We start from the raw sequence: 144,179 nt of genomic DNA, 5'->3' as shown, positions 1-144,179 counted from the left end.
CACTGCAGTTAGAGAAATGTTTCCTGATTTCAAAACTTTGGTTGAAGTGGTGCTTGTAATTCCAGTCCCAAGTGTGGCAGCAGAGCGCAAGTTCATCCACTAGAACAACATAAAAAACCTCGAGAAATTTCATTATGCGCTAGTTCATGTAAGCCCATGCAGACCAGGAAGAAGTTGTGAAACTGCGTTTAAGCCACAGCAGGCAAATTATTTATAATAGTTTCATTTAATTATTTATTGTATTTATTAGAGCCACAGTCTGTGGTTTTGATCACTGCAGACAGGCCTAAAGAAGAACAATCTACAGTCACACATAGTTTCAGTTATTATAAATAGAAACTGTTGATCATTCCTGATATTTGAGTGGAGTGATGAACTCTGAATCTTCAGCGTCACAAAAAGACAGTTACAAAGTCAGACTACAATCACCTGAAGAACATTTCTATAGGATTCGAGGACTAATGTCCCAGCAAAGTGCAGAAAAAGTCATCTTTAGTCGTATCGATTACGGCAACAGCGTCTTCACAGGTCTGCCTGAAATATTAATCCTCCAGCTGCAGCTGATCCAGAACGCTGCTGCTCACGTTCTGACTAAAACCAGGAAGACTAAACTTTAAATCACTGAACGGCTTAGCACCACAATACATTAAAGATCTGATGTTGTTGTCTCAACCTTCCAGACCTCTCAGGTCTTCTGGCTCTGGTGATGCAGAACAGAACCAGAACCAAACATGGATGAGCAGCATTCAGCTTCTATGCACCACAAATCTGGAACAAACTTCCAGAAAACTGCAAAACAGCTGAAACACTGAGTTTCTTTAAATCAGCGCTAAATACCCACCGGTTTAGTTCTGCTTTTGATCAGAACTAAGGGGAACATTGATCAGAATATATTTGATGTGTATTTGTTGGAGGATTCTGTTGGTGGCATTTGACAAACACAATGTTTATCGCTTGTTTCATAATTGGTCGCTGTGTTACATTTTTATGATGTAAAGCACTTTGAACTGCCTTGTTGCAGAAATGTGCCATACAAATAAATGTGACTGGACTGTGGAGACAAAGTTACACATATTCAACTGCTTGATGGCACGATGTGGATTCAGCTTGCTGAATATTAACTAAACAAAATGAATTTGAAATTCAACTCAATGTCATCGTTATCATTCTATAAATGGACGGGTAAAAAAAGTTTGACGGTATTTTTTTTTGGACCGTGCCAGTCAAAATGACAGACAACGAAAACTGTTGCCTTCCCACAGCTTCATCTTGATGAGAAACGTGTTTTATTAACACAGTATCTATAAATTTACTCATAAAGATGCTGTTTTCTTTCATAAATTTAAAGCAAACCAAAGATTTCTGGATTTCATGTTTTCACAGTTGTAATTGTTGCTTGGATGCTGTGAGGTTAGACCAAGATTCAACCCCAAAAATCAAACTGCATCCAGTCAACTTAAAGGTTTCACATTGTAAAAACGTTGTTGGACTGGCAGCACACATGAAGGGTTTCTTCATTTACCTGGGCTTCTCTGGCTCTGGAAAAAAAACACACATTTCTTTCCTTCTGTTTTATGATGAAATTACAAAAACAAGTAGAAAACATCAATGGAGAGAAATTGAATGATTCAAGGTTAATCATAATTTTACTTGTTTCTTCCCTCCTACTGCGCACTGAGAGCTTTCAAACCACGTATGTTTTAAAGTGGACCACTGCAACATCAAAGACCACAATTTGGCTGCAAAACATCAAATGGACAGTTACGGGCAACGGCTTCACTTGACGCCGTGGCAACATTTTCCCCGTTTTGAGCCCTACAGGTCCATCACGGCGAATTACAGAATACCACTGAAAATTTCAATTATAATCGAGAAACTGAGACTTGCAGATGATATAGTTTCATTACACACACAGTGAAGTGTTTCTTGTCTTTTTCTGCTGATTTTGACGATTATGAAAACCCAAAATTCTACATTTTAATGTTATGTTGCTCAGAAAATTTATATATGGCATAAGACTCATAAAAATAAGACTTGTTTTTAGCAGATGTCCAGCAGTCACTGAAATGCAGAAGGGACATGTTTTCCAGCCACATAGAATCATTTTATAGCATAATCTAGTAACTATGTTACCTTTAGTTGTTATAAAAGTGCTATATATATATCAAACATGACAAAGAAATTTCACTTCATAATTTAGTGCCCTGAAATTGGGCTTCTGTCTCTTTAAGAAGCTCCTACTCTTTCTGACACGCCCCCTTCAGCACGCCATCACAACATTATCTCTCCATGATGCCGTTTACATCCGTTCTTTTAGCGTTGGACTAAGAAGTGGTTTCTCTGATGAGCTTAGCAGAACTCCAGTTCCGGCTAATTCCTGCTGCCACTAGTCTGAAGGAGCTGAGTGGGGAAGTGGTGAGAGAGGGGCGTTGTGTAGGAGACAGCAGCTCCAAGGCAGCGCTTTTAGCTTTTAGGCTGGTTGCCATGGGAGATCCTTGGACTCCTCAAACATGTATGAAAGAATCAAAACAACACTACAGGTATGTTTTTGATGAGGGAGCAAATGGTGTAAGGTTAAAAAAAAGTCAATTTTGCATCAAAGCCCCAATTTAATACCTCTGCAAGGCACTGCACATGATGCATCACATTCCTGTTCTGATTTTCTAAACTATTAAACCTCATTTTGCATTTTTTCTTACGTTGCATTTTGATCACAATTTTCAATCATTTCCGACTGAACCGTTCGCTTCCTCCTGTTGAACGGCCCAGCGCTCTCCGTTGTTTGGCAGAGCAGGGCGACGGTCGCTTGGAGGGATATAAGACGCATTGTGGCATGTGATTGCTTCTTTTAGCAGGCAATCAAACTCTGACAGCATCTGTGTTGCATTTGGCAGTCCGACTATAACATCTGTGTTCAATTTGGAGTTGCAAGTCCCAGAAAGGAAGCTTGGTCACGACATTTGTGTCAGTTACACAAGCCGAGGAGAGACAGATGTGAATTGTAAATTGGCATTTTATACAGACTGCCCAGGGAGGTGAACGTTCTGGTCCCGCCGGGAACGTATGTTTGACGTAAAGAGGGCCGTAAAACTCTCGGAGAGCGCGGTGAACGCAGAGCATGTAATGAGCACCAAGCCATGAGACTTGTAAACAGTGGCAAACCTGTAAAAGGAGTTTGGTGGAACAAATAGCGGCAGGAAAAATACAGGCAGGAAGCTGAAAATGTCATTTTCAAGAATACTTGTGGTGATGCATTAATCACTACTTAAAACAAAAAAAAAAAAATCAGAAACTTCCCACTGTGGTGTGACTTAAAAAGTATAGGTTTTTACAAACATCATTCATTTGTTTTGTAGTTTCAGTCCCAACAGTGTCAGCATCGTTTTTCAGAGCACTAGAGAACAACTTTAAGAATGTCACCTTTAATAGAAGTGTCGATTTTAAGGTTTTGATAAAAGCTTTCCTTGTTCACTGTCTTCAATAGATTTTGCTCATATGTGGGGAGGGACCTCAGCTTTGTATGACTAAGCGTTTTGGGGTCAGGAGATTCAAGAATTTCTCAAACATGCATGAATTCATCAAGGCAACACTCCAGGTGTGTTCAAAAAAGTCGATTCTGCCCTCTCCCATTGTGACACTGGGTGGGATCTTCCAAAGGACAACTGTTTGTGATTTGCAGCTAGATTGTATTTGTTTGTTTTTTTAGTATAATTCTTGGAAATAAATGAGGAAGCATACATCTTCCAGGCACTATTGTGTGTGATTTCTCCCTCTGCAGAGATTTTATAAAACAGTCTGGGAGTTTAGCAGCTAATCTGGGATTAGCATTCCAGTTTCAGGACCAGAGTGTACTGGCTTGGGGTCAAAGTTACAAACTTATTTTTAATATAAGTTAAAATATAACTTATAGTATAAATATAACTTGGAGGAGGAATTATTTTCCAACCCATCTTTGAGACTTGGGGGTTTGTTATGTAACTAAAACGGTCCTTTTAGCCAAAACAGAAACCCAACTCCCTGTTGTCTGCGCATTAATTAATTGTAGTAAATGTCAGTAGCTGCTGGCAAGGGAGCGGGCGATTAAAGGCAGTCATCATTTAGCAGATCGTGCTTTTGATAAGGGCAATTAGACCACAAGCTGTTGGAGAAAATCGATGAGCAAAAGGAGGAGGCGACCTCTCAGGAATCGCACAGTCCACCGGTGTCTGTAGAGCAGGAGGCAGAGTCGCGCGGAGCATCGCAACTCTGAACAATTAGAAGATAAATGAAATGGACACCAGTAACAGTGGATGTGTCCATTTTTCCCAGCAAAACCGAAGATAAACATTCCTGCAAAATGGAGAAAATGAAACTGTTAATCAATTGATTAGAGAATGTGAGGACAAAAGTGTCAAATACAATAAATTCACCGGACATCATTCCTTTCAGACGTCTGCAGAAAACGGTTGATGTGCCAATAAAGGACTTTCCTGCTCGGGCTCTCGGCGCATCCGTCTACATTTCTCTCATTAGTGTCGGCTGGCAGGTTTGGGTCGCATGCGTATGAGTTATGCCAACAGCAGACAAGTGTCCAGTGGTAATGAAATACTCCGCAGTTGACAAATGGCAGTTCTCACAGCTCTGCTGTTATTAGGTTAGCCATCTTTGAATGTCTCTTCAGTGACTTCAGAGAAACTTGACTCCCAGCTGTGAGGGAAAAGCGCGGAGCAGCAGGAATGTTCCTGCTCACTTCGCCGCTCTCATTCCCCAGCTCTGATGTACGAGTGGTGAAAAAGCCTCTCATCAAAACAGAATAAATTCGGTCTGAGGGATAACATTAGTCTGAAAATGAAGGCACGAGTTCATGATGCATTCCCAATTAGGTGCCCAGGAATGACATAAAAGAGGGAGTTTAAGCATTTTTGATAAACATATTTTATTTCTCTTTTCAGTATAACTTTCCTTCTCTTTTTTTTGCTGGAAAGCGTGGGGGAAATCACGTCGGCACTGAGAGGATATAGAGTTAATTATGTCGACAAGGTGAGCAGTAGAGTGAGGCTTCCTCTGAAGAGGATCAATCACAACCTGCTGATTTGTTAATGCTTCAGACCGCAGTGAGCGTTTCTGCAGCTGATATTCTGGATCTGAAATCCAGTCGTCGTTCTTTGTACGTAAGTGGAGGGACGGTCCATTGAAACAAGACATTTTTGTCTTTTTACTTATTCTTACGCCTTGTTGGCTGCTGAATGCTTTATTCTGTTTTTAAACCTCCTTGTTTCTGAATACGTGTGCAATTTTTGGGAATATGGACAGAAATGTCTAAAGCCGTCATTCCTACAAATATAAGTATTTACAGCTCTTAACAGATTTGTTTATGTATCTTCTAAAAGTAACTTGACGAGTCTCTTGTGAAGATTGTGGAAAAACCTATACAAAATAATCCATGAAGACAAAGTAAAAACACGTTTTGAGACATTTTTGTAAATTTATAAAAACAAAAAATCTAAACATTAGAAAAGATTAACTAAGCCAGGATAATTTGGCTCAGTTACATTGTGACGATCAAAAAAATGTGCTAACATGGATCAGAGTGTCATCCTGCAAGGAGAACTGTTTACTACTTTAATTTTTAATCACCTAGTGATCAACGATTTTTTTTCCCAGTCATACAGATATATAAAATAAATGTTTTAAAACACTCTATGTAGAAGTTTTAGAAGTCAGTAAAGGTTTGCTTTTTTCTGTACTTCCCTCGCAGTCCCCTTTCCTTATTTACCGACCTGCACCCGAGGGCTAGCTCTGCTAGATAAGACGCCTCTGACCAAAGTCTAATGGATGTACACTGAAAACCGAGCCATAAAATCAAATCTGGAGCATCTAAACTAAACTATGCCACAACCATCAGCAAACAGTAAAACTGTTCTCAGGTCATTTCCACCGATGCCCAGTGTTCAAAGCAGCTGACACAGAAAACGAGTCATAACAATGACAGAGAAAGTTATTTTTAGCCTCATTATTACTGTTATGACAGGTTGGCAAAGTTTGCTGTCAGATTGATGAAGTTTGTTTTTATCCCCCCCCCCCCCCCCACCCCCTCTCAAAGTAATTGCATCTTGTGACCTCAGGGGAAAAAACGATTATTCTGTTATTTGAAAGTGAACATTGAGTTCTCGATCAAGGTCACAGATGCCAAAGACTGACTCGTGTCGATGCAGAGTAAAGACCGTGAGAGGCTACTTCAGCAGAAACATCTGGAAACCTTGGGAGCTGACTCACAGAGCGGTGTGGGTCCCAAGTCAGTCATAACCCCAATATAATAAGTGATAAAGTAGATTATCATCTCCTTGGTTACTAAGAATCTACAGGTTGTGCACACGTCGCTCAACACAATGCCAGGGTTTCTCTTCGAAGATATGACAAAACATTTTGCGAATGATACAAAAGGTGAAAACAAGCAACATTGTTTCATCGACTAACCTATGTACAATTTGGAGGTGTGTGTTCCTCTCCAAAACTGGGAGCCAGTCTCCTCCACACAGCACTAGGCCTGTCACGATAACACATTTTGCTGGATGATAAATTGCCCCACAACTTATTGTGATAAACGATAACATTGTTTTTTTGAGACCATTTTCAGGTAATATGTTAGTAGTAATGGGATAATAATTGTTGTAGATTTTTTTTTAATTAAGGAATGAGAATCTGTTTCAATAAGTAGAGAAAGATTAATCTTTGTCTTTAAGGTTCTTTATTGGAAGGCAAAAGCGTTCGAAGGCCCATCTCACTGAGACGAGCCCTGGACGACACACATCACATCAATATAGTCACAGCAAGGCAAAGACCCACCCAAAGTCACAGAGACAATCCTGACCCCCACCTCATGAACTATCCCTCACCTCTTGGAGGGGATGATTTATGGCAGGAAAGAGAGCAGGAGAAACTTCTAATTCTTCTTGGTCAGTTAGTCATGGGTGCAGGGTCAATCAAGGTTACTACATACTACAAAACTACATTTCACACGTCAGTCCTTTAAGACAATTTCCAGATCAAGAATTTTACTCAAGATGTCTTCAGGTCTCTTCTGCTATCACAGCTGTGGAAACATCTAAACGTTATCTGGAAAGTTCTTTGATGGATGAAACACATCTTGCAGAAATGACAAAACACAGCAGATATAATCAGTAAATAAATGGTAAAAAGTATCATCAGTTCCATCAAAACTGAGATAAGGCTAAACACAACATATTCTCAAAGATCAATAAACATTAACTGCTAATGAACATTTAAACACTGGAACTGGAAGACATTTTAAATATCCAAAGTAAATAAAGGAAACAACAGAAAACAAATAAAATAAATTATGAAGTCATTGTAAACAAAATTATCTTTCAAAAAAGGGATAGTTGAAACTAAAACACCAGACTGAAGATTTTTATCATTCAGTTTTTGGTAAAAGAGGAAAACGATAAATCAGGCAAATGAAAATTATTGAGCTTGTTTTAATTTACCATGCGATCAGTTGATTTATTGTTTATTGTGACAGGCCTGTGCAGCACCCAGATATGTCGCCACCATGATGATGACCCTCCACCACACGTTTTGTGCCCATTCAAAACAGTCGGGGAACTCGCCATCATTTGTAATATGGCGTGCAAAACTGTCTGACTCACAGTTTATTTAGGTCTTTTCCATGTAAAGTCCTTTTTTGTTGTTTTTTTTTAAGCATACTGTATATGTAAAACACTAATGAGGCCCTGCAGGAAAATTCTCCACCCCTTGAATGTGTTGTTTAAAGGTTGAAAGCATTTTCCTTTTAACTAAGTGATGCATAATAAATGAGTGGTGATGCCAACCTCTGCAGCTGGCCAGTTAAAGCTCTACCAGCTCTCTGGCATAAATGTGGCATCCACTGGGAAGCTGCTTTACATAACCAGGCGTCCTCCGCCAACACGACTGTTTAAACAAAGGCTGAAAAATGGCGTGGTGAAACCAGCACATTAAAACAGCACTGAAAAAACATCGACAACAAATACTGAAGAGCAAGAGACATGGCCGGCTGTCTGTTGTTGGATTGTTCAATACCAGAGCAGAGCTGCAACTATCGATTATTTCAGTTATCGATTAATCAGTTGTTTATTCTGACAATCGATTAATCGGATAAAAGAAATTTGTACAGTCTCCAGATTTGTCGTTTAAGAGTTTTTTTTAATGCAATTTTAGAAATACATTTGAAGATGCTAAGAAACAAAAAATTCACTCCTTTTCTTACCCCTCCAGGGGGTCTTTTGTGGGCTCTACTGTCCCTTATGTGACAGTAGGCTGACAGGAAACAGGGAAGGAGAGGGGGGAAGACATGCGGCAAATGTCGTCGGGTCCGGGAGTCGAACCCGCGACGGCCGTGTCGAGGACTCAAGGCCTCCAAATGTGGGTCGCGCTAACCCCTACGCCACCACGGCACGCCCTCACTCCTTTTCTTGAATAATTTGAAATGAGTGAAGCTAAACTACGCTACTTGAAGAGTTTCTGGTTTAACATGTTTACAGACGAAGGCAACTTTTTAAAACCCTGAATGCAAAATGTACATATTCTTGTACAATTTGAGCTTAATTACTGCTCTGAATATGTTGTTCTTTCAGCAGTTTACCTTTTTTGAGTATTCATACTCCAGTTAATGATTAATCGATTACTAAATTAGTCAAGGATTATTTCAATAGTTGATTCATCACAAGTAATCCGATTAATTGTTTCAGCCTTACACCAGAGCCCTTGTTTGTTTGTTTTCTGCTCTCAGTTTAATTTTCTTTGTGAAAATTATAATAAAAATAAAAATGCCTTAAAAGTGATAAAACAAAAAGCCATTTACATAAAGCTGTGGAGAAAACGTTCTCCTTCACTCCTTTGAGTGATTCATACGGTGTGTTTCTTTTATTATTTTCTTTTTTTAATTTTACATAAGTTGTTTTTATTAATATCACCTTCGTACACGTTGAGAGGTTGAGCTCGGATGAAGGGAGCAGCAAGCAAAAACTCTAACAATGAAAAATCTCTCATTCGGCAGGATGAAGAACAATGCATCATGCAGCAAACGGTTATTGCGGAAGTCAAAGTATTGCGTGGCAAAAACATTTGTGCAAATTAGATATTTACTCATCTTTGGAAAAAAAAATAAAAAAAGCAACCAAACAAGAGAGCAGAGCGGCAGTGGCTGATGCGATGATGATTCGCAGCACAGAGCACACGGTGTTCGGTAATAACGTCTAAATGCGGCGCTGAACCCGGGTTGTGGGTCGTATTAAGAGGCTGCGCGCTCGTAGCCTGAAACACTGTAACCATGACCAGCAAATTACTGCCATTAATAAAATAAACACTTCCAATAAACTGCATCACACTGGCAAAACATGTTTTTCTGCAGAACCAGCTGTAATCAAAACCCTTCCATGCCTCTCTCTCTCTTTGCTTCCCATCCTGACAGGCCACCGACACAAAATCGATTAAAAATAACAGATGAAACCAAATTACATTTGGTTTTTAAAATGTGTTCTCTTGCTGTATTGAGAAAATAACCTAAGACCTGTATGTTAAGATGCTTCCCTCCAAGGTTTGAGCTGAACGTCACCTTGAGGCGATGTGCAGCTCAAACTGTCCTTGCACGTTAAATACCCAAGCTGCCACAGTTTAAAGATTCATGAAATGTAATCTACCTGATGTGCCGGATGGTTGTTAAACAGAACCATCTGAGAAGTGATCAGAGGAAATATGTTCAGTTCTTTCCCAAAAACATAAAACAATAAAACTCTTAAGGCGACCAAGGAGCCTGAAGTTCAGCCTGCAGTTTCAGGCTTAAAGTAATGTTTTTATTGGTCAACATGTTTCTTCTGAGTAGAAGTAATAAATGAATTTGTGGAGAGACTTACAGATTAGGGTGATGGTAAGGAGACCTTCCGACCTGAAGGACTCCAGACCTGAGAGACATACTGCCAGTAAAGCGTTTTCCATTGATCATGGAGAATTATTTATTATTAAAATACAAATAAAACAAATATTTTTTGCAAACCTGACCCTCGATTGGTATTAAGCTGTGTCTCTTACCTGATATACAAAATTCAGACTGATATAATAAAAACCTTCAGTCCAATATTTTCAAAATCATGGCTAATATTTTCAGCTTATTTCAATGACAATATTTCTTTTCAGCTTCGTTTTAAGCTGTCGTTGCTTTGGTAAACATAAGAACATACATGCATATGTAAATTTTACTGGCAGATGGAGACAAAATTTTTCATCTAAACTTTAGATTCTGAAGCATCATGGAAACAGAGATGTGAAGATAAATCACCTTCTGCAAACAAACTGAAAGCTTTAAATGAATAAAAACAGTTTTATCACAGTTTTATTCTCTTTCTCTAGTGTCCGCACTTGTCAAACACCCATTTTTGACAAGAAACCTAAAACTTCCAGGAACAAAAATATCTCTACAAGATTACAGCATTGGGCTGCACAGTGGCGCAGTTGGTAGCACTGTTGCCTTGCAGCAAGAAGGTCCTGGGTTCGATTCCCGGCCGGGGGTCTTTCTGCACAGAGTTTGCATGCTCTCCCTGTGCATGCGTGGGTTCTCTCCGGGTACTCCGGCTTCCTCCCACAGTCCAAAAACATGACTGTCAGGTTAATTGGTCTCTCTAAATTCTCCCTAGGTGTGTGTGTGTGTGTGCATGGTTGTTTGTCCTGTCCAGGGTGAACCCCGCCTCTCGCCTGGAACGTAGCTGGAGATAGGCACCAGCAACCCTCCTGACCCTTTTAGGGACAAAGGGTGAACAGAAAATGGATGGATGGATTACAGCATTAAAGGCCAAATGTTTTGGCCTTTAAGTAAAGCAGTTGTCACGATTCAACAGAACATGCTTTATCTCCTTAGGTATCGTGGTTGCCAACTAAAACTCACCTGTATGGAAATCTAACGAGCTTAAAAGCACAATGTTTCAGTCTTAAACAAGCCCGTATTTAAGCTGATCTGATCAGTCTGGGTTTTTTTTACACTCCAAGTCATGCCAGATTTACTAAAATTTTAAAAAACAAAACATGACCCACAGGTCAACACTGCAAGCGCCCCGATAGAAAACACACACGTATTAATTGAGTAAAACAAGCTATTCAGCTTTCACCGTACAAATCAAAGGCTGATTGAGACGCCTTTGGTTGAGACAAGTATCCGCTTGTAAATAGACCTGTGCATATTATATTAACACTCAGTTGATTAATTTGGTGATTTTCTGAACAAGCAAACAAATTCAGAGTCATAGTAGGGTTGACGTTGTTTGTGTCGGGCAAAAAAGCAGACTGCAGGATTTAAAAGAAGGCGAGAAGTACTGGAAATGAGCCAGACATAACGACTGCAAATGTTGAGTAAATTCATACGTGTTTTGGTATTGTTGGCACTAAATTGTGTTTTTTTTAATGCCATTTTACCTGTACTGTCACACAGCAGATCTTCTAAAATATGGACCCAATAAACCCACACAACACAAAAACAATCCACATGCAGTCACTCCCGACGGGCAAAAACTGCGGGACGTCAATGCAAACATGAATGCGCACACATACACCTGCGTCAGAGTGACATTCACTCAATAAATATTGCCGATAATGATGCCGGATCTCCGTTTGTCACATACTCACCCATTGTTTCATGATGGACCGGCGTTCTTCCATGCAAACACTGTCATCTTTTTCCAATCAAACAACACCACAGGCCGTTTCCAGAGACGCCACGCTCCATAAAACTGCCTGATCCTCCGAGGTTTACTTGTTCCCCAGGTATTTCTGGTCACGGCTGCCTCTGCTAACAAGGAGGCTGCTTTTGTCCTTATTCTTTTGCTTGTTAGACTGCTGTTTGCAAGCCTTTATTCCTCTCACCGGAAACTTTGTGTGATCGGTGAGACTTATATAACGACCGCTAGCGGAGGGCAGATTGAGCCAAAGTATTGATAGTATCGAAAGTATCAGTATCGGATCAATACTGGCATAATTGAAACTGTTGTATCAGATTCCCTCTTGAAATTTAGTTTATTTTGTACTGTAATTTTTCTCAAGAAATTTTTGCACCTTATTTATCTAGGAAAAAATTTACACAAATTTGTATTTCATATTGGTTCTGTTTATTGTGTATTTTCTAGACCCCTATGAACTTTGTCCAAATTCTCTCCTTGGTTTGAATTAAAATAATTCAAAGGAAAAACCAGAAAAACACCCAATGACCAGAAGTTTGAGGATATAACAAACTTAATTAATAAAAAGCATCAGTATCGGTAGACAAAAGAGAAAACGGTAGGTAGGAAGGCGGGAACGACTTTGTGTCGGTCTACCAACATACCTACATTGAAATTTGTGGTTTAAGATGTAGACATGTGAAAAGGTTACATGTATAATGTTTCTTCCAAAGAATGTGCTTTAAAAAAGCACCTTTGGGTGATAAACAGTGAGAGCAGGAAGAAGAAATATGAGCTTTGTTGAAGCCTCCTTTTGATTGGATTTCAACATTCTTCAAATATTCAAATTTTCTCTGAATTTGACTATTTATTTTTTTATGTTCTGAGATCGACACTGTTTAATTCAGGTAACGTCAACTGGAAAATAGTTTTTGTTTTAATTCAGATATTAAAAGTCCATCAAGGTGATTGAGCAACAAGAGACAAGCTGTCGAAACATTTTTAAGCTCTGATAGTTTGGGTCTGTTTCGCTTCAACCCGATACTGTAACTAAAACCGAATAATTATTTTCACATTATTCAAGAAAACCGGCGTGATACAGCCACACTCACAGGCTTACACTCCTCTGAGTCGCACGCGCTCGTTAAAGAGCAATCACACTCTTGAGGCGTTTCGCAACATGTTGCATCAGGAGAGGCTGCACTCCGATCAACTGGCAAGGTTTTCGATTATTGTCCATTTCCAGGTATTTCTATTCTTTTCTATTCCCTCCCATGTAGCAAGAAGAAGAAAAAAAACAGCTCTCATCCCTTCCACCCTTTGCTGCCCGGGTTTCCTCCTGCAAAGCATTTAGTGGAGTGAAGATTTCTGTAATCATATATACCGCTTGTGAATGTTCCTGTTTGTATTGCATCTCCCAAGTGTCACATCACGATGATAAGTTCATCATCCCCCCTGCAAAATAACAGTGTAATGGAAGGACGCATGCAGAGCCTTAGGGAGGTCCCTGAAATTGAATCCCCCTCTGGTGTAATTCCTGTCCGCCAAAACAGAGCCGCAATTACCTGCTTGCTGCCTCACATGCATCTTACCGCGTGTGCGTGATGAGGAGCAACTCTAGCTGGTCTCTTATCTCTGGGCAGCAGTTTCATCCCCCCGCTTGTCTTGTGTCTGGCTTGTTGTTTTCATATTTCTGATACAAGTTCCCACTTAGTCAAACGGCCGCTGGGGAGTGGAGGTCACCAGATTCAAGAAGAGGGAAAGAAGGAGGAGGGCAGGAAAGGGAAGGGGGGGAAAAATCAACAAAGTAGGGATGTCCAGTTACAGCTCACTTGTTTTCAGTCCCAGCTGAAAACGGCAGTAAATTAATGAAACGTTGAAACAAAAACGGTATAAAACTGAAATCATAAGAATAATTTTTTTTCACCGACATTAAATCGGGCAAAGTTTGTCTTTTTTTGAGGTTGCACAGGATTACAAAAATGATTCTAAAGAAACACAAAAGAGATTAAAAGTATGTACATTTTTAAAACTTAAATTTGGTGTTTTATATAAACTAAGTAAGCCTGATCAATCAATCATATATAGATCATATATACAATATCAGCTATGTTTCTGTCCTGTATTTATATAACCAGAACCTGTTTTCTTCCAAACAGATTTTTATTTTCAGATTCCCTCTTGTATTGAATATTTCCAAAAATACCAATGAAATAATAAATGAGACTGAAAACTATTTGGCTATTATTTCATGATAATCAGATGGCGTCCTGACTTGGATAATTACTAACAAAATTAATATGTTAGATTGCAATTACCTTTGGCACTGATTATAATTCATAGCCGAACCAAACCAATTGTTGCACCCCACCAGATGATGATGATGATGATGATGTCATGACTGGATACTTCTTGAAAACAAATCAAAACAAAACAAAAAAAAAAGAGTTAAACAGAGGCAGTTATACTGTAAAGCAACAGCTGGTTAACGCTTACATACAGTTCCACAGTGATCACATCCAGTTGTCCCAATAGGGGGTTTGTGTCTCAGAGATTAGCATGTTTTGGTAAAAATGCGCTAACTGGCCCCCAAGACAAAAGCAAAGACCTTGTTGAGATACTGGATGAAGCTGATCAGATAGTGTTGTTATCTACAGAGAAGAAATAAAATAACCCTAAGCATACCAAAAAAACTGGTACAACGTGGTTTTAGGACAACAATGTCAATGTATTGGAGGGTCCTCCACAAAATTTTGATCTGAGTCCCATAAAAGATTCATGGAAAGACCTTAAAAGGGGCCTACAAACCCAACCAAACCAGTTCGGCCTGAAGGAATGGGCCCAACTTCCACCAAACTATTTGCTATTAGATACATGTAAAGCAGTAAGCTAAAGGCAATTCTGCCAAATACTGAGGACGTGTATTTAAACTCCTGAATTTAGGGAAAGTTTTAAAAATGACACATGAATGAAACGTAGTTTATGTTGTGACAGTGAATTTAATTCAGAATCACCCAAGAGGAAATAAACAAAGGCCTTAAAGTAGCTCTTGTTGATGCTAAAGCTGCATAGCAGAGGCTAACACTAGCATATTCACGCTCGGTTTTCCTGGTTAGCTCTACGGATGTAGCTGTCAGACCAGACGACAACAGGAATCAAGGTCAGAGTTCAGCCACAAATCATTTTAAAAAGCCTCGATCAGGACAGTATTCCATTCAAGAAAGAAAGAAAATGATGGGAGAATATGGAAAAACATAAAAACCAGTAAAGTGAAGAGGAGGAGAAAAACATTAACAGTGATAACGGGAAAAGAGGATGTTGAGCTAAGACATTTAAAAGCCAAGGGAAGTGGTCTTATGGTAATAAAGAGTGGGAAGCAGGAAGAGCAGAGGGTGAAATACGTAAGCGGAAAAATAATGACCATACATACGAGCGGAGGAGAGAGTCGAAGGGGTGCGCAGTTCCAAGATGAGTTTGACTGTTTATCGTTTAATCCCCTCAGGAAGGTTAGAAAATCTTGTGAGGACTGACTACTGTGGAACTCTGGACCCACTCCATGTTGGATGCAACAAACACAAACACACCAAAAACCCCACAAGCTGCAGCCAAACACTCAGCTGACAAAATGTTGAGCAGCAGCAGCTCGCCACCTGCTCAGACTCATTCTGACAGCAGCCGCAACGATTGAGCTGATGATGTTCGGTGACGGTTTTTATCAAGGCGCAAATTTGCAAGAAATAGATTCCCATAGCTGCCAGGATACTCATACTAAGAATGAGTAAGAATGACTGAGAGGCAGAACAGAAACATCTGATGCTGACCAGCTTCTCAAGTTTAAGTGTTTCTAAAGCACTGAAAACACAAGAGTGAGCACTGAGAATGCATTTTATGATAATTATGTTTTTTAAAAAACAAGAATTAGACTTTATTTGAGTTTTCTATATTCCGCAGAGACTTGTAAAATCATAAATCTCTTTATCAGAACCTGTTTGTTAACAGGAAGTAGGCCTAAAAGTTCTAGAAAAACGACAGCCCACATCCTGATCTGAAGAAATCCAAGAACGGTCCCTTTCATCTATCAGTTTTGTCTATCAGTCATTAATAGAATCTATAATTCTATTAATGGCTGTCCATTATATACAAATGGACATAAACAGCCTGGACCCTTCCCAGAAGTGACCAGCCTACCAAAGTGATTCCAAGATCATATTTAAAGGGGCAGTATCACATATTTTCAAGGCACTACATGGCACAATCCAGTTACTGTTACCTTCAGCTAGAAATATCAAACATAACTTAAAAGTATTTTGTCTTCACAATTTGAGATCGGCTTCTGTCTCTTTAAGAAGCTCCTGCCCTTTCCGAGCTGGTTTGCAACTTAATTGACAGAACCATAAATTCTGCTCTCCCAGAAAGGAACCCTAAAGCAGAATGTTAATAGCAAGCCCACCAGAAAAACCCATCTCTGAATCTATCTGAAATAAAAAATAAAAAAAAGAAAGTACCGAAGTGGACTCTTTAAAGTCCGGACTTCAATCCGGTTGAGATGATGCGGTGTGGCCTTAACGACGCTCAATTACTGCTTAATGTAGCTCAGCTGAATTGAAATTTGATTCTGTCAAGAACAGTATGCCAATTTTCCTCCTCTTATTAGGTTTACAAGCCCATTACGTTTCACTTTTTTTTTTCTTTACGTAAGTGCAATCATCGTTTGAAAAATACATTTTGCATTAATAGGAAAGCTCCTCGCCACTCTGCATGGATGAGCGTATTAGATAATGGATGGATTATGTATTTGTTCGGGTTATGATATGTGTGGCATTAAAACTGATTAGATGATCTGAAACAAGAGTGACAAAGAGAATCAAAAGCAGAGCAGATCTTTTTTATTATTTTTCACAGGCCTGTGTGGCCGTAGTCCAACCCATCATTTGTGGTGCTGAGAGCACCACTTTGATGTATTTCAATCCTTCCTTCATGTTATGGGAGATTGATGTCTGTATTTCCTGCGGACGACTCCCCTCTGGGCTGAGCAATTCCCCCAGAAATAAACAAGGACTAAAAAAAAAAACGTGCTGAGCAAAGAGTGCGAGATCGTGCCAGATGTCATGGTCCCCAAAGCTCGGCTCCCATCTTCTCTTCTCGTTTCTTTCCCCACTTCAGCCCAACCTGGCTGGCTTTTTCACGCACAACCGAAAGGCAAATGATCATCCCATCGGTATTCACGGCCGAGCGCGCTCCGCCGCCCATGTGTTACCGCTTTTATTTGCCTCTCGTCTCATTTTTCACACTCTGCCTGTTTTAAGCACCCTTCCAGCTCTACTCTGATAGGATCACTAAATTAGAGGAAGGGATTTACAAAACAAAACAAAATTAAAACAGAAGTCTGAAAGAGAATCTGTGCTTTTGGGAGTTTTCTCAAAACGTAGCCACATGGGACGAGAGGGGAAGAAGCAGATGGACGGGAGGTCAAAGGGGAGCATTCAGAGCAGATCCGAAAAAGACTTTCTGCTTAGGTTTAAATACTTTATAATCCAAATCCTTTTGCTACATTTAAACAATATATTAGCGGATGGACAGCAAAACACACAAAGAAAGAAAACGATTTGTAGCAGCTTTGCCATGGAGCGGCTGCGGTGTGGGTTCCAGCAGACATGCAAAAAGATCAATTTTAAGGCTGACCTTTTGGTAGGCAGGGACGCTACGAATTCATTGGGATGGTTAAAAACCTTTCAGATATACGTATATGATCTAAGACAGGATTAGGGAGCAGCGTTTACTTCCTCTGGAGACATTCACTGGGCTGCAGCTGGACCGATTTGTTACGACGATAAAGTTTTGTGTAATTATTAGTTCTCTGCTACACAGCCGTGCTTTAAGGAGTTTTTAACAGCGCTTTAAAAACCTGAAATTTATTCCGTGTGAAGCAATATAATGAGCAGATTTTCTCTTCAGTGTTGGGAACAATTGTAGTTAGGCATTAAAGTCCATTGATGTGCTTGCAAAACACCCACAGGCACTTTTATTTTTCCTGCACATAATTGTGTGTTAATCTGAGTGAAAGCATTAATAACCATCCAGAACACAAAATATATGATTTTTTTTTCTTTCTTTTAATTCAGGTGCCTCTTAACTTTAGAATATCAGCAATTAAAAGTTTTTATTTTAAAAGTCCAAGTCTTACATTATATGGACTCATTGCACAGAGACTGATAGAATTCAGTCAGGCATTTTTGTTGATTTTGTCCATGTTAAGTGATTGTCATGGACAATCTGCTGACACTCCTGCTGACAACCGCTGACCGCCCGCCACAAGGAGCCCAAGTCACAGAAGTGACTGATAAAAGGACATGAAGTTCTATATACAAATATTCCAATGGAAGAAAAATGTGTGGTAGGAAAGGGTAAGACTGTGTACTAAGAGACACAGCCTTTCGAAGCCCATTCAAGAGTTTCAGAAGACATTCACAAGTTCCAGTCTCTGGGAAAGACTCATAGATGTATCCAGAAAATATATTAAATAATAATAAATTGCATGGCTTCACTTTTAAATGTATGAAAAAGTTTTCCGTTGTCCCTTTTAGACAGAATGTGCCTAAATTTAACAAAGTGATACAGAGGGACAAAGAGGGTTTCGTTACATTTCTCTCCATTAAAGTTTATCACCAAGATAAATGACTCACAGACTAATTTGTTATTTTTAGGTGGTGATGCTTAACGACAACAACCTCTGCTTTGCTTTTATTTGAAAGCAAAAATGTGATGGGTAGCTTTGCAATGCATTGAAATGGTTTAGGAAGAGCACTGGTTTAAGCACTCCTCCCTGTGGAACTCCAACTCTAACGGTGGGATTTAAGTACTTATTTTTGGGTAAATGATTATGCAACTATTTGTCAAAAACTTTTTAAGTATTTTTGTCTCTTTCTTTGATATATCAATATGGCAAACTGGACATACAGTACATAGATTTGTAACCTTTTTTTTTTTTTTACATAAAAGTCACTTTTGGCTGTTTTTGTTTTGACTCTTTCGGTTTTGCACAGCGTCGCAGTGGGTTCCAGACCCACATTCACTCAGCTTCGCCTGTGTTTAATGTACACACTTCTTGTTCAACCGCCCTCTGATTTGCTGGGAATGTTCCAGAGACAATACCGGTGGTTTTTTTGTCTGTTTGTGTTTGGCGGCCGCATAAACCAATTCCCCCATAAATATGGTCTATCCAGTCCATTTTCCATGCCTGGACCTCAGACTAATTTACCAGTGCCATTGATATGAAAGATGTGTCTGAGTGAAATAGAATTATTCTCATTGCTGGGAAGAGACAGAATCACATCAGCTTCATAAAGAAAAAAGAGAGACTGCTTTAATTTGCACAGAGGTTGGTAATATTCAGGTATCACTAAAGCTTGTACTACCGGAGGATGTTCTTACGCAAACAGAGCAGGATTTAGCATATAGATGAAATGTATTCACTTCTCACAGCCGCTTTGCTTAGAGCATGCAACAGACATCTACTTGTGAATATTTGACTCTGATCTTAATTGGCTGTTTGTTGTCACAATAGCAGATCTTCCCAGGACTTTACTTTGTACTTTTTGCCTAACACTCCCTGTTCCAGTCTGTCTATTTCTTCTCCCTTTTCGACTCCCTCCTTATTACATTTCTTCTAGCGTTTCCTCCCATCTGTCTCCCATGGTACAAATAGGATCAATGTCTCGATAACACCCAGATATGAGATAATCTGCATCATTTGGATTCGGGCTCACTGACACACCTCTTCCAATTTTCCATGATGCAGATAATTAACTATAATGTGATCCTTTTGTCTGGCATTTGCGAGCGTCTACTTCTGCTTTTAGTTTCACATAAAAGGTTTAAACCGCACACAAAACAACGCGCTGCTGAATTATTCATGCGTCCCTGGGTCTGAAATGACAACCGTTATGTGCTTTATTTATTGTAAGTTCCAATATGGAAATAGGGGATGAACGCGGAGTTAGAGCGAGGTCCAAGTGCGTGATACTGTGTGAGTTACATTAACTTCACCTGTACATGAATGAAATGTTTGATTGTTTCCACAAATTGCTGATTTTCTGCCTTTCATTCGATGTCATGTCTTGCAGCAGAAGACTGAAAATTACAGAAAATCTACATGCACAGTTGGGGCCTAACAATAATCGAGCCATTTGCGTACTTTGCTGACGTCACATGATAACATTAATGCAGCAGCACTATTTGTTTTAGTGGAGTGTTTATTCTTTCTTGCTAGATTGAAAGTTGAATGACGAAAATTGTTTTGATCGTTTAAATTCATGAGGCGAATTTAACAAACCTAATTTTGTTTGTGAATCGGCACCACAAAGATGCGATGAATGCTGGCCAGCATGCTCTCACAATCTGGCGTCATATCTGCTCGGCAGTACAAGGCCACTCTGCCCTTAAAATGAACAACCTGAGTGAACCTGAGGATCATCGGGGCCCCCCTTCCCTCCATTCAGGACATTTCATCCCAGCGCTGCGTGTCCTGAGGCCGAAACATCATCAGTGACCCCTCACACCCCCACCATGGACTGTTCTCCCTGCTGCCCTCTGGAAAGAGGTTCCGCAGCATCCGGTGCAGGTCCACCAGGTTCCGAAACAGCTTTTTCCCACTTGCCATCAGACTGCTGAACTCTTAACTGGACTGCACTTAAAATCTGGTCTCCACTTTATACCTTGCACATGTACAGAGCTAAGTAACTTCCTTTTTTACTGTCAGTCCTGCACTTTATATTTTATATTTATATTTATATTCATATTTTATACTGTATTTTATTTTATTCTGGAGTAACCTCACAACATTGAAAGCTCAAAACACTGTCCTGAGCCGTATGCAACGAAATTTCGTTCTGTATACACCCTGTGCATGCAAAATGACAATAAAGTCAGTCTAAGTCTAAGTCTAACACTTCATAAGCGACTGGAGGCTCACAGAGATTACAAAATGCAATTGATCAAAATTTCTTGTTGCTGTGATGACTTTTTTTTTTTGTTCTCCAAAGAGTTTTTGCGGCGCTAGTGGCTCGTATTTTTTGCGACAGTAGGAGGACGAGGACATGCGGCAAAGGTCGCCGGGACCGGGAGTCGAACCCGCGACGTCCGCGTCGAGGACTAAGGCCTCCAAACATGGGGCATGCTAACCCCCTGCACCACCACAGCACGCCCCGTATCGACTTTTATTCTGCCCAAACGCTGCTTGATACTTCAGATTTAGGCTGTGTTCATTTTCAAAGTCAGTCACTTAGAAACACGTAATTCGGGATGAATAATCCTATATCCACTCACTGTTTTAGACGTAGCTCTTTATTGGATGAACCCGGACTCCGAATGGATCACCTGAATCATTAAAACGGCAAGCAATGGCAAGCAACCCCACGTCATTGTTCCGGGGTTTGTTGTTGTGTCTGTGCGGTAATTTTCTACTTGGAGTTGAAGGTGTAGCATCTCACCTTTGAAGGGCAGAGCTGAGCAGGTGGCCCTGATTTGTCTTTTATAAAAGCTTGATTAAATTTCGTGCATTCCCCAAGAACTTCGCATCGCAGAATCCTTGGAAAACATGCATTCTTACTTTTGTGTTGCTTTTCTTTTTGTGACAGGGCTCTCAACTGTGTAGACACTCTCTTTAAAACACCAGGCATTAGTGGGATACAAAAATGAAATCAAGATGAAAGGTTTAGAAAATTGTACAAACTTTACTTTATTGTGGTATGTCCTGTATAGTTTATCAGAAGAAAAGACGTTTTTAAAAGCGTGTAAAAGGACCAATAACCTAAACGCAACACTGTACACGCTCCAAAACACAAACGTTTAGGAGTTTGACCTTTAGTCAGTTCGTTCAGGTCAAACCTACCATGAATTTTAGTATGTTAGAATCAGCACAAGTTAGTTCATAAAGAAACACTTTGTCTCCACATTATGCACTGCAGGAAAACACTTTATTTACTCATATTTATCCTGCATCTTGGTGTCCATGAAAGGTGTTTCACCTACTGCCAGGCCTTTATTCTGCATTGTTTGTGAACCAAGAAACTAAACCTTGATATGATGAAAATAACTGTATTGTTTGTGATCTTGATAGTGGTGAGCCAGACAACACTGAGACTCTTGAGATTGCTCGGCCGAAGTGAACGAAGGAGTTTCGAAACAGGGAGTTGGCGCTCGATTCATACGGTTGGCCAGCAGATTAAGTATGACAGCTTCTCAGGTGTACGTCATGCCTCGGTGTCGAAACTCTTCAAAGCTTTGGGTGCAGCACTGATGAGTCCTGACTGAGTACAGATGCACCAGGTGGCACCTGCTCAGCTCTGCCCTCCAAAGGTGAGATGCTACACCTTAAACCTAAGTAGAAAATTACCACACAGACACGACGACAAACCCCAGAACAATGACGTGGGGTTGCTTGCTGTTGCCAATCGAAACTGTTACGCGTTTTAATGATTCAGGTAATCCATTTGGAGTCCGGGTTCATCCAATAAAGAGCTACGTCTAAAACAGTGAGTGGATATAGGATTATTCATCCCGAATTACGTGTTTCTAAGTGACTGACTTTGAAAATGAACATAGCCTGAATTTGAAGTATCAAGCAGCACTCTCCCTTTCAGAGGAGATTAAAAAAAATCGCATTGAAACTCACCAACACTTGGCCAAATTCATGAACCAGCTGCTTTCATTAAGTCTCAGTCCTTAAGAGCTGCAGCGATGAAGCAGCGCAGTGCTTAGGTATAATCTCCTTCAAACACCCACCGGCCCGTCCATCAGCACTCACAAGATAGTCATTACAGGCTCTGTAGCAACCCACTAACACTGTCCTTCCTGCCTCGCGCTCACTTTACTGCTCCCATGTCAGAGCGCAGACATTCTTCTCTGCTGTCACTCACTTTCAGCGAGACAGAGAGTTTTCATGACAAAGAGCTGAAATAATGGTGAGGGAGCACTCAACTGTTTGTTTCTCTAGCCTATGATAATTACAAAGTGTTCGGTGTACTGCGGGGTTAGCCGTGCCCCGGAGAGGTTTCTGTGCTCCGCCTTGCTTAAATACTCTTCCCTTAATGTTTTTTTAAATCACTCTGCCAGGTCACCAATCTGACCAATCAGCTTGTCAGTTTAAGATTGATGTGTGACAGGTGTTGTGTACGGTGTTCATCTGGAAAATTCAACGGCAAACCCTGTTTGGGCAGATGGTGTTACTGTAGAGATGGATGGATTTGACGCTCTATCAGTCATCCAATATAAATGTCTTAACTATTCTACGCGACTGTATTCAGGAATTGATTATTCATTTTATTTGTGTCTGTTGCTCCTATTTGTAAATCTAACAGTTTGTGAAGTTCATTTAAATGCAGTTGTTTTGATTTTCTTCTGTATTTTTCCATAGCTGTTTATGATATTCACTAAAAGAATGAGCTAAATTAAGTGATTCTCTAAGAAGCTATATTTTGCAGGGAAAAAATATTTTACAAATGCCCATCGGTACTGGGTTTTTGATTCCCCTTTAACTTCAAAACTACATTGATTCTTTCTGGCATAGAGTCATCAAGGTTTTGGAATTATACAGCCGATTTGTCGGCTGAACATCCACCCACCCCAAACGTGATTTACTGGATAAAGATGTAGGTGACTTATGGGTTCGACACACTGGGAACGACAAATGGCAGCAAAAGGCAAATGTTTCCACCATCGGGGGTAACCCAACACATGATAGGGACAAAAGTTTAAAGATTTTTCAACTTTCTTGTGTTACGCCCCTGTGTGCACGTCTGTGATGGATTGAAATGTGTCTGTTATATGTCAAAGGTATGTTTACTCTTTCTGGTCATATCTGCAGTGGCTCAGTTGGTAGCACTATAGCCTTGCACTGCAGCAAGAAGTCTGTCTATGGCAGTGTTGCCCTGTGTGGATGTAGTAACCAAATGTAAACACTAGGAGGAGACTGGCGCTAGTGAGCCGACGAAGGTCCGTCTTAGTGAAGGACCTCCTTCCTTCACTATGGAAGAAGGTCCCTCCATAGTGATGGAAGAAGGTACGTCATAGTGAAGGACCTTCTTGTTGAAGGAGCAACAAGCCTACTACTTGTTGCTCCTACTCTTTGTAGGAGTACAAGGAGTACTCCTTGTACTGCTCCTTGTACAAGTATTGTACTGTATTGTATTGTACTGCTCCGTACAATACAATACAGTACAATACTCCTTGTACTGCTCCTTGTCACGCTGGAGCAGTACATGTCTTTGGCTCATTTATTTTTTGCTATTCATTTATGAGTTTACACATAAACTTCTCTTTATTGTTGTAAGTTTGTTTACTAAATGTTAGAAAGCTGGCAAATACATTTTACTACTGACTATATTTACATACTTTGTTGTTAGTAGATAAAGTTTAGCCTCAGTTAGCCGTTAGCTCATAGCAGACGATGCTAACCCGTGTATAAGTGTAGCATTACACCACATATTCCAGCTGCAGACAGACTTTGCACATGAGATAAGAAATGTTGCATATCATGTTCTGAAATTAACATAATGTGGATTATTATATTGATCTAATTGAGCAAACATATTTTGGGGTTTTGGTAAATGAGTTACGTAGAAATCAGTTATTGCAGTTTGTTATGTGTACTACGATGTTCATAAGATAATAATGATTTTTAAGCTTGGGGTCAAAGACGACAAATTTTCCAAGTCTTACATCAAGTCTGTGAAATTATTTGCTGGTGAAAACAGAGAAATGAAAGTTTTAAGTGTTTTGCACCCAGAGGGTGTCAGGGTGTGTATGAATATCTGAACCGCATGCCTAAAGTTGCTGTTTTACAAAGAAACCATGCATAGAAACTATCCTCACAGTCATTTCCATGGACCCTGCATGTCCTATTTGGTAAAATGTTGCTTTTTGGCAAGTGAGACAAAAATAACTGTGGAGGTTTATGAAAAATGAAATGTTTAGCTATTTTCTTTATTATAGCAACCTCTCCTGATGTCATCTGACTTGATCTTGACACAAGCTTCTCTTGTGATTTTCCAAAGTTAATGTTGATTTTATCAAGTCATTTAACCTCCAGATATTGAATAAATCTTAATTTAATCAAAATTGACATAGGAAAATAAAATTTACATCTTGCAAGATTCTTAATTTCTTCAGACAGTCATTACTAAACTATTCCTAACATTTTGGGGGGATATTGTCACAGTTCCTCTGGAGAGTGTGCCCATGTGTTGGCAGTCATTATGAAACAGTCAGATTGACTGCTTGATGGAAGTCCCCAGTGAGTCTGCTTGAACATATCGGCCACAACAGTGGGACATGCCCAGAAGTTCAAAGATCCTTCCTGAACTGTGGACAGGAAGAAGCGACACTGCGCAGCCGACTTTCAGAACCGGTTTTTAGCATATAATTTAAATAGCATGCGCAATGTTTTCTATGAGATATGCCTAGAAAAATATTTTCTAAATGCCGTCTTGCTTATCAGAAAAATGTAATCCTTAATGTTGGAAGATTTCCTACAATAAGTGTACAGTAAGTGTTTTTATTTTTCCAAGACAGAACAGAAAAGAAGAACATGTACAATTGTGCACATTCCTTTTATTAAACAGAATGTTCCGCTGTAGGTCACATTTTTTTATTTCAAAGGAGTAATTGGTAGCATTTTTTCAGGAAGATACAGGTACTGCAGACAGACATCGACTACCTGCGCTCATTAAACTCCGGCCCAATATCGTCCCTCGCCAACAGTCCCAGCTGTGTTTGGGCAAACTGCACACGGACCACAACCTATTGGGAGTCCACAGTTATATCAGGTAGTAGGTATTCTACATCTGTTATCATGAATTTTAAACTGCTTTATTAACAACAAATGGGATAAATCCTGTAAAAAAGCAGCAGCAACACCAGATTTGATTAATCCATGGGTGCAAGTCTTCGTTCAGTTTTAGTTTCAACAATTCTAAACTTCTTGAACCTTGTTATTTCTTCCTCTATTAAAAATCCTTTATCAACCATTACACCGTCTCCATGGTTTAGCTCCTCACAGTATAATAACTTTTTGGTAGCACATCTAATAGTCCACTTTGAACAGTGATTTCCTTGTTTGAAATGGCTCCGGAGAACGATGTAGAGAAAAATATGAAAGATCCACAGGGATGTATTCCAACAAGACCTTTGAGAGTGCAGGATGTGTAACCAGAGTACGCTTGACTCAACCAGCTGGGCTTTTTGAGCTTAAGTTCAGTTCCATCTAGCATCACAATAGTGCTAGGAAAGTCCTGCTTGAATTTTTCTGGCATGTGGTCAATTATTACCACATAATTGGTAATAATTGGTAGCATGCCAGTGGTATTATAATACCACAATTCCAAATCCATATGGAAACAAATTCAAATCTGCAAAACATGAAGTTTAGCCACAGTCTAAACAATGCACCAGCATCTTGTGCTGATATTCTAAAAAGATTGCCTAAGTGTTTGAACTGGAAGTTTCAGCGTAGTTTGATTAATGTTAGACTTAAGTGATTTTCTAAGGAATGTTTTTTTATGTGTGTGATTATGTGAAGCTTCTTGAGAATTCGGATAAATTTGGCACAAGAAAATAGCAGTAAATGGCAGGTAAGTAGAACCATTTTAGTACTTAAAATTACCATTTTTCTTTACTGTTCATCAAACTTTCCACAGAGACTATGCTTTCTCTTGAATTTTGTTTCTGTCTCCCTTCAAGACGTTTTTCCTGTAGCCTGATATTTTCCTGCTGAAGATTTCTGTTTATTAGAAATCATCCTAGCATAACGTTCTGGTCTTCTTTCAATTGTTGTTTCAAAGACTCATTTCCAGCTAGCAGTGCAACGAAGCTTAGTACTACTAGTGACCTTCATGCAGACGAACATGTGGTAGTTGCCGTTGACCACAGTTTCACTTAGCTGTCATGAGGTCGGCAGCAGGCCTTGATCCAGTGCTTGCATTTCTCCAAACTGTGTTTTGAGAACACAATAAATTGTACTCTGTCCTCCAGACGGCGACATGTCAATTAAGAGTTTGAATTAGGGCTGAAATTATGGAATCCAACTCTCCTTTCACCCCTAATTACAACCCAACCTTCCAACTCTAATTCTAACCCACCATTTTAAAGTTTGAAAAGCGTTTATGGCTGGTGCCTATATAAAAAGAAAACTTTAGATTCCCGCCAGTGATAATAAATGTGCTCTAATTAATGGACTGGTTTGTCTTAATTTTTCTGATGGAGATTTTGGTACTGCTATCGCTAATACTTGCATACAAAACAGGTCAATTGCCTATTTAGCTTGCAAACATCTTCATGCGGGTCGGGTCAGTTTAAAATCGTGCATCTTCTCTTCCGTTCAACTGGAGCAAATTACCTCAAAGGTCTAATCATCACGTCTCGTAATGCTTTGTGGTCTCCGAGACAAGAGCTGATTTCTCTCAATCATAATGAGTTCCTGTAAAATAAATTTGTCCAGACAAATTATTTTCCTGGGAAATATCCACTGCCCAGAGTTGCGCCGCGAAGGCCCAGAGGGAGAACAGCTCAAAAGACTTCCATTAATTAGAGTGGCACTCGGTTCGAAGCGCCGCCGCCGAAACGCGCAAGGAGGAGCTGACAGCCAGAGTCCGACTCTGCCAAATGTTCTCGGAAGTTTCATTTCACTGACAAGAATTGCGGACCTGCTGTGAAGCAGCATAAAGCCGGTGATAAAACAAAAGTAGGAGCAAACAACTGTGACTCATCAGTGGGCATAATCATGCATATTGCTGCCACCTCCAACAGGCGGATGTCGTTCTGAAAAAATAAATAAATAAATAAAGCGTACACAAGGGAGCACTACGTGGGAGCCTCAGTGGGTGTCTTGATTGTGATCATGACCTGCTCACCTCTGCCAACCACAGCACATGTACAAAGTACAGACACGCCCACCCTCCCACAGTCACTTACAGGCACTCATCTCCAAGTCAGGACAACGTCATCCCCACATGCCTCCTCCAACTGGAAATGTTTGTTTGTCCTGCATCATTTTTTGAGCCTGCTGACATTTTGTCCTCGTCTCGCTGAGTGGTAGCTACACTTAGCCAACGTCCAAGGCATGGAGGCTTGGAGACGGATGTGCACTCTAACCTGATGATCCGTGCCCTGATTCCCAGAGGCTACATGTTTGTGTGTGTGCGTGCGTGTGTGGTTGTGTGTGTATGGGGATAGAGGGAGAAAGAAGGACGGGGGGTGGGGGGGTTCTGCAGGCTTTTAACAGCTGGCTTCTTCCAATAGGCTGTCAGCAACCACATCCGCCTAATATGATCACTGCAGGATGTTGATGTGCACGAGTCAGATGGGGGGACAAAATGGGAGCCAGAAAAGTAAATTTAAAAAACGGAATGGGTCAGGTCAAATCTGCAGTTTAAGAGACTTTATTCAGTACTTAATGTAACTGTGGCATCAAATAAAACAAACTAAGTAATGGGAAGAGCATCAGGCATAGCATTTTTGGTTTGTTTTTAATACCTCTTACTAATTATAAGCTCAAGTCCTTTTTTTTTTTTACCACAACAAACTTAGTTGAAAGTGTGCCACTGGAGGAGGAATAATAATAATTGTCTAAGAAGGAAGCTTGCGGGTTTTGTTTTGGTATTTCTTACAATATCGTTGCACATGGAGGAGATTGTTTGGCAAATTGTGATAGGACTTGTTACATAAATCATCCATCCATCATGGAAAACTGGAGACTTTCCTCACATTTAACTATAAAGGTGTAATTCACCACAATGAAAACAATATTGAGAAAACTGAGAAACAGAGTATCCATAGATTGCAGTATAAAAGGGACGGTATTTCCCAGGCACATAATGCCACTTTATAGCACCATGTCCTATAAAAGCTGTCATGAAAAGGCTGTATATATAAAAAATTACTTAAAAGGAAATTGACTTTGCACCGTAGCCATGTCTGACGCCTTGAAATTGGCCACTTGAAGAAGCTCTGACCCTTTCCAACACTTCCTCTTCAGCATGTCGTCACAACAATGCTTCTCCATAATGCTGTTTACAGCCTATCTTAAGCGTCTTGGACAAGGTCAGTTAGACTCCCAGTTCCACCAGGTGTTTGATCATCGCTGCTGCTGCTGCTAGTCTGGAGGAGAGGAGAGGGGAAGACAGGGTGAGGGTTTCTCTGTGAGGCGTGAGTTTGGCTGGAGAAGCAGAGCTTTGGGTAAATGAGCGGTGCATTGGACGATGAAAAGTTTAGGCAGCTCTGAATGGTTACCATGGACGATTTAAGGGTTTCACAAAAGAATCAAAGCAACATGCCAGGTATGTTTTTCATAAGTGATTGACATTATAACATGATTTAACGCTCAAAAAGTCAATTTTTCGAAAAATCCAGTCCTTTTCTTAGTTTCACCGGTCACGTTATCACCTCATCATCAGGACGTGGTGAAGACGACCTCCTGAGGCACAAATACAGTCTCCAGGAAGAAAAAAATGATTTACATTACTTTGAATGTTGCATGATTGTTGCTGAGAAACGGGCTGGTCAGAGTATTTAAGAAGTTGCTGATATATTTCGATTTTTACACACAACAGTCCAATGACTCAACAGACAATGGTCTATCCAGTCAGCAGAAGTTGTGAGGGTAGAAAGGTTTAGGGCTGTTGGAAACAAATATTTTAGTAATCGAGTAATCTATCGAGTATTCTTACGATTAATCGAGTAATCGGATTAAAAAAAGATAAAGTAAAACATTGGTAAATCTAACATAACAGCAGTATTACTATCGCATATCAACATCAGTCCAATTTTTCACAGTTGAGCTTCGCTAACAATAACTTTTCTGTAGTTTAGAAAATTAACTCGTTTTCATGTGGGAGCACCCACATGCTTACAATGACTGAACACACAACATTGAATCATAGATGGCTGGATTCTTGGAAATGCCTTAATATTGGCAGTGGGTATAAAGCCAGTCATTGTATTCATTTTATACTGCATATGTTACCTGTTTAAAAAAGTGCTCCATATCATTAAATCATACATAAAAAATGTTAACGTTTGTTTTGGTGAAAGTATCTGCTGTTCATTAAGTAAACCTGACAGCCTGAGTATCATGATGCATATCTTTTGTTTTGCATAATGTACTATAGTAGAATACAGTTCTTCGACTTTAAAAAGGGATGTGTTGCATTTCAAAAATTAGAATGGCAGCCCACTGAATTTACTATCTGCTGTCAAAATGTTGCTTTTTTCCGGGGTATATGCTTTGTTTGAGAGACAAGCATGAAGAATTTCTAGAAAGTCCAAAAAGGAAGCCCAGTCTCACTGCACATGAAGAATTCATAAAGGTAGAAAAGGACATTTACAGTTTAAAGACAAACTTATAAATATGCTCTTTAAAGAGGAGTCATCATCAAGAACAACTCCATAATGATGAAACAAAAAGAGATCTTTGCTCTAGCTTAGCATAGCGTTAAACTAGATTATTCATGCATTAGAGTTAAGTTGCAGAGAGCTGAAAAAGGGGGGAGTGGGCTCAGTGAGAAATCAGAATAGTCTGAACGTTTAAATGAAATATTCAAAATCTTGACATAAATCTCCTCATGCATGTGAATAACAGATTATGTATTAGCCTGGGAAGTTCTAAGAGTTTGAAGCTTTTTCAACACTGAGTAAAGTTCATCCACACAAAGGCTGCTTGCAAAACCCATTCACCACCAATCATGAATTTCTGAACGTCCAACTTTTGCCTCAAGCTATTGCACACATTTATTTCTGGTGCACACACAAATTTAAATTTATTTACAACCTGCTTCAGGTCTGTGAACTTGGCTGCATGTGTGTGTGAATTTTGAAACCACTCTGACTTAGCTTAGCCCACAAATGTCTATTTTTTTTACACAGGCTATGATCTGCATATAATCAGATGTCTTCCTTGTATTAGCCAATCATAGAAACCCTCAATCAGCCCCGGTGAGGGTATGATTTAAGCCAATCAAATTAACCCATTCATAGAGTGCTGTTGCCATATGAAGTACAAACAGTTCAGGCCTCAACATGGCTTCTCGCAGCAAGTAAAAGATCCAACTTAGCATATTTAGCTGCTTTTCCCCATGTTATGATAAGTTGTTTAATTATTAAACTATTATCACAAACTATCAAGATAAGCAGGTGAGCTAAGCTAGCTAGTGAGTGAGTGAGTGAGCTAAACTTGTGTGGTACGCTAAGGCTTCTGCATGCTAATAGCATCAGGCTGGTCACTGGTGTCTTTCTCTAGCTGAATTTCTTGTTAATAATATGTAAAGTGTTTGACAGGATTTATCCCACTCACTTAGCTCGCTAGCCTGTGTTGATAGTTGAATAATAAAACCAAATACCAAATAAATTAAACAACTTCTCATAACATGGGGAAAAGTAGCTAAATATCTTAATTGAGATATTTCTCTTTCTCCTCCGCTGTCAGTGCCAGAAGCCGTCCATCCATCCATCCATCCATCCATTTTCTAACATCCTTGTCACTAGTGGGGTCGGGAGGGCTGCTGGTGCCGATCTCCAGCTAACGTTCCTCGCGAGAGGCGGGGTCACCCAGGACAGGTCGCCAGTCTGTCACACAGAAGCCATGTTGAGGTATAAAATTGTCTGAACTCCACTGATTGATTTATACATAAATCATAAACTCACATGGGATGCCTTCTTATGATTGGCTGAAACAAGAAAGCTATCTGAATAGTTGCAGATCATTCCCTCCTTGTAAAAAAAGGACATTTGTGGGTTGAGCCAAATCAGGGAGATTCTCAAAATTCACACAGAAATACAACCAAGTTCCCAACCTGCTTGACTCACAAGCAGGTTGTAAATCAAGATAAATTTGTTTCTGCATCAGAAATACATGTGTGAATTTTGTTCTGTTCACCTGCGAATCATCCTGTGAGCTTGTGAATATTGAGACTGCTTTAGCTCCATATTAACTCCGTGTCTCTCCTAGACGAAGCTACCGGCTGAGCTTTTGTTTGTGCCTAATTGTACGAACTCTTTTTCATCCCATAGGCGTTGAAAACTGCTTCAACGCTTATCTGCGTAGCTGTGTTGGTCTCCCTCTGAACTGCACTGAAAACATAGAGCCAGAGCTAAATCCATGCAAATATAAGAAGGGCCCGGCCAAAGTACAAGCCTAAATCCAATTGAGATTTTAAGAAATGAGGGTAAGTACCGGTAAGTTTCTCCACGCAGTCTCACTAAGCTTGAGCCATTTTTCAAAGAAAAATGAGCAAAATCCTTTCTATATGTGCAAGACATGGCCTAAAAGACACGCAGCTGAATTTTCTTCACAAGTTGGTGCTACAAAGGGGCTGAATACAGAAGCACTCCTCAATTTTCAGGGATTCTTTTATATATATAACAAAAGTTGAACATCACGTATCCTTTTCCTTCACCACTATGTTCTACTTTGCACTAGGAAGCATGGGGGTTGTGATGAAACATAATGATAAAAGGTTCTAGCTGCACAAATTCTCATGCAAGCAAGACACTGTTCACCCACAAGTTAGTTAGTTGTCTTCAATCTTCTTCGGCGTCTATTCCAGAGTGGAGTATAGCAAAAATAAAATGTGCTGAAAAGCTATTGTTTCTACACAATAGATCTTAGAACCTTATTGTCACTGCACAATTAGCAACCCTTACATTAGATTTTGTCCCCTCTCGCCCCCCGGCGCGTTCATAAAAACAACATCCTAAAGTCTCCCTGCGAAATTCCCACATCCATCAAACCGACCTTTCTCCATGAGCACGACTGCAAACGTGTCCGCGCAGAGGGAGCTCAGCCCCTCTGTTTACATGTGCAGTGAGTACTCTTGCACGTTCTCACACACCAACCCTCCCACTCCACCACCCCCGCCCTGTACTTTCTCATTGCACAAACGTGCAGGGAAACACTGCCCGCGTTTCAGTTTCTGTGTGCGTCGGGTTCGTCAGGGCGAGCCGCCGGTAATCTCTCAGTGGGACCGTTTAGTTTCGTGAGGTTTTCCTCTCTCGACCTTCAAAAAGGAATCCTATGATATAAAGAAACAAGGGCGTAACACAAGAAAGTTGAAAAATCTTTTAACTTTTGTCCCTATCATGTGTTGGGTTACCCACAATGGTGGAAACATTTGCCTTTTGCTGTCATATGACTCCTCTGCAGGGGAGATGCAATATCTATTCTTTGAATTAAATAAATAGAGGATGGTTGTTGGACTTTTTGACAGAGGAAGCATAGAGGAGGAAGGTGCTGGAGACAGACCTGTTGAGCAGGTTTGCGTTTGACTGGGTCATGATGAGGAACACAAAGTGGCAAATGAACCGCAACTTCTTTGAATTGCACTATTAAACTCCTTAAGATGCCATCTGTCTAACTATGAAATAATCTTTTTAAAAGTCGTGTAGTCCTGAGAAGTCTGAGATAAGAGACCTTCATCTAGTCATAAACAGGATTAATCCAGAAAGCACAGCAACATTTGCACACGTTCTTTTAAGGCTCTTTAAGTGCCGATCGCCTTGTTCGGCAAAAGGTCAGATTAAACAGACCAGCAAGTCTGCAGTTCTCCTTTTGAACCAGCAGCTTCCTGCAGGACAGTGAAGTATACATCAGGGTTTATCAGCTTCTACCAGGAGTGTGGCAGAAAAATGCAGCTCAAGTCAGCATACACTCAAAGTCAGCATAAAAAAAAATAAATTAATAAAATAAGGGGTAAATCTGTAAACCTATTGTGTTTCCAGTGTTTACATGCACCGACCCTAAGATTTATCTAAATGGATTCTTCCAAAAGTAATTCCAGGAAACCCTTTTTTTTTTTTGCCAAAATGGAAAGGATGAATTAAGACAGCTTTGTTTTGTGCGTGATGCCTTGTTTCAGAGCACAGTCCTTAAATTTTCAGCAGGGTAGACGTCTGGGCTGCTGCAGAAACTGGATGTTGGTCTGCTTTTTACATTCCAGTAACAGTTTGGAATGTAAAAACTGTGGAAAGTGGAAAACAACAAAGTTTTCCACTTTGTTGTTGGAAAACTGTCCAGGTTTCATCCACGTAGCTGTTGATTTGAGGTCAAGTTGAAGAAAGGTATCATTTTTTGTACTCCCAAAACCTCAGCCAGTGTTACTGGCAGGGGCACAGCCCCACAGCATGATCCTTCCACCACCATGTTTGGCAGCCGGTGCAGTGTTCTATGGTTAGAAGGTCCCTGCTGAACTTTCATTGTTGCTAGTTAACGAACATAAAACTTTCCTCAAAACTGTATTTGAGGGGATAAACTCCCCATCCAATTGATATAAAGATTGCGCAGAAGCAAGAAACGCACACCGGAATGTGTTCTGGCATTGTCTGGCTCAGCATTCGATCCTCATTTTAGCTGAATTGATAGAGTTCATGTAAGCCTATGGTTGGGTTTCTGAAACTAACCCATTTTCTGAAGAACGGTCCACACATTTTCACCTGGGTTACGGTTGGGGCATTTTCAGAAACTTAATGTTAGCTTCACTGATGGATTGTTTTATATTTAGATGAGCCAAAGGCTGATATAGTTGACTTTGACAACATGAAGCATGTTTGGACCAAAGTGAGGGCTCCAGTCCTAACAACACTGCACCAAAGCACGGTGCATTAGTGGAATAAGGAACAATGAGGACCCGCTTCAAGTTTTCTAAATTGTAACTTAGGCACAGGTGCATTATCCAACAAAACATTGAGCCCAAGTTCACATCAAATCCTGTCCTAGAATGGATATGACTGGAATGTGGCTTCTGGAAATGACCCCCACCTCTTCGCTTTTAGACCATGTTTAAAAACAAGGCAGGAAACTAACCAGTTTAAATGAGCTCTAACATTTCTGTCTGAAGCGGCAGTGAGATAAGTGCTGCCAGCATCACGTCAGAAGAAACATAAGGCTGGTGAATGAGAAACAATTAATCAACCATTAATGGTGACAAAACCTAGAATACTCCATCTTGTGCACTTAGCTGAAATCGCTGCAGTTTGTTGTTGTATAATCAGTCAGATTATAGATTGTATAATCTAGGCTGGAAATAAAAATCTGTTAAAATAAGTCATTGAAGACCCAAAATAATATGAAATTCGTTCTGATAAGTGTACGTAACCCTTGTTGTTCACTTTCACAAACCAAATTCTAGCTTTTCATTTTCTGTACTCTGTCCTTTCACCCCTTCCCCATAACCTCCAGAGTTTTTTTTTTATTGTTTGAACGTGCGCTGACAAGATCCAAAATGATATGAAATCATCACTCCAATCTTTCCTCTAGGTTTGTTTTAAATCATCTCTGACAAAATGGGCTTTATTTATTCTTTAGAAGCTGCACTTTAGCACAAGTCCACCAGCATCATTTTTGTTGCAATCAATATCACCATATCATACAAAATAGTACAATACTGTTTCCATGAAAACCAATATAGACAAATACTCAGACAAATCATTTAGTTATGACATACAAATCCAACACATATCAATAACTTCACTATGTTTGCCTCTTTTTAAAAAAAAAGAAAAAAAAAAGCAGATACAATAAAAATATGATCTTACTGTGGTTTTCTCTGTGATCTCCATCGTGGTGATAAAGCTGTGACAGGTGGATGCATTCAAAGGGAAGGAAGAGTCTGCAGATAAACACCTTCCTGAGCGATCACAGATTGCAGGTTCATGCACAATGGGCATACTGTTTTACAATGGATGCACAATATATATATATATATATATATATATATATATATATATATATATATATATATATATATATATATATATATATATTCTTATATATATATATAAAATATACAAGGATGCAAAGCTGGAGTCATACGTATCTCCTGGTGTCCCTCTTGCACAGTATCTTTTTGAACGACCTCCTGAAGTCGTTGTTGAAAACAGTATATATCAAAGGGTTCAGGGCACTGTTGCAGTAGCCGAACCAGAAGAAGAACTTGAACAAGGTTGCAGGCACGTTGCAGGATATGCAAAGAGTTTTCAGCATGTAAGTAAAGAAAAAAGGAAACCAACAAATGACAAAGACACCAATGACCACTGCCAAGACGAAGGTGAAACGTTTCTCACGATTTTGACGACCTTTCCAGCGGCTGCCTTTGGTGTTCGACTCTTGCTTTTGGACGGTGGAATCCCCTGGTTTGATTTGACTCAGTCTGGGTTTCCCCTTGTTTGTTTTCTTTCTAATGGAGCATGGATTGTTCACTTTATGGTCAGAGGACGATGAGTCCTCGAGGTCCACTCCGTTGATCTCACCTTTGGCCTCCTCTGCCTTCCTGTGTCCTTCAACTCCCTGGAGCTCTATGGCCTGTTCACCGTTCAGTTTCTCGTGACAGAGGCGGTCCTTGTCGTCGCCTGCGCCATTCTCCTTCCCATTTGCAGCAGGAATATTAGATGACTTCAAAATGGCATTTGGCTTCCGGTCTCCGGGCGGCGCCCGTGTCCTTTTTTTGGCGATTTGGTAGATCCGTACATAGACCAGTACCATGATGACGCATGGTAGGAAGAAGGATCCGATGCAGGAGGAGATGACGTACCATTTTTGGTCATTGATCTTGCACTCGGGGTATGCCTCGTTGTTGTTTTTCTCCATTGTGATAAGTGGCGGGAATGAGATAACTGCAGCAATAACCCAAACTATAAAGATGATGCACTTGATGCGGCGAGGCGTCCTCTTCAGGTTGTACTCGATGGCCTGTGTGATGGACCAGTAGCGGTCTAAGCTGATCGCGCACAGATGGGTGATGGACGCGGTGCAGAAAAGAACATCGAGCGCGAGGTAAATCTCACACCATACATCGCCGAAGTACCAATATCCCATGAGTTCGTTGGCCAGGGAGAAGGGCATCACGAGGGTGGCCACCAGAATGTCCGCCGAGGCCAGGGAAACCAGGAACAGGTTCTGCGGGGCTCGCAAAGCCCGGCTTGTAAACACAGCAATGACCACCAGGACGTTACCGAACACAATGAGCAGGATCATGAAGCCCACGAGCAGTGGCAGGGCTATCCGTAGGCTGTAAGGGGCCAAGCTAGGTAAGCTCTGGTTGGTGCTATTGTTGTCCGCCATGGTGGCAGTTTGGCCCACTTCCTTTAAGAGTTCACCTGAGGTTACAAATATCATCCGCCAGGAAGGAAAGAACTAGTGGTTCCCAGGAGAGCTGAGAGGAGAAGAGACTGAATCACTCCTCTGAGACTTTCCCAGATTTTTCCTCCTCATTGTGAGGGATACTTAAAAAGACGACACTTTATCTGAAAATAAAACAAGAAGGAAAAAATGTGTATTATTTATCATATTGTTAGAATTGTGTCATCTCTTCATCAGTGCTCCTAATACAGTTAACTCCGATTTGTAGCCTGGCACCACTGTGTGGATAAACTCGAGGTAAATATAATAATAAACAGTCCTACCTAAAACAAGGAGCGATGACAGCGGCTCTCCAGTGCCAGGGCACTAAAATAGTGCGACCGGGGAACTTCTTTGGGCAAATCAAGAGGAGGCAAAGAAGATCCATGTGCCGGATGAAGCGTTTCCCCTGCGCCTCTTCTCCCTCCACTCTCTATGGTCTCTGCGCTGCATCTAGTTGCGCTCGGCAGCGGACTTAATAGAGCGCTAATCACGTTATCCCGGGCGCTGCCGTGTCGCTGTCTGCGTGTGGAGTTTCTCTCCTCACTGCTCTCCAGAGCGCCACTCCCTCTCCTTATAGCCCGCACGCTGCAAAAAGTGTCCCGCTCGCCGGGTCGCCGCGCGCGCGCGTCCGTGGGAGTGTCAATACTGGCACGCTGCCCCGCCGCGTGTGTCTGACAACAGCAGCATCAGCTGGAGAGGCGATTTAAATGACTGGAGAGCAAGGAACATATTTCTTCGAGTTAGTGTTTAAAAAAAAAAAAAAAAATTAAATACATGACATGTGGAGACTGACTGGAGACCTAAAGGCAGAAGGAAGCAAATGACCAGATTCACATGTGCGTGACGCTAATAAAAAATAATAATAAAATAGGGAAAGTGAATCTTTTGGGAAGAATATTAACTTTATTTATCAGGATTTCTTGAAATATGTTACTTGTAGTAAATGAATAAATTGAATATAAGAAGCTTTTGGTGTACTCAAGTATTAAGAACATAAAATATCTATAAGCAACTTTATGTCCTGCATCTACCAAGATGCCTCAAAAGGACACCCTACAAAAGAACTAAACCGTAAAGAAATAAATAATACAAATCAGGGACCAATTTGCAAGGATGTGGACCCCTGGCCTGGAGCCAGTTTTGGTGCCTTAGCCACAACAGAACTTTTTTTATTTTTTATTTTTTACAAATGCAACTTACAGTAGTTTAAGACATATAGACTTAAACTGTGTCTATTGATATGGGTATCAATTCATACCTGTATCAGTGGGTGTGAATTGATGTTTGGCAGATTTTAATACAACAGCTAGCCGATGGCTCCAGGTTGTTCCCAAAGAAATCTACCACACCTCCATCATTCTCAAATACTCGAATATTGTTTATTCAATATTCAATTGAATAAGCAATATTCAATTGAATATTGAATATTCAATTGGGAATATTCAAATGACCAAATATTAATACAACTCACCTGATATTGAGGTGAGTTGAATTAACTCACCTCAATACATAAGTACATTTATATGTACATAAATGGTACTTATGTAAAGTACTATTTTTTTTGCAAAACATGCACTGGTAAAAAAGTAAAAAATAAATATAAAGAAAAATCTATGGAGCCCCCAAAAACTTAGGGCTCTGGGCTACCACCCCTGTAAGAACTTTTTAAAGTCTGTGCCAGATAAAAATGTATGACAATTATCATGTCGACCTGAGTATACATGAACAATAATGATCCAGCAAGAACATAAGATTCATTGGCCAAGAAGCCCAGGAATAGTCTGCAATAGAACAATAATGGAATTAAAATGAATAAAACAAAATAAATAATCTAGACATATCAGCATAGCAAAAATCATCAGTAAGGGACTGAAACCTCTTATTTAAAGCAGGCATTTCTTGTAGCGCAGCTGCAACTACACTCTGTTACTAAGCAGCAGCCAGATTCACACCACATGAACATCGACACAAGCCTTTTATATCTTAGCCCAAAACTTCAGCCGTCAATTCTGACCTTCAACAACAACAACAACAAAAAAACTATGAAGGTCCCTGAGAGACCTCGGACTGATTTGGGGAGTCTGGAAGACATTTATTGTGTTCAAGGTCTGCTGTTGTGTTTGGAAAGTTATAAAGCAAGAATAGAAAGACTTTAATATTGTTATGCATAGCCCCTGTTAAGAAGCAGTCATCCAACACATCACAAAAAAGTACAATATAAAGTTAAGCCTGCTCTCCAGACCTGGGCTTGATGTAGTATACATACCAGCACGTGCTACAAAAAAAAAAAAAAAAAGGCCACAGGTCATGTTTCTAAAAGGACATAATATTCTCAGTGTTTGAAGTAATTAAAAACACTATGATGGAGATTCCATAAACTCTGGGAAACCCGATGTTTGAAGTCAAATATTTGTTTTATGAGACAGCTGTCTTAATTTGCTCTTTGCTGTCCAACAAGATCATATGTACCTGAAGAACAAATTTGCCAATGTTTGCTTTGTGTACAGAATGAAGACGTAACAAGTGATGGAGTCACAGCTGTCATATAATCGGAGTATAAACTTGGTCTGCGCATGACGATTACCACCCAGTGTCTCTTATAGACCAGCGTGTTTTCTAATAAATCCCCGAGGGGCAAAGACGAGCTGATCTACTGCTGCTTGCCATTTCATGTCAGGGTGTCCTCAAAACTGGAAGGCATGCTTAGCAGGAAAGTTTTACTGTGTTCCATTTCTCCTCCAGAGAAGAAATAACTCCTGATGGGAGGACATGGCAAAGAACATGTGTGAGGACAGGGTGTAAGGACTGCATGTGTCAGCCAGATGTGTTGTGTGGAAATTCTGCCAGCCGCTCAAAATGTTTGCAAATATGACAGGGGGGGCACAAAGGTCTTCACAGTGTTTTATATGTAAAAGATGTAATCAAATTTTCCCCCCCAAGAAATTATAAAAACTGTCATCAAATTAGAAACAACATGCATGTTTTTTGTTCCAGTGTGAGGTTTATTTTTGAAGGCTTTAGAGGTTTTTTTTCTGTTTGGGTTTTATCATGTGTGTGCTTTTTTGTTTTGTTTTATTTTCTTAATCAAAGCTATTAAATACAATCTATTCTAGAGTGGACTGTGGAGAGCCTCACATGAACACTTTATGCATCAGTTGTTGCACCAGATACCAACAATAAGCTCAGAATCAGCTCTATTTACTAAGTTTGTGCACATAAACAAGGACTTTTGCTTTGGCTTGCTTTGCTCTTTACGAAGACATTTAAAATATAAATACAGAAAAAAAGAAAAGGCTTTTTCTCTCTTGAAAATATATATTTTTGCCGTGGTTTTACAAAAGAGGAAGACGATGTTGAATTAATGTAAATATGAATGAATTAGCACAGGCTTAACGGGGCTGCAGCCCGGGGCCCCAGCGCTTCGGGGGCCCCGAAAGATGCTTTGTATTTTTGTGAATGAATAAAGTCAGACCGTCTTAATTTTATTTATGTAAATCTTGCATGGAGAGTGTTCATGGAGACTGTCCATCAGCCTCTCTCCTGGTGGACAGTGGCTGATTTTTGTGACCTTGTAGGTAGATAAGGTTTGTGAATAGGATCGGTTCCACAAGTAAGTTACGGCCAAGCGCTGACCACCCAAAGGCAAAGAAATCAGGGATATATATATATATATATATAACAATGATTAAGTTGGGCCCGCACCTTGGCTCAAGCCCAAGGGCCCACACCCTCCTAAGTCCAGCCCTGAATGGGAGGGTCCAGTTTATGTTGTAAGCTTGAATCTTGATTTTAAGACTTTGAGTAAATATGAAAACTTAATTGGATATTCTTCCTGTGCTCGGTCGCCAGCTAATTACTGTTGGTAAGGTGAGCCTGTGCATATTGTACACTTAGTTAGCTGGTCTAATCTAAGAGGAGAGGAGCCTGGTGTGGTCTGCCGCTGCTGATGGGTTTTTGTGGTCAAAATGTTATTCTGAATATCTTGGTTTATAAAAGTAATTATTTTGAGCTAATTTAGATTTTTATCATCTTGTCTGCTCTGACAGCAAAAAGGCATTTCATTAACAAAATGGCAAAACACCCTTTTAATAGAATGCAGTTCTTGCTATCACTTGTGTTTTTTCTACTCATCAGCAGATATAGTCAATATTACCATTTTAATTATAGTTAGAGTTAAAGAGGTTGTTTATGCTAACAACATTTTTAGCTGACTACTATCTCTGCCTGAGCATTTTCTTTGTTTACTGTATATTAACTTCTTTTTTTTTTAGGTGGAAGGTTTCCGTTGTGTAAGTTTTTATATCAGTCAGCCATTCTAAGGAAGCTGACCAAGCAACTGTTGCTGGTTTGTACTTTTACAGAAACTAAAAGAACGGCACGATATGAATCCGACAGACTCCATAAGGACAGAGAATCGGTGGAGGATTGTAAAGAGGCTTCAAAAACGTCACTTTTATGAAACGTAAAAATATCAGTGGAGACGTGCAAAAAAATCTAAACAAAAACAAACAAAAAAACCTGGTTACCAATAGAAGGCTGTAATTACTGCGATGATAATAAAGAAATTCTGTTTGAATGTAGAAGAAAGTAATATTCAACATGTCCTTTTTATTCAAATGTAAATATCTTTTTAAATTGACACTTCTTTTGTCATTGTTTTATTATAATTTGAGATATGCTGACCTCATTTCAATTTAATTCAAAAACTTTGATAAAAAAAAATGTTTATACAATTTTTCATTGAAATCTGCGGAGGGTATGAATACTTTGGAGCCTAACTCTGGGTCTCACAATTGCAGCATTGCTTACCAAAAAGTAGTAGACTATTGTAAAGTCCAGTTGCTAGGTCATCTAATATTTAATGTAATTTCTATTAATTAGTATCTAACGCATGATGTAACGCTAAATGTAGTCAACATTTATGAATTAAGACTCTCATCTTCGGTCATAACTAACTGGTGTTAAGATATCTGCTTCAAGTTTACGCTCACAGCAACTTTTTTTTTTTTTTTTGGCGCGACGTGACGTCACACACACACACACACCCCCACACACACACACACACCCCTGTTCCCACGGAAACGGAGAGGTGCTCCGCGCCGACCCCTGCTGTCCCCGCTCAGAGCAAGCAGCGATAATTGACATGAAGGCGCTCCGGCTGAAAACACAGCTTTTAATGGCTTATTAGCAATTCAACCGCCTCTCTGATGAACCGCTGCTGCCATAAACCAGAAAGTATTTCACAAATGTGATAGGGAGGCTTTTAGCTCAGGTCGCCCACAACATTAAACACGACGGGGGGGGGGGGAGAGAGAGATGAACTCAGGCTGATGAATCCCAGGATGTTTCTCAGTTCTCTGTGTTTAGAAGCCGCCGCGTGACGGGCTGTTTGTGGACAAGCACTCGCGTGTGGAGGCGCTGGTTGACGCGCGTGGAGGCGCACACTAAAGCGCAAGGATACAGTGACACCTGCCGTCTCCGACCAGAGCCGCTGAAGTGCGGCAGCACGCTACCCAGCTCAGTTCCCGGGGGAAATAAAGAAACGCTACAGGAGAAGGAAGTGAAGGTCGAACAGTTTGTTTTGGTTTTTTTTCCCCGCCCCTCTTTTTTGATAAGAACAAACGGCCCACAAATCAGAAAACATATTTAAATGATCTCTCTGTCTGGCTTTCTTTTACGAGTTTCAAAAAGGCTTCTTGGTGATTAAAATATCAAATGGAAAGGAAACGTGCTGTTATTTATGCCGGAAGAACTGCGCCGTGTCAACTTTCAGAGAAATTTCAATTGGCCAGCAGGGGGCGGTGTTCGCCTGGAAAGTTTCTGATACTCGTCACTGTCGGTAAACATGTAGGTACGCCTCAAAAAATGTTAAGATTTTTTTTGTCATTTCAGATTGAAATGACAAAGATTGACAATGTCAAAGATTGAAATATTTCCGACATTTATTTATTGTAATTTTGATCATCATTACAAATAAAGAAAAACTGAAATTTATAATCTCAGAACATGACAATATTAAATAACAGATCAATTTCACGTCTATTACTAATTTCTTGGTATGCTTCGTTGGGGCTCTTTTTTTTTTTTTGCATGAACCGCTGCATGATTACTGCCCGGCATGGCTGTGCTGAGGTGTAATGGAAACCCAGGCTGCTTTAGCCTTCAGGTCATCTGCATTGCTGGGTCCTGTTGACAACACTCCCTCCAGACTCTGGGACCTTGATTTCCAATAGAAACTCAAACTTTACTTCTACCATTTAAAAAAAAAAAGAAAACTTTGAATCATTGAGCAACAGTCCAGATCTATTTTTTCCCCTTAGCTCAATGAATTCACTTGTAGTTCATGTGTCGGATGGTCAGTGCATGGAGGTTCTTGATGCGCTGACTCCAACCTCAGTGGAATCTTTCGGGGCTTTTTGAATCGATTTTGCTTGACAGTCGTGTCAGTGCTGTGGTTCTTCCTACTGCTGGTGTCACTTTTCCCATCACGCTTTAACCTTCCACTCAACTTTCTCCAAATATGTTTGGATACAGCACTTTGAACAACCAGCTTCTTTAGCAAAGCCCTTTTGTGGACATAAGTGACTGTTGTCTGAACGTTTGTCCAATCTGCAGGGTTGTTGTTTTTTTTCACTTTCTGAAATAAGTGATAAAAATACTGGATTTTTTTTCACAACATTCCAATTTTTTGAGATGTAACTTTAATCACTGCAACTGTATTGGCTTTGAAGGTAAATTTTAGGGGGTTATTTTCTCTCTCTGGGAGTTTTAAGTTTTTTTTGTCATGCCAATAAAAAAATATATAACATTTTCAATATTGATTTGGTTCTAAAGTGGTCAGTATGGTGGCATTTTACAATTTGAGTTTGTAGTTTTGATTAAAGTTTTATAAACTCTGCTTTAAGTAGAAAACAGATTGCCATTAAATACATTAGTACTGTGTGCCTTTCACTGACATCATTATATAAATTGTTTGTGGCTGTTTTTCCTCAGTTCTGTTTCATTGTGTTTTGTTCCTCCTCTTTCCGCAGGTGTAGACAGATTCCCAAAAAGCATTTACTGTATTCTCTCTCGTTAACTTTCTATCCCCACGCCTTTCTTTTTTCACACTGAAATACACCTAAAACAAATTGTACAATGGCATGAAGCAAAGCATTATAGTGAAAATATTGTATAAATATAAATAAATATTCATTATTGTAAAAGTAAATCTGTTTTTCGTCCAAAAAGAAAAAAAAATCAACACATCAATTTGACTATTAAAAGTGCCAGCAGATGTTTTTGACATGAACGCCCCATAACAAAAACATCTGTTGACAAAAATAGCCTCTCACAAAACAACGATGCAAGTCAGTTTTGGTGGAATTCCCCTTTAATGCCACAGACGCGTGAAACATAAGCTTAATGCACATCCACCTCGGAGCATATTGGCAATATCTTCCAATGCAGTCTTTGTCTTCTTATAAAACTCTTCACATAACAGATTTCGTAATACCGAGTCTACAGATTACTGTACAGAGTAAAAGAAAAACAAAACAAAAAAAAAATAAGACAGAGGAAAACTAGAATCTAATTTACATTGTAACGACCAGTTGCTTGTCATCAAGTACAGTCAGTGGCCATAAACACGAGAATTAGCCAAACACATAAAAAAAGACCATTAAGGCTGCTCGTCAATGCAGATTAAGTAGGAAAAGCATTGGCACACAATGCTTCGAGACCCTTTGCGATATACAAAAAGGGAGCATTTGCAGGTAACACCAAATAGCCACTAAAGTTCTCTAAGCAACAAGGCCTGATTGTAACCCGGACAGACGGACGGACCATGTCAGGTGTGTTCCCACATGCTTTGTTGCCTGTACAAAGGAACCAGGCGAGGAATTGCGAAGTTGCACGGTGCAGGAACCAGAAGCAAAGCAGAATGAGCAAAATGACCGATTCTGTAGGAAAAGGAAAAACACACTCAACTCATTTTGGACAGACCGGTGAACTACGTTCTACTGTCGGACAAATGACTCGATCAATCCGACTCCTCTCCAGCCGTCCCGGGTCTTCGTACGCCGGCGTGTTGCGACATGACGCGGGAAAAAACAATAAAAGAAAGGTGAAAAGATAAAGAGAATGTAAAAACGGGTCGCAGCAGTCACGCTGCACACCTAATGCACATCTCACTGTTGAGTACTTGAAGGCATCTTCCCCTCCCCGCCCCACACACAGCGTAAAGTAAAATACACACAAAGAGAGAAGAAACTCCCAAAGCTTTTATATAAAACCCAGGAATGCAATGCCTCTGGTGTTGTTGAGCGTGAACACAGAAAGCCCTTTTTACAACGGTTCTGTCTTCCCCCCCATCCCCCGACAGTCTTGTACTAGAACTGCGTTTGAGCTCAAATATGCACCTTTTGTTGTGTTGCTTCATGTCCGAACAATTTGATCTGTTTAACCCACCGAGGCCCGACGTAAAGAAAGAAAAAAAAAAAAAAAAGAACAATTCAAAGCGGCCGGTTCCTCGGTATCGGATGTTTTGTCCCGTCTCCTCCGCCAGCCTGATCCGTGTATGTTTGAGTCAATGAAGAGCAGCAACAGGTTCTGCTGGTAAATAAGAAGCAGCGTCACATTGTTTTTCCTTTCCACAGATTTGACGCAACCAGTCGAGGAGCTCGAGGAAAGTGGACCCGAACCTCCCAACACGAAAAATCGAATTACGACTCGATGAACCGGGGAGGAAAAACGTATCCAGATAATGACCTTTTGCAGGGACTTTTTTTTTTTAATGTACAGTCACTTGAGAAAAGGAGAAAAAAAAAATTACTAACTTAATATACATTTAATCGTTTAGAAAACAAAACATTTAATCAAAATTTATTTAAAAATTAACAACGTTCCTTTTAACTTGCAAGAAGCCATTTTTCAAGCAATGAAGAAAGCAGAATATGGAAGTTTTTAAAAATATTTTTACAGTCCAAGACAAAAGAAAGCTTCTTTAATAAAATCGACAGGGTTAAATTTCACCAAAGTTACTTGTAAATTCTGAGACTGCCAAACTCAACATTTATATTCGATTGATACAAATTTACATGATTTACTGTTTAAAAAAAAAAAAGAAGAGAATGCCCCCAAGGTCAGAGAGAGGGTCTTTTTGTGTGCCCGCTTCAATACAAAGGATGCCAATATCTTAAAAAACAAACAAAAAAAAGTGCATGAAAGCAGCAGCATTGCTGGGACAGTGTGGCACAAATGATATATCTTTAAATAATCAGAAATGGATACAAGTCAAGGGAGTAGTTTCAGTTGTGTGTTTAAGATTGACACCCTGTTAAACAAAAAGAAAAAAGTTTCAGAGAGGAAAAAAAAAAAAAAAGAAGTGTCACGGAGGAATTACCTGTCAATGTTTTATTATCAAATCATTGTGAAGCTCCGACACTCGCCAAGTTGCTCCAGAGACTCAGAAAATGTTTTTTTTAATAACGCTTGATATGTTGGTTGATGATCAACTGGATGACGGCCATTAAGTTCAACACTGGAGATATCAAACAAGTAAACATGAACTAAAAATTTCACCCAAGGCAACAACCAGAAATTGTATAAATGTATAAAACATCTATTATTTATCCCCAACGCCTATTTATATTTCATGAGCCCTCAACCCCCTCCTCCCTCCCAATACCTAGCAGGAGCTGCCTCCGATGCTCCTCATTGGGGTGGGGGGCAACGAAAAGTCCCAAGATGCCCCCCATAGCCCCGCCCTCTCCGCAGACATGTAGAATTGGCATTTATCATATGTATACAAAGACTAGCTCAATGCTGAACACCTACTGCTGCTATTTGTTAAAAACGATCTTCATATTTTACAACTGATATCGCTTGCATGACAGAATGATGCAACGGGTACACTTAAAAAAAACAATAACCCATAAACAAAGAAAAAAAAAATTAATAAAAACAGTAGTAATAAAAACACTATTGAAATAATTTATGTCTTTGTATGTCATGGAGAATCGTGTTTAGAAATGAGCCACCGGATCACTCTAAACATAGGCACAGTTTTTAAAACAGAAAAAAAAAAAACATTAGACCTTTGTTCTTTTGGGTCAAGAAACAATTAACATAAGTTATGACCAGGAAAGATTACTTAAAAAAAAAAAAAAAAAAAAAAAGCAAAAGTATAAGATGACAGAGTTTAAAATTACAGCAGCAGCAGCAGCAGTAAATGAGAAGTTCCAAAGACTTGCTTTTTGTGTTTTTGCATACAATTGTAACCTTGCTCACATATTAGATGCTGTAATTACTGTAAATATATTGGCAATGGGGATTATGATTTAAAAAGCGGAAGGACTTGCCTCAGAGCTCACAGTCACTCGATATATTAAACTTTATATACCTTCAGTTTTGGCAAAACACGTCGAGGAGAGGGGGAATTTTCTCGTTTCACAATTCGGAATGAAAAGTTGAGTGGGTTTTTGGTGGCTGAGGGGAACAGAGGGCGTCATAAATGACCGGGACCGACTCCGGAGGAACACAAAAGTCTCCAAAAGTTTCGCTTCCATTTCTGCCAGAGGACTGAGAACAAAATGCGATCCTTGAGCGCCTCCCTCCCCCGACGTTAATGTGCGCCCCTCACTCCCCTCCCTCGCCCCCAACACTGATTGTAGCGAGTTTGTTTTTCTTTACAGTGTATGATGCACATAATGGGAGGGCAGGCAGGGGAAGGGGTGCGGAGTAAAGCCGAAGGGTTTTGGAGCTGCTCTTGGCTCAGACCATGGCACGGTATGGTCCCTGCATCTTTAGGAACTGGATGATGAAAGAAGGGCCTCCCGCAACGATCTGGGCCGGCAGGTGGGTGAGGGGACAGTTCTCGATGCTCATGATGGACAGCTTGCTGCAGAGAGCCAGCTCAAACGGGAGGCTGTGCAGGTGGGGGTTGTCGTTGAGGTACAGTTCCTCCAGATTCTCCAGTGTGCCTGGGAGCAAACGAAGGGCAGTGATGGTGGGATTTCTGCAAGTTTCATCAACTCAAACGTAAGACTCTAAGACCACTATGAATAAAATATAAGACCTGTGTCATGACAGAAATGTACAAAAGAAAAATCGCAAATAAGACGCATGGGTTGGCAACTGAAGCAAGCCAATGACGAAGACGAACATCGTCCAGGACAACTGGAGACAAATAGATGTAAAGAAAAAAAAACACAAAGCTAGCTAGCAAGAGCGTATTAGCAGCTAGTTAGTGGTAGCCACAATTGTCACCTTTAGTGACAGGACGCGCAGCTCATACAATATACTCATATTTCATACAAAATATCAAATAAACAGTCCTGTCACAACAAACTTTACGACTGTATTACTGTAGTCAAGGCCAACTTATTGTTTTCAATTACTTTAAGACACTTAAGGCCTTAATTTCATATAAATGAATTTAAGACTTTTTAAGGATGTGCAGTCACCCTGAATTATTTAGCAATACACAGTTTCTTCAGGTTTCACTAACTCAAATTTAAGACTTTTTAAGACCATTATGAATGATATTTAAGAGTTGTATCCCAACAGAAATGTACTAAAGAAAATCTCTGTTATGTAGTAATGCTAAGCTTGTTTTCGCACGTAACTGGTCGGCAACAGAAGTGAGTCAATGGAAAAGACGAACGTCGTCCAGCCAACCTGACATCATTTACATTTACCAATGATTGATGCAAAAAAGCTAGCTTGCTAGCAAAGTCTTATTAGCAGCTAGTTAGTGTGGTATCATCAACCGCTTCAAGTGGAATTGTAATGAAGATGTGTATGTTTGACTGAAACATTGCTTCACAGAAAACTCCCGCCAGAAAAATAAAAAACATAGAACATACGAGATAAAATGGTCCTGCCGCGACAAAATTTAAGACTTATGATTAACATATTTAAATTAAGACTTTTTAAGGATACACGGGCTTTCCTGTTTAATAACATATTGGATACTTAACTCTAAAACATTGACCCTGAAAATTCTGGATCACAGTTTGACCTGATTGACCTAATGTTTGCCGAAAATATCACAAAGCTGAACTTGTGGCATGTCTTAAGAGGTTGGCTAATTGTTTCACAATGTTTTAAGATTTATAACATGTTCGCAGTAATGTTAGACACTGACCGATTTCCTCAGGAAGGTGTTGCAGCAGGTTCTCTCCCAAACCAAGGTGAGTCAGGTTGGTGAGGTGACCGATGCCTCTTGGTAGCGTAGTCAGCTGATTATTAGTCAACACCAATTTCTGAAAGAAAAAAAAAAGGACATTTAAGCAGCGATGCAATGTCAGCACAAAAAAAACATATCAATGTGGAAAGATTTACAAATCAATTTTAACCACAGCAGTAAAGCTCGGTACTGATTGAACTATTATTAAGAAACTGTCAACCAGCTGATTTTCAGATGGACATGGTTGGTGATCAGGTGGCTGGAAGCTCAAAAATCTGTCGTCTTTCTGTTCGTAAACGCATTATATGTGAGCACTACCAGACTGTGACAACACTCTTCATTATGGAAATTGTAACAGAGTTAAAGCCATTACCATTATTCCCAGAGGGTTATGGTTTAAACGCCATACCATACCAGCCAGAACCAGTGAGTAACCAGTGTTTTCACACCTGCAGGGTTTGTGCAGGTATCACCAAATCAAATGTAAGTATTTTTAAGACTTGCAACACAACAGAAACGCTGCGTCGTACAGGTTGGCAACAGAAGTGAGCCATTGGCAAAGACAAACATCTTTCACCCATCTTGACGTAATTTACATTTACAAAGACATGCGCAAGCAAGCTAGCTAGCAAGGGTTTATTAGCAACTGGCTAGCGGTAGTCTACGCTCTTGAGTCAGAGAGCGTAATGCAGACAAACTTTTGCCTGACAGAAATGTCCCACAAGAAAATTAAACTACATTTTACTACTACACAAGAACACTCCGGCCGCAACTAAAGTTCAGACATGTTTATAATGTATTTAAGAACACATAACATATTTTCTAATGAATTTATGGCATTTTAAGGCCTTAATGTTAGATATATGAATTTCAAACTTTTTACGGATGTGGACACACGATATAAGCCATTATTTTTCTGAAATAAAACTAATTTCATCAAAGCAATCATATTTTGCAGCTTATTTAGTTGCACGTAACTGTATGAAAAGTTGCATCTCTTACAAACCTTTAATTTAGAAAACTTTCTTCATTAATTCAAATTTGTACCAAAAGGAAAGCAAAGCAGAGATACAGATGGCTTCAGCAATCTGTTCCATCCAAACTTCAAAAGCGGTTAACGGTACACAAACTCCAGAGGTTATATTTTATCATGCATCTTTGAACAGAAATGCTGCGAAACATTCTAACCATTACCTGTTTATATCCCTTAAAGTGATTTTGATTGATGTGCTTACTCAATACCTTCAGAGTCACCTACAAGCATAAGTATTTACTTGATTTGTCTCTATTGTTAGTTGACCAGATTTGAAATACTACAAAGCACATTGAGAGGCCAGTCTTTAACGTTACAGTCACAAAGAAAATTACAAACTATCTACATTAAAACGTGACTTGTGGAAGAGTTTAAACTGGAAATGACTGAAACCAGATAGAAATGCCCTTCCAATGCATCTGCCGTGCAGTGTACTGTAGTCCAAACTGCTCCACATTTATTCTGGATCATGGCAACCAGCCTACACATACAGGCAGAGTCATGCAATTCTACCTTCAGTGAGAAGCACAAGCAGTGCTACAGCAGATGGTGCGACCCCCACAGAGCTCTAACCTCAACACACCAGCGCCTTCAAAAACTGCGAGTGTTCTCAAGACACATCAGGTATTGATAGTGTGGAGAATTATTCGTTCTCCATGCTAAGTTCGTGATGTATGAGGTTGAAGAAGAGTCAGTGAGTTGAATTCATGAATTCCATTTATTAATACCAAAATACAGCTGGTCCATGATTCATGCTATCCATAAGGGCTAGCTGAAAATATGGCATCCCACAAGAAGTTTCTCATTCCCTTTGTGTCTCTGAGCTACGCCCCAAAGAGAGCGTTACCTAATGTGTCATCCCTTAACCCAGCTCTCATTTGTATTTCCTTATATGTGATTTCCTTTAAGTTTAGCTTAGCTTTAGCTTAGTAACTAGCTAAAAGAGATAGAAGGAAAACACAGAATTATTTATTCTCAACAATAGTCAACAATGTGTTGATTTTAATTGCTTTGTATCTAGTAGTGTTTACATAAATAAGCCAAAAAACTTACTGCAAAGTAAATGAAACGAGGGTGAAAAAAGGTAAATCTGGAAAAGTTACCTGTAAATCTTTAAGGTAAGCAATTTCATGTGGTAGACACTCTAGCTTGTTTTCCTCCAAGTCAAGTTCTCGTAACTTTCTCAAACTTCCAATACCGTGCGGTAGCTTCTTCAGAAGATTATTGGAAAGTATTAATACCTAGAAGACAAGGAAGGGAATTCAAATGGACAACTGACATTAGGTGACAGTCTGGAACACATTTCTATGGTTATTACAAATTAATCTTAATCAAGAACAAAGTTTTGAGGCCAACTACAAATGCACACCACACATTTTGTTTGCATTTATTCTTCTTTCACATTACTTTCCTGCACCAGTTTGTTAAATCACATAAAATCCATTGAAATCTGTCGTTGCAACATGAGAAATTAGGAAAATGTTCAAGAGGTGTGAATATCTTTGCCTGAGACTTTACATAACATTCTCTTGTTTTTTTAAATCTAAGCATACAGTTGGAACCAGATGTATATATGACCGATGCACCTGTTTTTTCTCTCAGTCTGAAGATAAATCAGACCAAACACCTCTTGTTTTAGACAAGAGTTTGACACCCCTGTTACAACTGAATCTTAATCGAGATTCATACACAGATTTATGACATTTTTTCGTCTTTTTATTCAGTGCATGCAAGCTTCTGGTTTTAACTGTATATTCAAAAATTGTTTCAAGTTTGAACAATGAAAACTTTAACTTGACGCGTGGGGGTGAAAAACTGAGGACAAATGTCACAGTTGTTGAAATACATCATTAGTAAAATACTGTAAAATTCCACTTGATTATAGGCTGCATAATTTATAGCTTACAGGACAAGTTCAAGTTTCAGACGCACCTCTAGAGACATAAGCCCACAAATGTCTTCTGGGATTTTATTTAGCTGATTAGTGGCCAGGTTAAGTTCAACCATGCTAGTCCATGTACCGAAATCCAACGGCAGCGCCGTTAGCTGGTTGTCCTGTGGGAGGAAAGGACATTTTGTTTAACACCCATACAAAATGCAAAGAACAGCAGGGAAGAAGATGTGCAGATCCAAATATTTTAGCATATATGCTACCTGAAGCTAAATGGAAATGCTGTCAAGTGAAATATTTTTTACAAAAATAAAACCATGCACAAAACATGTTAGAGTCATTTTCATACAATCTTCATCTTTAAAGGTTAAAAGAAAGTTTTTTCTTCATATAACAATCAAACAACTGTTGTGGAAGCTAAATACTGCTGCTCTGAATTGAGCAATTTAGCAATCAGTGAATTACTGTACCGCATACACTATTATTAGGGTGCACAGTGCCCCCTAGTGTTTTGGAAAATGAAAAGAGAAGCTGCAATTACTGGATAAAGATGAAATAATATTCTCTATCAAAAAACTACATCAAAGTCTACTGTTATTTATTTATTGTATTAGTTTTTAGGCAATACTGGTAAATTAAAAGACAATATAAGTAGTCCAGTTATAAAAATGTAAATTTGAAATGAACAAATTGTAAACTGCTTAATGTCAAAACAAGAAATATTGATTCAATTTCTATGAAATGCTTCAGGTTTAGTCTCCTGTTGCAGTCACTGAGTTAAAGGCTCTGAATCATGGAGACGTTTTTAATCAGATAAGAGGAAATTAACATACACATTCAATTCTACGATTTTTACAAACTTCAATGTTGAAAAGCAAGAAAATTCTCAAATAAAATCAAAGCTTAAAAAAACACAGTTAATATAATTTAGGAGAAAAATTAGCAGGCAGGTGCTGCTAACAGAATACACTAATAAATGTGATAAAGTATAAAAGCAGGAGTTTTAGAAGTCATTTTTACTAAGTTCTATTGTGTGGAACCACAGAATTGTTGTGTCTTTTTCTTCTAATGGCTATAAGTAATAATGATCATTCTCATTATCTAGTATGAAATATAAACATCAGAAAAAGTCTGTTACAAACTAACACTGCAACATCATTGACATTGTGTTTTTTCTTTAAATAAATCTCACGACTAAAGTTGTGCGGAAAGACCAAGATACCTTCATGTTGAGCTTGCTCAACACTTTGGCCCTGGAGAAGATACCGAATGGGATCTTGTTGATACGGTTGTGCTCCATGTTGAGGGTGTAAATGGTGGAGAACTGGGAGGGTCCGCCCACAGGGTACGACTGGAAGCAGTTCCTCGCCAGTGTGAGACTCGTCAAATTTAGCAAACTCGACAGCAGGCCCTGCCATACAAGAACACAGAAAAATTAGATGACGCAGCAGTAAAACGCAAAAAAACTGATGAAGACATGTAGCAGCAGAGTAGCTAAGGCTTTAATATATATCCATACGTAGGCATCATCTCAACACGGTTGGAGCAACACTTTCATATTCATTTTAGGGGTAAAAACCTCTACCTGTCTTACCTCTGGCAATACTGAAATGTTGTTGTTTTCGAGGTTAAGCTCCTCCAGCTCTCGACATTTGGCTAATGACTTGGGGATGGCTGACAATCGGTTATATCGCAGTCCTAAACGATTTATGCTTGCCAAATTGCCTGAAAAAGCCAACAAACGCTTTATTAAGACTTGTATTTGTAAAAAAAAATAAATAAATAATAATAAAAAAAACGTACACAGAATAAATTATATCTCGCATTGAATAAAAGTCTAAAATGTACCCAAGTGCCACACTTACTTACCTATAGTCTCTGGGAGGTCCAAGAGCTCGTTGTGCTGCAGGTCAAGGTTGGTTATTTGTGTGCAATTTCCAATCTCCTTTGGTAGATGTTCCAACTGATTATGGGCAACATCCAGAGTAATGAGGTTGCAGAGCTCCCCTGCAGAAAAATCCACAAGCATGGGAGGTCGAATCAGACACTGCCAACAATACAATGGCAAAAATCGCAATCACACGACAGAGTATTAGGGAAGGGCTAAGAAAAAAAAATGTTAATAACGAGAAGACATAATGTTACGATAATAAATTTGTACAACAGTAAGTCTAAATGCTATGACAATATAGTCGTAATCATACAAGAATAAGCTCATAATGACAAAAAGTCGTACGACAAAAAGTCAATGTTTTGAGAATAAAGTCGCAATAATACAAGAAGAGTCATGTGACAATAAGGTTGAAAGAGTTGTAGTATTAGTAGAAGGAAGTAGTCATTTCATAACTCCTACAGGAAAAATGATTTTTTTAAATTTAAAGAGTAATGTCACATCAGCAGCAAATGACAATCAGTAGCAGGACTTTGAAACGATTGTGCAAACTACTGTGTCTATTTGGAAGAAAGAATCATAGAATAGATGACTGTCATGTCAGATCTTGACAATTCTACTGAAGCTTTTCTCTCTTTTAAGAACCTTGTTCTTGTAATTGTATGACTTTCTTCTGGTAATATTGTGTCTACATATGTTAAAGAGTCTGAAATCCAGAGTTGTTTTTTTTCCCCCGTCCTTTCCCATCGGTCACACCTACCTATTTCTGCTGGTAGCTGTTTAATCTTGTTCTCCCGGATGCTCAGCATGGTGAGCTTGGACAGGTTGCGGATGTCCTTCTCCACCGTGGTGATGCGGTTGAAGCGCAGGTACAGCGTGGTCAAAGACGTCAGCCGGTAGACGACGGGCGGTATCTCTCGGAGCTTGTTGTGCCGGAGGTCGAGCATCCGGAGCATCTTCAGTGAGTCCAGGGAGTCGGGCAGACTGGTAAGGGAGTTCTCGCTGAGGGCTAAAGTGACCAGCTCCGACAGACAGCCCAGCTCCGCCGGTAGGCTCTGCAGCTTGTTGCTGTATAAATAGAGTTCTGTCAACTGAGTCAACTCCTTAATAGCAGTGGGCAGCATGTGAATGGACCGCTTGGACAGATCTAGTCTCGTAGAGTTCTCCTCCCGACATTTATTGAGCTCCTTGATGACCTCCGCGTTGCTGGATTTCTTGCGTGTACCTTGTGCTGGGTTTGGCCGCTTTATCGTGTTGTCAACAGAGAAGGCAACACCCGGCGTCGAGCTGCTCGTGTCCTTCTTTCCTTCTTTGGCGTCTTTCCCTTTGGTCTTTGTTTCTTTTCCACCATCTTTGACTAAGCTGGATAAAGTCTTGGCCTCTTTTTCCCTTTCTTTTCCAGCCGGACCGCCTTTGGGGTCCTTTTCTTTTGAATCTTTGTCTTTGCCTAAAGTACTACTCATGTTGACGCTATCAGCAACCCAGCAGAGATGTGCATGGGACTCTCTCTCTCGCTAGGTTACTTATTAAGAAACAAAGGGACGCACACAGTCAAGGTAGCTTTCGAAATAAACATCCCCATGTAGGCCGACACATTTACAATTACCCTCGGAATAACGGCCTCCAGACCCAAAGTTTTATTATTTTTTTCTTCTGCCTTTTAGATGCTCCTTTGCTAAAGTGGAATGGGAGAAATTAGCCTGTGAAGCAAGTGACCTGTGGCATCCACGGGACACATGCTTGAGTCTTTAAACTGCACACAATCCCAGGTTCCTTAGTTTGAAGTTGCTTCAGGTTGCAGGACGCACCGACGATTCTTTAATCCCTCCGAAAAACACTGTTGGAGAAAAACGTATACCATGTTAATGCAATGCTGTTTTATAAACATCACTAACATGAAGTCATAATGCGAGAAAAAAAACACATATTATTCTAAGGCCATAACAACATCAGAAGTTGTACATCAGAATGTCATAATATTACCAGAACAATAAAGAAATTTTATGACAACTCTTACACAAAAAAATATTTAAAACATTCAAATAACCAATACTGAGCATCTTGTGAAGTTATACTTTGGTATTGGTTTTAAATAAAGCAAACTTAATATTTGAACACATCAGTATCAAATCATTATCAGTAGCAGGACTTTGAAACAATTGTGGAAACCACTGTGTCTATTTGGAAGAAAGAATGACGAACTAGATGGCTCAGTCATTAAAAATACCTTTTTCTAGTACAACTTTCAATATTACAACTTTCTTCTGGTTATATTGAGTCTTTATTTGGTTAATATTATGACTTTCTTCTAGTAATAAATAAAAACTCTTAGTCTAGTCCAAATACTCCTAGTACCTGGCCCCTTTCAAGGCAGTGTCTTTGTGGTCTCGTTTAAACGTGGAACTTTTCTACAATCAACATCCAAAAATGACAGCAGTTTCCAGCAGTCTTGTGTAAACGTATCCTGAAACTGCCCAACACATTTGGTAAACCTTTTGAAATGTAAACGGTGACGGTTGGTCAGAGAGATTCCAGCTCCCTTAGAAAATTAGACGGGTGGAAAATGTCAGAAAATAAACTGTTGTAGTATGGGGCGCAAAATGTCGTCACAAAACGGAAAGCAACAACTCAATCAGCTAAAACGGAAGTTGATCACCAAACAGAAACAATCTCTTCAATTTTGTAGCTAGCAGGATTTTTGTCTGTTTTATCTGCTGTTAGTAGCAAGGGTTTCCATGTGAGGAAGTAATTACACTTTACTCCCTTTTAAATCCACAATACAATTAATTTTGTCATATATTCAACTAAATCCTGATAATACATCACCCACAATATAAAACTGCACTGAAAGTGAATCTCCAGATGGTTGAATACACCACTTAAGTTACGTACATTAAATAGAACAAAAATATATATATATATATTTTTGGTTTTGTTTTAAATATGCAGATAAATGACAAATTAAGACCTCTTTGGATCTGACCAAGAAAAACCAGCTTAATTCCAATCAACAAAACAATTTTAAAAGGATTCTCTCCAAAGTGAGACGGAGCACATCCTTTTGGACATCTACTTTACAAAAAAACGGTTTCTCTCTTCTGCTCTGTCTCCGTTTAGTCTCTCCTTTAGTCTGCTGCACCTTGATGGCTGAGTAAAGCTCTCCAGCACCAGAACCACCTAAACTGTTGCAACCCACCCCCCCCCCCAAAAAAACAAGAGAGAGAAACAGGTTTGGCCTGTGATCTATCTGAGCTAAGAGAAAAGGTTGAGACTGCTGAGAGTAATCTTTAGAAGAGGCCTTCAAAGCACAAAGTCCACACCACACTAGGTCATCCACACTAGGTCATATGACCTTTTGGGTGAAAGAAACGTTCAGTCGATGGATGTACCCCTTACATGGCAATACACAACACAGTGTATCCTGCAAAAACAATAATTAAAAAAACGGTCCATTGCTTTTGTTTTTTCTTGTCATAAATAAACTCGGTGAAATCGAGAGTTGGCTGTTGGAAACATACCTGCATGCGAAGTTGTCAGTAACTTTTAGTGAGAATAACCAGGCCAGACCAAACGCTGCAACCATGTAAACGTAGCTGTGCAAGCCACTTCCTTTTATGGTTGCAGACTTGGTATGTCTGTCCTTTATCTTTAGACTTGTGCACTAATGTTTTGTCCAAGTAGCTAGTAAATGCCCTAAAAAGAAGATGGTGCGTTAAAGCCAAAGGGCACTCCAGGAACGTCTCAATAATGTCTGGTACAGATATATATTCAGTGGGGTTCTGTTAAAAGGTTATAATTTTCTATTAATTTAACTTCATTTGACCTGAAACCAAATCAGAGGTCGCTCTAGACTTTTTTGTTCTCCCTCATTTAAAAAAATCGGTCATGTACTATTTTTACCCGTCAATTTTACCCGGCTATTTAGCCACATTTTTATGTGGTTCAGTTAATATTCACCTAGTTGAACCGTGAATCCAGATCCCATCACACATAAAGCAATTTTTCTAAATTTTTCTCCATGGTGACACAAACCATTGACTGTGGTGCCAGTAACTTATAATAAATTAAATGAAACGACTCCACTTAAATTACAAGCACTTCACCTGCTGCGGTCTGAACGTACAGTGCCTCACAAATTCCTCCTGGTTGCATCTATAGAGAAATCTGCGCTGGTTCATCAGTCGGTTGGATCTGTCGGATCCAAACCGATCAATTGAACTCTGCAAGCTTTTTACCCTGTGCTGTCCGGGCCTGCGCTTTTACAAGGATTTAATTTAATTTATTTTTTTTGTGTGGTTTTGTTTCCCGAAACGGACAGATGTTACGTCTGCTGCTCTCCTGCAGAGCGCTGCTCAGGAGGATCACGTCTTCCAGCTCCATTTGTTAAAACTGCAGAGTGAGTTAAGTTTAATTCTTCGCAGCGGCAGACCCGAGTCCGCATTGGTTGTGCATTTGCATCTTTTTTTTTTTTTTCTTTTTTTTTTACCCCTCCAGGGGGTCTTTTGTGGGCTCTAGTGTCCCTTATGTGATAGTAGGCTGACAGGAAACAGGGAAGGAGACGGGGGAAGACATGCGGCAAATGTCGTCGGGTCCGGGAGTCGAACCCGCGACGGCCGCGTCGAGGACTCAAGGCCTCCAAATACGGGTCGCGCTATGCCCTACGCCCCAGTGCATTTGCATCTTTAACTCTATTTCTCAATCAAAGATTGAGATTAAATGAAAAATTTGCAGAAGGTGCCAATTTTTGTATCTGATTAATCAATTAATCGTCACAGTAAAGGATAAAATATTTTTGTAAAAATAATCATTAGTTACGGCCCCAGTTTCATATAGAAAGATTACCTCCACTTCCTCTGTATATAAATAGTCTGTTTTCTGTGTTATCCAAAACAAATCACAACATTTTAAAGGTTCATTAAAAGAAGCATTTTGGAAATGTTACCATCTAAAGAACTACAAAAAATGTATAAGAAGGCTAAAGTCAATGTTGGGATGGCAACTCTCAAACTTGCCATAAGTTCCAACATCTATCATCTCACATTGGACCTTTAATAACAGATTTTGGACGTTTGAAAAGCTACCAAACCTGTTCAAGGGAGTACTTTTCCACAACAGGTCAAGAAAATCTTTTAAGTGTACTTAGGATAACCTCACATCAGCTTACTGCTGCTAAGCAAACATGGCCCAAATAGTGTTGACATTGCTTCAGCGTCACCCCCCGAGCATGAGTTTAGTGATTTAGCCATCAAATCTGAACAACAACATGATCTATGAAGAGGGCAAGGGATAGTAACAGCAGAAAAAAAATTAATCTACAACTTTGCTATGCTGAGTAGAAATAAGTTGCACAAACAACTACAGAAATGTACCGGTCAGACTTCTGCCTGGCCAATACCAATTTCTGATTTCCTTTGAGAATGTTCAGCAAATTCTTTGACAACGGTAGATTTGAATTACGTAAAAAATGAAGAAATTACAGGATTCTACCAAGATACGCTTCAAAGCAAATGTCCTTAAATATTTTTCATTAAACTTGCTGGTTGACAGGAGGATGGTGAAATCCCCTAGTTTATAACAAGTAGGATAATAGACAAAAAAATTTTGTTAGCATATGGCGCTCCGTTAACCAATCATAACTGATCTGTAGCTAATTGATTGATCAATTATGTTTCCTTTAATCACCAAAGGGCAAAAACAGTATAGTATAGGCGGATCAGTAGGTGTGTAAGGATACAATGTTTTTTGTTTTGTTTTTTGGCCAAAGATATTGAACGACGCCTTATGAACATTTAAATAATCCAGCAGTAACAAGATTTGCAGGCACTTATATCTCATAATATGTAGGAAAAGCCACTTAGTCGATGTAGATATCAGGCTTGAAGTCAAATACAGCTTTTCAAAGAAAAAAAAGCTAATGTGTGTCCATCAACACTACCGCAGAACCACCATAAAGGGCCACTTTGACTTCCCCACACACACTAATGAAGTTTCCATTAAGGATATCTTGGGCCCATCAGCTAATGTCAGTGCATTTAGAGACAATTCCAACTCTGCTGGTATCCGTTTTACTGTCTCTGTGATCAGACGAGACGCGCACCAAAACAACACAAAAATGAAACAACGTAAACCTGGATTTACATTAAACATGCCATGCAGACAATCTTGAGTGCGGCTATGTGTTACTGGATCTGGAGGTATGAAACCCCGAAACCCAACAGCACCCGCTGTCCATGAGTGTCACAATGATACCAGAAATAATCAGGCCCCGGGAGAAAAGAAGGAAAACAGAGGTGATGTGGCAGCTGTTTCTATGAGCAATTCTTGGAAAAAAGATTACCGACAAATCGGTAGCTACCAGGTCGAGAAGTCAAGTCGCCTTTAGAGATTAAATCATTTACCCAACAGGACAGCGAGGTAAAGATACTAGAGTTGGCTGTAGTCTCACGGAAACAAGAGTAATAATTCGCTAAGAGCTATAATAATGCTACACGTTACGTTGTAATTCACCACACTCATTTAGCTGTGTTGTTAAACATACCATCTCATGAGCCAGACACGGGGAATAAACCATAATGCATAGAAAACGACGAAAAAGAAAATAAATACATGAGAAAATCTGCTATTACCAAAACCACTGACAACACGGCAGGAAATAACCACAACTAAGCTAAACGTCAACAGCAAAGCAAACGTCAGTTGTGCCAGACCGCTAGCTAACCGTTAGCTGGCGTTAGCTAGCGAGCAATTTAGCCCAACCCGCCAGCTGGATTTCAACGACAACCTTCCTACACAGACGAACAGTATAATCACACTCGGTGACAATATGACCCAAAAACACACGTATATTCAAGTTACAACGAGTCTGGAACGTTAACCCTACACACTCAGTGGTTAGCCTGCTCTCGAGCTAAGTGGTTATTTAGCGTAGGCCCGAGCGGAGCGGCTGTCGGGCGCAGAGCGAGTTCGCCCGAGAGGGGAAATCTCTGCTACCGCCAGCTGTGAGCGCAGACAGCGGACACCCGAGCCGTAGAGCATCCGGTGGTGGTAGCAGAGACACCGAATCCTAGCCCTCACCTATATGGCTATATGCGAACTAGCATCAACACCGTATCCGAGCACCGATTCCTTAAAGAAAATAAGTAGGAAGAAAAGAGGGGAAAAAAGAGAAAACACTCTGAAAAAACAGCGGCCATTCCGAAGCTGAACAAAAGAGTGCGCTCGTATTCGCCACCAAAAAAAATGACACATTAGCGCTAAACAGAGGTTCGTAAAAGGAAGGCGAGATTAGCACCTAACGAGTGTGGCCAAGCTGAGCTGGAAGGATGGAAACGTTTATTGTTATTGTGGTAAAATAAGTGGTTTACCTTCAGAGGTGTGACTCCGCCATCCTAGCTGCTTCCTCCTCTTTTCCTACACTGCTGCTCAGCTCCCCTCCCTCTTCCTCCGATCACAGAACTGCGTCATCCTTACGCCGAACCAATGTTATCACGAGACCTTCAAATGCACCCAAATATTCAGCTTTTTAAAATAAGATAATAAAATTGGTATAACATTTATCAACACGGTTGCAAGAATGATGTGAATAAAAAGATTTGTGAAAAATCATATATTACTGAACACAATGTTTACTTAATGCATATTGTAACAATAAGGAAAAGTTGCATTTTCTGTTTGTAGCAACTAAAATACTTACCACGCACAGGGTTGCTAAGCCCGGTGCTCGGGGTGCTAGGACTGTCATCCAGCCGCCAGTCAAAAAATGCTTAAACTTGACAGGAAATTTTAAAATGTAGTTATGCATTATTGGAAGACTGGAAGATTAATGCCTAAACACCAACTATAAAGTGTTAAAAAAAAAAGGCAACAATTAAAAAAAAACAAACTAAGATAAATTAACAATACCAAGCCTGGTGGCCCGCCAGGCTTATAATACACTGAAGGAAACCCTGATCCAATATCTAAGAAATCCAAATCACTGTATTAAAATGAACATGTTTTCAAGATCATGAGCGAAGTTGTATTTTATAAGATTTAATTTATTATTGAAAAGCCCAGTGCTCTTGGTGAAATTAAAATATTGCTGAATATTTAAGAAACAAAAGTGAGGGGGTTTTTTTCTCCAGGAAAATATATTTATGCGCATAATTTGCAGTGAACTATGAGTGTGCGGAATTATTGCACACCTAAATTGGACCATCTCACGTGTTTGTTGTGAACTCTCAAAGTGAGAATAACAAATAAACACCATAAAATTGGTGCATAAACATTTCTGACAAAGAAAGTGACATATATACGCACCCTTTTTTTCAATAAGCACCCTTAAGCCTCCCAGACAGTGTCTAAGGAGATTTCTTTCTTAAATCTGTTTAAGAAGAAACCAAAAGTCCTTATAGGGGATAGGCCATTGTTTCATCTTTCACACCACTAATTAGCCATGCATTGTAATACTTCATATATGCAGTGGAGCGTTGCCTTGTATATTAAAAAATACAGACATCATATTTTCGTCAACAAACATGTCTGCTCCACAGGACAATTGTTTCCTGGTAGCCTAATGTTTGACTTCTCCAAGTTAATTTCCATCTCTCAACACATTTCCTGCAATTCTGTTGACTTTTTTTTTTTTATTTGCTGCAAAGCATTTGCTGCTTCTGTGACATTTGCCATCCCTCTTAAAGACTTTTTTTTTTTTTACAACTCTTCACTTTTCAGACATTCAAATGTATTTACTTTTGCTATTAAACTTCATAAGCTAACCAGTCAAAAAAAATAAATAAATAAATAAAAACAACAACAACAAAAAACAAACAATTGAGACCAAAGTCTCTTTTACAAGGATGGAAATAGAGTAGCTGCTCCTACATATTGAAAAAAAAAATTAATTGAAGTGGATCCAAGATCAAGCAAGATCCCTCCTGGATGCTTCCCTATGGTGATTTCTCTAGGCGTCTTCCACTGGGAGCAGATCCAGGAACAAACCCAAAACCCATCTGGCGGACCAAGTTACTCCTTCTGACCCTGAAACAGTTCAGAACCCCTCAAAACGAGACAGTGACCATCACAGCGGAAAGGGATGTCTGAGTTCCCTTCCCATTCCAGCTACCTGCACATTCTGACCATGCACAAACCAACAACAATGATGTACTTTTTTAAATAAATAAATTGGAAATTAATTAATTAATGAATTGAATAATTATCTATTTAATTAATTCAAGATAAGCTGAAGTGTATTTTTAATCATGTAAAGAGTGAAAGATTAACATTTGGTCAGCAGATCATCTGAAGGAGGCCAGTGTTAGAATCAACAGGTTTATTCTATGTTTGAGTGGATTTGTAACATATTACCTCAGTCTATGTTATTGGTTATTTCAATGCACATGCTAAAAGACAAAACCGACAAGATATAAAATATTGGAGATAATAGGCCAGTTGTCATTATCTAAGACTGAACAGATTATTCTGAACAGATTTCAAGAGAACTTAACAACAACAGCCTTTTAGGCTACGTTTTGAAACTAGGTGCAGGACTAATCTATAAATGTGTGCGGTTAAAGAAAATTGTTTGAATTAAAAGAAAAAACTGACCGTTGAAAATTTTATGTAGACTTCCAATACCATTTCTGCTCTTACTCATTTCTTTTTTTTTTGTTTGGTTGATCTTTCTGTGGCTTGACGCACAGTGGGTGATTGTCTTGTTAACCGCGCAAGCTGATGACGTGGCGATCCTCTCCCAATGCTAGTTAAGCTGCCCAGTACGGCATTCTGTTTAAACCTAACAACAGGGTTGTTATGATTTCTATAACTTTAGGAAGATCAAATGATAAACTTTCTTATCTCTTCACATAGCACAACAAGCGTCAGACCTTTTTAAAACAGTGAAATACATGAGCCATATCATAACAAATGATTTATCTGATAATGATGATGTTTGCAGTAGCAACAGCGTACCAAGTTGGACATTGTACATTTTTATGAATTGTACAATATTTTTGTATATTTTTAATATTTTTGTAGTATTTTAGCCCTGTTTTTGTGATTTAGATTAATGTGTCTGCAGTGAAAGTAAATGTAAATAATTTTACCAGCTGGTGGTGTCCATCTTCAAATCTACATGTTGTTTTCACACAGAACTATCACCTGAGAAAGTGAGGAAAAATCCAACTTTGATTCTTTACGCAGATGGATATTAATACATCAGGATCAGTGTCCTGAACACAACTGAAGCACTTGAAGAGGAGCCTTAGTATCACTATTAGAAGCTGCAATCATTAACCTACAGAATCTGTGTTATGGACTGACTGCTTCTTGCAGAATCTTGCTCTTACAAACAGGCAAGCAAAGCATTGAGACTTATCAGTGAAAACCAGTTTCTGAGGGATTGTTGCAACACCGGCCTCTATGCGTTAAACCGAAGATAACACGCCCTTGCTCACCCTTGGACACAAACATTGAGATTAAAAGCCTGCAGAGCAAGCAGGACAAAGGCGTGTTCTATTATTACTGGAAGCAGCAGTAGAAACACTATTAGCGTTAGTATTATTAGAGAACAAAATCTAAACAGGATTATGTTTATTTGCATCTTTTGGACCGTTTTTTCGTTAAATAATCTGTCTGACAAAGTACAACTGTTCCGTTTAAACCTTTCAGTTCAGCTTCAATTCTCCCAGCCGCCTCTAGGTGCTGCTAAAGCGCCGAGTTAACGAAGTCAACGCAGAAGAACGTCACGTGACTCTGCGGACGCGTTGGCCTGGCAACTGCAGCAAACCTTTATCCGGTGCTTAAAGGTAAGAATGAGGAAACATTACAATAACGCATTTAAACACGCGCTGATAACGTTTTTTTTAAGTCTGATTGGACAGTCAGCTAAACCTCGCCAGGAGCCTATTTAGAGGGAAATGTCCCTTAACGTATCCGGGCCCAAGTAAATGTATCGTCGCTAACATGCTACATGGGATTAGCGTTGTGCTAATTCGCAATAATTCACGTCTGTGGTTAAACGTGATAGGTTCGAGAAATGTTCGAACTGTTTGTTTTTTTTCCTCAAATGTGCCATTGAAATATTGATATGTACATAAAAATGTTTAAGGAAAGTCAACATGGAAGGGTTTATGCTCACACATGTCAGCTTCTGCAGAATTTTATCACCACAATTGTGTATAAATGGTGACGTGTACGTGAATTAGTGTTGAATTGATGATTTTATGAGTCCGCTAGATGATAACGGATATGTTTTAAAGAAAAATACATATACATATATATATATATATTTTTTTTTTACCTTTCAGCACACGCCCACAAGACACAGCGATGCCCGAGGTCAAGTCAATATTGAGAGAAGTTCTGCCTAAGCAAGGTTTGCATCTGGACAGCAGTAGTTACAAAAGCTTGTTTGTGGATGCTCAGTGTGACTTGTGGACTGTTGAGAAATCAGCAAACCCTCGCATAACTAGTCAAAGATTCCTTTGTGCTCCCTTCTTATTATCAGTATCTGCGCTCATTTAACCAGTTAAGATATTTGAACTAGGAATAGAAATTTTTGCTAAACTATTCGTACCCTCTGGACCTCCTCATAATTTGCCAATTTATGAAAAATCTCATTGGATTTTATTGGGATTTTCTGTGATCCAGCAAGACATAACTGTGTACAGCGCTGAGGTTAAAGGAAAATAATACAAGATTTTCTAAATGGTTTACAAATAAGAATCTGAAAAGGCTAATCTTTTTTTTTAACCAAAAATCATTTTTGCTATATAAAAAAAAGAAGAAGCTAAAAATGGGTTTCTGTTTCCACTGAAAGTTAAACCTCTACTGCAGTCACAAATATTTCAAGGACAAGTAAAGTCCTTGAAAGTGCTTGATATTAAAACTGTTATTAGTTTTCTAATAATGTAACATTTGATTAAAAGCCTAAAGTTAGGAAAACATTATTTACATTTGAAAGAAGTAATAGATTTTTTTTTCACTAAAGTCAAATTTTCTTGTTATAGATCAGTTAACTACCAAAATTATTTCTATTTGCTAAATGACAGAAAACTTAGCAAGAACGCCTTTTAGAGATTCTTTTTGTAACTGTGTTTGTATATTATGTTAAAGTATTTAGTTTGAACCATAAAGGTGATTTACCATGACACAATTTATTTAGACTGTTTCAATGTATTGAATATTCGTAATGGCTCTAAGATTTGATTGAAATAAAGTTTGGCTTATATTTTATACGTTAAACAACATTATTGGAATCTGGGGATTTTCTTTGTTAAATTAATGTTCTGTTCTCAGACTACTCAAGTGTATAGTGCATGTTTGAGAGACATTTCATAACATAGATTTTGTTATATTTTACTTTGTATTTTTCCTGCTGTAGAATGTTGGTACTATCATAAGTGATTATCAATAACAGTAATAAATGACAAGTAATAGTGAATTTTTAGTTCACTTGTATTGCTTTTATCTCCAAAGTGATTCTGGGAAAGTTTCAAAATGTAAATTGGAAATGTTGATTGTGGGAAAAGTGTACGAACCCTGATTTTTGTCTCATCTGATCATCTTCCACAAGTCATCAGTCTTTCCTTGGACCTCTTGGCTCCTCTGAATAATTATAGCATCCCACTTTAAGTAGAGACATCAGGACTAAGAGTATGTGAATAGATATGCATGAAACTTTTTGGAGTTTCATTTACCACCCCTCCCCACTCCAAAGTATTCTTTTGCGTTGATCGATCACATAAAAAATCCCGATAATAGCATGAAAATGTTTGCACATTCTGTGTTGTTGTGTCTATAATGAACATAATCAGGGAGGAACTTCTCTGACTTTTCAGAATAAAGTAAACATGTGAAATGGATGTTTAGCAATTAAATAATAAACCCAGGTTATTTTTCGAAAAATAACTTTCAGGGGCTTTTTTTTTTTTTTTGCTGCATCTACAGGACAGCTCTACATGGAAGACGTCCCAACCATGGTTCTGTGCAAGCCAAAGCTGCTCCCACTCAAATCAGTCACCCTGGAGAAACTGGAGAAGATGCAGATGGAGGCACAAGAGGCCGTCAAGCAGCAGGAACTGGCAATGAAGGAGCAAGGACAGCAGATGCCCAGTTGAAGACTTGAAACCACACAAAAAAATAAAATACACGACTTTTTGGTAGAGAGCACAAGTCCAATGACTCAAACATTGGCGAGAAACTATTTTTGTAATCAGTGGAACAAACTTAAGTTGTACTTTTTGCTTTTAAGTAAGCGTCTGCGTTTAAGCAAGTCAGCACCATCTTGAATGTTTTCTCGCCTCGGGACTCCAACACCATCACGACGGCCTGCCGAGAGCGCCACAGGTTTTCAGAAAACGCACCTGAAAATATGCAGCAGCTCCTGCGGTAGGGAGCCAGCAGACTCATAACAAGTTTGTTGGTAGCGGCGGCTTATCTGCGGAATTGTGCAACATGTAGAGATTATTTTAATAGTGACAATGATAGGAAAAAAAACAAGTATTTTATAATTATTTAATCAATAAACAAAGAAATTTTTGCAATAAGTTGCTGCCCAAGTACAAAAATAAACCATTATGTTACGTTTTATGATGGATGTTTCTTTGTTTCGATGTGTTCTAGCACAGCGCAGAAGTGAAGCACAGCATATAAAAACAGCAGCCAGTTTTACACCCGTTATGACATTGAATTAACACCCTCCCTTTATTTATTTATTGTTTATTTCTTCCACAGATTCATAAAGCTCTTATCACAAATTAGTTATCTTGGTACAAACACTGCTTTTGGAAAACAAAAGGAGTAGCAGTAAAACAGAAAAGGAAAAATAACTGTACAAAACAACATGGAATGACTGACACTGAGAGGTGTGGCACTTTAAGGGATAGCTTATGTAAATGTTTGTATAGAAACACTTTGAAGTAAAGTGGTCTACTTCAGTTTAAATCAAAAGTGCAGCTTTTCTTTTTACCCAGAAATAAACCGTTGGAAGGGAGAACATTTTACTTCACCATTCAAAAACAAAAAAAAGAATGCAAGTAAAAAGGTAAGTTGTTTTTTTTTTCTTCCACTTCTTTTCAGGTATTCTGGCTCATTGAAAGGCCTAATCAGTACCGTTCAAATTTCACAACTCCGCCGTCTCCCTCGCTGACGAACCTCTTTCGGTTCCTGACAAACAGATCGCAGAGAGCGTCGATGAGCGCAGCTGGAAAACACCATCGGACCTTTGCAGACATTTGTGTGAAATTAAAGAGTACTCACCGGTGGGGACACTGGTCTCTTAATTTTACACCAATGACTCCCATGTGAAAGCTCTTCTCCACAAATTGCTCCAGGATAAAATACGCAAGAGGAACGTCGATGTTTATCTCATCGATGTCCATGTAAACTCGTTCGTAGCCCTGGAAGGGGAAAGAAATAAAACATAAAACAATCATCTTCAGGATGGAATGAGTTTCACTTGCAGTGCCTGATTCAAACAGCAGGTGGCTCCCTACCCTTCGCATTTGGTCCTCAGTGATGATGGAAGACAGAGAGAGTGACTTGAGTAGCTGCAGCACCATCTTGAATGTTTTCTCCCCTCGGGACTCCAACACCATCACGATGGCCTGCCGAGAGCGCCACAGGTTTTCAGAAAACGCACCTGAAAATATGCAGCAGCTCCTAACAGTAGGGAGGCAGGTGAGAAGCTGCGCGTACCTCATAGACAAACTCGTGGTGGAAATGCGGGACCTCCAGGTCTCGTAGGCATCTCTCCGCCTCCTTGCCGTCTCCAGACAGGCTGTACTCCTTCAGCAGCAGGTTCATCTGAAAACGGAGGATCCAGAACGAAACTTGTTCAGTTTTAGCTAAATATGATTTATGTTTTGGTTGCATATTTATAATAATAATTTTTTTTAAAAGCCTGGAATTGTGATACTGTATTTCAATGAATACATTTGAATGAATGTCAAAAGTTGCCATGTTTTCAAGGGCAATCTTCACTTTACTAGAAAGCAAAGACTACACTTCTCTGTCTAGTGAAGTGCAAGCACTAGATTGTACTCTACCTCTTTGATGAGTTGTATGACGGGTCGCTGGCCTCCGCCCGTCCCCCAATGGTTGTCGATGCGAAGGCCACCCATACTCATCTTCAGCAGCACGGCTGCTCGATCTAGCGCCGCTCTGCAGATTTGATAAAGCAAGTCAATTTGTGTGGTTTACAGGAATTTCAAGTCAAGTCAATCGAGTCTCTTCAAATGTTTCTATTAATATTTAATTTTATTGAACTCAATTTGGATACTTTTGGAAGTGCCTGCGTTTGGATTCTGAACCAATGTCTCGAATCTTGGAATAGACCAATTTTACACTACCAGCGTAATGTTTTGAACTTAAAAGTGACAATCTTTGCTCGCTTTTAAAGAGGTGAAGAAAAAACTACGGGAGAAAAATATTGAATACGCCACCCGCTACCCTGCTAAACTGAGGATTCGACACGGAGGTGGATTTAAGCTTTTTTCAGCCCCATCTGAGGTGGAGACCTTCCTGTCCACTGTTCGGGATGAGGGATAGAACATTTCCTTTGCAAGATGACCATGCACCATGACTGTTAACAGTAAAATAACGTAAGATAATCCATAATTACTGGCTGTGCCTCAAATGTTAAACCATTTCGTGTATTATCGGGCGCACCTGTGCCTGCTAACACTACAGGTGTGTTAAGTATTTTTTGTTAAATATAGTTAATATAGTTCTTGAGTGGTTTCTGCTGGAGCAAACATATCCTTATTTTTTAGAAAAAATGTTCTCTGCTGAGGATACCACAAATGTTTAGAAGTGGGGTTTATCCCACAGTTTGTTTACTGGGTGTTAAAGTGTGGGTTTTCTTTATTATTTTATTTTTCTTGGGATTTGTGGGGCACTCTCTCTATGGGGTTCATTCTGTGAGTATTGAAAGCTGTAAACTTATAGCAAAGGGCCAGAGATTTCTTTATTTTGTCCAAGTTATGTGCATTTTGTGTTGTCACTTAACCAGAATATTTTTTCATATTACTTATAATGAATAAGACAGGACTATTAAACTGTATTTCATTGAATGTTAGAGGGATTAACAACCCCATTAAAAGGAAGAAAGTTCTAACATACTTTAAGAAACAAAGCACAGACATCGCCTTTATTCAAGAGACCCATCTCACAGATATAGAACATTTAAAGTTGCGCAGGGATTGGGTTGGCCATGTATTTTATTCCTCTTTTTCATCTAAAGCTAGAGGTGTAGCCTTACTTATCAATAAAAACCTCAGATTTAGGTTAAATTATATGGAGAATGATAGATTCGGCAGATTCATTCTGGTAGATTGTGTAATAAATACAAACAGGGTAATACTTGTATCCTTATATGGCCCAAATTTAGACAACCCAGAATTTTTTAATGACTTAATTCTAAAACTGGCTGCCATTGAAGCTCCATGTATATTGGGCGGTGACTATAACCTGGTTCTAAATCCATCAATGGATCGCTCCTCTCCTAAACTTGTTACACCAACCAGATCTGCGGTGGCTCTGGCTCAGGGCATGAAAGAATTAGGATTGGGGGACGTATGGCGTTTGCGTAATCCAACTTGCAAAGACTACTCATTCTATTCCAATGTCCACAACACTTATTCAAGAATAGACATGTTTTTAACCTCACACCCACTTTTGTCACAAATTAAAACCTGTTCTTATTTAGCAGCCACGATTTCAGACCATAATCCCATACAAATGAAATTAGAATTTCATCATCCTGTTTCCTCTTCTCCTAGATGGAGATTCAGAGAATATCTTCTCAGAGATCCTGAATTTGTCACTTTTATGAATGCCAAAATCGATATGTATCTAGAAGTAAATTTAAATACCTCCTCACATTCAAATATATGGGAAGCACTCAAAGCGTACATGAGGGGGCATATTATTTCATATGTTTCACATAAAAACAAACAAAAAAGGGAACAGCTTGCTCAATTAGAAAAAGATATAAGGACTTTGGAGATTGACCATTCAAAAACAAAACACCCAGAATTACTTAGTGTTTTAAAACAAAAACGGATTTCATATGACAACCTCTGTACAAGTAAAGCTGAGGCAGCAATGGCTAGAACAAAATATCATTACTACGAATACGGCAATAAAACAAGCAAGCTACTGGCGTGGCAGATAAAAAAGGAGGACAATGAAAAATTTATTCAGAGAATTAAAACGGATGATGGTAGACATTTAGAAAATACAAAGGACATAAATTTGGAATTTAAAAAATATTATCAATTATTATATAAATCTGAACGTCACAAAGACAGTGTAGATATAAAACAATTTTTGAATCAATTACATTTACCCAAGATTAATACAACTGACAAAGACATACTGGATGGTGAGGTAAGTGAGGAGGAGGTTCGCCTTGCTGTTAAATCATTACAAAATAATAAAACCCCAGGACCGGATGGCTTTCCAATTGAATACTTTAAAACCTTTTCAAACAAATTATTAACCCCACTTACAAGTATGATCAAGGAGGCATTCCAACAGACAGCACTTCCTCAAACTTTAGAACTTGCAACAATAACATTACTTCCCAAACCTGGAAAAGATGTACAAAAGTGCGGTAACTATAGACCCCTGAGCCTTCTCAACACCGACTATAAGATCTTATCTAAAATAATAGCATCTCGGCTGGAGAAAATAATCCCAAAAATTATTCATGCAGACCAGACAGGTTTTGTTAAGAACCGACAGGGAGCAGACAATATTCGGAGGTTGTTTCATGTTATTGATATTGCTAAAAGACAGAGGTACCCCCTGGTGATACTTTCTATGGATGCTGAGAAGGCGTTTGACAGAATTGAACCTGATTTTCTTTTTGAGACCCTGAGAGCTATGAATTTTGGTGAAACCTTTATTAGATATGTAAGAACACTCTTTAATAGCCCTAGATCACAGATTTTGACCAATGGGGTTCTGTCGGACGCCTTCTCGCTCTCCCGAGGCTGTAGACAGGGCTGCCCAAGTTCTCCTAGCCTATTTTCCATCGCTATAGAACCATTAGCGATTGCTATCCGTTCTGACTTATCAATTACAGGTATAAAAGTAGGTACAGAAGAACATAAACTTGCGTTGTATGCAGACGATTTGTTAGTATTTATATCTCAGCCATTTAAGTCCTTTCCATCTTTACTGGCATGCCTTGGGACATACAGTGCAGTTTCTGGCTACAAAATCAATTACTCCAAAAGTGAAGCGTTTTCACTTAATATGACAGAACAGGAGGCACAATTACTGCCTGGTTCATTTAAATGGTGCATGGATGGTTTTACATACCTTGGCATTAATATTAGTTCCTCGTATGATCAAATTTACCGAAAGAATTACACATCATTAATTAATAAAACCAAGACAGAGCTGGAACGATGGATGGATCTCCCACTATCTTTGATTGGCAGAGTTAACTCAATTAAAATGTCTATATTACCTAAATTTATTTACTTATTTCAATGTGTCCCCTTAAAAGTCCCAATGACATTTTTTTAAAGATTTAGATAAAGCAATATCTCTATTTTTATGGCGGAAGAAGGTCCCAAGAGTTAAGCTTCTTACTTTACAGGCTCCCTATGCTAAAGGTGGATTAAATCTTCCAAATTTCAGAATGTATTACCTAACCTCCCAGTTCCGTATTTTATGGATGTGGATTTATTCAAATGGCAACGATGTGAGGTGGATCTCGATAGAGCAACAAGAGTTGAAATCCATGTCATTATCAACCATTCCCTTCTTGAGTTCAAAAAAGCAACTTTCTACAATTACATCAAATTCTTTAATTCTAGCTACCTACAACGCATGGCTTCAGTTACACGCTCTCTTAAACCTAAACATAAAATTGTTGGTTAACACACCACTTAAAGATAACCCCAACATTCCTCAACCTATAACAGATGGTATACTACAAACTTGGGTTAGAAAAGGCATTAGATCAGTAGGCGACCTTTATACCAATAATGTTTTTGCCAGCTTCGATCAATTATCTGAATTTTATGACTTGCATAGGCACAGTTATTTCAAATATTTGCAGATTAGACATTGGATTAAGAGCCAAACATTAGAGATATTCCCAAGTAAACCAGAGGAAACCTTGCTTGAATCAAGTTTATTAGATCCTAAACGTACTACTACAAAAGGACTTATTTCTTGTATTTACAAAATTGTTCTTGACTATTCACCAGCTTATGACAAGTATTCGAAAAAATCGAAATGGGAGTTGGACTTAAACTGCAACTATGATGACAAAAGCTGGAGCAGATTACTAAATTCATCTCAAACAATATTAACATCAACAAAACACAGACAAATTCAATTTAATATTTTTCACCGCATATATTATACCCCATATAGGTTGAATAAGGTGAATGCCAGTATCACTGACAAATGCCAGAGATGTAAGACGTCTGTAGGGGATCTTCTTCATATGCTTTGGAATTGTGTACACTTGCAAACCTACTGGGATAATGTAATTCTGGTAACATCAGCAGTTTGTGGACTTTCTTTAGATCCTGACCCCAGGATTTGGATACTTGGAGATATTATGTCCTTGAAATTAAATTCTTGCAAGAAACACTTTGTTTTGTTAGCATCATCTGCAGCAAAAAAATGTATACTTAAAAATTGGAAATCTATGGAACCTCCAAACCAGAAACATTGGATCAACGAACTGTTGTCATACTGCACTCCTGAAAAAATTCTCCATTCAATACGTGGGACATTGGCTAAGTTTGACCGGATATGGACTCCCTTCCTGGACATTTTAACCAGAATAGACCTGAGAGACTGATCTGTATTGATCTTTGCTGCCTTGTTTCAATTCTTTTAATATTTTTGTTGTATCCTTTTCCCTTTACTCTGGCCTATCAAAAGTGTGGGTAGTGCTAAATGTAATACTACTACATGTGTTGTTACATGGAGAGAGCGGGTGGGGTGGGTGGGTTTTATTTCTGAATTTTTTTTTTTTTTTTTTTTTGGCGGGGGGGGATTTCCACAGGGAAAAAAAAAAAAAAAAAAAGAATAATATTGTACTTTGGATGTAGATTTTGTATGGACATACATTCTGAATAAATATATATATACAAAAAAAAAAGTGACAATCTTTGGAGGAGAGGGTGTATTAACTGATGCTTCAAACAAACAGGATAGAAACACTTGAAAGTTTCTGAACTAAATATTTACTCAGATCCATACTTAGGCTCATAAAGTCATATCCACCAATCCATCAAACTGTCTCCGCTGCGAAACTGTACATTTTTCCACATCTATACTGCAGTTTGCTCAGCTATTTGCTCAACAGTCATTTTTGATGCACTTAATCTTACCTAACACTTTAAATAACCCAATATGAGTGTCAATTTTTAGCTAGTACAACTGAAAATGTCATTTCAGCTCCCTCTTTGCAGTGAGAACTTTATGGTTTGACTTACCAAGGCAGTAATCTGCTAAATTGGGTCACATTTTCAGCATGGAGTAGTAAACGGACAATAGAAAACAAATAGAAGTGCTTCCATAAACATTGAGTACCTTGCATGTTCACAATCAACTTTGCCTTTGTAGCCGTCGATGTAGCTTTTGGACAATATCTGGTCGCTAACAGCCCGAGCAATGAACTGGCCGACCAACTGAAACGAGAACATAAATAAGAATGTACATTTTAAAATCGTTAATCAACACTAGATTTATGCAATAAAAATTTCAACATTTCTTTCTTAAAACCTTTTTCTCTCCAGTATATTACAGAATTTGTGCAGGTTTCACCGACTCAAATTTAAGACCTACACGTCCACAGAAATGGCAATAAATTTACGTAAATAAACGTAGAATATACGAGATTAAATAGTCCTGTCAAGACAAAAATTTAAAACCTGTGATTGAAATATTAAAGGCAAACTTAGTTTTTAAAATGAACTGAAGACATTTAGTTCATCAGTCTTGAATTTACTTTTAGCCAAAGTCAAGACTGAGGATGTACAGACACCCTGAATTACAAACCAACTGAATAAATGAGATGTTTTCATGTTTGCTGCAAAAACACAAGTACCGTGCCACAGCTGTAATGAAGTGCAAGCATCCCAAACAAACACTGACATAACAACGGTGGCCTCTGGGGGACATGCGTTTTTGTTGACAGTAGCGTGGGCCGCACGGTTTTGGGAAAGGAAAGAGCCGGCTTTGCTGTTTTGGCCTCCACAAAGCATGCGCTCATTGTTTCCCTTCCAGACCAGAGGCAGCTACATTACAACGCGGCGCGTCGCAGCGGCCAGACCGAGCGCGTGCGAAACTGAGAGAACCCCCGAGTGAAAGTGCGGCGTATACAGAGGTGTGGGGGAAGGGCAGTCATAAAGCCCCACCAAACCCACCGAGGGGCAAGAGACAGAAAAAGAGAGAGAGAGCAGACGACTGGTCAGATAAATCAGACCGTGTAAGGAGGGCAGTGGGCCATGTTTTTTGTTGTTGTTTTTTTTTTTGCTGAGTTTGCATTTTACAAGAAACGATAGACAATGCAAAGGATTTCATGTGTGCGCAGACTGAAAAGGAAAGAGCTCACAGACGCACACAGTGGCTCTTCTCTTGCAAGCCAACAGATAAAACCGCAGCGTTATTCCCCTCTGCCAAACCACCAGCAGAGGTAAAACTCCTCCTTCAGAAACGAAACTAGAAGCCTTGAAAAGAACGGATTGTGTAACGTGGGATGGACATAAAGTAGTAATAGTTACCAAACAATTATTAACATGGCTTGCTGCAAACTGTGCACTCAACTTGTATGGCTGTCTTTTGTGCACCATCATATACGAGTTGGTTGCTTCAGAGGAGTGATTAAGCCTGTCGCAATTAAATGATTAATTGTATGAACGATTAAAAACTCCTTTCTGATGAATAATATTCTTTGAAAGGCAATTTTGTCCACAGAGACATCAGAATCCATTTTATCTGTGGTTTCGATTTGTGTGTGGTGTTTATTGTTTTTAGTTGTGTTTTGTTTTGGATATTTAAAATATCTTCCAGTTGCAGTGTGAAGTGTTCTGTACATAATTAAAGGTTTATTGGAAGCAAACTTGCATTATTATGAAATTGTCAATCTAGTACTTAAAATTAGTCTTAAATACAACAACTTAATTGTTTATATTTCTGGGACAAAGTATAGTCCAGCAAAATGTGTCATCATGGCTTTGGGTGATCTCCAACACCTAAACCCTGCTTGAAACTTCACTAAAAACAGACACACACACTTTCAAAAAGCGAACAATGTCAACCCTCAGCAACACCCACTTCAGTCGGAGGTTTTGGAAACTCACTTGAGGCGCTCCAGGTGTATCCAGGACCAGATCAGGCAGATCTCTGAGCAGCTTGTCGAAAGAGGACTCCATGTCGCTGTGGGAGAGAACGCTTCCGCACAGGTCCACCAGCAGCCTGGAGGTGAGCTCCCGCTGGCTGGCCTTGGCCTCCAGGGCCAGAGACACGGCGAGCGACGGGACCTCGCTCCGCATGGGGCCCAGGTTCAGGTCCGCAAGCAGCTCCTGACAAAAATGGGAAAAGAAATTTAGTTTGAGCTACTTTCTCAAGGCCTACTTTCTACACTTTGGAGCACTTACCGCTACTTCGTTTGTATCTCCGTGTTCAAAGTACTCTTGCACTATGGGGGTGACCGTCTTCTCGAAGTCCCTCTCATCCAGCGGAGGCACCACAGTCTCGTACACACAGTTTTCCTGTTGAAAAAGAAAAGGACAATTACTTTCCATTTTCTTGTGTTAGTTGAACAAATGCCAAACCTGCACCACAAACTTCAAATTTTTACCTTTAAACCTGTTATTAACAACTAAACAACCGGCTAATTTTAGCTCATTTTGCTTGTGAGCAGAACAGCAAAAACAGAGAATATTTTACAAAGTATCTACTTCCAAAACCCTACTGTTCTGAAGTGTAGCTCAAATCCGAGTGAATACGCCGCTAAACGATTGTCCTAAATGCAAATATAATTACCTGATCTTCGTCAAAGTTGGGGTCTTTCTTGTCCACCTCCACCGGTTCGTAAACTTCACCTGATCTTCCCCACACACCCTTTCCTCCCGCTCCACCTGCAGGTAAATGTCAGAGATAAAGGTACTGCCCTGACATCTGCTCATGTTCACTTAACAAGGGGAAAATAAATAAAAGAAGGTGAGAAACTGCAGCTTTAGTGTCTTCCGTATGTTCGTCAGCGGAAACATGAGCCGAAACATTTTCTGCAGGTTCCACCAGCACAAATTTAAGACTTTTCAAGACCAGCGACGACAAAATTTAAGACCCGCAGCATCGTATGGGTTGGCAATAGAAGTGAGCCGGTGGCAATGACAAACAGGCAACGGCTCATGATGGACACAAAAAAGCTAACTAGCTAGCTAGGGTATATTAGCAGCTAGTTAGCAGTAGCCACAACCACCTTCAGTCACAGCTTTTTTTTTTTAACTGATCACATATTTCCAATTGAATTCAGTACTGTACATAAAAGACAAAAAACAAGCATCATTGCAGTTGCTGCCAACATGGAGATCAGGCTACATATTTAGTGTGGGCGCAAACAAACAGACAAAAAACAATTGAAGGGTGAGCCCCCAGCAGATTGCAGACAGTTTAAGAACACCAAAGCAGCTTGAAAACATCCTTTAAACCCCCCATTAGTTCCACCCACTTTGTGGGTAGAGCACTATATTTAGCTCATCCCACATTAGTCGAGAATCCGTCCCACTTCTGTGTAAAAACGGCTTGCTTTCTCGCCTGTTTTACTAAAAGAAAAAAAGAAAAAGAAAGAAAGCAGCACGCCCACACTAAACGTCTCTCACCTCAACTAAAATGTAATACAGATCAAATGCAGAACAGCCCAGAGCTCAAATTGCACGGCTTCGCTGATGCGAGAGAACTGTTGTGTAACCAAGACAGGACAGACTCGGTGCCAAGAAAAACTGGACATGCCCCTTAGTCTGCGGCCCATGGGAAGAAGGCAAGTGGGCAAACCCAACTGCAGTCTGAAGGAGAGGCTAAATGAGTTACATCACTAAAGAGAGGCAAAACGTTTTGCTCTGAGCAAGAGGTTGTCTCTCTTTAGCGACGCATTCAGATGTGCTAGAATGACAGTAATTCATGTTTTTTTCTTTTTAGCCAAACATACTCAGGTCGTAATTGTAGACTAATAAATTCTGCAGATTCCAATGAGAAAAAAATAAAGCTGATGCTACGCGACACAAATCACAAGTGTTTTTGGTCTAGTCTCTAGTACAAATATACAAAACTAACAAGTAACTTTTCAGCAAGACATAGGAGCCTGTTTTAAGTCAAAAATTCCTTTATACTGATGAGAAGACATACTAGCTGTAAGTGAAATAATCTGCCATATTGCAGATTATAATACGTCTTGTTACACTGGCACATTATTTCACATATAACTAGTATTTTTTCATTTATTTTAAGGAATTATTGACTTAAAACAAGCTCCTACATCGTGCTGAAAAGTTACTTGTCAGTTAGTTTTGTCTTATTTCAAGCATACTGAGATATTTGCACTAGAAACTAGACCAAAAATACTTGGTAAGATTTTGTGTTTTTGCAGTGATGCTGGCTGGGTTCTGCATCAGACCTGCAGCGGAAAATTCCAGAAAAGCTCGGATGCACACGGGACACGAAAGGAGGCTCGTTTTAAGGATTTGAGCCGCTCAAGATCAACCGGCTAATTGGTTTATGGATCGGCGCTGGAAGGGCTACAGCAGGAAGCAGTGAGTCCCTCTGACCCAGTGGGAAAGGTGGATTCCTGATGCAACCGAAAGTACAGACAGAAGAAATATTGAGGAAGCGTCATGATATCACCTTTTTTTGGCAGGCCTCTGCCCTTCCCCATGCGGGACTTTCGGTCGAGCAGCTTGCTCTTGGGACTCGTCGGCGCCATGGAGGTTCCCCTCACTACTTCCCCGTTGTCACTGAGGGAGTCCCCCCTGCCCGAGTCCCTGGAGGAGTTTTTTCGCAGTCTCCGCTTGGCCTTTGCCTTCAGGCGAGCCTCCTGGATGTTGCTGCTGGACGAAGACACCCAGTTACCGTTGATCTCGTTGATGACGTTCTTGTTGGAGACGCCGGATCCCCCATTGTCTTCCTCGGCAGAAATGAAGGAGTCGCTGAGGTCCACGGCCTCTGTTAAGACACAGAAGAACGAGTCGGTATGCGTTTGTTACCATCAGCCGGTACTTTCACTCCGCACAAAAGCAGTTTTTTCATTTGATATTTTGGTCCGCCTTTTCAGATTTCTACTTGAAAACATGTCCGGAATAATGTTTAATGTTGACTTTTTGACCCAACAGAAGGTGACAAATGATTTTGTTTCAAATCAAAAGTACTTAACGTTTTAATCTATATACCGAAAATCAACATATTGGTCAAATGAGCACAAACTCAATTTGTTACTATCCATCCATCCATCCATCCATCTTCTTCCGCTTATCCGAGGTCGGGTCGCGGGGGTAGCAGCTTCAGAAGGGAGGCCCAGACTTCCCTCTCCCCAGCCACTTCTTCTAGCTCCTCCGGGGGAATCCCGAGGCGTTCCCAGGCCAGCCGAGAGACATAGTCCCTCCAGCGTGTCCTGGGTCTTCCCCGGGGCCTCCTCCCGGTGGGACGTGCCCGGAACACCTCACCAGGGAGGCGTCTAGGAGGCATCCTGACCAGATGCCCGAGCCACCTCAACTGGCTCCTCTCGATGTGAAGGAGCAGCGGCTCTACTCTGAGTCCCTCCCGGATGACTGAGCTTCTCACCCTATCTCTAAGGGAGAGCCCAGCCACCCTACGGAGAAAACCCATTTCGGCCGCTTGTATCCGCGATCTCGTTCTTTCGGTCATGACCCAAAGCTCATGACCATAGATGAGGGTGGGAACGTAGATCGACCGGTAAATCGAGAGCTTCGCTTTTTGGCTCAGCTCTCTCTTCACCACGACGGACCGGTACAGCGCCCGCTTGACAGCAGACGCTGCGCCAATCCGCCTGTCGATCTCCCGCTCCCTTCTTCCCCCATTCGTGAACAAGATCCCGAGATACTTAAACTCCTCCACTTGGGGCAGGACACCCCCCCTGACCCGGAGAAGGCACTCTACCCTTTTCCGGCTCAAGACCATGGCCTCGGATTTGGAGGCACTGATCCTCATCCCGGCCGCGTCACACTCGGCTGCGAACCGCTCCAGCGAGAGCTGCAGATCACGATCTGATGAAGCCAAAAGGACCACATCGTCTGCAAAAAGCAGAGATGAGATCCTAAGGCCACCAAATCGGATCCCCTCAACACCTTGGCTGCGCCTAGAAATTCTGTCCATGAAAGTGATGAACAGAATCGGTGACAAAGGGCAGCCCTGGCGGAGTCCAACTCTCACCGGAAACGAGCCCGACTTACTGCCGGCAATGCGGACCAGACTCTGACACCGGTCATACAGGGACCTGACAGCCCGTATCAAAGGGCCCGGTACCCCATACTCCCGGAGAACCCCCCACAGGGCTCCCCGAGGGACACGGTCGAACGCCTTCTCCAGGTCCACAAAACACATGTAGACTGGTTGGGCGAACTCCCATGCACCCTCCAGGACCCTGCCGAGGGTGTAGAGCTGGTCCAGCGTTCCACGACCAGGACGAAAACCACACTGCTCTTCCTGAATCCGAGGTTCGACTATCCGACGGACCCTCCTCTCCAGGACCCCTGAATAGACCTTGCCAGGGAGGCTTAAGAGTGTGACCCCTCTATAATTGGAGCACACCCTCCGGTCCCCCTTTTTGAACAGGGGGACCACCACCCCAGTCTGCCAATCCAGGGGAACTGCCCCCGATGTCCATGCGACATTGCAGAGTCGCGTCAACCAACACAACCCTACAACATCCAGAGCCTTAAGAAACTCCGGGCGGATCTCATCCACCCCCGGGGCCCTGCCACCGACAATTTGTTACTATTTGTGATCTAATCAATTATAATAATAAATACATTTTCTGAAATTGACACAGTAAAACGCAGATTAATGATTATATTGAAAACCGAATAAGTTTGATTTTTAAAATTCTATTAATGGTGTATTTGCTTCAATGTAGAATATCCTCCCACTGTTTTTAAATGGTGAAAAATGTCAGTTTCTATAGTAACAAATATGACCTTTTGCCTGACATCTTAACTGTAACCTCTAAAAAAAAATCTAAGCATTCTTCAAAATGCTGTTTATTTAACGCTTTATTGCAATATCTAAAAATAACAAATTACGCATTTGTTGATATTTCGGTTGACGGCCGTTTATAAATGACGGCTTTTTAGACGCCATCTTAATTTTTTTTCTATTTTTTGCTCTTTCAAATTAAATCCTTTGTTCAGACGCACGTTTCATTTTGAAGGTCTCCATATGCAGTCCCTTGAAAAGAACTACATCCCGTTTAGGTGAAATTACGTTTATTTACTATGCACTCAGCTACAAACATGTGAGTAGAAAAACTGACTCAGTTCAGGGTGCAGCGAGAGGAAACACGAAAATCACCCACTTCCACATAAAAAAAAAAAATTTAAAAAAAGTCCCACTACCCTACATCGGTCCCGGCTGATTAAGCGTTTGAGGTTTTCACACTTACCAACAGGGTTTGCGTTCAGCCAAGCCTCGCAGTCAGCTGCCATAGTTTACAGTAGAAAAGAGCCTTTGCAGCGGAACCGTGCAAAAACAAGAATCACCGAAGATAACTGCAGAAACGGGAGGAAAAATAAATGAAAATTACATATTTGGCTGCAGACGTGCAGCGACGGTTTGCCCAGACGTGTCGCAACACAACCCCGGCCACCACCCCCTTCAACCATTTTCATTCAAAGACGTACTGTTGACAAACAAAGGCTAACGCAGTTAAAAACGACAATGTTAATATTGCAATGCACTTCCCTGGTTTTAATTTCCCGTAAACAGGGTGACTTATTCCACAAAGCTACAAAATGCAGTACACGTCTAGAGTAACCGTTCTGTTGCGTCGTTAACTTATCTTACCTCGAAGCCCACACGTTAGTAAAAGATAACATCTAACGGTCAGCAGCTAAATGGACGAAGCTCTCAGCTTTCTAACAATGCCGAAGTTTTGACTGTACAAATGTGCCCACTCAAATGTTTTACTCGATAACAAGATTATAAAACACCTACCGTTTCGCACCTTGAAGCTTTAAACTCTGACGCGAAGGCTGTTGTTTTTGTTTTACTTACCCAGCAACGCAATCGCTTAGGCTTGTGTTTTTCCTCATCTGATTGGTCCAGAGGAGGGGGCTGTTTCAGGGGAGCCAATCAGAGCGCAACAGAGAATTTCCTTCTAGAAAGTTCCATGTAGATCCATGAGGTCGTATTGACTGTGAAGTGCTGCCCCCTGTCGTACAGCAGTGTACGTGCGTTGTGTCTTGGATAGATGTCACCGTTTAATACAGCTACTAAATCCATATTTTTGCATAGAAAATAGTGATATAAATAGCTATGCTACTATTACAACTACTTAGTTTAAATGACACAGAATTGGACTCGATTTACTCATTCTGAAGGAAATTGGTTGCAACGTTGTTGTTGATTTTTTTTTACGGATATCAAATACAAAACCAGAAGCCATGTGATGGGATTTATTAGATTGTTTGCATTTTAAAATGGCTGACATAGTTTTAGACATTTGCAATGTTTTCCTTTTGCATCACAAATGTGTGGAAACAGTCCCTGTAAACAATACTATTACCGATTTCACAAGATCCGCATCCAGAGAATAACAGATTCTGGCTTGATACTCCTGTTACAGAACATTAACATAAAAAAAAAATGCATGGTCAAGTTTAATGTTTGTGCTGCTGTAGACATATAATATGGCACATTAGCCTGGGATTGTCTTAGGAAGCAAAGACGTTAGCAAAAATGTATTGAAACATAAAACATTTCCATAATTTCATCATTGGAAACTATAGTGATGTGAGTTTACCTGAAAGATTTGCAGTCAGCCACATTCAATTCCAGCTGTAGACGTAAATATATAAATGTTATTTATACAACAAACTGGTTTTGATAAGTATAACAAGCCTGAGAACGTGTTCTACTGTTCTTTTAACTGAGAGAAAAGAAAAAGAAAAACATTTTGCCCCTGAGAGCTCAGGCTGTAACACAAATGAATGGAGAAAATGCAAACAACCTTGAGAAACAATTTGATTTGGACAAAAGTGGCATGGCATTTAGAACGAAGAAACAAAGCCAACACACCAAATATGGACATTTACTGCAAACCTGCTTCTGGCTTAGAGGTCACTCTAAGGACGTCCTGATCCAAACCCGGGTCATGAGCTCTGTGTCACGGACGTTTTAAATGACTGCTACCAGAATATCTGCCAAAAGCCTTAAATAACTGTTTTATTTAAATAATAATAATAATAATAATAATAATAATAATAATAATAATAATAATAATAATAATAATAATAATTAGATTGAACTTAAAACAGAAAATAGTATATTTCCTGATGAACTTTTTGCAGCAAAACAAAAATAAATAAATATATATATTGTTTGTTTGTTTTTTTGTTTTGTTTTGGGGGGGGGGGTTCCCAGAAAAACTTGCATAAGAACTCTGGGAAGACAGTAGTTCATTAAAAGCAGTCCACAGTGTAAACCTCCTTTACAATTCACTTCGAGTATGTACAAAATTGAAGAATTCAAGACATTTTAGTATGATTTAAACAGAAAATAAAAACTACCACAACAGTCCAAAAAATAAATTCAAGCTTCTGTTTGTCACATTATCCATGTTTTTTTTTCTCTCCCCCTCTTTCTTTAGCTCTACACAAACTCCACATGTTCACAGATCTTCCCCCTGCTGTGTACTGTTGCAGGTCAAGGGTCAAGCTGGTGTCAGTGAGCCACGGAGGGCTCAGCCAGCGCGCTCGACAGGCCGTTCTCTGCCAGCTGGGACAGGTATTTCTGTGAAAATAAAACCACATGACTAAACTTCAAATTCCAGCATTCGTACACCACAATAGCATAGCATTTGCTCTACATCACACAGCTCTGGATTTTATGTTTTTTCTGACTGATGAAGGTTCGGCTGTTAAACCAAACGGGTTCAACAGAACCAACAAGGACATTAACATGCTTTTGTTTCTGTTGTTCACCAGACGTGCAACTGAATGTCATCAACACTCTACCCATCCTGCTCGGATAGGTATGAAGGGAAAATTTTGAAATATATGAACTATATATGTAAATACTCCATATTTTATTTCCATATATATATATATATATATATCCATCCATCCATTTTCTTACACCCTTGTTCCTAGTGCCTACCTCCAGCTAACGTTCCGGGCGAGAGGCGGGGTCACCTCTCTGGGTGAGAGGTGACCCCGCCTCAGTGAGAGGCCTGGGTGAGAGGCGACACTCAGTCTGTAGCAGGGCAACACAGAGAGACAGGACAAACAACCATGCACACACACACACTCACACCTAGGGAGAATTTGGAGAGACCAATTTACCTGACAGTCATGTTTTTGGACTGTGGAGTACCCGGAGAGAACCTACCCATGCACAGGGAGAACATGCAAACTGCAGAAAGACCCTGGGCCGGGAATCAAACCATATATATATATATATATATATATATATATATATATATAGTACAGACCAAAAGTTTGGACACACCTTTCTAATTCAATGGGTTTTCTTTATTTTCATGACTATTTATAAGGCAATAAATCCCACTTATTAACCTGACAGGGCACACCTATGAAGTGAAAACCATTTCAGGTGACTACCTCTTGAAGCTCATCAAGAAAATGCAGAGTGTGTGCAAAGCAGTAATCACAGCAAAAGGTTGCTACTTTGAAGAAACTAGAATATAAGGGGTATTTTCAGTTGTTTTACACTTTTTTGTTTAGTGCATATTTCCACATGTGTTATTCATAGTTTTGATGCCTTCAGTGTGAATCTACAATGTCAATAGTCATGAAAATAAAGGAAACTCATTGAATTAAAAGGTGTGTCCAAACTTTTGGTCTGTACTGTGTATATATATATATATATATATATATATATATATATATATATATATATATATATATATATATATATATATATATATATACAGTATATATATATATTGCAGTTTGAGAGATGTACCTGCAGGTTTCTGTAGTGTACGGTGCTGCGGCAGTGAGTCGTTTTTGCAGTGTCCTCGCTGCTGTAGAACAATCCACACAGTTTGCAGTAGAAGCCTGTTCTTGGCTCAATGAACTCCACTCCTGTCAGAGAGAGATAATGCAACAGTCCAACACCACCCAGAACCAGAACAACACATGACCCATGGGTCTTGGCCAGGAAAAGCAAGGAACCTCACATAGGATTTGCAAAAAGTTTTCTTTTTTGTCACTCTCCTTGCGTGATGTTTGTGACAACAACATTTTAAAAAAGTGTCGTCGTACAGTCTTCCACATTCAGGTCTAATGTGCTTGTATGATTTATTCTTTTTTTAAAAACTGTTTCAGCAGAAATAAGGCACCCGTTACTGTTCTGTTAAAAGAATGCTGCTGTCGTTCTCTGTCCCTAAAGGTGGCATGACTTTGCACTGAACTAGAGTAAAAATATTTAATGTGATGATCCCTGACAGGCTTTAGATCAGTATGTGAACTGAATTTTATAGATCAGAATTATGTTTTTGTGTTTGTTTTCTTGTAATTCTTATCAATTTTTACAAAGTCATTCTCCTTATAAACACGTGAAAAAACCTTTAAGAATCTTTGTTTTCAAAGAAGTAGCATGATCTCACTTTAATTTGTTATGGACACATTCAATCGGAGTCCAATTGCTTGGAGGTGAAAAACATTGCATAGCACATAGAAGGCAACCTTTTCTATTCAAAGAGCCATTTGGGACCGCCTCCCAATAAAAAGAAAGCACTTGGAGCCACAACCCATTTTGACGTCATCTATATATAAAACCTATATGCTATGTACAAAAATCGATACTATGTTGCGTTTATGAAATCAACGAACTGCTGCAGAGAACACAAAATTTTATTTCTGCATGTAACAAAACGCATTTTACACTTTGTTGATGCTCAATTTCAAACAAAACACCCTCTGTCTATTTGGGTCTTTGTATTTAAGAAATAAAAACCGAAACTTACCCAACCCGCACTGAAGGAAAAATAGAAACAGAATGCAGTCACCTGTCCTCCTCTTATTCAGGAGATAAAAATCAAAACTTATCCAAATATTATCCACCGGCACTGAACGAACCAAGCAAACCAAAAAATGCGCAGTCTGCTTCTGTGTCCCGTAGTACGGTACGGAGCCCCCTAGGGGACATGGGGAATTTTTTCTTTTGCGTTCCCTCGCAAAACTTTTGCGTTACCTCGCAATACTGTACTGGTCAGTTATGCAGCATAATTGAATACTGTAAGCCTTTCTTACGGTGGGCGCCGTACTTTCTGCTTTAATGGTTATGTGAGGTTTTTCCATAAATGTTTAATTTATAATTTTTTAATGATTTAATTTTAATAAAATATTCTATTTCCCAAAGTCACTGGGAGCCACAACAGAAGGATGAAAGAGCCACACGTGGCTCCGGAGCCATTGGTTGCCGACCCCGGCATAGCAGAATATATGTTTGTTTTGTTTTTTTAACAAATCACAGGTGCCATAACTATTGACACCCCCTGAAGATTTCTGTAAAATAAGTGTAGCTTCTATTTCTTTTTTCCAATTCCCATGTCACCTACCAAGTTACTTTAAGTGTTTTATTGAACTCTTAATTAGTAATTCGTGACATTATATTCTACTGGGATGTAAAAGTGACGTTACACATACAACCTTTTTAATCAGCCGCTCTTCAACATGGAAAAGACAAGAGAACAGGCCATTTATATAAGGGAGAGTTGTAATCTTCGAGAAAAAAAGTACCAACTTTGTAGTCAGACAAAGTATTCAAAAGTTTAAAACAACTGGAAATGTGACAAATAAAGTGACATTTTGTGACGCTTATGTCAGATCTTAAACACCTGAGAAGAGTTCTGGATGGGAGACATAAGCATGTGTGTAATCCAGCCTCTGAAATATGAAACAGGACTGATGTAGCTGCTGCTGAGACTGCATCACATAACTGGCCACATGGCAACAGTTTGCAATGTTTTGTGATGTTAATAAAGCTTTAGTTACTATGTTAAAGTGTAATGTGCTTACCCAAAGGAATGCTGTGTTCACTGACAGCTTTGTCTTGCTCTAGAGATGATGAGGGGGCTTCGATCTCTGTGAAAGACATTTCAGTAATAAGAAAGTTGTTGTCAAGGAATGTCTTTAAATTCCCTTTGGATTTTTTTCCCCTCTCAAAAGAAAAAAAATAGTAAATGCTATAGTTTTGTTTTCTGGTTTTACATACACTTATTATTGATGTAAACGTCAGTAATTTATTTATTTTTTTGAACAGTTCATTTTTCAGTAGTTCAATTATAGATCTTTGGGGGGAAGAATTGGGCACATAGGGTGATTTTTTAAAAATACTTATTTTGCTGGGGTTTTCTCTAACACACAGTGGTTCATAGTACAGAAAGTCTGAAATGTAAAGACTCCTGATTAAAATCTGAGGCAATGGAGAAAATTTGGAATCCTCAATCGAAACCGAGATGCAAGTCGAGCTTCAAAATGCGGAGGCAAATTATAAAAAAATACATTTGAATATAAACAAGCTGTTAATCAACTGCTCAAACATCTCAGAGCAATACCCCCCAAAACCGAAAAACAGAACTTTAAGGACGTTTTCACACCTGACAGTCCAGTAGACTCTGCTACATTTGTTCCACTTCCCAGGTTCGCTTTCACACTGCACTGTGTCAAACAATCTAAACCAATTGAAAAACTTGCTTAACCTCCTCGCCTGTGGTGGCGCTGCACCAAGAACCACTTGAAGGAAACGGCACAAAAACTTCTGAAGAAGACACTGAGCTCAACTTCCTTCTTTACAAAATGTAAACAAAAATGGAGTAGTGTCATATTTTCATGGCTGTAATATATCTCTTTTTTTTTCAAGAAAAGACAACGAGCCATTTCTCCCACTAGCACTAGACTCTTGCATTTGTTGTGGTTGTATTTACCCAGAATGCTCTGCGCTACGGTTCGATTACTATTTTTGGAAAGGTTTCCGGTATAGTCGCAACGTAAAACTTGATTAGTGACATTTAACTTTTATTGGTTAAGTGTCTCTAAGCCTCTAATAGATATAAAACATGTTGCTGCATGATTACGGAAAATTAAAAATGCTATCAATGTAACATATTTTTGAAAGTCACCTTTGGAGAAGATAAAAAAAAAAAGACCTCACATATTGTTGGGAAGTACCTCTTTTCAGACTGCCATCCTTCAGCTGAACTTCCAGATGGATTTTATCTGGAGTCTGCCTTTCTTCCTGGCTTCTGCTGTCCTCTGGCAAACAGATATGATTTTCCATTGGCTCGTCCGGCGTCGTGTTGTTGGGAACCTTGGCGCTCTCCAAGCACGTCTCCTCTAGCGCTGCTTTAAACTCCTCACTGGGGAAGCCACTGATGTCTGCCACTTTTTGCTCTGTAGTTTCTAAATTCACTTTCTCGGTTTCAGTACTTGGTGCAGCGATTTGATCCTCTGCTTTCTCAGCTTCGGATGCTGATGCCTCGCCCCTCGTCCCCTCAAAGGAGTCCTCCCGTTCAGGTTTCTTGTCGGATTCTTTGTGCTCCTCCACTGCTGGGGCCGATGGAGACGTGTGCTTCTGCTGTGATCGTTCTGCTGTCGGCTCTTTGTGACAGGAAGTAAACTCCTCGAGCTCAGAGAGATCTGGCTCAAGGATGCAGTCGTCCTCCCCTCCCACTTCATCCACCGTGACCAGCTCCTCCATGTTTTTAGGATACCAACATTCTTCATCCGTGTCTTCGGCACTTTCCAGCACATTCTCCTGGCGACACAGATGAAGGAAACGTTTCACAAGCACACAACAAGGTTCAGACACGTTTGACGTAAAGCTGCAGACAACGAAGACGTTTAAAATACCGACACATTTGATACGACTGAATGTCGAATACAGATAGTCGTCTACCGTTTACTGTAATGAAACATTTGACATGTTTCAGATCTTATATAGATGTTCCAAAGTTTGACTCCTTAAAAATACATTCTGAACTTTGTTCCACGCTTCGTTTTAGTATTTGTTGTACTTTTATTGCTTAATTTTGAGCCATATAAAAGAAAAAAAAATACATATTACTCCCATTAACAGGTAAAAAAGAAAAGAGAAAAAATATAGATCCATATACTGTAGACACAGTAAGAAAATGTTTTGTATAATAATAGTGTGTTCAGATATATCAGATATAAATAAGAACGTGCGCATTAGTTTGTGTACGCATATGTTTTTGATGTCAATACCACTGATGTTACTCAAAACGTTATTACCAAATCCATTTTTTAATTATATACCATTCATAATGTATTAATTATATAATATGCATGAATGTATAATTTAAAATTATGAATAAAATTACAGTTAGTAATTCTGTTAAGGTATTGGTTTCAACAGTAAATATAATTCATTTGAGTTTTTGTATCAAAAGTTTACATCCGCTCATGATGAACATATTTATCACAATTTATGTATGTCTTAGCCAATTCAAGTATTTAGTTTTGAAGCACGTATCGCAGGTCAATAATCAATAGTTTGATTATTGAAATAATCAAACTGTTTGAAATAATCAAAATCCTGATTATTTCAAGTTTACTCACAGTTTCTCTGTCTTTGTTATTTTCAGCCGCCTCTTTTGACTTGTTGCTTTGTTGTGGCAAAACAGATTTTTCTTTGGATGTGGCGTCCTGAAAGGAGAAAACATTTTATTGCTCAAAAGATGAGATGGATGTAATTATCCGCAGACGCAGAAGCAAAAAGCACTCACAGTATTTTCGGGAGCAGTTTCTCTCTCCTGTTTCTCGGTGTTCCTCCTGCTCGGGTTTTTGCTCCGCCTCTTGTCCTCCGGCGTTCGACACCGCGGCTCGTCCGTCGTCTCAAACTCAGAGTGTCTTGACCGAACGGGGTGGTCGCCGTCCCTCCTCTTCGGCTTTGCGTCATGCCGATAGTGAGATGCCCTGTTGAAATCTTCGTCCATGCTCCTGTAAGAGTTGAGAGACGAGCTCAGAGGGCTGTCCCGTGGGTGCCAGTCTCTGCTGCTCCTCGTCGTTGTCGTTTCGCCGCTTCCGCGTTCGTCTGCAGACCTCAAGTGACCCAAGTGTTTGTGGTAGCTCTTCCGTCGGTCGGCCGTCCTCCCGTTGGGTCGATTGTCGTCCATCCCGCCATTCCTCCAGGGATTGTCCCGCTCCCTCTCGTCCTCCCCTCGTCTCAGGTGCGACGGCCAGTCTCTGGAGCCCCGGTGAGGGCTCAGGCCGTTGCTGCCCCTGTCCTGACCCCGGCACGGGGCCGCCGGCGGGCTGTGGGCAGAGCTGCACGACGTAAAACTGGGACTGTGGGAATGAGGACTCAGAGAGCGGCTGATGGGGCTGCGAGACCGTGCTCTGTCTGGAAGGTAGCTGACAAGAAACAATAAAGAGAAACACATCTCTGTAAATTTTTTACTTTTTTAAAATTCAAGGACTACAACGCAACAGTTTCCTTACTGTTCAAGTTCTTGCATTTTATCCCGTTCCCGCTGTGAGGTAATATCCTGGATGATTGACTGAACATCTTTACCGGGTTTCTGCAAAGAAAAAAATGATTCAGGCATAGTGGCCGACTAACACATCGTGAATGTCAGTTGCTCCTTTGTCGTTACTTTACCTTGAGCTGCAGCTCCTTGTACCTCTTAGACATCCGTATGAGGAGTTTCTGACCGTTAATTGTGGCAGGAGTCAGTTGGTAGTATTGAACCATGGCCTGAGCTGCCTCAACATACGCCATCTCCAGAAAGGCCTAGTTAAGGAGCAGAGAGAGCTTCCATTAAAAGAAACGACAACAACGAGAGTGACAATCTGCTGGTATATCAAGGCATAGCAACGTTTAAATAGTTACGGTTTGAAAGTGACCGTTTAAAAAGCTGGAAGTCATTTTAATATGTTCCACGGTTTCCCCAAGAAAACAGTGCAAAACTTTCAAGAGCGACAAAAAAAAAAAAAAAAAAAAAAAAAAAGAGCCTAAGAACTACCACTATAAAATGCAAGGCATTTAAAAACAAATCCAAAAATAATTTTGGAAAAAAAGAATCATCTGAAAATCAAGTGTTGACATAATCTCATAAATATTTTACTTCTTAATCAAGTTATTGGCCCAAACCGCACTATTATATTATGACTGGGAGGTCATGGCAATTAAAGTTGCTGCAACAACTGGGACCTTAGAGGCAAGCTGTCGAAAGAAAGCCATGCTCACAGCTTCCTCAGTTAACCAACGCCTGCTGACAGCTGCACAGAAACTTTAACCTTAATTCTCTAGAAGTTTTACAATGAGACACAATAATTATTCAGTTCAAAAATACTGCGATGATCCAAAAAGAAAGTTAAATGTTGTTGTAAGCCTTCAAAGAGTTTGCTCTGGGGAGGAAGAATCTTCTGTAGCGGTCTGCGTTACAGCAAATCTGAAGAAGTCTCTGACTGAAGACATTCTGTTGTTGTATGATAGTATGTCATTAAGTGACCAACTCAAAGTAAAAAATAGATGGCTGGGTACATAAAGATATAAAGAGATAAAGATATTCTCTAATACATATTTAAAATAAATTTGCCTTCTTTTAATCTGAAAATCACATGCTGATTTTCAGAGTCAGGGTTAAATGATATGATTGTTACATATTTATCCAACATCTCATTCTACTTCTCACTAAAGTCAAAAGCTTGGCTTAACCCAGATTTCCCTTTATCTTAGATTATTATGAGGAGAAGAAAATTTTGTACTTTGTACAGACAATTTTATCTGAACAGAGCATTAACTGGAATTACGTGATTTGGGGACACATCAACAAAGGAGCTGCATTGAATCTGAGCCATACAGATGAAGAACTGTGAATTAAAATGTAAATGACTACAAAGACAAAAGTAAGTACATGTTGTACCTGATGGGTTGAACGCATCAGGATGTAATTGGTGACCTTCCCGAACGGTATTCCCAGGTTGATGACGTCATTCTCCGTGCAGCTGCCCTCGGGCAGGTTGCAGATGTGAACGACGCGGCCGGCCGAGGCCTTCCTGGGTGGAAACAACTAAAAGCATAAAACAAACAGACGTGTGTTGAACACTCGGACCAGTGATCGAGTCTGATGAGCGTCTGTAAATAAAGTCCTGCACATTTAACAGAGCTACCTTCCTAGTTTTCTAGGTTTTTCAGGTAGTTGAGCACACATTATACAGATGAGAGTTTTTACAAGATTTATTGCAACTCTTAGGCATTATACACAGAAAAATATGAAGTTTGCTCTGCCTCATAATAATGGGGAACAGCGAGTGAAACTACTCTGTCCATGTGATGGGAAAGTTCCTGGTCTTATTAAAGTCATCTCTTATTTTGACTTTGGTCCCCGGTGTTTCAAGGCCTTTTGAAGCCATCTTAGTTTTAGATAGCGCTAAAACAGATGAAAGCTAATGTCTAAGTAAAATGCAGGATTTAAAAGTCAAGCATAGTGTGGAAAACCTGGCTGTTTAACTATGTGCAACATTAAACCGCATGATCCCATTTATTATTAGCCCCCCTGGCAGCAGCGCTGTGGTGATAATGAAGGTTTCTTGTTTGGATTTAGAGAGTTGTCAGTTGACGGGACCCAGACATTTCTCACATTTGACACTCGGCTGCAAACCTACCGAGGCACGGCGGTTCACCTAAACGGACTGGCGGGGAATGGAGAGCATTAATCAAGACACGCAGCCAAGGGCGACTTTGGAGGAGCTGCAGAAATCCACAGCTCAGGTGAGAAAATCAGTTGACAACGACAGCTGTTAGTTGTGGGCGTCACAGAGGAGTGGCTGGTCATGTGCTACAGGTCGTTTATTGAACGTTTATGATCATGTCTAAAAAGATTTGGAAATTGTTATTTTTTGTAAATGTGGAGGTGGCAACAAAATATAATCACATTATCACTAAAGGGAGCATGAGAGAAAAAATTTGACTTGAATGACAGTTTAAATGTTTTCATTGGTTGCAAATTCTAAAAAGCACCCTGGGAAGCAGTTCCCACTCCTGCCCTTTTCTTCCTTCAGGTTTTTCAAGAGCTAACGCAGAAACCAAAGTTTACTCAACTCTTTGAGACCTGACAAAACAAAAACAAAAAAATATATATATATATCACTTTGAGGTTTGTGGTTATTTTACGACAAATGTAAAAAATTCAAGGGTTCTGAATATTTTGCAGCATACTGTGCATCTGTGCTGCCTCCAATATGAACAGAGAACAAATACAGGAAATTTAAAGTTTTCCTTTTACAGAAATATACTTTCAATTACACACTAACCGTGTGAGACCTTTTGGTTTAGAGCCTTGTGAGGCCTTCTGCCTCAGTTGTTTCTGTACTATTTTCCACTTTCATCAGGAAGGTAAAACATGAAAACATTTGCTTTCAAGAATTTTGTTTGTGTTTATTACTAAATGTCACGATAGGGGACAAAAGATGAAAATTAGCCATCTTGCTAGCTCCAGCATATTTGCATGTTCTCTTTACCCAATACTACAAAGTTAGGAGCCCTTTAGCCTTTAGCTGTTTTCATAGCCAACAAACACTATTTCATAGTTTTTAAATGTGTCACTAATTGCCACATCTTCAACCCAATAAATTCTGAAAAGTTAAAACTACAAATACTGTGATAAGCACCCACCATTGTGCTCGTCACATAAATCTGTCTCGTTTCTGTAGCCATTGTGCTGCGGCGGCAGTTTCCTCGGCTCCCCTTGCTACCCGCCATCTGACAGACAGCTCCATGTGCGGGACAGGCGGTGGTCTTAATCCCACTTTGGGTCAGACGCCAGGGTCTCGGGTTTTACAGGGAATTTGTTCAAGGAATACCCAACAATAACACAGACTTTACTTTGCTCAAGTGTGGAGAGTCCAATGGGACTCCATAAGGACGCCCTTGTTCTCTCAAAAGTCATCCATAATGTCGGAGCACTGTGTTTTCTGAGCATCAGACTGACTCACTTTGATGTTATCCAGCTACTGTTAAAAACCTGACATGCTAAACTCAGTACAGAGTTTTTATTTATTTATTTATTTTTTTCTCATTAAACAACACTAACATCGTTTTATGATTTAAAAACTCAAAAGGAGACCATATTGTCGTTTGGGCTTCCACCAGACGGTCGAACGGACGACCCACGATTATTGAAAGTCTGTGGGGTGACTTAATGTTTTCTGGCCGGCTGAAACTGTTATGATATTAACAGCATCGGATGGACGAGTGATAATTCTGTTAGCGGAGTTCGCCAGCTCTGAACACAAAGGTCAGTACGGGCTGAGCTCAATAAACACATCCAGGAATAGGCTGGTTAGGTACAAAAGAGAGAACAAAAGTCTTTATAAGCTGGAGGAGTTTGATCAGAGCAACTACAGATTTTGTTGACTTAGCATTCAAACAGTAGCTGCTCCCATAAACCATTACGGTTAAGCCGTGTTGCTTCTTGCTCCGTCGGTGTCATGGCCTCCTTAGAATAAGCTGAAACCAACAATACAGCGATTAAATATCTACCTGCTGTGGTGTGCTAAGCTGTTAGCTGTTTCCGAAACCTTCTTTCAACACTTTCTGTGGTTTTGTTTAAGCTAGCAGTAGCCAAGCGTTATGTCACACAGGCCAAAGGAATATAACTTGTATTGCAATTTTTTTTTACAGACAGATTGCAATTCAAGTTCATACATTCCAATTTGATTTTTGTTATCAAACAATGCAGTCAAATTCAGTTTACTGTTCAAAGCGATGGAAGAGTTTCAGCTGTGGGCAGAAATCCTTCATACTGCGCATATATTTAGCGACTGTGGAGAGGAAAAACTCCAGTAAAACCTGACCCAGTGTGATCAGCCACCAGCTAGGACAGACTGTGGGGCAAAGCAGTCAGAAAATACGTGTGATTTATTGTAGATCCAAAACTTAAAAAGGGTTTGGCATGTTTTCACTAAAAAAAAGCTACTCAGCTAGCAAATTCGTTTTGGTTCGACTGGATGTTAGTATTTTTGTTTTACCAGAATCTCTCTCTTTGAGCATGTTCGCTCTGTTCAGCCAAGTTCAGTGAAATTATTTAATGCAGATTTGGGTGGAATAAAAGTTATATTTATCACGAAATTAAAAAGAAATGGAACAAAAAAAAAAACATGGTTATTATTTAACAACAATTACTCTGTATTTCTAAATACAAAGTATTTAGTATCAAATTACTTTGATACTTTCCTATCAAATACCAGATCAGATACTTTCATATCAAAGTAAATGATATGAAAGTGTATCATTTACGTTCATGATATAAAGATTTTAATTTCTTGGTAATAATTTTTGCCCTGATTACAAAAATGGATTATTGTTAAACTGCAGTCGTGGGCGACACAAAACCGCTCCAGGGGCGCACGGACACCCCTGGTTTAGACTGTAGCGACATGGAATTTTAAATTTCTTTCTTTAAAGCAGTTTTGCTTCATAAAAACCAGCTGAAACGCCTCCTCGGGATGTTCTGGTTTATTTGCCCCAAGCGGCCTCCAACATGTTGGTTGATGAAGGGAGAAAGCCTCTTCGGTTTTACAGTTTCTCCTTTGCGTTCCTACACACACGGCCCTCATGCCAGCTCCTCGGATCGCTTTACCAGTCCCTCACTGGTCTGAAACTTTATACTGTGGTACGAGGGTGCGACTCAAAGGCCTCCAGGTTGCTCTTCCAAACAGTGGTTAGCTGTAATCCAGTGTTTATCGCTGTTCTTTTGCAAGAAGCAACAAGGCTACCGTGTTACTTCACCACAGACCGACAGACTCTGCAGCGCAAAGAAACGTCAACCGTGTTCTTGAATGTCAGTGCAGACGTGGCAGAAACTTTTTTTGCACAAAAAAATAGACGTTAGCTTTAAGGTTTGATGCACATATTTGGCAAAGTTGTATGTGTGCAAGCTCTTTGTTCAGAGCACGGCTTTCTAGACAATAAAACCCGCACATGTCCGGGTGCTCAAGCAGGTGTGTTTTTACTGGGACTAACATTAGCTCTTGAAGCGCAGCTTGTAAATATTTTTACACTGATACAGTAAAATCTTTTGTGAATAAAAAAAAGACCATATGATCAATAAGATGATATATCAGGTCACAAGAGGTTTTGTCAAAGATGTAAAGAGCTAATAATAAAGGATGCTGTGGTTTAATTAATTTGAATAAGGTTGAATCTGATTGTAGATCAGGTTTAGACAGTCATTTACTTATTTATTTTTAGGACTTTACAGCTCATGCAAAGCATTTGGCAAGTACCAAACTTTTTTTAACTTCATGTATTACTATTGCTTTCATCCAATGAAATATAATTAAAAAATTATGTTGAGTTGATATTAGATACCATTTTTTTATAACGTAACTCTTCTGGACCACAGATGGAAGTTAACCACTGGCCAAATCTGGTGCATTTCTGCAGTTGTTAATATATGACCCTGTACAAAGCAGCATTACATCTAATGAAAAAATCAAATTATATCAGAATATATTTACATAGCTAGATAGATAGCTAGATAGATAGATAGATAGATAGATAGATATTTCTCTTTCTCTCTCTCTCTCTCTCTCTCTCTCTCTCTCTCTCTCTCTCTCTCTCTATATATATATATATATATAAAAATTCCATCTTAAAATTTACTGACAAACAAGCCTCATTGGAACCACACTCAAAACGATTGAAAATGACTGCATTTGATGCGAAACAAATGCAGTGGAAGTCCGAGTGAACACAGTCTTTGTTTTGTTTGATTTTTCGGTGCATTATGTTTGCACTAAATCATAGCTCTGTCTGGTCAGACCCAATGCGTTGCATTATATGAAACGTCATTACCCAGTAATAATGTAGGGACACACACATTCTGCCATGCTTACACTCTGCACAACACAGCAGGTTCAATCCCTACTGAACTGACATGCAAATAATCAACAGAAAACTTGCTTGGAGTAAAACCAACAGAGATAAAAATTTTTTTAACTCATTACACCCTTGGATGAAATTTTGCTCTGGGTGGTGAGCCCTATCTCCCTCAACAAAAGTGACCACAACCAACATGGTAGCAACAAGAAGTTCAGTTGATATCTAAAACTTCTTAAATGGTTAAATTAAAAGTTCATTATTTGCTTGTACCCATACAAAAAGTTTGAAAAAAACGTTTTGTATTTTTTTTTGCACAAGGTATCCACCGACTACAATAGCTTGAACTAAAGAAGAGTAAAAATAATTTTTTATAAATAAAGAATAAATATACTAATGTTTCGCAATTTTCAAGAAATCTAAATCTAAAAGTGATGAATAAATTTGCTGTACCGAACGGTACTTGTGTGTGTTTTTGTAAAAATAAACAGCCTGTCACTGCATGCCTGTTCCAGTCCACACACTGTGGACAGCTTCATGCTGCGCTCCAATTCACCCTGTCTGCAAGTTACCCGGGGTAATTTTGGGCTCCTTTCACCTCACTTATCATCCGCTGCGTGCTTTTCGAGACGTCTGCCTGCGTGATGAACGTCTATCAACAGATGCTGTTTCCCGGTCTCCTGTTCTAGAGGAGAGACCGACTGACTGCCAGGCGTGCCTCTGCAACTCTGTTCCCAGGGAATAATACGGAGGCGTATAAAAGGTCGTGACTTACATTCATGTCTGCTGAAATTTCTGTCTTTCAGTTTAGGAAAGACAGAAAATCCTCACAAAATGATTAGCAGGAACTGGAGCAACCCAGAGGAGGTTCAAAAGGTAATTCACAATGTTAATTTTGGACTGGTGCTTATTTTAAACGCAACTTTCAGTTTTGTTTCGCATGAAACTATAAAAGACTAATTTTGTTCGTTTTGAAGAGGCTTCAATCGTGTGGAATAGAAAAAAGTTAGCCAATTTTTCTCTTTCTTTTAAAATAAGTACATAATGCATTTAGTTAATGTAAGAGTCGACTAAAGTCACTTGAAGCACAAATAATGTGACTGAATAACAAATACTGGAGGTGTGAAATAATACCTCACCACTGCTTTTTAAAAAAAGCTCAATTCATGTTCTAGCAGTTACATAATCTCACGCTGAAAAAATTAGAAAAACTTAATTTGAGTTCATTTTTGCAGTAAGGGGAAAGAAAAAACATCTCAAGTAAAAAAAATGAATGCATTTTCATAAAACCCCTGGCGCCAGAGTGATCCCCTAACACTTCTTTTTAATCTCAGTAGATCATTTTCTTTAAGTTTATATTTCACTGCCAACAATATTAAATTAGTGATCCTTTTCAACACGGGAAAGACAAAAAAACCCCCCATGAAATTCAACAAGCTCAGTGTTGTTGCCTCCCAGAGGATATTAACAAGAAAAAAAAACAGGGTCCATTAATTGTTTCAAACATAGTCCGTTCACACAAAAGCAAAATGTATTTTAAGAAACATGAAAACATAATACAACGACATCCAATAATATAAACACGAGGAAAAACAATGGTTAAAACATTAAAACGGGTCCTTCTCTTGGTCAAAGATGACACGGTAAAGGTGAGTAACAGTTGTTCATTTATAACTTTAAAACCTGTTGAAACACATATTCAGACATTCAGCGCAAACTGGAATAATTTCTAAGTAAATACAATGCAGAACCTTTGTCTGACCTTTGACTCCGGCTGGTGGAGGGTAAACGCTGCGTCTGCTGTGGGATACGTCGTCATGGCTCCTGCTGGCAGGTATGATGCTTTGGTTCCTGACGACACATCTGTTCAAACGACACATGTTATAGATGTCATGAAGGACAGCAGGAAAGTAGAGAATGAAAAGTCACATTTTATGACAATATAGTTAAATAACTAAAAAAATCATCTTTTTAATAACTCAGATTGAATCATTAGTCTTCATTTTCTAACAGGAATGTGAGTTTTTCAATTTAGAAGTTTTTAGTTACTGTGTCTGCAGTAGGAAGGAGTATTGATTTAGTATTTATATCTGAACTAGAGGAGAAAAACTGTAAAAATGTGGTTGTAGCGCATTCTCCCTGACCTGATCTGCTGGTCCGTTGGTCTGCATGACGCTGTTTGTTCACTAATATTCTCCAACAAAACTCTGAGCGGAGATCCAAGATATTGATACTTAAGTTTCAGATTACATCTTGAAATGCTAATTTTATATTAGAATTTTTCAACTTTTCTTCAAAAATTTGGATTTGATTTGATCTCAAATGATTTTTATTTTTGCTTTCTTATTGCTGTTTGTCATTTTATTTTGTTATTAAAGTATTTTATTGAAGTATACACATGACTTTTGTCCAAATAATGTCATTTGTTTGAGAAAAAAAAGTAAAAACTAAAACGCACATAGAGATCAGAAGTTTAATGATATGTCAAACTTAAATAAAAAGTATTGGTACTGGTACTGTATATAGTCGATATCAGATTAATACCAAACCGAAATATATGGTATTGCACATCTTTACCTCTGAGGTCTTAACAGCACAGGCAGATTTAAACTTGGATTACTTTAGTAAGTCTACTAATTTGGTGAGTTATCAAGGGAATTTGTTCGACTGCCTTTTATTTATGGATATCAGGATAAAGGAGGCTAAATTCAAATACATGACTCCTGTTTAGTGTTTACTGTGGCAGTTTTTTTTTTTTTTTTACCCCTCCAGGGGGTCTTTTGTGGGCTCTAGTGTCCCTTATATGACAGGAAACGGGGAAGGAGAGGGGGGAAGACATGCGGCAAATGTTGTCGGATCCGAGAGTCGAACCCGCGACGGCCGCGTCGAGGACTCAAGGCCTCCAAATATGGGTCGCGCTAACCGCTACGCCACCACGGCACGCCCTGTGGCAGGTTTTTAAAACTATGCTTTATTTTACCTTCATCTATGTACACTACTTTCTGTAGCACATACAGTTCCAATTTACTACACATAAAAATGTTCTTTAGTAACCTGATAAAGACGTAAAAAAAAAAAAGATTTAAAGGAAAGGGAATATTTTTGCTAGGTACTATATGTCCAAATTACTAGAAAAAGTTGTTCACAATACGCTTTAGTTACTGATTTGTAGCCTCGACGTAAACCAGGCTCAGGTATCATGTGCTGTCTGAGTGAAACTGAGACTGCTCAAAGTCATGTCCCTTGGATATTGTCAACAGTAATAGTTTGGCACAAGTTGTCTCTCATGCTGTCTGGACCACACTCTGGTACTCGTTGTGACAAATAGGACGTAATAAAGTGTGGAGAACCGTGGTCCTTCTCTGTAACACTGTTAAAGCTAACAGGAGATTTTGTTTTTCTTGTACAGAAAAAAAACAGCCATTTTGTTAGCTCTTTGCTCTCACATGAGCATATCTCAGCTATCGAAAGCGTTCTTAGGTTTGAAAACGATTTTTGCAAAACAGCAGACGTGAACAGTTCAAGTTGCATCATGACAAGCAATAAACTATCATACACTATTGCATGCCTCTTGAAATAGTCTCCTTCACATTCTTTAGCAGACAGAAAAAACATTATTACATTACATATCAGTAGTAAATAACGCTTAGTTGGAGGTGTTGATGAATGAATTCTACCCTACCTTGACTTGCGGTGGAGCAGACCGTGGGGTTCGTCCCTCCTGGGTTCAGACCTCCATCACACGGCCTGCCGACGGCGTACTGAGGGGCTCCGGCCGATGCCGCTGCCGCTGAGCTGCAACAATCACAGAAGGCTGATTTTAGCTGCCTCTCCCCTGCCTTGCTTACTCATATCTTGTGACAGAGATCATAACCCTAGAAAGATTAAGACAGCTGTTTACGGAGCAAAGACGAGGAGGAAAAAATGCCCCAAACAGTCAGAATGACGTTGTGTTGACTATGTCCAAGAGGCTAAGACAAAGTCTATGACAAAAATCATGTTTACACTTATAGTTTTTGGTCTTACACTAAAAATAAAAGAACGAAAGGCAAGTGAACACGAGTTTCAGGTTGAGGAAGAAGCACAAGAACTTCAAAGTAGCTAGAAACTCACCTGTCGGTGGCGTACAAAGTTCGATTCTGCAGATGCAGTTTCCCCTTCACATGCTGGTCCCAGTCCTGAAAACACATAAACGTCATGCTGTGTCCAAACATAGTCTTTAACTGCTTTGGCTCACTGGACGGGCACTGCTTGTCCTTCGTGGCTGGGAGGAAAGCTCCTTAAAGCTGTAAATTATAGCTGCAAACATATCAGGATTTTTAAAAAAAAATTATTTTTATCCCTGAGTTGTTTACAGATAAGCCCAAAATTATTTGCCTTCAATTCAATTTAATTTAGTTTATTTATAACACATGCTTTTACAAGACACTTTCCCAAAAACGTATTTAAATCCAGTGATACATACACTTCAGTTGATTCTGGTTACCAAACAGTGCATCAAGTTCACTGAAATTCACTCAAGTTAGTTTGATTTTCAAACGTATTTCATTGACATCTTAGAGTGGCCTAGTCAAAACCCTGATTTGAATCTGATAGAGAATCTGTAGGGGAAGCTAAAGATTAGAGTGATGGCCAGGAGGCCTTCCCTCCTCATAGACTTGGAGCACATCATCATACATAAATCATCAAGACACCAGTGGAAACAAGCAAAAACAAAATGGCCGGCCAACATGGAGGTTTGGTTGTTGTCATGGCAATGGTTGTTGAGAGGGGTGAAAATAATTTTTGACATGACACAGTCTAACAAAACATAAACAGACAAATTATCTGGTTGAAAATGTAAAGCAATAATGACGGCATTTGTTTCCTTTTTATTTAATCGGTTTTCTCAGAAACGTATTCAATGCAAAATCTAACGCAGTGTTGTCTGTGGAAAAACTGGATTTCTGTTAGCCTCCAAAACGCCTGGACGCAAATGTAATGAACCTGTTCAGTTCAACACAATTTCTGATGAGTAATTTATGTGTTTTGTTCATGAGAGACGGGTTACTATTTACAATAAAGTGGAAGCGAAAGGTCAAAGGTGCGGGTGCTTTTGATGACGTTCTAAAAATCACAGTGACATCTAGTGGCCCTACATACAAGTAAAACATTCACACTCGGAGATGCTCACCTTGAGGTTGTAGACCTTTTTTTCACAGATGCTGCACTGATGTGGCAGCTGGGAAGGTGTGATGCCATAAAAGTCATTGACTTGATTGGTCTGGAGTGTCCTGGAACCTGACGGCAGGGTTTCCTCGCCCCCATGCAGGGTCTGGTAGCTTCCGAAGCCCTGCGTGCCGAAAGAGGAAACCCCGCTACAGTTCAGCTTGGGCTCGGGGGTCGGCTCTTCTGGGTTGTACAGTTCTGTTCTGTTCCAAATGGGCTGCCCAGCTGAAGGCCATGCTGTGGGAGGGTTTGAAGCCATGTTCACCTTTCCAGTTTGGTTTAAGTTATTATGGCCTTTCCATTGCTCCTTATGTGCGGTGGAGTTCATTTGCTCATTGGAACCAAACCCAACTGGTTGTCCCTGCAATTCATGCCCGTAGAAATCTCTGTGAAAGCCAACATTGGTCATGTTCTTGGCCTGAGATTTAATCCCAGCGTACTGTCCGTCAGCAGATGTTCCTCCAGATAAGCTGTACTGAAGACGTCTGTCGGTGTCAGAAGAGTAAGCTGATCCAGGAGTTTTTCCGTACTCCCCACCTTGTTGACTCTTCCCACCCCCTCCACAAGGATGATCCAGTCGCACATTCCCTGAGTTTTGGTTGAATGCCCCACCCACCAACGACCCAACGGCTGAATTTGAGGAGGGGAAACCAATCACCCCAGTGGGGAAGGCCCCCTGTGGATTCCCGACCAAAGACGAACTCCTTAATTGATTCAACAGGGGCTGAGACATGTTGACATTGGAAATCAACTGGTTGAGAATGCTGGCGGCGTTGGTCGTGTTTCCTCCCTGAGCCAGTTTGAGGCGATGGAGGGTGAGCTGGGCCTGGAGCTGAGCGAGCTGAAGGCTTGCTGGAGTCAGGAAGAGCTGGTTCGGCAGCTGAGGTCCAGCTTGCACATTGCCTGGCAGCGGGGCACCCACCGGAAAGCCCTTCTTCTCTGTGTTGTCCAACGGAGGTGCTATTATGCTACATGGTGGGGAAAACAACACAGATGTTATGGATTGCACAAGACCAATGCAGTTGCTTTCATACCTGTCAAGTTTTGGATTTGGAATTACGTGTGGTGTGTTATAATACGGTATGTTATAATACAGTATGTTATAATAGGGGAAAATACTAATTCAGGCGTGGTAAGATACGGTAGTTTCCCGGTCAAAGCGGGAAACTTGACAGGTATGTTTCCTTTTTGTGCCATGATGGGACTTGCCTGAGAAATTAACTCAACTGTAACTTTTTGCTTACAAGTATTGTAAAAGATGCTTGGTGATTATTTCCAATAAAAGGTTTGACAGGTTTTAAAGTAGGGAACCAAATAAAACGTAGGAAATAGTCAAAAACAAATTTGCATATGTTTTCATCTGACTTTCATAAATTACATTATTTAAAAACTTCATAAAATACATTATAAGTGCAAAATTTCCTACTCTGCAATCTTGAAAATGCATAAAATGTCCCAAAATTATATGTGTATATATAAAAATGTATAACTTTTAATGTAAATATAAGAGCAGGGAAACGATCACAAGAGAAAGAGAAGTAGCAGCTGCTCTAGTTCGTAGGTTCATCTTAGATTTTTAAGAACTGTGAACCGAACAAAACTTTGTTTACCTGAGGAACGAATCTCAGCTCAACTTGACGTCATTCACAGAGCACATTTGGGAGAGAACAAAAAATCTGCGCTGGATTTCTCCCGGTCGAAATGTGAATATTTCTTGAAGAGCGACAGAACATTTTCCCTCAAGGTGGGTTATAAGTGACTGCTGTGGCTGTGAGTAAGTAGGTACTAACAATGATGAGGGAAAATCACTGTGTCCATTTCACTGTATAAATTTCTAGTCTGTATGAGTTTAACAATTGCATGGTCAAAAATTGCGTAGTTTTACTTTTGCAAATTGCTTTTTTAGTCTTAGTGTCTCCCCTAGTTACAAACTTACTGCCTGAGGATTTGAGTTATACACGAAAATTTGACTTTAGGGCTCAGAGTATAAAAACTAACAGATTAAACTGAGATGTTTTTGCACTCAATTTTATTATATGTGGAAGGGAGATGGCGCAAAGATGAGCTGAGAATGGCCTTGTTACTGAAATTGTGCTATACAAATAAAACAACTTACCTAAGAAGCTGCAGCTGCACATTTAGTTACAACTTAGACCATCGTACACATGGTTAGCCAAAGTAGCAATTTATTTACTTATTTTACTGATGTTGTCAGTAAAATACAGTTAGCATTTTATTACCGAGGGCGACTAATCGTGCCCCTAGGGATTTTGTTAAAATCATTTCTTAACCTGGATTTTTCCCCATAAATAAAAGGTCGGATCTTTATAAAATTCTCAGTGTGCAGCTACAATTAAACATGCATTTATTTTAGGGCTTTTTAAAAACTTTTTTTTTTACACATCTGTTACTGGTTGAGTAGCTGCTCCACCTTTTCAGCTTCTGAAGAGGTGGAGTGAATGCACTCACTGTCTAAACTTAGTCTCCTCAGCCACACGCCACGTCAGAAATGTGAAGCACCTGACACTGCCCCGTCTGACCAAAACACCCGTCTCATGGTTTGAGACAAAGCACTGAAATTATAGCACATGCAGATACTGACAAACTAAATTTAAACCAATGTGGTGGGACAAAATCTTCTGAAAGTGAATGAAAAGATGCAACAGATGAAGTGGATTTAAGTCGCTAAATAGTGAAGATTTTTGCAGAGATATTTCTTTCCAAATATTAATTCGCGCCTCTGAGACGGGCAGAGGATTATTAGCCCCTACATATATTCGGGCTGCCTTCTCTGGTTATGATTTGCTCTTGGGAATACTTTGCCACTTCATAAACTCATCATATTGCGACTATCACTTCTCCTCGCACTGAAACATTAACCGGGCCCAGGCCTTAAAAATCACACCTCTGAGGTGGAAAACTGACACTCAGTGAAACCTTGTAGGCTTGTTTTGCATTTCAGATTACAGAATCCTTAACACCTGCACTGAACTGAATGCAAACATTTGCATTTTCATCTGAACCATGAACTTTACAAGACGGTCGGAGCGGCTGCCGTCGTCGCAGTAAATAGAAGACGATTTGTCTTTTGTAAGAACTAGTGTAACGTATAAACATATCAGCATTTTGGACGGTATTATGATAAGCACGCATACACTGAAGAGGAACAGAGGAGGAAGAACGAGCCTGATCTGATTCCTCATTAATCAACAGGAAGAGGAAGAGCCATGGACACACACTACACTCTCTGAGCTGCAAACAGACTGGAGTAAAGTCAGATATTTACACATTTATCTGGACCCATCATGCAAGGTTGAATAAAGACAAAACTCCCAGAGTCGCACGAGGCACTGCAACAACGCGCGTGGACGGCGAGTTTGGTGTGCGCCCCCTCGCGCTCGGCTCAATGCATCAACTCTAAACCTAGCTGTACGCCTCATTGTGTCAAACAGCAAAGAAGCATTTTACGCAGAAAACATTCAAAACTAAATCTACATATTCAGTATATTAAGACAAATGACGTTTGACAACCCCAAAACTGACAGTTTTATTTTTATTTTTTTTTACTATTTTCTACATTACTGATTCAATGAGAGCATCAACAAATATAAATAAATATGAAGATATTATTAAATGCAGTTACTGTGTGTATTATTGGGATAAATAAATAAATCACACTTCGTATGTAACAGGCATCCTTAAAAAGTACTGGTACAAAGATCTTGAATTTTAACGTGGTGGTCTGAATTAATTAAAGTTTAAATCGCAGTCAAGACATAATAACCATTGTTACGTTTAGAGGAAAAGGAGGGAAGTATGAAGCACGGTGGTGGCAGCACCATGTTCAGTGGAGGTTTTGCCAATAGAGATGCTGTTGCTCTTTATAATATACAGTAGATGGCAACATTAAGAAAGAGCATTATGAGGAAATATTGAAGACATCTCAAAATGTAGTTATAATTCATAGCTCATTCGATCTAAAACACTCAGAATCTTAAGGTTGAGCACAAACAGGTCTTTGAAATGGATAGAGACCTTAGTTATGATGTTAAATTAGTTACAAAGTGACTTAAAGGCAAAAAGAAATAAAATGTTTTAGTGGTCACAAAGCCCTGATACACCAACATTTTGTGACCCAAGCTACGCAGCTTAATTAGCTTTTTTTTTGCTTCAAAATATCAAACAAATTGTGTAAATCTTGGAATTTAATGGAAGCAAAAGTTCTAAGGAAAAAAAAATACAAACAAAAAAACAATTCCCCAATTTATTTTTAGCAAAAGATAATTTACCGTGTTGATCCTAGTGGACCAAAACCAGGAACGTTTGGTTTGAAATCATGTCAGGAAGTGAGAAAAAAATTAATTAAAAAAAGTCTGTTTTTGCACTGAATGTAAATAACTTAATTGTGTGTTTATTGTACTTATTAGTTATGAAAAGTTTTTCTAATGGTTTGGCCTCTTAAGTGAACAAGCATGCTGATGGAGAGAGATACACTTACACCATTCCATCCAGTGACTCAAAGCTATAAATACAGGAGTCGCCCACACAGCCGTCCCGACACACCGTGTCCTTAAAAGACTAATATGGCCTCTTGAGCAGCTGGCACGGCGTGCGAGACACTTCAGGCTAATCTTGCAATGACGATCGGGGAATATAGGTGTCAAATACACAACCACCAGGTGTGGAAGGGAAGAGTTTAAAAACCAGAAACACCGGTGGTCTGCTGGATGTGGTACAGGGAGGGAACATTTTTATCACACTGCATGATTCAGTTTCTGCTCCCAAGAGAACATGCTGAGGCGACACGCATTTTAAACATGTTTACCTCGACTGCAAAGTATATTTTATCATTTTTACATGTTTACTCTGTCACCCAGATTAGCCAGATGATTAGGAAATTGAGGTAAGCTGCAGCAGGAACATATTTTACCCAGAAATAAGTAGAACTGACAGCAAAAACAAAAATAAATGAAGCAACCAACTGGTAATAAATGTATTTAAGGGTGATATTTGTTATTAATTAAGCAGCCTGCTCCTAATTGTTTAATTAATGGAAAATAGACTAAACTAAGTTGATTAAATCAAAGATAATAAGCTAACTACTGCACTGATAAGGGGTACCTTTATGTATGAGAAATTAGTCGTTCAGAATATCATCTGAGATGATTACAAATGTCATTTTTAATCAAGCATCTTATGACCTTTCTGGATTTTAAATAAAGAGGTTTGCAGCCTAATTCCTAAGTTCTAATATCTAATAATAACTTGAAGGGAAAGCTTTGGAGAGAAAAGAAAACGAAAGAAAAAGAAATTCAAGATTTCACATCTTCCTTTGAACCGTCAGCTTCCAGAAAAGCCGCTAAAGAAAGATCAGATTTCCTCACTCTGGTCTGGAATCAGCTTGTTGGCTCACTTAAAGGACTTTCTGTTATTTGTTGTTTTTTTCCCCTTTGAAAGCTACTGTAAGTATTTTTGTTCTATTAAAGAGATGCAGGAAGACAGAAATGTTCAAATCTCACCTAGAAATTATTGTGTATAATTGCTACACGTTAGCTTTAACAGCAACCTAAACATCAGATCTGCAACCAGAATCAGCTCTCTGTCTTACACTGTTTTCCACAGTCAACGTCCTGCAAAAGAAAATGTATCCATTCTCTCTTTTTTGCTACAAGTTTTACGCTTTTCTTTGTTTTAAATCCTAATAAACAGAAACAAAATGGTGGTTCTTTAAGAAAGACAACAAACCTCATGTAGTGGATAAGAAAAAAATAAAATAAAATAAAAGTTGGCTATTTTCCAAAGCTCATGTAAAATTTGGGACTCTAAAGTTTTCTTTAGCTGGCGGTAAAGGTTGCAGGTGGTCAAAGGTTGCAGATGCCTGGCCTATTCAATCATCAGTCAACAGAAGGGGCAAGAAAAAAAAATCCCATAATGCTGCAGTCAGAAATCTACTCATCTTGCAAGCGGTGAATATGCTCAGAAGCCAATTAGATGGAAAACGGTCCAACAGGAATATGATCTGCAACATAACTTCAACTTGTAGTCTGTCAAAGTCAGTATTTACTGATCAGCAGCTAATCACTGACCCAAATGAACACAAAGCAGGAATAACACTTCCTTATATATATGAATATAAAAAAAGCTTTATCGTAAAGAAATCCAAACTTTATCACCCAGTTGGCATAAAATTAATAGCAACGCGCAACACCCCCCCACCACAAATTACGCTATGGCTGGGCTCCTTTACAACCTTATGAGTTTTTTTTCTCTTGTGAGTTTTGTTTAATTGTTATTTAATACAAAAATAAGACTTTGCAAAGCCAGAAAGCTAAATTTAGAGAACATGAGTTGTCAGGAAACCTCACTGCAGTTATCCAGAAACACATTTAACAAGTGTACACTTTCCCTTTGCAAGGAGATCAGAGTGGAGCTTCCTCTCTGTTTGTCTGCTCAGAATAAAAGAAAATTAGTCAGAGTCAGTGTATCAGAATGAGAACGATGTTTTTATTTTTCATATATTCTGACTTCCATCCAAAGGACTGGACTTCAAAATTTAGGTAAATTTCATCATTTTTCTTTTCTCACAGTCTGGCCACAGACAAATATTACTATTGACTCTAAATGTGTCCATTTAAACCTTCTGCACACAAACCCAGTTTCAGAAAAGCTCCACCTTAAGAATTAAGTGTGTGTTATCACATAAAATGCCTTTACTCTCCTAATAAACAGAAAACAATACCCCCACACAGAAATAATACAAAAATAATAATAATATAGAAAAGAAACATGCTGCTTTATGATTTTATACATTAATTATGGCTAAAAGAATGTTTTCTTTACAATACGCTGCATTATAAAGTGCAGCGTCTCAGTGTTTAAGTCCAGCTACACGCAGCTGCTGCCACATATAAGACGGATGTAGCGCATTACAGCGCAGTGGAGGAAGTAAAAATAAAAACAGGAGAAACATTTATCTATAACAGTTTCCTATGTCATAAAGAAATATTCAGAAATTACGAATTAACAGCAACAAAACAATTAAATCAGAAAACTTTCCCTTTGTCCAGTATAACTCGTTCATTTTGGCACCGATCAATCAGAGCTCCGCCGGCAAATCAACCCAACGCACCGACCCCATCGCCCAGCGGAGCCTCACTGGCAGGAAGTAACAAATTAGAGGCGGGATTTGGTGCAGTTCAGGCCGAAGCATCGAATTTCACTGAAACATCCAGCGGAACAGCGAGCAGATCTGCCTAAATCTCCGACACGCCGCCGCAGACGACAAAAAACACACAAACCTCTGAGAAGCCACCGGACGGCGTTCCGAGCCTCACCTCTGACACTGCGCTCTCCGGGGCTCCTTCATGCTCTGACATCTGCCCAGCATCTGAGACGGATGGGCCCCTCTCCCCCCGCCCCGTACCCTTTGACACGGCCACTAATGCTCACACATGTACACTAGAATAACATCCCAGCCAGCGGTCCTTACCCTGAGGCGAGACGGAGCTTTCCTGTGTTAAACGGACAGCCAGAGGCTCTTGCGATGAAAAGTCACAAGTGTTGAGCGTGTGTGTGTGTGTGTGTGCTAAACTATTTGGCCTTTGGGTATTGCTGCTTCCACAGAGGCAGTAAAGCTCAAAAGGCGAGTCGCCCTTCAGGTTCAAGGTGACGGAAAGCAGTAAATGCCCCTGGATTACATCTGACCTTCAGTCCCGCCGACACAGAGCTGCACTCACACGTGGTTACAGAAATGAAGAGGATTTTCACTGGAGCGAATGTCCGCTTCTTCAGTGTGTCTATGAGTAAATGTAGATTTGTCCCAATAAAACCTTAAAACACATCTGATTGGCTAATGCGCTAAAATCGTAATTCTGATTTCAGGTGGAAAATATTAACATTGTTGTCATTTATTGATTTATTAGTTAAACAAGCTAATTAATTGTTTGTTAATTCTTGATTTTCAGACTGAATTTTATTTATCCTTCTTTGGTATGAAATAAAAATGTTGGTTTGCTCTTAATACTTTAATAAAGTGCAGATATCTGGTCCTGTTTAGGATTTACAGTTTCACAAATATGTTCTAAACTTTCATGCATGATAAAAATAAAAAAATAAAGGTTTCCGGTTTAATAACTTTTCATTTTGGATTGAATGAAGTAAAACGTAAAAATCCAATGAAGGCACTTATTTTTTCCAATCTAAAATTTCTCATTTCTCATTTAGTAAACATGAATTTATTTTTAGCCTTACACTTCTGCTAACCGAGATGGACAATCTATTATCTTTACGCCTAATCAGCACATAGGGGAGGCTTTTTATTTTTGCCAGAATCAGAGAATAATGTTTATCTGTTTCACCATCTGCTTTGTCCTTTATTAAATCTGTTAAGTATCATTTAAGGTTTATGAAACACAACATTTAAGAGAGAATTGAAACTGACTGACGTGGACATTTTATGTGATAATGGTTGTCAAGTGAACAGCAATGATTTCGGTTATTTAGTCTGTTACGAGAGACTAAATTAAAAAAAATGTGGGTTAGTTTTGCAAAGTAAAATTTTAAATGTGTTATTCATTCGCTTACAAATGTCAGTTTCAAACTAAATATTTAGATAAAACACTAAACATTTAGGTTGACATCATCTGACCTAAAATATATAATTTGTAAACTAAATATTTAGTTTCAAACTAAGTACTTTTGTTTGCGGCTAAATATTTAGTTTGGAGCTAAATATTTGTTTGTAAACTAAGTATTAACCTTGAGGCATTAGCAAGCTAAACATTTAGCTTTCCAACTAAAACATTTAGCTTGAAACTGAAACATTTCTACATGAATGAAAAACGTGGTAAAAAAAATATGACAGAAAAATCTTTTGTAAAATGAACAGCAATGATTCCGGTTATTTAGTCTGTTACGAGAGACTAAATAAAAAAATGTGGGTTAGTTTTGCAAAGTAAAATTTTAAATGTGTTATTCATTCACTTACAAATGTTCATATTCATATTTTCTCTTGCTACAGGCTAAATTATTGATTTTGATTATATCTTTACAAACAGCGCTCCAGAGTTTAACTCAGCTTTCTTTAAAAAAACTGAGTTAGATGGTTAGTACGCTCCATACATAGAGCAAGGAAGTAATAAAAGAGCCTAAAAATTCAGGTACAATTTCAAATCAACCAGATAAACATAAACAAACTGAATCTCCTGTAAAATGCAGCAAGTCTGAAGAAATCCTACAATCCAACTGGCAAAGAAATCCACTATTGATGAGCAAGAAAACTGATTTTACTTCCAGTATTTGCTACTCATGAATGCGTGGAATTGCTTAACTGTGTATCTATCAGTCATTTGATGCTGGGCGATAACTGTGGTACCATTCAGCCTGGTGGAGCAGCTGTGGAAGCTTTAAGGTGGTGGGTAGTTGCAGGAGTTAATGTTTCAAAACTACAACTGGATGTTGGACTGAAAACATGCATTTCAAAAACACAAAAACATTTACCAAGTAATTTTGGTCCAGTTTCTAGTGCAAATATCTTAGAACTCTTAAAAGAAGGGAAAACTAACTTACAAGTAACTTTTCTGCAAGATATTGGAGCTTGATTAGAGTCAGCAATTTCTTAATATCGACTAAAAGCTCCTAGTTGCACTCGTAATACGGCAAAAAAAAAAAAAAAAAAATGTCTTACGTCTTTTTCCTTGGACTGGTGCATCTGTTTCTCTCTGCAGTTTGCCAGAGTTCATGATCCATGTCGCTGCTAAACAACTTTAACCAAACGTCTAATCCGAAAAGCAGTCCTCAAAGACTTAATAAGCGGATCCAAAACAACAAATGCGCCACTCGAAACAGCGAAATGTGTGGTTCGTCTGGTCCGCAGAACTTCCCAGTCTTCCAATCTAACGACGCGAACTTGTGTTCTCATAATATAGTCAACAAATCTTTGCCTCCTTGATGACAGGACAACACATGAGAAGGTACAAGAGCACCAGCCTACAGATAGTAACACTCCGGCCTCCACCACGTTCTCACAAGGTGAGTCTGTCTCGACTTCGTAATCCTGCTGCCACATGGTCATTGGTGTTGGGAGATATTTCCTCCTTAATGCCAGAGCCAAAAAATGTTTCCTAAGGAAGGCGTGAGACCGATCTGAGCAATAACGACAGCTTATACATGTTGAGAACCTGAGACAGGAGGAGAGGAGGGAATAAAAAGAGAAGAATGGCGACAACGAGGAAGAGTACCTTGGTTTTAAGGTTGCAATGAGGTGTAAAAAATAAACACAGTGATATTACTATTACTTTGAAGAAGACAAAGACAAAGAAGAAATCTGGAGAAAGCTGCCTGAAAAAACAATAAAGAATGAAGCACAGAGCCATCAAATTGACAAGGGACCTCAGCAACTAATGAAACTTGATTAAATATGAGTGTAAATAAGTAAATTAGAAGTGGAAGGTACATTGAGCAGTCAGCCTTATGTTTAAAGTGTGAGGAAGATGCAGGTCTTTCCTAATTTGTTCCTTTGTTTTAGAAAATAATTCCAAACAAAAGGACATAAAACCTTTTGCTCACACTTGCTCACATTTATTCAGTAAAACTAAAAAAAAAGTCAACTTTTAGTATGGTGTAAACAAAATGTTATTTTCTTAGCTGAAATAAAACTCAGTCCATGGTTGTCCTCTACGTTTCTGATAATCTGACCTTTTCTGCACCGATAATCTAATGGAGAGTTGTCGTTCTCAGTATAGCAACGATTAACACAATGACATGCAATAGGAAAACAATACTGTCACTGTCATATTAGCAATAATATTTGCAATTACATTTCTGGATGAAACCGAGTCCATACAATTATAAGATCACAAGGGTTAGAAATATGTTGCTCAATGAACCATAACTTTTCCGTTTTATTTCTAAAAATTTCAGATGACGAAGCAATTTATTTTTTACTGAAGTTTAGTTTCTACTTTATTGCTTCATTTAAAAGCCACAAACACAATCAAAACAACAAAAAAGATTTACTGTATATCTTTTCTTTCACAATAGCAGAGAGAAAATGTTTTTAAAAAATCCATCAAACATTTCTCAGTTTAATTTTATTTCTTTATTTTTTCTATAGATAAAGTCAAATTTGACCTATTCTGTTTTGACCCGAAAACTTTGAGGACCATAGAAATGGATTAAACAGAAACAACTCTGATCTCAAACCCAAACATCTATCAAGTCCTTCTGGTTTTATGGTGGCCAGCAGATGGCGCCAGAGATCCGTGGGGACGCATCAGTCTGCGCGGTGGGGGGGGGGGGGGGGGGGGGGGGGGGGCACTAATGCTCCTTTTTTTAAAGATTGAAACGCTCATGGAATATCTCAGACTTGTGTTTACATTTGTGGGCAGCGATCGTTGAAGAAAAACAAAATGCTTTGGTGTTGTAAAAAAACCACAATAAGAGGAAAAAGAGGCTTAAAACTCATCTTCTCTGATTGCTTATTTACATTTTTCTCACGTAAATCAGCCTGTGTCGACAGAGATGGATAAAAAACGGCATCAAAAGAAAAAGAAAACACCATAACAAGGTCCAAAAAGGTCCTAACATCTTGATTTAACTTTTTAAGAAATCAGACACCGGCTGCGAAGTCAACACATCCAACAGCAGGGAGGTTGGTGTGGGCGGGGAAGCAGGCTCAGCTTCCCTCGCTCCACATTTGGCACAGGGGGCAGCTTTTAATTTATGGCACCATACCAGCGGGCGAGGCATCTGGGCCCCAGGGACATGGGATCTGGGCCCTCACAATGCCCACCGCGTCAGAGCCGTCACTTTGATTCACACCGTGTTTTAACTGATGACGAGTCGCTCAGATTTATGCCGAGAGGATCAGGAGTGAACGTCGGAGGATACATTTAGGTTTGTGAGATTTTTCACATGGAACCAAATCAAATGAGAATAAGAAAAAAAGCATCAGTCGCCAAGTCCGGCGTAAAACACGAAAGCTGACGACTCACAATAGCATCAACGAAAAGCATAAATCCAGCTGCAAATTGTCTCTCCATGTGATCTCGTTCCAGTTGTTTTTGCGAAGGTGCGCCATGAGATTTTGAGGTCACAGCGAAGCGTTTAGGTCAGAGGAGGAAACTTCTGACTGGACAGCTGCATCCTAACCAGGAGTATTTCAACAGATTTACGGCAGAGCAGGAAATCGGCCAGTAATCCTGAACGTCCCGCTGACATGGCGCCCACTGCAGAATCAAACAGCTATTTGAAGCATCAGCTGGGAAATAAAAAGATTTCCCACCACAAACCGCAGGGAATGATTAAGTTGGTAATAAATTTAACAACCGTTTTTAATTTACTTGATAAAAATGTTTTTCTTTTCTCTGCAAGTCCAGCTTTTATATTAAGAAATGTTTCAAATTACAACATAACCGATTCACATGAAACCTCAAAGGTAAATCTATGGGGGGAATTTTATGTGACAAACATAAAATCAGAGTTGTGTACATTTACTTGAGTAAGTTGTTTTTTTTAAGTACTTTTAAAAGATGTACTTTATACTTCTACTTGAATAACTTTGTTATGAAGTATCGCTACTCTTACAAGAGTAAACTTTCTGGATATTGTGGATTCGGTGAAGAACAAACTCGCTTTAACCAAAAATTCACCAGCTTTTTGTTAAAGTTCCTCAAGTTTCATATTGAGAAACATTGATTTGGAAAAATGTTTCTTTTGTCTGATTTTGTAAGTATTGTATTTATATTAAGTATTTTTATTTTGCTCCTTAAAATACCAAAATTCCCACATAACTTAATTTTGATCCGTCTGATGATGTCATTTTTAAATATCAAATAATTGATATTTTGATGAGCACTTGAGCTACTTTTTACCAAATACTTTTTTATTCTTATTTGAGTCCTTTCTTGAACAACTACGTTTTACTTGAGTAAAAATACGTTGAAGTATTGCTACTCTTAGCTGAGTAAAATTTTCTACTCACCTCGGCATAACATAAAACATAATTGGGAAGAGGAAGTAAAGTGATAAATGCTTTTCTGTTCAAATAAAACTGAACCGTGCATTTGCATTCTGCTGCCTCTGACTCAACACTTTGTAGAGCTGCAGTTTGCGTCTCAGGAGGGTTTTTTTTTAAAGATTTTTCTATATTTAGCTAAATCCATCATTAAAATTAGCTCCCACCAGCTTCGTCTGGTGAAAATCTCCAGACATATCACGAGTCTCATGGCTGCGCCTCCAATTCATGGTCTTCTTGCTCAGTTTTATCAGTTTAATCAACCAGCCATGTCTCGGTAGGTTTGACCCGACTCTCTGAACTAGGGCTGTTGTAAACGAATATTTTAGTAATCGAGTAATCTATCGATTATTCTTACGATTAATCGAGTAATCGGATAAAAAAAATTTATAAAATAAACTATTGGCAAATCTGCAATAACACCAGTTAGTCCAGATCAGTCCAATATCTCCTTTTTGAGCATCCCTAACAGTTAAATGTTTGTAGTTTAGAAAGTTTACTTGTAACAGTAGTTTGCTTTAACCTGAAGAAAAGTTATACTAAGATATTAAATTATATTCAAATAATAAAGTGGCAGGCTCACAAATATGCTTATAAAAATGTCTATACTCCAGCTTTTAGTTTATGTATTTATCTTCAGTGAGTAATACACATACACGTAAAAGAACTAAGTAAACAACTCATTTAACTCTAACATTTTATTGATAATAACGCAATAACATTAAACCTCCAGTAAAGTTTCAAATCAGTAGTACAGCAAATCTCTTGCTTTTTTGTTCTAAAGTTCAAACAGAAAAGATAAATAAAGAAAATACTTGATTTAAAAATAAAACAAGTTTAGACAAAATAGTAAATACTGCATTTTATACAATAAAATCTAAGTCTAAGGTGCAACAAATTCCTTGCTTTTTTCAGTGCTAACACAAAAGAGTAAAAAAATATTCATTAGCTTTAAATAGAAAAGTTAAGGCAAACCAGAGAATACTGCCTTTTATACATTCAAATTATAAGTTTCAAATCTGAGGTAGAATATTTAAAATGCTGTTTGTGAACTCAGCTGCTTGAACAACCGAACATCCTGGAACCCTTTGAACAAAGCTGTCCAACGTATGACTCTTCAGTTCACTGAAAAGAAGCACAATGTAATGATTATTTGTTTATTCCTTGTTATGAATTAAATATATTTCAAGTGCACTAATTTGGATATTATAACATTTAATATTATTAAGTTGGAATCTGCACTGACAGCTCATCTGCCATGATGGCAGCTTTAGTTTCAGTTTTATTTTATTTATGGATTTAAGGCTTTCATTTATGTGTGAGTTTTGAGGATGCTTTAATTAAAAGCATTATTTTTAACCATCACAGAAAAATCTAAATGCAGTGAAATGTTTTTTTATGTATTGGAAAACAGAATGTAATCTATATGTTAGGAAAAAAATAAACTTACTCAAAATGTAAAGGTTTGAGTTTGTACAGAGTTCTGCAGCCTTAACTAGTCATGATAAAATGCAAAAATGTTGCTATTTTTATTAAAACGATGCTATTATTTATTCTTGATTGCTTAGGTATAAACAAATATAGAATTACTACAAAAAATATTAATCAAAAATTTCTAATTCATACATAACAGTAGCGAGAAGAAAAGACTGTAACTTTTCAGGATGGAAAGACACCAATAAATAAATGCTTTTCAGCTTATGCCTGTAATCTGTTGCTGCGTATTTTTATTAACAAACTTACATTAAGTCCTGCATAATTTCTCTCAGTTCCACCCTCACATACAATTTACACTACACCCGGTTAAGTAACCGCTATGTTTAGATGTAACGTTAGCAAAATAATGTGCCTCAATTTACATCTATAACATGGCAGATCATCACACAACGTAGTTAGCAAAGAGAACGTAAACGTTACCTGTTGGCAACCGTGTACGAGTTGGATGCATGTGGTGGGTGTTTTCTCTTCAGATGCTGCAACATTGATGTCGTGCTGTTGTGGTACGCCAATTCTGCTTTGCAGTGGATGCATTGCGCTGTGTTGTCCTTTCTGTTTAGCCTAAAATGTTCCCAAACTTTTGACATTTTTTGTCGCTTTCGGGGTTCTCCTTCTGAGCATTCTCCGGTTCCCTCCATAGCTACAAACTTAGCACATGTGCTCCAGGCGCTAACGGAAGTGGTAGCGTTGTGCAACACAAAAACCCTCCGGCTAGACCAGTGTGCTGCGTATTTAACAGCATTGCTTATTACAATACAATAAATTTAGCGAAGCTTCGAGGCAGATAAATTTCCTCGAGGATTTTTTGTAATCGAGTTACTCGAGTTACTCGATGAATCGTTTCAGCCCTACTCTGAACCTCCTTCAAACCGCTTCCTCTCAGGCCTCTCTGCTGTGCTCAACATCGGAGGCCTTCGCGGAACAGCTGGACTTAGACTGAGGTTAAATTACACACAGCTGGCCAATTACTGTTGGCCTCCTGAGTCAAATTTAAAGCCGCAGCATGCAACTTTTATATTTTTAAAAAAATCTATTTTTTACATAATTGTTCAAATGTTCAACATACTGACAGTATAACATGAGACAGTGAACCTCCTGTGCCTTCTCTCTGTGATACTGGCATCTACAGAAATGCACCGCTCTGTCAGAAACAACCAATCAGAGCCAGGAGGAGGGTCTTTGTGCTGTCAATCATGCCTGTTTACAGGTAGTTCCCCACAATAAAGCCTGTTGTGAATGCTCAGGCTAGTTAGCATAGCTACCGATAACAGCGGCCATGCTACATTAAGTTGTTTCTCGGCAGTTAGCAAATTGAGCAGCGTCCACACAATCCTGATTGACAGCGATAAGACCTGCCTCCTGGCTCTGATTGGTTGTTTCTGATCAAGCAGAGAAGAAATGCCACCTGGTGTTAGAAATTGTGCAATAGAACATCAGGGAAGCTTGACTCAGTCTCATGTTATTCAGTCATGGTGAGAGTTTAAACCAATACAAAAAATACAATTTTGGGGGGAAACTTGAGGAAAACTGGTATTTATAGGGTACAGACGTTTTAGTGGGGGTAAAAAGGGAAATATTTTTTATAAACAACAGCAGCTAAAGCTTTGTCACCACCAACAATTTAACAGTTTATCAGCTCTTGTCCCCTTTTTCCTGGCCTATCAAGTGTTTTGCAGTTGGTTTTAATGTAAGCACATGAGCTAAGAAAAGCCCCTGCGCTACCTGGGATCTGCTGACGCCGAGTGTCAAACTGGGTGCTGAGAGCGGGGCCCCCAGCTACTCCACCCGACTGCACAAAGTGACATCACAGATGTGTCTGACTTATTAGAGTTTACAGAGAGGGAAGATGATGACCTGAAATCATGGTGTTGATAATTATAAATACAATTAAAGAAAGCTTCAAACTCGAGCTCAGCAAAGTTTCATTTAAAACAAATTGAAAAACGTGTACGGTAAATCAATGAAATATTTGTGAGTTGGGGAATTCAGGACCTGTCACAAGACTTAGAGGTGAAGTAAGATGAGAAGCGGCGTTGGCTGGAGTCAGACGAGGCTGACCAACCATTTTGCCTGCTGCCCCGAAACAGTTATTTATAGCCGCTGCACGGGTGTAGACAGTAAAGTTCTCTCACCCTCTTTTTTTTTGTTTTTTACAACACCACCAACTGCTGCGCAGAAACACGTTTAAAGTTTCTCTTCTAATTTTCAATGAGATTAGAGTCCACATTTCCAAAGGCACGGCCATTCACGTTCCTCCAGAGCGTCAGCAGGACAGAGAGCATCGAAGTGAAGTCTTCCTGCATCGTGGTCAGCAACATCTGAGCTATATTGGTGCACAAGGTGACGTAGCAACGATTCCCACAACCCCCTCAGCTCTGCTCCGCTGGAACTCAGCCTCTCTCTCTTTCTGCTCTTACCTCACACTCATCTCTGGTTAAAGCAGGCATTGCTTCTTTTTTTTTTTTTTCTTCTTCCCCATCTGTCATACTGTCAACTTCACAAATACCGATCACACCCTACAGACTGGTCCCGCTTTAGCGACTTGTCAACCAATCGCAGCTCCGCTCTGCTCCTTCCTCCCATCGTTCTCACTCTGCTGCCCCCTTTTTAAAAAAAAAAGTTTAGAAAGATATAGATTAATATAGTTTAGTAAGAAATAATATTTTCTTATGCAACAAATTATGTCACCTGACCTGATGCAGAGAGTCACTTTTACTTCCTTGCAGAACACTTAGTTTGGTTAGTTGTTTATTTAACTATGACAAAAGAGAGAAACGAGAAAAAAAACCTGATCTAATGCAAAACACATTAGACAAAACATGATGAATACATCTGATAAAATTTTAAAAATTACAGATATAATGGTATGTGATTCTGTTTGCTTAATTTCTTTACTAGAAATTGTTGTCTTTGTAAACCTATTCTGGGAAATGTATAAATATTCTTTTTCTGGATTAGAAACAAGCGAAACACGGGAAATCAAGACTGGGAACCTGATGTACCAGAAAAAATGGAGATCCATCTGAAAAACTAAAGTAAAATGTGTGCGTGCGCGAGCGTGTGTGTCTACTATGCTAACAGACACATTTTGAATCCACCTATATAGCCAAATAATGTGTAAACTAAAAGAATACACAAACAACAGAAATAACAGGCAGTGGTTAGTTGGGCCGATAAGAATCACTGGGTAACAAAATGTATTGTTATCGACTCATTAGCATAATGAATAAAAGAAGGTTGTCAAAAGATTTTCTATGTTCTTTTAAAAAAATGTGAACTGTGGGTTAAAACTGTGTTAAAAAACATAAATCAGTAGAAATTGCCAGGAGGATTTGGCTCTCGATGTTTTCCTGTCTCTACTGAGCCTTAGAAAACTTTGAAGGTTTAGCTGTTTTATTCGCACCGTAAAAATGTGCTTTTGGAGCTTCCGGATGTGGACAGACGTGGATAACATTTCCTCCATCCGGGACAGATGTAGCTTTGCCTCATCTGTTACTGAACAGCACAAGCAGAACAAACAGATGTTGGAAAAGGCTGACGGGGGCAGAAAGACATGGCCACAACATTTGGGGGTAACACAGATTTTTTATTTCTCCTTTTTTTTTTTTTATTGAATGTGAGTTTTGCTGACATTGTACTTTATTTAAAAGTCACAGGCCCATATCAGGTGAGTTGTGTAAACATTTCTAGATTTTTATGAATATAAACAATACTTGAATATTTGAAAGTTATGAAGTTATTGTAAAATATTTTGGGAACAACATGGAGTTATTGGATAGAGGACCCATTAAACCTACCATATATCAGTTTACACCTGCTGATGTGCAGGACTACCCATTAAATTACTGCAATTTGCATTAATAAAATGTACATCCTTGTAAAACCAGCCCTGCATACAGCTGCAACAGGGTGTGTTCAACATACACTATCTAGTTAGGATTATAGTTTTAGAGAATAAAGTAGTCTGTAATCAGAGCTTGGTAACGTATCCAAAAATTATACTAAAGTAAGGGAAGCACTTCAACATATTTTTACTCACGAGTAAAAAGGTATTTGGTAAAAAGTCTACTGAAGTACGGAGTAACTGATCAAAATGTCAAACATTCAATATTTAATAATCCCATCACCAGATGGCCCAAAACATAAAGCTATATGGAAAAGAAAAAAAAAAAAAAAATAACATACTTAGAAAAAAACAAAATTAGGAAACATTTAAAAAAAACAAAACAACTTTTAACAAAACCTGCAATTCTGCGTCTGTGTCTGGTGAAGTTTTGGTTAAGACATATTTGCTCTTCATTCAGTGTAGTTACTTACAGTGGAGTATCCAGATATTTTTTAAGCAAGAGTAGCGATACTTCATAGTGTATTACTCAAGTAAAAGTAAAGCGTAGTAAAAATACTCCAAAAAGTTGATTTTTTCCCCCCCCCCAAAACATTACTCAGGTAAATATAAGCAGCTACTACCCAACCCTGATTGCAAAATCAACCAAGTTTATGTGTCTAGCATATTGTAGCAGCAGGTGGTAAACAAAAACACAAAATTGCAAAGTTATAAAGAAAACACTGTACTCTACAATACCTTTTATTGCAGTGTTATGGCAGTGTTATTAGCGAACCTTGCTTTATTTGAATCATAATAGTCTAAGAAATATAAGAAATATTGCCTATATTCATGCATGTAAACCATTAACACAATGGCAAGTATTAGTTCAGTGGAGACTTTGCTGGACAAAAAAAATGATCGAGATACTAAAATATAACAACAATAGTAATAATAATAACAATCATCGTCAACATAAATGTCAATGTTTACAAATGGCTGCTTCCCTGTTGTAAGTTTGTGCTGAAATCCAGGGCAGACTGAGTGTCAACAACTAAGACATAATTTAAAACGTCCTTCTGTAATGTTTTTCACTGATGAAAATGGATTTGCATGGCTGTCTCAGATGTTTGTGAGGAGACACGCCACAGGGCAAAGCGCTACAGATGCCAGGCCAGCTCAGGGATAAGCCCGGCGCATGGAGAACACATTAAAGGAAAACGCTCAATCACACACTAAAGTGAAAAAGTAGAGCCTCAGCAGACCATATGGCTCGACGTGTCTCATCCCACGGAGGTGCTGGCATCGCAGGCCGCTCAAATAACAATTAATTTCCAACGAGTCCAAACACCACGGGCGAGGGAACTTCACAACTTTTCCAGCAGCTGCTCCGTAAACGCTCTTAAATGATTGGATGAAAAAGAGAGTGAAGGAGAAATCCCTTTGAAAGCCAGTGAGCAGAATGGGTTGGATATGCCCTGTGTGAAGGCCATCAGGGGATTCCCTAGGAGCGTAGTCAGAGTTATACTCTATAAAAGAAGGTTTATGCCGTCGTCTTTTAACTTGAAGAACATGTGGGATCTCCGAGCTGCATCCTCTTTCAGTGACTGATTGGCTTTATTCTTTGGATATCAACTTTTATGGACGTTCAAAGTGGTTGCCAGACAGAAGGAAGTTTTATCTTCAGCTTGGTGAAGGCTGCTTTTTGCCGGGAAGGTTACTGCCCTCCTAACTGTGCGATGACGAGTCACTAGCAGCTGTCCCTGAGCTCTAACAAACTCACACATGAAAATATGCCTGCAATGTAACTTTTCTCAGTGCTGAGCTCTTTGTTTGTCATGCCGGAAGTTACATCCCACTAAACCCACAGGGGCAAGAGGCACGATTAAAACCCTACTGTGGATGGCAGCACCTGCACATTTACAATCAGGAAGTGGCCTGTCATGACCACAATCCCCTCCCAAGCCCGGTCTCCCTGTGGTGCAATCGATTAGGAGGGAGTTAATTTGTCAGGAAACTCTTTGGAATGGATTTTAACCTGCCGATGACAAACAGGAGCCCTCCAGGTCCTCCGTCGTCAACACACTGGTTATTTTAGGCTTCCTTGTTGTCTCTGATTTCTAATCTCTTCTCTAACCAAACACACACGTCTGCCTTGGCCTAGAGGTTCCTCCTGTTTGTGCATCTGTGTCAGCACTGCATTGCTACTTTGTGTGATTCACTCTCATTGTTTTGTTTTCCTCTCCCACCCACATGGACGTCATCGTCATCATCCATCCCTGACACCTGACGATGGCGTTGGTGGAGTGGCTGATAGCAGGAGCCAGTAATAGCAGGTTATTGTTTCTGCCATCGCATAGCGCAGGAAATTACATCTTGAAGTGCAGGGAGTTATCTTATTTACTGTTGAGGTGCCATCACCCTGGTTCTGGTTCTTGGAATATCTAAAATTGTGTCTTAGGTTGATATAAACATGGAGAATATTTCCTGGAAGTCTTCTCAGGTCCATGTAGCGTGACAGCTTATGTATAGTATAGTGCATGTGTAGTGGGATAAGGGGTGTGAAATGTACAGTATCCAACTCTTTCAGGGTAGAGAATTTTATTTTGGCTGTCATGCCACGGTATTGTTTCACTTCTATACTTAAAGATGTAATGTGCAACTTTAGAAAAAAATATACTTTACATATTTGCTTACAAGAAAAGTGATGTGCATGAGCTGCATGCATTATGTATCCAAGTTGTGAAGCCAGCGCTGTAGGATGTTTCTGATGACAAGAAATGTGTACAAAAGAAATTACTAGATCAAAACTAGATCACCGCATTACTGTTGTTGATCATTCCTATACGTCATGTCAAGATCCTCCAGTGGTCCTCTTGTGAGCTCAAGAAAATAACGATACCTTTCGTATGACAAAAACATCCAATGTTATTTTGACTTAAACCTGCTCATTAGTATCTATTTCATGTTATTCAGAAAAAAATCACATCAGAAATGCTAACTAAAGGCAAGACCAGAGTTTCCCCCAGAAAACTTGCTAAGCCCGGTGCTCGGAGCACTAGGGCAGTCATCCAGCCGCCAGTCGTGTTTTTGAGGTAAAACATGTTTATATGTGACAGGAAATTTTAAAATATCACTTGATGGTATTGGAAGCTGGATGATTAATACCTAAACACCAACTATAAAGTCTTTAAAAAAAAAGGCAATCATAAAAAAACTAAAATAAATTAACAATGCTAAGCCTGGTGGGGGCACAAGTGAAACCTGGTGGCCCGCCAGGCTTAAAGTACACTGAGGAAAACCCTGCAAGACCATTACCTTGTTCTTATTCCTGCAGCAAAAACATTTTTTCCAATGCTAAAACTGGCTTTTCCCAATTGCCTTTCAAAGTCAAATTAATACAGAAAGTATTTATAAGAATGATAAGAAATCCTTTTTAAAAAATCAAATAGGTTTTCTGGTCATTAACACTAAGTGTTAGCTAGTATTTGTGTTACCACCTAGAAAAAAACAACAACACATCATAGTTAGAGAGAGGTGATACATTTTAATCATAACGAATAATGATAATTTTGAATCAGGATTTCCTGCTGCTGCTCATTCACAACATCACACATCACCAACAAAAACCCCTAAATCTCTGCAGCCAAGATGGCGACCGTGTCATAATAAAATAACGGTAGATTTGTTACATAAGCACAGGTACGACGCATAACTTAACCCAGTTTTAGAAAGTGCCTGTTGTGTAACGCTTACGCTGACAGACGGGCCCACACACCTTCACATGACTCATCGCTGAATCCTGTAATATCCACGAAACCCTGCGTCTCACTCTGAGCATCCCACTCTTCAGGACAATGACAGCTTCAAACCGAAGAGGAAATCATCACCAACCAAACGACCAACTCAACATTAACACATGAGCTCAACTTCTCTTCTTTACATGTTACATGTGAGAGATGTAAACCAGCTAAAAGGATAGAAATGGTTTAAAACTAGAAAAATGTTTACTAAATGTAGTCATATGGATTAAATAAATGGAGCATATTTGTATAGAGACGCCATAAGCTGTTTAATTTTGTACTGGATTTGGATGATATAAACAGTATTTGTATAATTTTTTTATAGGCAAAGAACATAAAACAAAAGAAGCATAATTTGGTGGTTCAAAAATCACGCTTCTCACACTTGTAGCTTTTCTGTGCGTGATGCAATATGTCTTTTAGTTCATTTAGTAAAAGCAGAATCTTCATCAATATCAACAATTTGCAACTGTAATCTGCTGGATTTCTCGCACGTGCACGTTATATATCACCGACTGCTATTCCTGAACACATGTTAATTCCTGAAAGTGATCTGAAGTTGTTACCAAGGCTGACTTAGTAAGCTGGCAAAAGAAGGACAAACATAAAAACCTCACTGAGATTTATATTTAAAAACAAACAAACAAACAAAAAAAAAACCATCAGCACAATCACCAAAAGTAACCGAGCAAATATTAAAACTCAAACAAAAACTTAAAATTACATTATTGGTGTCCATAACTATTTCCGCTGATATCAAAAAGATCTTTTCATTCCCCAATTTAATCATAGAAACAAATTTGTCCATAAAGGCTCTGTCTTTTTTTAAAAATGCAGAATGTCCCCTTTAAAAAAGAGAGACAGAGAGCGAGAGAAAGAGCGAGAAAGAAAAGAAAAATTTATCAAACTGCAAAATGAATGCTTCAAACTGGCAGCACACGAGGCGAACTGAGGCGTCAGAAATACGACACCAAGTTCCCCCACGTTTCTCACTCACAGTTCTACATGTTGAGATTTGGGAGTTAAAACCTTTAACTCCAGTCATATTTTGCTGCCATTTTATTTTACATCCTTTAACTTCCTTTTACCATCTTTAAAATGTATTACATGAACTTTTTAAATGCATAACAATGAAAATAAAAACACACCATTGGATATGGCTTGTTATAAGCGGAGATTCTGCAAACAAGTTTCCTGCAAGACTATAAACATTGGGGGGACGAATCACAGCTTTATTCACAGCTGCACAAGTTTTCCTAAAAGACAGATCGAGTGGTTTTCTCCTACTGCCAGAACGCAAAACTACACACATTATTATCAACAACAACTACATTGTTGTAGTTGTAGACAACAACTATAGCAATGTAGTTGTTGTCTAAGTGGGACAGAATCACTTTATTACCGGTATTTTGGTATTCATTGTTTAATGTTCATCAACGTGATAGTGTCTGCTCTGGATTTTCTGTGGAGAACAAAATAAGTCATTTAGAAGAAGTAGTCTAGTAGATATTTTCAGCTGGTGTGGTTCCCTTTCACACTGCACTGTGTCTAACGATCCAAAACGTTTGAAAAATCTGTCACTCCCCTCCCCAATGGCAGTGTTGCACCAAAAACCACGACAGCAAATGACACAAAAACCTCTGAAGAAGACCCTGAGTACAACTTCCTTCTTCATGAAATGTAAACACTACAAAAATGAAGTAGTGTCAGATTTAAGCGGTTCAAGGATTTCTCTTTTGTCTTTGGTAAAACACCACGAGCCATTTCTAACGCTGATGCTAGAACCTCGCGTACATTTACATTGTATTTACCCAGAAGGCCCTGTGCTACTGCACTTCCTACTTTTGGAGTGGTTTCCTCTCCACTTGCATTCACATATGGTTTTGAACCATGCAAGACTTCAAGATTTTGGTTTTTTGTTCCGTATCAGAGTTCAATAGTGCATTCACACTTCCCCAAATGACCCAGACCTTCTAGACAAACGAACTGGAGTTTGATTAAAGCATGCTGGTGCAAATGCACTCTTCAATATAACCTGCTGAGCAACACAAAGTGGGATCAAATATGGCAAATACAAACACAATATGCTCTGAAAAGAAATGAAGAACTAATGGAAAACCAACATGTTGACCAACATGTGAAAAATGTTCCTGAGCCATTTGAGAGAATTTGGGACCACAGTGAACCACAGTGAGTTATCAACCACAATGAAAACACTACAAAACAGTGGCAGACTTTTAGGGGAGTAGCCAGTGATACAAATCTACTCCAAGAGAGCATCCACAACTCATCCATGAGAGCAAGAAAAAAAGAGAACCAAGGACAACATCTAAAGCAATGTGGTGCCTTAGATAAAGTCAGTGTTCGTGACTCAATAATAAGAGAGAGATCGGGAAACAACAGGATCGACAGGAGAGTTTCTGTTAAAGCTTCCCAAACTGAACACAATTGGCAAAAAAAAAACCAAAAAACACTTTTGCCAAAACTGGGAAAACATTCTGTGGCCAGAAGAGACCAAAGTGGAGCTTCTTAGAAAGCATGCATCTCGTCAAATCTGGCTTAAAACTAACACAGTAGTTCAGAAAATAAAAACCCGCAATGAAACATGGTGGTAGGAGTGTGATGGTCTGGGGCTGCTTCGCTTCATCAAGATAAATGTTGCTTTTTCTGACCATCTGTTTGTGAGCTTAAGCTCAAGTGCACTTGGGTTTTAGAGCAGGGTCCTGACCTCAAGCCAAACCATTCACCTCTGAATGGTTCATAGGACAAAGCAAAAACAAAAGCCTCAGGGGGTTAAAACTATTTCACATTTAGGTCCAGATTTTTTCATCTACTTTGCTCATGGGCTCCACCTGAACATTTGAGGGTGTGAATCTGTGAGGGAGTAAATATTTTTAACAGCTGTGTATGTTTTGAGTAACTCTAAATATCACAATATTATATTACGGAAAAGTTGTTCAACTCATTTGTCAATAGGAGACATAATTACTAGAAATATGCTTTTTAAAGTGTACCGTGTTTGTAAAAAGGGCCGCTAAAAAAATGTGGCACCATGCGTCCACCTTTCCACACAGAAGCCACAACCTTCATTTATCTTGACATTGGCCATGAAGCAGACGGTTCCCAGCTGTCAATAAGCCCTCAAACTGTCAGCTGTGCTGCTGCTTCCTCTGCTTGGCAGAGGCTCATCGCACAATCGAGCTCCACTACCGCACACTGAATATCACACATTGCTATCCATTACCACCGCTACAGACTCTGTTACAATTGCTGAGTTGTTAAGTTATATATCAGCCCTAACTAAGTCTCCCCCCCTCCCCCCCACATCCCCTGATTTTAAGACCCATTTTAGGTGTGAGCAACGCCAGTCAGACAGGGGGATGAGCTGGAGATGTGGCAGCTCTGATAATTTATATATCACCCACCTGGCTCTCTACGCAGAGCGGCACGTACCAGACCGAGAACAGCCTCGTGTTCCCCCTTCTCACAGATGAGAATTAAAGAAAAAGAGTAAAAGAGCAACATCTTGCACCCAACTGAGTCTAAATGCTGCCATATATATCCCAGCTTCCCATTATATAAACAGTTATACAAACGTTTCAAAAGTAATTGTGCTTTACAACTCAAAAAGATAGATAGAAAGATACATTTTTAGAGTGCATTCACACCAGTCCTGTTCAGTCCGGTTTATTTGGGGAGGTGGGAATGCGCAATCTACTTAGGCGGACCAAAACAATTTAATTCTGGTCCACCTGAAAACCTAGGTCTCGGTTCGGTTGAAATGAAATCAAATGAATAGTGGACCAGAGACCATCCCAAAAGCAGGAAGTAAACTTAAGTTCAGGGCATTCTGGGTAAATGCAACCAAAACAAACACAAGAGTCTAGAGCTTTCGAGTGAAATGGCTCGTGGTCTTTTACCAAAAACAAAAGAGAAATCCTACAAGTGCTAAAGTCTGTTGCTATACCATTTTTGTTTACGTTTTGTGACAAAGAAAGTTGCTCTCATGTCTTCTTCAGAGGTTTTCCTGTCATTAAGTGGTTCTTGGTGCAGCGCCACCACAGGTGAGGGGGAGGAACAAGTTTTTCAAAAGACTTGGATATGTTGACACAGTGCAGTGTGAAAGTGAACTGCACCAGCTGAAAATGTTACAAATGTTGCAACTTTGGTTCCCAATCAGACCTAGTCTATGGGAATATCTGGTGTAAAACACCCTAAAAAAGGGAATGACAATACATCTAAAAATAAATGAAAAAGGGAGGAACCATCTGTCACTTGTCACAAAGCAAGATATCTAAATCTCTTGTGTCACTTTTTGCAAAAGCAAATAAGTTGAATAGTTTTCTGATTGAAGAACTGTAAGTTTGAATTACTCAATATTTTCAACTTATGTGAGAAAGGAAAATGCTTTATAGATTGGAAAACGTGCTCCAGTCCTCCACCACCAGCCCCACTTATTCTAGCCTTCCCCAGGCTCAGCTGTTGGTGCCAGGGGGGTGATTGGAAGAGCGTGTTATCTGGAAACCCATACCCTCCTACTGTCACACCTTTGGGGCAACATGCATTCAGTACATACTGCAAGTTCATTGGTCACATACGTCACATATTGATCTGTATGTGTGACGCATGACCTTGTTCAAATGCACGCTCACACTGACACACAATGGTGGAGAAGTGCATTTGTAATTAATCTACAAAGGGGATTACACAGCATTTTGTTTTTGTTTTAACGCAAACGGTAACACCATAAGCAAGATTTTAAAACACCCTAACAAAAGGCGATAATGTGCTTCAAGAACTAGAAAATTATGCAACATGTCTTCATGTTTCGGAGGAACCCTTGAGTAATTCTAGGAGAGCAAAAAAAGTTACTTTTGCACCGAGTCCCTGAAATATGAAAAGAAACGCTGCAACATCAGCTTGCAGTCCTCCCTTTTCGCCGTCTTTATCTCAAACAAATAACAGTAAAATGGCAGATTTCAATGTGGAGTCCGCCTACTCGTGTTTACCTTGGCAAAAGAAAAGAGCTCAGCAGCAGCAGCAGCAGCAATGCTGACAGTCCTATAACAAGCACCTGACTCACTTATGACTCATGACGTCAAGCATGGGGATTAATTGTACTGCCTTCGAGCAAAGAGTCCACACATAATTAAACAACTGAAACAAAAATTGAAGTGGGCTATTTCTAAACTTTTCCTCCCTTTTTGTCATTTACACCCACGACGACTTGCTTTTAAATCTGTCAAACTAGTTCAAGGTCAGGGAGAAGAACCCTGAGCATTTTGCAAAGCTAGCAAAGAAAGCAGCAAAGCTGGCACAACGCTGTTTGGGGCCCAGCCAGAGCTGAAGCCAAGAATCGCTGAAATCTCTCTCAGTGTTGTTCATATTTGGTCATTTACTTACTGCTGAGTCACTACAACTTGTTTTATAATTAACTGGGGTGTCAACAGCACATTTCTGTTATTAGGTAAAGTTAAGTGTCTCAGACATTAGACCGATCAATAACAGATGTTTCAGGCACAAATGTCAGGCTTCTGAAGAGTATGTTCATTCCTAAGCACTCAATACTTGGTTGGGCCTACTTTAGCATGAATTACTGCGTGAATGTGCTGTGGCATCGTGGCGATATGTATGTGGTACTGCATAGGTGTAATGGAAGCCCAGGTTGCTTTTATAGCTGCCTTCAGATCATCTCTCTTGTTGGGTCTGGAGTCTCTCGTCTTCGTCTTGTCAACAGCCCATAGATTTTCTGTAGGGCTTAGGGAATTTGCTGACCAATCAAGAACAGGAACACCAAGGTCTTTGAAGCAGCTTTTGGTACCTTTGGCAGTGGGCAGGTGCAAGGAAAATAAAATCAGCATCTCCATACTGCTTGTTAGCAGAGGGGGGCGGGTTTGGAGCGCTCTAGAATTTCCTGGTAGATGGTTACGTTGACTGTGGACTTCAGAAAACAATGGACCAACGTCAGCAGATGATGTGGAAACGTCACATTGAGTTTAAAGCAACGGGTAGTCGGTGCCTCTCCACTCTTCCTCCAGAGTCTGGGACCTTAATTTACTCCGCAGCCCAGAAAAAAAAAAAACACCTCTGGCTTCTCTGGTTCAGGAGTGGCCTGACATAGGGAAAGAGACATTTAGCCTCATCTGGTAGTCGTCTGCACAGTAGCTCCTCTGCAATGGGTTTGGCTTGATGATCCTCTCAAGGCTGCAGTTCTTCCTTTTCCTACTGCTCTTCTTCCTTCCTTGCCTTTTGTTAACATGCTTGGATATAGCACTCTATTAACAACCAGGGTCCGGAGCAATGAGCTTTTGTGGCTTCCCCTCCCTGTGACGGGTGTCTATGACTGTCTTCTGGACTTTTGCCCAGCCAGCAGTCTTCAACATGATGGTGTAGCCTACTGACCCAGAGAGAGAGACCGCTTAAGAAACCTCTGTACGTGTTTTGAGGTCATTAGCTCAAAACACCATGATTAGGGTGCGACACCATGAGTTTTCAATACTGATGCTTTTCATAATATTAAAATTTTCTGAGACACTGAATTTTGGGTTTTCATTATCTGTAAAATGACTGTCTTCTTTCCCCTCTTCCATAAAGATCATATTAGTGCAGTGCACGACTAATATTTGAGCTGTGAATCTCTGCATCTGGTCCAGAGTCACTATGGGCTCTTTGCTTTGAGATCAGAGCTCTCCTTGTTCAGCTTGTAAGTTTAGGTGGATGGCCTCGTCTTAGTAGGTTTACATTTGTTCCATACTATTTCCATTTCCAGATGATGGATTGAACAGTGAGGTGTTCCAAGCTTAGGAAATCTTTTATAGCCTAAGCTTGCTTTAAACTTGTCCATAGCTTTCTCCCTGACCTGTCTGCTGGGCTCCTTGGACTTCATGAAGCTGTTCTCTCTTAATCTCTGAGGCGTCACAGAGCAGCTGGATTTGTACTGAGATTAGATTACACACAGCTCAGTCATCTGGCAACTTTTGAAGGCACTCAGAGAAAAGGAGGCTGAACACTTTTGCACATTGCACTTTTCAGTTTTTTTATTTGTAAAAAAAAAAATGTTTTAATCATGTATAATTTTCTTTCTACTTCCCTTTGTGTTGGTCTTTCACATTAACTTACAATTAAATCCATTTATGTTTGTGGTTGTAATGTGACAAAATATGGAAAACCTCAAAGTGTGTGAATACTTTTACAAGCCACTGTATAAAATAGCTGAAATGCAGACTCTTATTTTAAAGTATTTAAAGTATACTCAGGTATTCACTCACTTAACTTTCTGATTTGGAAAACCTTAATCTAATCCATGACTTCTGTTGAATAAGTCATAAATAAAACAAGATGCCTGCTCACTGTACATTTTGAGTTAAAGTGCAACAAAGAATCGGATCATCCTCTACTCTAACAGCGTTATTAACGTGACTATTGTTCTTCGTATTGCTGGTTCAGGTACCGGTTCTGTGATCTCAAAAGCAACGTCAAAACTGGAGTTACACTTAAAATACACTTGTGGATGTTGTGTTTCTGACTGCTTTGGAAAAAATGTGATTAATTAACACAATATATGTTCACTCAGTATATAAATACAGTCAACCCGGCTTCGTTACGGAGGACCTACATGTCAGCTCCGTCACATCACGGTTTCGTTAATAAAGGCCTTGGAAGGGAATCCTGAAACTGTTGACCATATCAGGATTAAATGGTGTACAGTCAAAGTAAGGTGTTAATCTCATCGGTAAATATACATATATGTGAAGGCTCTCGTTTGTCACTATTGTGTTTTTGTGTCAATATGAGGGAATAAAGATACTTAAGCTTGCTGATTTCTGTCCATCTCTAATCATAAAAAACCTTGATTGTGCTCCCAGAATAAGAAACATTCAGAGGAAGTTCAACGGAAGAGATTAAATGTGTTCAGAAAATCAGAAAATATGTGATTGTACTATTCGATTAATAACAGTATATACGAGTTAATTGGAGAAACAGCAAACTGAGGGATGAGTATTTTTGGTTGCACTCAGAGAAATGATGGGAATAAAAACGTATCGATTGCCATCTATTTTGTGAAAAAGCAAATCAAACTTATAGCAAACTTATAAAGCTCTTAGTATTCAAACATTCTGTGTACGAATGCTTTTAATCAGCATCCTAACGCAAACCAACCCTGTTGGGAAATCTGTTGCCAATATTTTTTGATGGAAATCACAAAACCAATTGTATAGTTTTTCCTTAACATTTTAACGTCATATTTCACTTTTTTCTGTCTTGGAAAAGCAAAAAAACAAAGATAAATCCATCGTGTTTTTCTGCCGCATGGTCCCATAGGTACAAAGGGAATTATGTAATGTGTTTATCATTGTTAAACAAGCCGTTGTTTAATTAATGAGCTTAATGTTAATGTAATGCTGAATGTTAGGGGGAAAAGGTCAAAACAAGAGCTTTTCCTTTAAATCATGCCAGAAACCCCAAAACAGAGCAAGTGTGGGGATGATTATTGCATGTCTAAGGAAAAAAAAAGAGATTTCACAATTGGTAGTATTTGGCAAAACTTGATGCTTTTTGTCACAGACTTCCTATTCATCCGTGGTTTTCATGGTTAAGTTCATATGGAGGCCATTGAGTTGATGTCTCTGGCTGCCTCTGATTTACGTCAGGCGGTCTAACCCCCGACTGAAAGTGAACCCCGACCTGAACAAGACGAGGCCACAGAGGGCCCCTCCTTGTGCCACGCAACTGTCAGCCGTTTAACATTGGGATTATCCACAGTTGCTGCCATGTGTCAACACAGCAATGAACACTTGCTTAAGGTGGAGGCTAAGGGAAGGAGATGACTTTAAGGTTACTTACAGATGGCCCAACAGTAAAAGTGTGATTCCTCTGATTGCAGGTGTATTAATCACCTCCTCTGGTAACATCCAGTCCCAGGATCAGCGTGGATTTAAGATTTCAGATCACAATCATGGTTAAGTGTTTGCATCCTCACTGTGATTTGGTGTTTTTTCATTTCTCATAGTTTTTTTTTAATTACCCCAGTTGAGTTGAACATTTCTTTTAATCTGAGTATGTTATATTTAATACCTGTAGCCTGTTAGTTTCTTACGTTGTACATTTACTATGCAGTCACTTATTTGCTGCTGATACACCTGATACACCCCTTATAGATATTTATAATCTATCCCATTATAAAAATGCATAATTTATCTGCAAGGAGTGCAAGGAGTATTTATCAAAACTGTTATATTGTATGAGACAAAAAATCTGTCAACAAAAAAATAATAATTGAGCTTATTTGCCTTCTAGTGTTATCTGAAGAAATACACCGCTCAGTCTGAAGCAACCAATCAGTGAACTGTGAATTACCCTCATGTAGACGCTGCTCAGACCCTCCGTCTTGTACTCTGCTATTCCACAGCTGATTCATTACACCAGAGCCTGTCATGAATGCTAACGCTAATTAACTAGTGATGACAGCAGATTTTTCTGCAACGGTAAGTTGTTTCTCTGCCATTAGCACAGTGAGCAGCACGTACATGAGAGTGACTGACAGCGCTAAAACCTTCCTCCTGGCTCTGATTGGTTGTTTCTGACCAGTAGCGATGCATTCTGCAGATGGCAGTAGGACCACTGAGAGGAAGCAGAGGAGTTTGATTTTTTCAGATGATCTGTCTTACATTATACTGAGATGATAGTGAAAAAAAAATTTTTCTACTTTTTAAAAATTGAATTTTTTTTTTGCCAGTATATTTTTTATTGAGATTTTACACTTTGGAAATACAAGCATGTAATTATCTGAACAGGTTCTCTTTGTAGTTATTACATGACAATAATTATTTTTACTCAACTCAGAGAAATAAAAATCAAAGAAATAAAGGGAAAACAAAAAAGAAAAAGAAAACACACACACACACACACACAGCTTCTCAAAAACGAGGGTATTCAAGCAGATTACAAATTGGTCAGATATGAATGTACACGTCTATACAACATGGCACACCACAGGTTCCGGCAAATCAGAACTCAAACAGACCCTCTGTCAAGTCTTAAGTCCTTAATAAAATTAAAGAAAGGCCCCAAATCCTCTCGAAAAGATACCGTTTGGATTTCCTAAAATATGTTATTTTTTCTAGCAGCAAATTAGACGACATCTGTTTTAACCACTGCGTGGCACTAGGTCTACTGATATTTTTCCAAGCCAAAGCAATACATTTTTTTGCAGCTAAAGAGCTTATATCTATAAAAGTACATTCTGATTTACTAAAGTTATGTTCCCCAGGGAATAAAAATTTTTTTGAACTATTTTCCATATTTTTTCTTAAGCTTCATTCAAACACATGCATATCCAGCGAGAGAAGTGGCCTTCTTAAATTCACCGTTTTTGATGAGACTGATTGAGCTGATCTTTTAGGTAATTTAAAGAAGTGCAACTTGAGTAAAATAGTGAACAATTAGATTTAATTGCCCAAATAAGAACTCATTTTGCAAATCAGAGCAAAAGCAGACACAATAGTCTAGTTTTCTGTCTGATGCGTTTTATCAGTTTATGGTTCAACCTATTTTTTCCCCCCGACCATTGGAGGAGTAAACTTCTTAAACTGATTCATGTGAACCAAACTGATCCTCATGCATTGTTTTTTAGACATCTCAAACAAAAAAAGTGCCATCGGTCTTGTGTTGTTCAGGCCTGGCACTGAGCTGCCTTGTTACTTGTTTCAAATAAGTAAAGAGAATAGAAAAAGAAAGTAAAAATTGCAGCAACAGCTGAAATATAAGGTGCCTGTCTATCAAAATATCCTGCAGGAGAAAATTCGACCATCTGTGACGTTAAGCTGAAAAAACCCTCCACTCTGAATGAATTAAAACAATTCTGCAAAGATGAGCAGGCCAAAATTCCTCCACAGCTGGAAAAGACTCGTTGCAAGTTTTCATAAACACTTTTTGGCAGTTGCTGTTGCTAAGGGAGACCCAACCAGTTAATATGTTTAGTAGACAATCTCTTTTCCATGTAGGTTTCAATTATTTTCTCCCATAATAATGAACACCTTCATTTAAAAACTGCATTTTGTCTTTGATCAATATTTAAATTAGTTTGATGTTCTGAAACATGTAAGTGTGACAAATATGCACAAAAAAGGGAAGTAAGCAAAGGTGCAACTTGTGTAAAACTTGTGCTTTCTTTTGTTTCAAATCTTACTTTTCAGTTTGTTCCTCTAATATTTAAAAGAAACATTAGAGAAAGGAAAATGCATGAAAGTTGCTATTAGCTGACATATGTAAACTGAATCTCTACGGTGTTTGAATTATCGCAACGAATAAAATTTAGGACGTTTACCAAGATCATTTCACTTCAAAACTCAACTTGAAAAATCTTCTCAGTTGTCACCAGTTAGACCCGGCCTCTCCATCCTGACTTTACTGTGTCTTTATTGAAGCCCCGTACATCAAAATTAGAATTGAAATTAGCGCATTTTTCAAAACTGCAATAGAAGCACTTTTGCTACGAGTCACGTGACAAACGGTCTGGTGATGCCACTGGCTGCAAAAATGAAGAAGACGACAGGAAGTGGTAGGAGGATGATGGCACAGAACATTTTTTAATGGCTTAACGCATTAACAAACTTCTTCACGTGTGATTAGAATTGCTTTTCTTATTTAACGGAAACACCGCAATTGCGAAATTGTGTTTTTTTGGGGTTTTTTTTACACTAGTAGAATATCGACAAAATTTTGCACACATATGTAATGCAAGTCCAGCTAATTTGATTCTTGTGCAAGGCTTGACAGCTGATATGTGATCCTAAATGTCCCAAAGTAAATCCTGTGAATCTAGACACAAAAGTTCAGATTCTTTTAGAAAGTTACACACGAAAAAACTAATTAGGCCCCAAAAAGAAAATACATCACAGAAAAACAGTCATGCATGACTTGAAATGTAACCCTGCTTTTGTTTTCTAACACAAAAGCAAGACAAAAATAGAAAAAAAAATTAACTAATAAAACACAAAGTGTGAAATTGAGTAAATTAGACAGAAAACTTTCTTGTGGCAATGCACTGAGAAAGGCCTGCAGGGTCAGTGCAGGTAATATTTGGCCAAACTCGCCGTGTCTCAGTGATATACGGCCGGCAGCTGAGATGGAGCGGTAAGACGAGCGAAGCAAGTGGAGGTACGAGCACTAATGGGAAAAAGATGTGCCAAAACATGTTGATCATGCTTCACTAATCCTGCCACCACAAACAACTCAGACATATCAGCACCAAATGAAAGACAAAACAAGCCCTGCCTAATCGTCCCCGGAGCTGTTACATCTGAGACATTAAACAAAACAACGTCCAGAGCTGCTAACGCTGCAGCCATCGCTCTGCATGAGCAGAGGAAAAAATACGTCTTTACTGGTCAAAGTCAGGCAGGAGGAAAATCTGGTTGCTTTCTGTTTGTACTTGAATGAATTATAAAAAGTTTTAGAGCATGAATTTAGATTTTCTGAAAATCTTCACAGTAAATATTACATTGTGTAGCTGCAAAAACCGACAGGTGTTTAGAAAATAAAAAAAGGTGCATATTTCTGTTTTTCCATAATATTCAGAGAATCAATAAAATTGTACCATTTACCTTTTTTTAACATACTCTAGTGATTTAATGTCTACATTTGACTTCAGGTAATCTCTATCATCTTATTTTTGGGGGGGAGTTGCTTATGTCTTTGTCCATGAATCTTAATTTAATGTGTTTTACATAACGTCATTCTAAAAAGCTTTAATCATTCTAAATAAAGTAAGGCAATCAAGGAACTCACTTTCTGTAGATTTTAAAGCTCTTGAGGAACAATTATGTGATGTAGAAACTGTAAAGTCAAAACAAAAAATAAATCTAAATACTGACAAACTGTCTAAACGCACCGTCAGTATGATAAAAATACAAAATGTGGTAGGATGGAGAGAGCAATAAAAGTCTTAAACCAACACAGAGCTTCTAAAATTAAAGAAATTAAATGTTTTACTTTGGTTCTAGGAAGTGCATCATAAATTTAACAAGTGGAGTTTTTTTTTTCTTTTATTTATTTAGTATTGATTGCACGTCCTGAATTAGCTTTTTAGAGATTCTATTTGGAAGAAACCAAGCAAAATCTCACAAATCCTCACATGAAAACAGGAGATTTTTTGTATTAGTAGGTGCTGCTTGGCGCCAGGCAAAAGAAACGCCTGAAAACCTCATGTTTGGTGAACAATGAGGCTCTGTAAAACGCTGCCGACTTGAGGTACCAATATTTGCCGTTATTTTGAACTGCAGAAGTTCCCAGAATAAATATGAAAAAGCTAAATACTAAATAAATGCAACGCAGGTTTGCTAAATGTGGATTTTGACTCCATTTCTAGAATAATCTGGTGGATTTCAGCAGTGCAGATGAACTAAATGATTTCTACAAGTACAGTTTGCCTAAGACACTTTTTACTCAAAAATGTTCCATAAGTTTTAATTGAGGTATTAGAGAAGTCATTGTTTGATCCATTTAAGTCAGGAAAATATAATTGCAGCTAAAGAAAAATGAAAAGTGGGGGTTTGCTGTGTGTTTCACAAAAAATATTTTAAATTTTTTTCTAATGAAGACTTAATATTTTAACGTTGTCTAGCAACTTAAAATTTGCCCATTTATTTACAAATTCTGTTTGGCTAAGAGGAAAATGTAGGTGCAGAAAAGTATTTCTTGCTTTTAAAAAACTGCAATTCTGGTTTTCTTTTTACAAATAGATCCATGTAAGAGAAGCTTCTGCAATTTCATGAAATTTATCAAATATTTCTTCAATTTTGTCTTAAATTTTAAAATGTTTCTTAAAGAGAAAGTTTGACTTGATGAATGCCAAAGGAAAGTTTTATAGTTACCCTTTGGTAAAAAATAAATAAATAAATACACAGTTAGGACCAAATATTACATCTTTAGCTCATCTCCTTGTAAAATTCCTCGTCCAATTTGAAAATATGAGGAAACTCCCGACTTTGGGACACATATTTAAATAAATGAAGGTCACTTTGCTTTTTTTCTTCTTGCATGCAGACATTTTGAGACCTTCCTGTTTTTAGGTTGATGTAATTTCCTCTTACCTCTGCAGTGCTTCGTTCATCTCAGGGACATATGCGCCACCGCCATGCCCTTTTCCCAGCATTTTTAACACCGTCGATGCTTCTTGTCCCACGGCGGACTCGGTAGCACCACCTGCAGCCTTTCCGCCTCAAACTCGCTGCAGAAGACCTTCCACGACCCAAACACAGCAAATCCGGTCGAGGCCACTTCCTCCGGCCTGCTCCGTTTAGCCTTTTCCTCTGCGGACGGACGGATGTCAGTAGCTGGGAGGAGACGGAAACAGAGACCTCAGCTACGTCTGATCGACAGCTGCGAAGAAGCAGCAGAGTCCCCCTTCACGTCTGCCCCTTTAGCAAAGAACGCGCCACACTTTTCCTCACTCAACGTGTTCTTAAGAAGTTTGGCAAGTGAGAGTAGTTCCTCTTCAAGGGGCAAACTAATGGTTGACTGAGTGAAGAGGAAATAACAGGGAGGTGGGCTCAGGGGGATGGCGAACGGAGGGTGGGGGGGTCGAGAAGGGGCAGGCTGAGTTATCAGAGACCAACTGGGAGTCCCTGCTCCATGTGGCACAACAACAGGGACAAGAAAGTCCCTGCAGCCACCGCTAATTATCACCTCGGCTATCCTACACGCAGCCTGGCAGAGGGCGACCGGCGAAGGGATGCGCCGGGCTTCTGGGAATGCCATCAGTCACTCGGCCGTGTCGGGATCAATTTGGTTGCTGAATCATTGGAGGTTTCCAGTTTCCTGCCCTGGAACCCAGTGTCAGATTATTCACATTTTGTAATGGCCCGACCGGTCTGAGGGATCACAGCTATGACCCAAACAGCATTGTAGAGCAGGACTGATAATAGGTCAGCATTACTGAAGGAATACACAAAGCGGGGACGCATAAGCACCTCCTAATACACAACACAGAGAGGACACGGGGTGTGTGTGAGGTAGAGGAGGGTCCATGAGGGACTTGGGTCGGTAAATGTTTATTTTGACTGGACAAGAAATAGATTTTGGCAGCAGTGTTGTGATACTGCTGTACTGTTTCCATTTAGGTGCCTTTTGAAATCCACAAATACAAACCACTGCTGTTAGTTATAGGGTTCAGTTTATTGCTTTGGTCACTTCAACCAAAACAGATTATGACGACAAAATAATCATAAAACGCTGATAATAATAATAATAATAATCATAAAATCAATCAAATTCAAGTAGAATTTGATTGATTTGTACTGAAGATTTTATATTCCACTTTATTTCCATTGTGTGTGGTTCTGATCCGTGTGTGAGATGGAAGTACTGAGGATGAGGGAGAGATCTAGAGATCATGATCTGCAGCTACATTAAAATTACTTTGATCCGGTCAACATTTGCATAAGACCCAAATACGGGTTGCTATGAAAATGCTGCATATATCAAACATAATTAAAAGGAAATTTGATGCCTTGAAATTGACCTCTGTCTCTTTAAGAAGCTCCTGTTTTTTCCCAGGAGTCGTTACAACAATGCTTCTCCATGATCCTGTTTACAACCTTTCCTAGGAGCATTGAACTGGGAGGTAATTCCTATGAGGAGCTCACCAGTTCCACCAGGTGTTTGCTCTGCCACCAGTCTGGAGGAGCTGAGAGGGATAGTCGATCTGTGAGGCAGAAGCCCAGCACGGAAACTGCAGCTTCCCGTACTTACTTTGTGACAGCAAATGTTTAGGCCTCCTGATTGGTTGCCGTGGGAGATTAAAGGATTCCTCAAACATGAATAAAATCATCAAGGCAACAATGCAGGTATGTTTCTAATGAGCATTTAAGTAAAACTTTTCAGGGAGGCAAGAAAGATTTCATGCCTATTTCCAGGAAAATTAACTACTTTTACTTAAAAATATGTTTCAGAAGTCTGAAAGTGACATGCTCAGATTCAATTTGTTTTTATGTACAAAAGAACATATTCTGACCGGTTCAGTCATAGAAATGTATTCAAATTCACTTTCATACCTTCCAATTTGAACCCAGTTACATTCAAATTCAGTCGATAATGTAATTTGGTAAAGAGTATTTTTCATTTATGTTTTTGAGTTGAGACACGTCATATTTTGTAGTGTAGAAATGGGAAGTTGGGCCAACAGCTTGGTTTTACTGTTGCCTGCATAAATTGTGCATCTCCAAGTAAAGATGAGCAATCATGCTTATCCTTGTGTTACATAAGTTTACTTTTTCATACTGAAAAAATTACGAAATTCAACCGTTAATTTAAGTGCAATTGTTATGTGGGTGAATTATTTTTTTTTATACAAAACTACTGGAATCCCTTACTTTAAACTGAATGACACTATTAATTTTTCTCAGTAATGACCGTGACAAGCAGAGAAAAGCAAAAACAACAGATCTCCTCTTGACACTGCAGACATGGTACATGCGTCGCATACGTCTAAATAAAGCTTTCAAATTCTGCAGCCTCACTCTGATGCCTCAAGCAACAAACTGCAAAGTTGGATTAAGAGAACCTCCAACAATCTCTGCCGACAACCGGCCGCAGCTACCCATTGCGTGAGCATGTGTCTGCGTTCATGTGACAACTCTACATAACAATCCTCCATCCTCCCCCTTTGCTTATTTTTGGCATTGCGAGAAAGCAGATACCACTGTAGCATGAAGTGGTTTCTATAACGGTGGCAGTCTGGATAACTCGGCGTTAAGCACAAGAGTTTCATTTAAACCGTTTGTGCAGCAAATCTTCTGAAACAACACCAGCCAAAGCTTGATACTGGTGTTTAAATTACAACTTTAAAGTCCAAGAGACATGACAATAAAGTGTTAAAAATCTATCTACAGAATCACATCCTGTATGAAAGCTTTCAGGGCTGTCTGGTAAATCTTTTTGAGAACACCTTCCCTGGTGCTTCTACTCAGCTTTCACAAGTCTTACAAAACCTCCGGATGTGTCGGCTCGATCTTCACATGTGGTTTTGAGCGCCGTGATTACCCGAGTGAATCTATTCTCGCAGTTCTAAAAATGTCAAAATAAAACCACATTTCCCTTGAGTCGCCGAAGCGCCTAAGATTAGCCGAGTTAACTGTGTGAGCTGAGAGCACGCTGAAATGCAATTTGTCGAATTCGGTGTGGACAGCTGCGGTTAAAAAAACCTAGTGATGAGAAGTCAAATTTGACGATGAAGAGTGGCAACCAGAGCCTCGTAAAGAGCCGGGGCGGCGATAAAGTGTGCGACACCGAGTCACAGACTCATATAACTTAAAGATGTTGTTACAATGGAATCCGGAGATCACTTGTTTATGTGAAATGCTTAAAATAAGAGATCCAAATGATACATGTAGCTCCAAATACGTTGAAACTGTTACACTAATATCTAGTCTAACGTCCTTACAAAGTTGGATATTTGATCACTCTTAGGCTACATTCACACACCGGTCAAATGCAACCCAAATCCGATTCTTTTTGCCCAAATGCAACCTCTATCCGACTTTCCCAAAGCCGTTCCTGAACGTCCCAATTCCGATCCTTTCACCCCCTCAAAAAAAAATCGGATGTGAGCCACTTCAGTTTGTGGTACTAAATTGGATACAAATCCAACAGTTTTCCAGCTGATCATTCAGGCCTGCAGTCTTTTTAAATGACACATAGCATGAACAAATTTATTCACACATGATTTTAATTGAATTTCTTATTTAATGGAAACAGCAATTGTGAAATTTTGTTCGTTTTTTTTTTTTACATTAGCTGAATATTGAGAGTTTTACACATATTTTGTAGCTACTGTTGAAGAATGCAGCAAAAGATAAGCTATTCTGCAGTGAAAGACAAATTAATTTCCAGATCAGATCTATGCCAGTGATGCCAAAGAATGTAGGGGGCGCTATAAACACAACCATCTAAAATACCTGTGAGACGTTTCCATTGATGAAGAGGTGCCATATCAAATAACTAAAAGATGGTTTTTTTGTACATCTGCAGGAAACGACTTCCTCTACGTGCCTCCAAACTGGCATGTGTAGATTTTCACCAACAGCGTATTTTGCATTTAACTAAGATCCCAACACAATGTCTGTGAAAGGAAACAGATGAGCACCACTGTTTGAGCTGAAGTAAATCTGTACTCAGCTCTCTTTCCAAGCGATCGGTTTGCAGCAAATTCTCCCGCTGCAGCTGAGAATGTCTCCCTGCGTGGAGCTGAGCCTTCGCGTGAGGGGGGGATGCTCCATTCGCAAAAGGATTAAAGCCGACATGTGTAAAACCGGTCAGCGGCCCGATTGCTACAACCAGTCTGTTTGTCTAAATCTTGTAGTGAAGCTAAGTCGGCTACAGTGAAGTTAACCTACAGATTAAGTGAATTCAGATTAATTAAGCCTGGAAAAATGTCTTCTCTTACAAGACAATTACTGGGAACCTTAGGTTGAAATCTTTTAGAGTTCGTTGTCCAAAAGCAGAAAATCTGGAATGTGTCAAGTTTATGTGCCAGCAAAAAATAAAAAGATAAATAAAAAACAAAACATTATTACTTATTTGGCTTTAATACATTTAATAAACTTGTTTTCTTGGTTATTCGAGACGATCCCTTCCAAAAAGAAAAAGAATCTGGGTGGAACACTTCAGTACAGCGTACTCCCTGCTCCATGTGACGCTTTGAATTCAAATGCAGAAATATAGAGACGTTCACCGAGCAAGCCGTCTCTGTTGCGAAAAATATCACTTTTCAAATTTAAAGTACTGAAATACTTTTTCACTCTACTGTACATGTGCGAACAAAACACATTTGGAGGGGGCAGGGACAGTGCAAATATTTTCTTGAAGGCCTTGCTATTAATAAATAAAGGAGCATATTAATATGGTCATTGCTGCCAACAGCAGCTTTGGAGGGGAACTATTTGTTCCAGAGGTGTGCTTTGCTGGTGAATTACCTTCCTATGGAAACAACTAATCGCTCGGCAGTGGTGGCCAACGATTGGTTCCGCCCCTGAGTGAGCGTAACCAAATATTCTGCCAGTATTATGCAAGAAGGCTTCAAAACAAGAGTGGATGAGAACTAACTTGCTACAGAACATTTAACAAAATATCAGTGAAGGTGTGTGTACATATTTGAGGTTGTATGTATGACTTTTAACTTCGTTCAGTCCAACATTGGCATTATTCAGGTGCCAGTCTGCATCTAAACTTCAGGTTCGCAGAGTCATTGTAAACAAAACATCCCCCAAACTCATCCACGGACACCCAGGAGCAAGATTTGAAACCTCACAGTTTATATACACGGGCCAGACTTTGACAATTTGGCCGAGCACCGATATAACATCTGACCTCACAGACCATGCATTTAAAAAGAAAAAAAGGAGCCGACAAAGACAACCACCGCCTTTAAATTCCAGCCTTCGCAGCGGGAACGGTGCTACATTATTTTATTGATGGACTAAAATTAACACACAGCCACGCCAACCGCGCCGAGTCGCCTCCGTCCAATCGTATAGCGGACTTCATGTGGAGCAGAGGGTTCATTTTCAGAAGCCCAAAGTAGAAGTGAGTTTATGATGTCCGAGACGTCTTAAAGACCCAAATGACACCGACACCAGCAGCAGCAGCAGGCCGCCTGTGGATCCCGGGGAAGCGCTAAACAGCTGAGATCAGGGGAGTTTGTTAACACGCTCACATTTTACGCAGCCAAAGAGTCCAAACACCAGAAACCAATAACGCAGTAAAAAACAATAAACAGCTTGTTGTGGTTAAATTGTCTAAAGTAAATGCAAGGAAAGAGAATGTATATAAAATTCCTTATTTGTTTTTAATTTGCGATAATAATAATAATAATAAATACTTTAGTGTAATGGGAGGATGGGAGGAGTATGATGTTTCCGAAAGTTATGTTTGACAACTTTT

General features: G+C 39.3%; 4 protein-coding genes and 2 long non-coding RNA genes across 8 annotated transcripts; 1 reads left to right on the top strand and 5 right to left on the bottom strand.

The window, feature by feature from the left end:
- Window positions 1–34,977: 34,977 nt before the first annotated feature.
- Window positions 34,978–37,501, bottom strand: adra2a (adrenoceptor alpha 2A). The gene is made up of 2 exons (XM_032561808.1): window positions 37,125–37,501; window positions 34,978–36,965 (listed from the first exon to the last, which is right to left on the bottom strand). The coding sequence occupies exon 2, from the start codon at window positions 36,835–36,837 to the stop codon at window positions 35,530–35,532; it is 1,308 nt and encodes a 435-aa protein (XP_032417699.1). The 5' UTR covers window positions 36,838–36,965; window positions 37,125–37,501; the 3' UTR covers window positions 34,978–35,529.
- A 6,692-nt stretch (window positions 37,502–44,193) lies between these two features.
- Window positions 44,194–61,317, bottom strand: shoc2 (SHOC2 leucine rich repeat scaffold protein). Its single transcript, XM_032563052.1, has 9 exons — window positions 61,192–61,317; window positions 54,588–55,664; window positions 53,806–53,943; window positions 53,531–53,661; window positions 53,159–53,347; window positions 51,978–52,100; window positions 51,149–51,286; window positions 48,971–49,088; window positions 44,194–47,804 (listed from the first exon to the last, which is right to left on the bottom strand). The coding sequence occupies exons 2-9, from the start codon at window positions 55,288–55,290 to the stop codon at window positions 47,596–47,598; spliced, it is 1,749 nt and encodes a 582-aa protein (XP_032418943.1). The 5' UTR covers window positions 55,291–55,664; window positions 61,192–61,317; the 3' UTR covers window positions 44,194–47,595.
- A 3,159-nt stretch (window positions 61,318–64,476) lies between these two features.
- LOC116719958 (uncharacterized) lies at window positions 64,477–67,394 on the top strand. Its single transcript, XR_004339292.1, has 3 exons — window positions 64,477–64,611; window positions 65,113–65,180; window positions 66,755–67,394. It is a non-coding gene; the product is annotated as an uncharacterized LOC116719958 (long non-coding RNA).
- A 115-nt stretch (window positions 67,395–67,509) lies between these two features.
- pdcd4b (programmed cell death 4b) lies at window positions 67,510–82,130 on the bottom strand. Its single transcript, XM_032562827.1, has 12 exons — window positions 82,013–82,130; window positions 81,462–81,567; window positions 78,692–79,009; window positions 76,835–76,929; window positions 76,447–76,560; window positions 76,150–76,371; window positions 74,378–74,475; window positions 68,854–68,968; window positions 68,504–68,611; window positions 68,302–68,412; window positions 68,066–68,205; window positions 67,510–67,972 (listed from the first exon to the last, which is right to left on the bottom strand). The coding sequence occupies exons 2-12, from the start codon at window positions 81,502–81,504 to the stop codon at window positions 67,912–67,914; spliced, it is 1,425 nt and encodes a 474-aa protein (XP_032418718.1). The 5' UTR covers window positions 81,505–81,567; window positions 82,013–82,130; the 3' UTR covers window positions 67,510–67,911.
- Window positions 82,131–83,435: 1,305 nt separating this feature from the next.
- Window positions 83,436–138,742, bottom strand: rbm20 (RNA binding motif protein 20). Of its 3 annotated transcripts, XM_032562826.1 has the most exons (15): window positions 138,332–138,742; window positions 102,066–103,068; window positions 101,006–101,070; window positions 100,575–100,687; window positions 98,655–98,755; window positions 91,935–92,081; window positions 90,668–90,799; window positions 90,508–90,587; window positions 90,109–90,420; window positions 89,793–90,006; window positions 89,626–89,712; window positions 88,216–88,801; window positions 87,064–87,129; window positions 85,004–85,125; window positions 83,436–83,809 (listed from the first exon to the last, which is right to left on the bottom strand). In XM_032562826.1, exons 1-15 carry the CDS (start codon window positions 138,391–138,393, stop codon window positions 83,741–83,743), a joined length of 3,159 nt encoding a protein of 1,052 aa, XP_032418717.1. In that variant the 5' UTR covers window positions 138,394–138,742; the 3' UTR covers window positions 83,436–83,740. The 3 variants fall into 3 exon arrangements, with proteins under 3 accessions (XP_032418717.1, XP_032418715.1, XP_032418716.1); XM_032562824.1 differs by having other exon boundaries at window positions 89,793–90,420; XM_032562825.1 differs by lacking the exon at window positions 138,332–138,742 and adding an exon at window positions 109,435–109,599 and having other exon boundaries at window positions 89,793–90,420.
- On the bottom strand, window positions 115,796–127,688 carry LOC116719959 (uncharacterized). Its single transcript, XR_004339293.1, has 3 exons — window positions 127,676–127,688; window positions 119,401–119,405; window positions 115,796–116,240 (listed from the first exon to the last, which is right to left on the bottom strand). It is a non-coding gene; the product is annotated as an uncharacterized LOC116719959 (long non-coding RNA).
- Window positions 138,743–144,179: the final 5,437 nt, after the last annotated feature.

The sequence above is a fragment of the Xiphophorus hellerii genome, chromosome 5 (genome assembly GCF_003331165.1).
Source record: "Xiphophorus hellerii strain 12219 chromosome 5, Xiphophorus_hellerii-4.1, whole genome shotgun sequence".
Lineage (NCBI taxonomy): Eukaryota > Metazoa > Chordata > Actinopteri > Cyprinodontiformes > Poeciliidae > Xiphophorus > Xiphophorus hellerii.
This window is presented reverse-complemented; position numbering and strand designations above follow the sequence as displayed.

What these genes read in the sequence shown, in the direction of transcription:
- adra2a (XM_032561808.1), bottom strand. Translation starts at nt 36,837, where the DNA reads ATGATATTTGTAACCTCAGGTGAACTCTTAAAGGAAGTGGGCCAAACT.
- shoc2 (XM_032563052.1), bottom strand. Translation starts at nt 55,290, where the DNA reads ATGAGTAGTACTTTAGGCAAAGACAAAGATTCAAAAGAAAAGGACCCC. An exon ending in GTGGGCTTATGTCTCTAGAG is followed by an intron (nt 51,287 to 51,977) that starts GTGCGTCTGAAA and finishes CTTGTCTTCTAG; the next exon opens with GTATTAATACTTTCCAATAA. An exon ending in ACACCTTCCTGAGGAAATCG is followed by an intron (nt 47,805 to 48,970) that starts GTCAGTGTCTAA and finishes GTTTGCTCCCAG; the next exon opens with GCACACTGGAGAATCTGGAG.
- pdcd4b (XM_032562827.1), bottom strand. Translation starts at nt 81,504, where the DNA reads ATGGCAGCTGACTGCGAGGCTTGGCTGAACGCAAACCCTGTTG. An exon ending in GTTGATTGTGAACATGCAAG is followed by an intron (nt 68,969 to 74,377) that starts GTACTCAATGTT and finishes TCAAATCTGCAG; the next exon opens with AGCGGCGCTAGATCGAGCAG. An exon ending in ACCACGAGTTTGTCTATGAG is followed by an intron (nt 68,413 to 68,503) that starts GTACGCGCAGCT and finishes CGCTCTCGGCAG; the next exon opens with GCCATCGTGATGGTGTTGGA.
- rbm20 (XM_032562824.1), bottom strand. Translation starts at nt 138,393, where the DNA reads ATGCTGGGAAAAGGGCATGGCGGTGGCGCATATGTCCCTGAGATGAAC. An exon ending in AAAAGGTCTACAACCTCAAG is followed by an intron (nt 101,071 to 102,065) that starts GTGAGCATCTCC and finishes ATGTGTTTTCAG; the next exon opens with GACTGGGACCAGCATGTGAA. An exon ending in GGATGGCAGTCTGAAAAGAG is followed by an intron (nt 87,130 to 88,215) that starts GTACTTCCCAAC and finishes TGTCTTTCACAG; the next exon opens with AGATCGAAGCCCCCTCATCA.